Here is a 136,051-nt window from a genome sequence, read left to right as displayed (position 1 = left end):
TCAATAAAGCTCTTATAAAAAATGCCAAGGCCAGTATTTCAAAGATGCTTGAGCAGGGCAGAGGGGAAAAACTGAGTATCCATAGATGGCTGAGGAACCCTCGGGACAGAGAGGCTACACCCCCTTAACCCACCTCACCACCCCCCAGGCTTGACTGCTCACCAGACCCCCTGACTGAGGCCAGGCTCCTTCAGGGCTCAAGGCTCCCCCTTCCCCACACAGCACTTCCCTAACGTGAATCCAAGCCTGGTTCCAGGTCAGCTCTGTGGATTTGGATGCAACCAATGGACCTCTCATCTCACCCTAGCCAGGCCTCTGGGAGGTCACAGTTACTTAAACTTGGGGCTGACCACTGATATTATTTCATGTCTCTAAACCACATAGGAGAGAAACCAGAGTGAAGGGAGATGGGAAAATCCCAGGGTCCAGGCCTAACACTCCAGCACAAGAGGAATAAGGACTTGGGACACATGCAATGAGCCCTTGGAGCTGGTGTCCCCTCAGACCCCAGAATGAATGGAGCGGGCAAAACCCTACCAGAGCTGAGAGCCCGGATTCTGAAGTCATACCTAGGCTTGAGTGCTGACCCTTGGCTTATCCTTCTGCAAAATGATTACTTAGGTATGAAATGTGTAAAGGACCTGGTGCACAGTAAGTACGCACTAATGGAAATGCATTTTCTACAGAGATACTTGGTTTTATTCAGCTCCCCACCAGATTCAAAGAAAAGATGGACAGACTCCGCTTGCTGCCACTTTCTCCACAGAATCTCCTCCCTCCTCAGGCTAACCCATCTGGAACAGGAGGTGCTAAGCCAGGGCTGGGGAAAAGGAGGAAGGGGTCTGAGCCTGTGGGCTTTGGGGGCTGAAGACTGCAAGAAACCCTCCCAACTCTCCTACGTCCTTTGGAGGAGAAGAAGGGAGCTTTGTGCCCCTGTAGAGAAAGAAGAACTTGCCAAGTGACACCAGCACAAAATTTATTCACAAATAAATAAACACGTACTAGGCAGAGCCTCCTGCCTGCCTCAAAGTGTCTACCCTCTGGGTCCCTCCATCACGGGAGGGGTTGGGGAAGTCCGTCCTGGGTGGGGACAGGCTCTCCCTTTCAGCAATGCCCATGCCAGTATCGCCAGTGCCCTCTTCCAGGAAAGGGAGTCTAGAGCGGCACCTCTTCGAAGGCGCAGAGGCCAAAAAGGCGTCGGTGCTCGCAGAACGGGGCGCCAGATGTCCGCCGTCACTTCAACTACTCAGGCCGGCGGCCACTCCAGGGGCGAGAGGGGCATCCAGGTCTCCACCAGGGCCAGTACGTCGCCGGGAAAGAGCTTGAGGAGAGAGGGAACAGCGAGGCCCTCAGCGTTGGACACCGAGCGTGGGTGTCCGCCTCGCGAGCTCCACTTTCAGGGCGCCTCTGGCGGGGAGCGGGACCCGCCCCCTGCGTGTACTCTCCCTCCCCTCGCCGCTCGAGCGCCCCGGGCACACCAACTCTGTTGCTCCGGAGGGCGAGCAGGCGAGGCCGGGCCGTCAGTGGGGAAGCCGCACGGGGGCTGGTCCCCGCAGTGCGCGCCGGGGGGCGCGAAACAGTAGGTAGCGCCATCCACTACTGCGCCGCGCCCGGAGGGAGCTCCGCGCGGGAAGGAAGTACTAACCGGAGATGAGGGGCCTGGCTCCATCGCCGGCCCTTCCGGGCACGCCGTCTCGTTGTAAAGCACCGGCGGATCGCGCGGCTCGGGCGCCGCTAGGGCTCCGGGGTAGGCGGGCGGGGACCCCCAGGACACCACGGCGCTGGCGACTGAGGCCAGGTCTGGGCCGCACGCCTGTGCCTGAGTCTGCATCTGCGTCTGCGTCTGCGTCTGCGCGGGGCCGCCGTCGGGGCACAGCGGGCAGCCTCGAGGGAGCACTGCGTCGCTGTGCCGCCGGCGCCGGCGCTGCAGGCTCTCCTCGCTGAGGCCCAGCACGGCCGACAGGTGGCCGATGTAGCGGATGGCCAGGCGCAGCGTCTCGATCTTGGTCAGGCTCTGGCCGGCAGGCGCCACGGACGGCGGCAGAAAGCGGCGCAGCTCGTGCAGGGCGCGGGCGAGCGTGCGCATGCGCAGCTTCTCGCGCTCGCTGGCGCTCTGCCGCTGCCCGCTGCCTAGGCGGCTGCTGCGGGCGCCGCGCCTCCCCGCAGTCGGGGCGCGGAGGGCGGCGCTGGTGACGGGCCTCCCGGGGCTAGACACGGGGCTGCTGGCCGGGGCGCTGCCCCAGGAATCCGGGGACGAGGCGGGCGAGCAGCCACAGTCCCTGTTGGAGGCCGGCGGCGGCCGAGCTGGGCCCCAGCCCGCGGAGAAGATCCAGGACTCAGAGAGCGGCGGGCACAGGGACTGGGCCATGGCAGCGCCGGCGCGTCTGGGGGCCGGCAGCCAGCGACCGCTTTATCCTGAGCCCGAGGTGTGAAGTGGCCCCTTCCAGGCCGCATCAGCACTTCAAAGCGGGCTCGGGGCCTGGTGGGGGCGGGGCTTGACCCTTTGAACCAACGGGGGGGGCGAAGGTGCCTGCCCGTTGGCTGCGCCAGGTTGGCCCCTCCTGGGTGCTCGCATGGGCACCTGACCCAGACACTCGGGCCTCCTGCCTGCGCCAGTGCCGGCGCTGTCCAGGGTGTTGGGCCAGCTCAGTAGGTTAAAGGAAGCGAGGTCCGGGAACTGGAGGTTCAGTACTTAGGTTTGGGTCTGCCTTCACCTGTTGGGGACCTTATGCAAATTCTTAAGTTTTCTTGAATCTTCGTTTCCAGTTTGAATGATGGGAGCCTCAGGGCATAGTGCAGCCAGGTCTGTGGACTCGTATAGTGACCAGGAGTGGGGCCCTTATTCCTGCCAGAGGCCAGAGTAATCCGTTCCTCCTCTGAGGCAGGTTGGTCCTGGATGCACCCTTCCCTGGTGGTGGTGGTGAGTGGGAGGGACAAGGCTACCCTAGGTAAATCCAACAAGCTGGCTGAATCTGGGCAGGTTGCTGGACCGTCTGAGTGGAGGGAGAGGAAGCCTGCTGCCCTCCAGGCCACCTTCAGCCTGGCAGGATTAAGGGCTCGGCCTGTTGCCACAGCTGCCACCACTTGCCTCTAGCTGGTATTCTGCCACTTTGGGGCAGGTATAACGGGCCTTGCCAATGAAATGTGAGTGCAAATGACACAGAAAAAAAGCATTTAACAAAATTCAGGGGAATTCCCTGGTGGTCCAGTGGTTAGGATTGGGCTCTCTCACTGCTGTGTTCAATCCCTGGTCAGGGAACTAAGATCCCACAAACCACAGAGAAGCCAAGAAAAAAAAAATCAGCACCCCTTCATGATAAAAATTCTCAGCAAACTCAGACTAAAGGAGAACTTTCTCAGTCTGATGAAAAGCATCTACAAAGAAGCTACAGCGAACAGCATACTAAATAGTGAAAGACTGAAAGATTTCCCACTAATACTGAAAACAAGGTGAGGATGTCTGCTCCTACCCCATGCCTCTTCAACGTTGCCGGGGGGCGGGGCGGTGCATCTAGCTTGTGCAGTAAGGAAAGAGAAAAGGCTTACAGATTGGAAAGGAAGAAATAAAACTCTATTTATGGACATGATTGTCCACATGGGAAATCTCAGATAATCTACTATATTGCCTGCCTGACCCCTCAGGTTTGAGTTTGCACATTGTCAAAATAGCCATTTCATGCATGGATGTCTGCTCTCCAGCTAGACTGTGAAGTACCTGGTGTCTGGTATCATGTCTTCAAAAGAAGTGGTAAAAAAAAAAAAAGAAGAAGAAGTGGTATCTAGGGTCTCTTTCAGTGCCGGCGGTCTACTGTTTTGCATCCCTCATGGCTTCCAGTTCTGTGAGATTGATGGCCGAGCTGGTTTGTAGCAAAGAAAGCCAAGTGGCTTGGTACCTTCTTCCTGGGCATCTCTGCTCACCACCTCCCCCCTCCCCTTGTCTCTTTTTTCTTCTACTGCCCTTGGCCTTTTCTAACACCCTCTATACCCTCTACCCTGCAGTCTGTCCCAGCAGCCCCAGATGCTTATGCCCATGGTCACATCCAGGACAGGCAATGCCAACCCACCATTGGGGAAAAGGGGAGGAGCCCACTCCATGGGCACATGCCATGGGACCCTGTGAGAGCCTGGCCTAGGCCTGCAGCTGTCAGCAGGGTCTGCCCCTTCTGGACCCTGGCCAATGGATGCCTTCCTGGGGTTCCATATCCAAGCCAAGAACCTGGCATTAGAGCCCAGTGATGGTCCCTTTGATCCACTGGACCAGAGCTAACAAATTGTGAGAATTGGTTGTGCACGCAAGCAGCGGGAGCTGCAGCCTAAAAGCTGGACAGGCAGGAGGGGTGGGATCTCAGAGGGCTCTGGGCATTCTGTTGCCAACCTCTGAATGTCAAAAAATTCCTCCAATTCCCACATGATTCTGATTTCCACTTTGTAGCTAATAATTGAGAAAACTCAGAATGACCAAAAACTCCTAATCAGCCGCGCTTTTGTTATATTGTTATACATTTGAAAATATAATACACGCACGTGGTTAAGAGTTGAACAAGTACAGAGGGTATAACAAATCTCTTTCCTATTCTCCGTCTGAGGCCTCCAATTCCCGGTCCAGAGGAAACCACCATTCCTGGTTTGTGGGCAGCAATGCTCTGAAGTGAAGTTTTACTTTATTAAGTACAAAATCAACTAGACATTCTTTAAACAAGAGGCCATATGTGTGGAAGGCAGACTGTTTATCCTGAAAACACAGCTCTGGCCCCTGAGGATGCTCAGATCTGGGACCGAACAGTTAACATTCACCGCTCACTTACATGGGAGCCACTGAGAGATCTGGAACAGGAGAGAAACGCCATGAGAGAGGGTTAAAAAGACCCAGGTGTGTCTGTGGAGGCAAAGAACTCATAAAAATGGCATGAGAGACAGGGCAGATGGGAGGGTTCCACCCCCAACCCCAGTCCTTTAGTCTCCAGCCCTAAGGCTGACAAATTGGATGTGCCACGTGGGAGTCCCTCCCTTTCCTGTTGCCTCTGAGTCTTGGGGCCCAGAGTGTGTAAGGGCTGTGGTCAGTGGGCCTGATGAAGCCAAGTGGGGGCAAAGGGGGGACCCCCAACCTAGATCCTAGGCTCTACCCCCTCCTGTCAGCCAGCCTCCCTCTTCCCTCGCCCCCATGCCTCTCTCACCTTTGATCTCCTTATCGCCAGCCTCTCCGGTGGCTTCATTAGGGAGCTGCCCCAGTTAATGAGTTCTCCGGGCAGCACGGCCCACACCGCCCTCCTGCTGGGGTGAGGACTTCACACCTCTGGGGCCTGTGTTTTGACAAGTGCCGGAGCCAGTGGCTCTTGCTCCCCTGGCCCGAGCCTGCCGTCGCCTGCCAACGTGTAAGGCTGGGAAATGAGGCCTTGGGGCAGCCCCACCAAGCGGAGGTGAGAGTTCAGTCAGGGTCCTTGGCCAGGGCGGGGGCAGGCAGGACAGGGCAGCACCCTCTCAGGCTGGGGCCCCCGTCTCAGCCTTCCCGCTAGGAACTAGCCGGCTTCCTCAGGCCAAGCCTGGGTCCTGGGCGCTCTCCCCCTCCCACCTCCCAGCCTCAGCGCCCTCATTTTCCCAGCCAGGCCCTCTGACATAGGAGTGCTAATCAAAGGTGCAATGTCAGTACTGCCCTTGCAGCCCCTAATCCCCATCCCCTCGGGAGCCAGAGGCCCCAGGAGAAGGAAGCAGCTCTCTGCTACCGCCAGCCTGTTTGGCATCAGCAGGCGCACCTCCTGGGAAGCTCCTAATTTGGGTGTTTCCTATTGCCAGGGATCTTCCCGCCACACCTCGGCACCAGCCTGAGAGGCAAGCCCTTTCAGGGGAGGGATTGTTATTCATGAAGTCCCCACCTTTAGACAGCCTAGGACACCCCTCTGGGGTGTGGCCAGTGTGGCTTAGAATAGAACCCCTGCCCTGCCATGTACCTCTTGTGTCACTTGGGTAACTCACTCTCCATCTCTGGGCCCCAGCCTCTGCTTCTGTGCCATGAGTAATACCTACTGTGCTGATGTGATGTGGGTGTCATTGCCTTGCTTTGTAGTTAAAGACACGGAGGAGCAGAGCAGCGGTCCTATGTCACATGGCTAGTAGGGGCAGAGCTGGGATCCATGTGGCTCTGTCTGGGACCAAAGCCAGTGTTCTGTCCTACCACCAGCTCCCCTGTCTCCTCTGGAGGACTTGATTGGCTCCTTTCCTCCTGGAGGGCCACCTGGAGAGTGAGGGTGCCGAGGTGGGGACGACGCCCCATAGTCCCCAAGCCTCCATGAAACCTCACTACAAGTCACTGGGACCTGTTGAGATGTAAAAAGAAAAACGTTTCCAGACCCACGCTGGAGATGCTTGAACCAGAATCCCTGGAGGAGATTCTGGGTATGAAAAGTAAAATCTTCCAAGAATTATGAAGCTTGGCCACTTTTGAGAAGCAATGCCCTATAGTGAGCACCCCCCAATCCAGAGAGTGGAAAAGGCACGGGGAGTGCCCAGCCCCCCACCATGGAGCCTAAGCCCCACTGGGTCGTGGATAGATGAGGCCGTGCTTGTGCTGGAGAGGGGGCAGCAGCCACCTGGAGCCCAGAGCAGTCAGAGGGCCCGGCAGGAAGGCTCCCAACTTCTCCTCCACCTCCCTCCTTCCCCGTCAGCCTCCCAGCTAAGGCCCCGGAAGCTCCCAGGAAGCCCCTTCCAACTGAGATCAGCCCCTCTCCTCACACCTTTAGCTCCCGGAGCCACTGAGTTGGCAAGCCATATGGAATAGATTATTCTGGACCCATGATAATCTGATTATCTTGGTCATGGATCAGCTGGATGCGCAGCCAGTGGAAGTCACAGGAGGCAGAGGGGTGACGAGGAGGGAGGGGGTGGGAGGAAAGGAGAGAGATTTGTCAGATTCCGGGAAAGGCTCCAGAGGAAGTGCCAGAATCTCCCCTGTTCTGGGAGCTGGGCTGAGAATGCAGGGTAGGTAGATTGTGCCTTTCTCCTTAGGGGTGTCACATTTATGCTCCTTCACTTCATCTGGGTAAGTGGAGGAGGGTCTAAGCCTTACAGTGAAACATGGGGAAACTGAGGCATAAAGGGGTTAAGTAGTTGAACCAGCCCAGAGCAAAGATGTAGACATGTGAATGTAGGGAAACTTGTCACACGGCTCCTCAGTTTCTATGGCTGTAAAATGGAGCAGGGACCCCCAACTGCCTGCTGAGCTGTCCTGGGAGACTGCATGCCTTGATTGCAAGGTTCGGTCTCAGGCCAGAGGGCTGCCCCTGGGTGTCCAGTGTCCTTGCAATCCCAGCTACAGACAGCAGAGGGCGCTACCCAACCACCTAGGATCTTGGGATCTGAGCTGGGCAGACCTCCTGCCAACCGGTCAGAGGCCCTTTTTTTCTGGGGCCAGGGCCAGTGCGGGTTGGGGGTGGTGGGCTCTGGGAGCTAAGCAGGTGTGGCAGAGATGCTGGGGCTGGCTTAAGAAATAGGTGAAGCCGGCTTAGTGCCAGTGTGATGGGCCGTGTGACCCCAGACAGGCCACTTGCCCTCTCTGGACCCCAATTTGCTCATCTGTCCACTGGGAAAAACATACACCTGTATGGAGAAAGGCAGAGCAAGATGGAGCCCAGAGGAATGAGGAGAGGGGGATGGGCTCAGGAGGGCAGGGGCCAAACAGGGCTCAGGTCTCCCTACCTTCCCTACACACCTCTGGAAGCAGAGGTTGAAAACAATCAGACCACAAATTGACCGAAACTCTAGGCTCACCAGCTCCCCAGTGGGGATTTGCGGGCCCAGCTCAGCTGCCAACTTGGGGCGCATCCAACACCAGCACCTCCCGAAAGCACAGGATGGAGCTCCCTCCAGGAAGGACACACAGGTTTCAGGCTCCTTCTAACCCCACCCCTGCCCTGGCTGACTACACAGCAGAACGGTGAGGTGCCAGGACAATGATGAGGCTCCTGCCAAGTCACTGGGTGGCTCAGGCTCTCAGCCAGCTCCAGGTCATCCTTCCCAAGGTCAGGGGAAGGAGCACACCTCTGCCTCCCCTCCCCCGAGGTATCTGTCTTCAGACCCAATAAGAAGCAGAGTGGGTCTAGGACTGAGCTGGAATGCCTAGGCAGGACCTGGGAGAGTGAACAGCCTCTGGGCATAGGATCCTTTGCCAGAGGCTGGGGGACAGTGACATCCCTGGAGAGAGCGGAGAACATGTTAGGGGCAAGGATAGAGCTTAAGTTGACCAGATAATAAATCAAACAGAAGAAGGGTCTTAGATGGTCAGTACTGATTATGTGCCAAAGACTAAGGATAGGATGAACTCAGTCCTTGGTTCTAGAGGTTTCCCCACCAAGAGAAATACAAGATCCAGCCCTTGGCTGAGCCGAGGAAGTTTCCTTCACCCTTGGAGATTACGCACCACCCCAGGCCCTGGGAGTGCAAAGTCAGCGCCCGGCACAGGTGGCCAGGCTGGCTGAGGTCCCTGGGAGTGCCGACATGTGCCGCTGGTTGCTCACAACAAGGTTGGCCTCAACAACCCACCCCCAAGGCTCCCCAAGGCTGGCCTGAGGCTTCAGAACAGCCTCAGCATGCCCTTTGCCCAGCGGGTTCCCTGATGGGGAATTCATCCTGATAAGAAAAAATTAAAGGTGCAAGTGAAGATGTACTGTTGAGTGACAGAACCAAACTGCAGAAAAATCCCTTCAGTATGACTTGACTGATATAAGGAAAAGCAAAAGAAAACAAAAATCTAAAAACCAACCTCTACACAGAAAGGCATCAAATGATACCATGCATTTTGTGAGGCTCTATGTATGTGCATAAATGCATACTCACCAAGTCTGTGATAATGTACCAGGACTTATTTGGTGTGGGAGTGGAAGAAGGGCTGGGTTCTGAGGTGTGATGAAGGGAGACTTTAATCATATCTGTAATGTCTAAAATTTTTACAAGGAGTTTGCATTCATATGTGACACGTGCAGTTTAAAAATAACTTTTAAGGGGCTTCCCTGGTGGCGCAGTGGTTGGGAATGCAGGGGACACGGGTTCGAGCCCTGGTCTGGGAGGATCCCACATGCCGCGGAGCAACTAAGCCCATGCGCCACAGCTACTGAGCCTGCGCTCTAGAGCTCACGAGCCACAGCTACTGAGCCCACGTGCCACAACTATTGAAGCCCGTGCACCTAGAGCCCGTGTTTCGCAGCAGGAGAGGCCATAGCAGTGAGAGGCCCGCACACCGTAACAGGAGTGGCCCCTGCTCACCCCAACCGGAGAAAAGCCCAGCGCAGCAGCGAAGACCCAATGCAGCCAAAAATAAGATAAATAAATGTAAAAAAAAATAATAACTTTAAAAATATAGGTATAACGATACACCTATGTGGAAAACTTTAAGGCATCTCAGTATATGCTAGAGAATTTGTTACCTAAACTGTAACTGCCACACCATGGAGTAATAGTCATGCCTTAAAAAATATCATTACAGAAATAAATACAGCTACTGATATGGAAAAGTTATTCATACATTAGTAAGAAAAGGTCACAAAACAACATGCTCTTTATATATCCAAAGAATTGAAAGCAGGGGCTAGAACAAATATTTGTCCGCCAACATTATTCATAATAGCTAAAAAGTGGAAACAACCCAGATGTCTATCAACTGATGAATGGATAAACAAAATGTGGTATAAATGTACAATGGAATATTATTCAACCATAAGAAGGAATGAAGTTTGGGCACATTCTACACTGTGAATGAACCTTGATGACATGAAATAAGCCAGACACCAAAGGATAAACACTGTATGAGTAGACTTATATGAGAGGTACCTAAAATAGGCAAATTCATAGAGACAGGATGCAAATGAGAAGCTACCAGGGGCTGGGGGCTGGGGTTAAAGGGGAGTTTTTGTTTAATGGGTACAGAGTTTCTACTTGAGATGATGAAAAAGTTTTGGAAATAGAAATGGTGATGGTTGCACAACATTGCAAATGTAATTAATGCCACTGAAGTGCACATTTAACAATGGTTTAGATGGCAAATTTTATGTTATATATATTTTACCACAATTTAAAGGAATTTTAAATGTAACATATAAAAAATATTGAACTGTACACTTCAAACAGGTGAATTATTAGGTATGTGAAGTATATCTCAATAAAGCTGTTATAAAAAAGAGAATATATATTACCAGAAGCTTCAGAAAATGGGAAAAAGAACTCAACATGCTCCCTCAATGCCTCTGTCTCCATACTCTGTACTTGTAGGGATGCTCGGAAAAGGTTAGGATGCAGAGATATGGACCAACGTGTTAACCTGGTTCTCTCCGGGTGGATGGAAGAGGGGGCTTTAAAATTCCCTTCTTTTTGATTGTATTTTCTCACTTCTTTGTAATGATTATGCATTGCTTTTATAAATTAAAAAAGAAAGAAAAGGAAGGAAGGGAGGGAGGAAGGAAAAGACTTTGCAGCCCCCTTCCCTCCCTTGTTTGCATTCCAGTAGTAGAGCTGGCGGACCCAAGCCCCCTTATAGCTTTTGGAGATCAGGATGGGGAGGCTGGGTCTTCCCTCGCAGAGGCTGCAGGAGTGAGCACCACTCATTCTCCTCCTTTGTCCCTCCCTAGAGCTGCAGGACCACAGATGGTCACTCCTCCCCAGCAGGGAAGTCCCACATGCTGAACACCTGATGCTGCATCTAATCCTCCTGGCAAGGACACCCATTTCATAGATGAGGAGACTGAGGCTCAGATGGGGACTGAGCCCAGGCACAGATGGTCCCAGGCCTGAGCCACCTCTACTGCGCCTTGTCACCCAAGGAGAAGGGCCAGGCAGCCCTGGGGCCTCTGCAGGCCCTTCCACACCAGCCTCCGTGGCTCAGCCTTCTTGTTGGAGGAAGAACGTCGAGTCCACCTCCATGCCCCCAGCCTGCTGGGCAGCTCTCCAGATGCCTGTGGCCCCAGCCACTAGTGGCCATGTCCTTCCCACTTTTTCCCACGTTCCCTCCTATCGGATCCTCTGCCCACTCCCAGCGCCCCTGCCCGTGCCCCAATCTAGTCAGCCCTTGCCATGATGTGACCGCAGTCTCCTGACTGGTTTCCTGCCTCCAGCTCTTTACCTCCCAACCCCTCTCCCTCCTCAGAATTTCTGTGGGTCTCATTGCCTCCCTAAGAGTCCAAACTCCTCATTCAGCAGGACTTTCCAACCCCACCCGGCTCCCACTTGCTTGTCCACACCCCTCCCACCCTCCCCACCTCCAACCCAGGGCTCCAGACCACTTGGCATCACCCAAATTAGCCCTGGGCTTCCCTGCTTCCAGACTTGGGCTCACACCTTTCCCCCCGGCCAGAAATGCCCCACCTCCACGTGGAGAAAATCCACAATTTCAAGTCCCTCCCTTCCTCCTGGGACCCGCACTGATCACCTGGCCAGGTGGCTCCGCTCTGTCGTCCATGGGCGCCCCGCACACCAGGGCCCGACAGACTCAGAGCCAATTTGTCTTTTTCCTCCTCCAACTCTCAGCTCCCAGAGGGCAGCAGAGACTCCTCCCTCCCTGGAACCTCAGGCCCCTGTTCGGAACATGGGGTGCATGGCCTTTGTGGGTTTGAATTCTGGTTCTGGGGGACCTAAAGCAAAGGAAGTGGCCTCTCTGGGCCCGGAAGAGCAGGCTGTCAGGCCTGGGGTTTGAGCACTGAACAGGCTGCTGCTGGCACAGCGCTGGGTGCCGTGTGGTGTGGAAATGCTCGGAGACCAGTAGACCGAGGCCCGGTCAGGGTGAATTCAGCTCCAGGGCCTGCTCTGTGACCTTGCCTGGTGGCTGTTAGCCTCTGGTGACACTGATGGTGCCTGCCTGGCAGGGCCTGGTCATCGGGCTTCCCTGGCTGTGCCCAGATTCACGCACCAGCCCCTGGGGCCAGGGTAGGGGAGTATCCGGGCAGGCTGACTCAGGGCTCCCGGAGCGAGGGGCCCATGCAGGCCCCCCTGCACCCCGCTCCCCGTTCCAGGGACACAGGGTCTGCCTTTTCCTTGGGCCTCCCAGGATGGGGACCTGCATCCTCCCACCCCCACCCCAGAAGGGCTTTCCAGGGATTCTGAGAGGACCTGCTGCTGCCTGTTTTGGAGGCCCCTGCACACCCTCGTTCCCAAGTCGACACCTTCTGCCCTGGGGGAGGCGGCCTTGTGTCAACAGGCAGACGGGAGGTGTGAAGGCAGCCACAGTGGCCAAGGGGGAGGCTGGGCTGGCCCTCGCTGCTGGCTGGTAATGAGAATACCACACGGCCCCTGCATGCAGCCCCCTTTCCTCCCATGTTCCCACAGCCTGACCACCCCCAGGGCCTGGCAGGGACCCAAGGGGAAGGAAGGGAAAGAACACCTACGGGGAAGAGGCCAGCCCTTAAGTTGGCTCCACGTCCTTGGGCCTGTTCCCGAGGGCCCTACACCACCTGCCCAGGAAGAAAGAGCGGGTGGAGAACTTCCTGGAGAAGGGCTGGGGGTAAACAAACACAGGTGAGGCCTGCGCTAAGCCACCCAGAGCAGGCTGAACAGAGGCCATGCCCTCCGCAACTCCTCGCAGGGCCAGGGCTCAGGGAGCACATTCTGACCCCAGCCTGGGCCTCTGCCCTTCCCATCTGACTGGTGGTCTGGGGCAAGGCCCTGGGAAGTCGATCAGGGGCTGATGGGATGGAGGCCCCTGTTTCTTCACTTGTATAATAGGAATACTGATGTGGGCACTGCCTGCCTCGTAGTGCCAAGCTGACTGGTGCCACACTGGTGAGCTGAGCCAAAGGTCACGTGGCCCTGTGGTTCCGGCCCTGAGAGCAGGCCCAGCTGAGCCCGAGCTGCCGGCACACAGAAGAACAGGGGTGGGAGTGTCATGAGCACTGAAGCACTTGTGAGGCCTTATTCTGCCCTCCCCCCGCCCAAGATGTCCTGAAGCCAAGGTCTCCTGCAGCTCCCTCGCCCTGAGACTCCCCAGGGGGCAGCTCCTGTCCTCTCTCTGATTCTTGGCCTCAGCTCTGAAAGTACCTCAGGGATCATCAGGTCCAAACGCCTGTCTTATGGTTCTTGTCAGTGTTGGCAGAGGCGACAGCAGCTATCCCCTCCAGCTCCTGCACGTACTCAGCTGGCTTCTTCTCGACCACATCCATGTACAGGCCACTCACCCACTCACAGGACAGCCCCTGTGATCTTAGAAAGGCCTTCAGACTCTCCCTGGAGTATCCCCTCCAGGCATCTGGAGACAACTCTCACATCCCCTATGTCTTTTCCTTTTTGGATGAAACATGCCCAAGTCCTTCAGCTATTTCTCTGGTGACCTGGCTTCAAGCCCCTCACTAACCTCCCTCTCCTGAGCTAGGGTTTATCCCCTGCCCTCATAAACTGTGGCCCCCAGATTTGACCACTTACCCCACATAGGCAATAAGAGACCACTGCCTCCTTGATTGAAGATCCCGTTTCTTGCAAACGTGAATGGGATCACATTTGATTTTCATGCCCTTGGTGCCTAGAAGGCAACGACTACCATGCCCTTTCCACAGCTGCTGCTGGTTACATGATGTCTCCTAACCCTCAACTTAGAGGGAAGGTACATAGGGCTCCGTTGATTCTACCTTATTAGTAATGAGATCTGATCAGTTGTTCCAGCCTGCCAGAATCTCTTTAGATCCTGGCTGTTACCCAGTTAACTTCTTGGGTTTGGATGTTACCCCCAATTAGATCAGTTCATATCTTCATTCAAGATCATAATGCTGGGGCTTTCCTGGTGGCGCAGTTGTTAAGAATCCGCCTGCCAATGCAGAGGACACGGGTTCGACCCCTGGTCCAGGAAGATCCCACATGCCGCAGAGCAGCTAAGCCTGTGCGTCACAACTACTGAGCCTGCACTTTAGAGCCCACGAGCCACAACTACTGAAGCCTGCGCACCTAGAGCCCGTGCTCCGCAACAAGAGAAGCCACCGCAATGAGAAGCCTGTGCACCTCAACGAAGGTAGCCCCCGCTGGCCGCAACTAGAGAAAAGCCTGCGCACAGCAATGAAGACCCAACACAGCCAAAAATAAATAAATAAAATAAATTAAAATTAATTAATTAAAAAGATCATAATGCTGCCCATGACGAGGCTGGGAATAGAGTTGGTGGCACATCACTAGAGACCTTCTTCTAGGTGAACATCCATCCATTCAACTGTGGGAACATTGAATCTGTTATGAATTCACTTAACTTAAGCTCACATGGCCCCATTTGTTGACAAGGGTAATCTAGGAACTTTTTTTTAATAACTTTAAAAAAAATAAATTTATTTATTTAATTAATGGGTTCTAGCCGCATGGGCTTCAGTAGTTGTGGCACGCAGGCTAAGTAGTTATGGCTCACGGGCTCTAGAGTGCAGGCTCAGTAGTTGTGGTGCACGGGCTTAGTTACTTAGCAGCAGTTGGGATCTTCCTGGACCAGGGCTCAAACCCATGTCCCCTGCATTGGCAGACGGATTCTTAACCACTGTGCCACCAGGGAAGCCCTGAACTTCTTTGCTATGTGAACAGGAATTATGTTTGGCTGCTCAAAGCACACACCCAAACTGACAATGACTTAAACAAGATGGTAATTTATTATCTCTCACATTAAAGAAATTTAGAGTTAGACTTTTCTGGGCCAGTATGGCACTTCTATGTTGTTATCAGTGCCTCAGGCTTCCTTCTGCTCCACCAGCCTTAGGTGTGACTTCTGTCCTTGAGATTGCCTGAGGGTCACAAAATGGTTGCTGAAGCACCAGCCATCACATTTTCCAGGATGACAATATAAGGGGGTAGAGCCACAGGAGTGTACCTCTCTGCTTTAAAGAGCTTTCCTAGAAGCCCCAAACAATATTCTAATAAATCTCATTGGCCATTCCATCTGCAAGAGAGGCTGGGAAATATAGTTTTTCAGCTGGGCATATCACCACCCATTATAATACAGAGCCCTGTTATTAAGGGAGAAAGAAGAATAGAGGCTGTAACAGATGCTGTGTGGGCAACCAGAAGTGTCTGCCACACTGGTGAATATTCTACTGACCATGTTTCCCTGATCTAGCTTCCACCTCCTCCTATCACGGGAAGGAGGGGGGTAAACCTGGTGTCACTATCAGGCTGAGGCTCAGAAGTTAATCACCTTATCTAACAGCACACAGCCATAAATATCCCTCCTTCTACCAGGCGAGTCAGATGAAAGAGAAGTGGAGACTGCTCAAGTGGAAGCCCCTGCGGCCTGGGCCCAGACCTAGCTTGTTCGTGCAGCACCTGGGGCTGGTTTGAGCAAACAGGGAGGAATGCCTGAGGGTCCCAGGGCCAGAGACAAGCTGGAAAAGCACCTGAGCCAGGACCCAGCCCACCAGGAGAAGCTGGTTCAGATCCTCCACTTCCTAGCCTTGGTTGGGCCAGTCGGCTGCGGCTCCAAGCTCCAGCTCCAGGCACCTGGAGCTCTTCCATTGCCTCTGCACTGCAGCTCTGGTGACCCCTGCCACAGGCCAGGAGCTGGAGTGCCCTGCTGAAGAGGACTCCCTATGCTGGGTCCCGGAGAAGAAGGGCTGAAGATGGAGGAGAGGGTAGGGCAGGATGCCTGAGGCCCGGTGCTACAGTGAGGAAGGAAGGAATCATCTTGTAGGGCCAAGGCTAAAGATGTCGGCCCTCTTCCCCACAATCCAATCTAGTCCTTTACCCACTCCATTCTGCTGCCCCTGAACTTACTATAAGCAAGACTTATAGGCTCTATTCTAAGCTCCATTCTGCTGCCCCTGAACTTACTATAAGCAAGACTTATAGGCTCTATTCTAAGCTCTACAACATGCATTATCTTACTTTGTCCCAACAATTGCCCTGGAAATCAGGATCCCCACTTCATAGATGAGAAAACTGAGGTTAAATTGCCCAAGTTCTGAGAGCTTGGAAGGGATGAAGCTGGGACTCTAAACCCAGATCTGTCTGATTCCATAGCCCAGCCTCCTAACCATTAAGCCATACTGTTTCCCTGTGCTAAGTGAGTGGGGCTGGTGACAGTGTGCCCCTGTGCTCCCGGAGCCTGGCTGAGGGGCCCAGTGAAGAGCCAGGGGCCACAGCAAACCAGCTCCAGGGCCTCACCTCCCAGAACTTATGCTCTGCCATCCCACAGTCAGCCTGAGGCCTGGGCGCCAGGGCTAGCCCAAACTAAGACAGAAGGAGGCCAGGCTATCCTGGAGAAGAAAGGATAGTATGCAGAGCTCTGCTGACAGTGAATTCTCATAATTCACCAAATCCTTTCACAGGAAATCCCTCCAGGCTTGCTCTAATGAGTAGGGGGTGGGGGGAGAGGAGGAATGATTCTGGATATTCAGAACCTTCCTGGGAATCACAAGGCCATTTCACCACTCCATATCTAGCTGCCTGTGCACAAGGCAGCACTCTTTGGCAAAAACTAAAACCATGCTAAAGGTACATCAATAAGGGACTATGGTGGAGCACTCCGTGGAATATTATACTGCAGTGAAAAGGGGTGAGTTGGAACAGTCAGTATCAACAGCACAGCAATCTGACACTTCAGAATCCAGATGAAGAAGTGTACATGAGGGACTTCCCTGGTGCTCTAGTGGTTAAAACTCCGTGCTCCCAATGCAGGGGGCCCAGCTTTCAACCCTGGTCAGATCCCACATGCTGCAACTAAGACCCAGCACAGCCAAATAAATAAATAAATTTTTTTTAAAAAGAAATATACATGAAAACTGATGAATCTTGTTTACAACTGTCAATTACATAAATTTCCTGATAGTACAATATGTCAAGATCTTTATAGTACTGTGCAGCCTTGGACAAATAACGATTTGCCATTATTTTAATCGTAAAAAGTGTGGGATTGACTGTTTTCTAAGTCTCCCTCCCCTTAGGAGAAAGGATTATTATTTTTTTAACTTTGGTTTAAACCCTTTCAGATCATGAAATATTGCATAACTAATTGCTTCTTTCTTGTTTGAAATCAAGGCCATTATTGATTGGTTCCACCTTCTTTTTGTGTGATGGACAGATTAAATATGTCCCCTCCTCATTCACAGCAGCTAGAATAAACTAAAAACAGTTGCCCTGACCAACCTTATTCAATGTCAATTATTACTTCATCGTAACGTTAGAGTACTAACTTGGGCATATTTTCTCCAATATTTAAAAAAGTAAGTTCTGAGGAGAAAGTGATGTAATTTCATTATTGAAGGTTTATTTGTACCTCCTGCCATTTAATTTTTTTTCCAGTTAAAATTATCCACTATGATTTAAATGGATGAACATTTAAATCAACTAAGACCAACTATGAGTCAGCTAAACACATCCTGACATGGAATGATTTCAGATACGCTGTTGAATGAAAAAAAAGCAAGTTACGGGCAAATTGCCATAATGTTACCTCATTTATACTATGTGTTTTCTAAGGATACATATGTTTATGTGAGTGCACAGGGACCAAGTCTGGAAGGACACATGACCTTTGGGGAGGGGTTACAGGGACTCCAGCTTTATCTGTCAGGTTTCCATTTCTTATAAAGAGAACATATTAGTTATGTAATTTGTGTAATAAAGTTAATTTTTTAAAATAAATTTATTTATCTATTTATTACTTTTGGCTGTGTTGGGTCTTTGTTGTTGCGCGCAGGCTTTCTCTAGTTGCAGCGAGCAGGGGCTACTCTTCGTTGCGGTGCGTGGGCTTCTCATTGCAGTGGCTTCTCTTGTTGCGGAGCACGGACTCTAGGTGCACAGGCTTCAGTAATTGTGGCTTGCGGGCTCAGTAGCTGTGGTGCACAGGCTTAGTTGCTCCGTGGCATGTGGGATCTTCCCAGACCAGGGCTCGAACCTATGTCCCCTGCATTGGTAGGCGGATTCTTTTTTTTTGCTGTACGCGGGCCTCTCACTGTTGTGGCCTCTCCCGTTGCGGAACACAGGCTCCGGACGCACAGGCTCAGCGGCCACAGCTCACGGGCCCAGCCGCTCCACGGCACACGGGATCCTCCCAGACCAGGGCACGAACCCGCGTCCCCTGCATCGGCAGGCGGACTCTCAACCACTGCACCACCAGGAAAGCCCCTGATTTTTTTTTTTTTAATGTCACACTTCTGCTGAAAAGTCCATTTGGCTTCCCATTGCCTTGGCAGTAAAATACAACTTCTCAGCCTGGCCCCAGCCAAGGTGAGCTCCTGCTCTCCACATCACCCCGTACTTGCACACCATTCCTGAAGCACACTGGGAAGACCCACTGCCAGGCCTTTGCTTATGCAGTTCCCACATTCAGAATGCTCTCCACCTGCCTCTCTCCCTACCCAAGTCCTACCCATTGTTCAAGGCCCAGCTGTGACCTCTCCGCCTCTGTGGCCAGAGCATGACAGTCCCTCTGAGTTCAGCCTTTTCTCTGAAGATTACGAAGAACACTGATACCTCCTTTAAATTGTAATTATTGCTGAGGGGTGGGAGCTTTTACTTTTAAACTTCACTGTATCAAAGGTTATATTATAAGACTATAACAGCAGTCCTGTGAGCAGATACTATAATTACTACTCCTGTTTTAAGAGCTGTAGTTCAGGCTCAGAGCTGTCCAAGGGCAACACAGCTAGCTAGTGGTGGAGCTACTAATTATATAACATTTACTCCTCTCTCCCACAAGACTGAAATCCCATGAGAGCACAGACCACAACTATCTTGTTCACTCTGGTATGCCTGACATTTACCAGCTGCTAAATAAACATGTATTAAATAATGCCTACAAGCATCTTGAAATGTAAGTACTTTCTTAATAAAATGGCAGCAGCAAACATTTAGCCCACCTGCCAGGCTCATTCTAAGTGGTCCCATGGATGGTTTCACTTAGTACCAGCAACCATCCTAGGTGGTGGGTATTTTATTTACTGCCACAGGGATGAGGCAACTTGAGCCTCAGAGGAGTTAAGTGAACTGCCCAAGGTCACACAGCAAATAAAGAGGGTCTGACTCAGGCCTGCCTGGGGGCCCACATTCCCCCATTTTCATCACTCACTACACTCCATGCCTCTTCTTCAGGCTGCTCTGTACTATTTCTCAGGGAAAGAAACTGACTGTGGACAGTGAGATGACTTTCTCGGTGTCACTCAGCAAAACAGCAAGTGCGGGCTCTGGGAACCCAGTAACGGTCCACCCGTATGTCCCCTCCTTCCCCAACCCCTCTCCCGCCATCACTGTGAGCAAGTCCCTCGGGGTCTGTCTTGACGCCTTATCCAGCACACTTGTAGGCACTGGGTGGGAGTTACTGGGTACAGTCTCCCGGAGGGTGGTGATGAGGGAGGCGGCCACTCTTTGCGGGGGTCCTTGAGTCACCTGAGGGACAGCCTGGCCGCCCCCAGACGATGGCACTGCCCACCACTGTCAGGGTCCCGGGCACTCACCAGAGCAGTGGATGAGGCGGAGTGGGTGGGAACACAGTGAGAAGCTTAGCAGCTCCATCCAGATGCGAATTGTCCCTCCCACACTTCCCGGGCTGCAGGGGCCTCCATTAGAGCCCCCGAGGAGTCAGAATCCACACCTCCGCAAATGGGCCCGCTTTCCCAGGGCGCCCCCTGCCCAGACCTTCCCTGGGCTCTGTGGGTTTTGACACCTCTCTGTAACGTGGCAGGGGTCCACCTCGCACCTTTGGTCCAGATAAAAGCTCAGTCCTGGAGGTGGCCGGCCCAGCCTCCCAGAGCCCGCAGCCCCGGCCATGGCCCAGTCCCCTCCTCTGCAGGGCCTCCTCGGCCACGACCACTGGATCTTCCCTCAGGGTTGGGGCTGGACCGGCCACTCGGACTCCACGTCCCCGGCCTCCTCCTCGGATTCGTCGGGCTCCTGCCCCTGCGACCGTGCCCGCGGCCCCTCGCAGCCGGCGCCCCCTGCCCGCAGCGCCTCAGAGGCCGCCTCGATGGCACCTGGACGTGCGCGGAGCCGGCCAGGAAGCGGGCAGCGGCAGAGCGCCAGCGAGCGCGAGAAGCTGCGCATGCGCACGCTCGCCCGCGCCCTGCACGAGCTGCGCCGCTTTCTGCCGCCGTCCGTGGCGCCTGTCGGCCAGAGCCTGACCAAGATCGAGACGCTGCGTCTGGCCATCCGCTACATCGGCCACCTGTCGGCCGTGCTGGGCCTCAGCGAGGAGAGCCTGCAGCGCCGGCGCCGGCGGCACAGCGACGCAGTGGTCCCTCGAGGCTGCCCGCTGTGCCCCGACGGCGGCCCCGCGCAGGCGCAGACGCAAGGGTGCGGCCCTGGCTCAGCCGCTAGCGCCACGGTGTCCTGGGGGTCCCCGCCCGTCTGTCCCGGAGCCCTAGCGGCGCCCGAGCGCCTGGGGAGCAGGGTGTCTGATATGGGTCCCTGGGTGACACTCCCTTACTGCCCCGGGATGCAGTCGCCCCCGCAGCTGTCCCAAGGGAGAGCCCCTGACGCAGCTCGTTGGACGCCGCCCCAAGCCTGTTCCGGAACGCAGACACCCCCAGAGCCCCGGGACCAGGCCACGCCCTGGACCTCGCCCCCCGCAATGGAGCTGGCTGCAGTGTACCAGGTACGCGCCCAGCCTCTCTCTGCTTCCCTCGGTGTGCTCCCCAGGCTTCGATTGGAAACGGAGGGGGTGAGTAAGCTGTAGTCTGCAGAGAATCTTATGCTTTTTAGATCCCGGGTTTACCTAATCCAACCCTGGTTAGGGATGGAAAGCTGAAGGGAGGATGAAGAAGACCCTAACCCCCTTAGGGAAAGAGGTGGAGGCCCTGGGAAGTTAAGGCCACCACCACCTCTACCTAGAAGCCTTCACAGTCATGTGGAAGAGGGGGTAATCTTCAGACTTGCTTTCAGAGTCCAGGGTGGAAGGTAGCAGGGGCCTTCAGGTAATTCAGGAAATTCCTTGCAAGTGCTCCATCAAGGTTTGAGGGGGAGGGAGGCCTGGCTGCCCCAGGGGTAGGGGCTTTCTAAGTAGATGGGCTTGGATCTGGTGACCTTCATGCTTTCCTCAAGCTTCCATAAAAGAGCATATTAATAACCAAAATTTATTGAATGCTTACTGTGTGCCCAACATGATTCTTGGTATTTTACATGAATTAACTAACTCATCAGCCCTCCAGCAACCCTGTGAAGTAGGTTTTATTATCATCATCACCGTTTTATAGATGAAAAAACTGAGACTAAAAGAGGTTATCTGAGTTCTCATAGCTAGGGAGTGGCAGAGCTGGGTTTTGAACCCTGGCAGTATATCTCCAGAGCTTGTACTCTAAACCACTTTGCTTCACTGGATCCATGGCACCAGGGCAGTTCAGCAGCTACCAGCCACACTATGGGGAACATCCAGGTTCAGGATCTCAGGGCATAAGGCAGTGGCCCACTAACCCGCTACTCTTCTCTCTCTCAGGGAATCTCTATGTCTCCAGAGCCTTGTCTGTTGCCAGAAACCCCTCCTGTCCTGCCCCGCCCAGCATGCCAGAGACTCCAGCCTGAGACCCAGTGGGGATGCTGGAGCCACAGTGCAGAGGTGCTGCCCAGCTCGGAGGACCAGGGACCAGGCCCCGCCTTCCAGCTCAGTGATGAAAGCCCTCCCCAGAGCTCAGGCCTACAGCTCAGTGGCTGCCCTGAATTTTGGCAAGAAGATTTGGAGGGGACTCACCTGGGCATCTTCTACTAATGGCCTTGGCTGCCCACTTTCCAGCCAGGAATCAGGCCTGTAGCGTGGGGTGTCCTCCTCACCTGCTACTTCACTAGTATTCAGGCTTTGTTTTAGCCAAGGATCCCTTTTCCAAGGGATGTCTTTCATGGAAGCAGTGTTTGAAACAGCTAAGGGTGGCCTCCCTGGCTGAAGTCGGGGCTGGGGCAGTCCCTCCACTCCTAGATGCCCCCCAGAACGACCAGTGTTCTGCAGAGCACAACCTGAGCTGCAGTAACATGCGTTGTTTGACCACAGTGGTTGGACAGGCTGGGACTGGTGGGGGAGTGGGCTTGGGGGTGGGTGGGGATGGGAGTGGGAAGAAAAGTATATGCTTAGATTTTGTACTTCTTAAAAAAAAAAAACACCCAAATTTGGTTTGGTCTGTTTTTCTTCTATCCACTTGGGTTTTTATTGCTTCTGGAAAAGGAAAAACGTTCCCGTCCTGCAGGGAACAAATCATGCTGCTTTCCCCTCCTGGAATTCAGGCCCTCACTTGCCAGTTTGACAGTAATTATTGCGCAGGGGCTCCACCTGGCCTGCTGTGCAGGCGACACAGGTGAGTTAACGTTTGGGCCTGTTCACTTGTCTGAAGCCCGTCACCATTGCCCTTTTGCATTCTCCTGGGTGCATTCCTGCTGACCCATAGGGCTCTTTCACAGTTATCTGAAGTTGTTTCCAAAGGGTGCTTGTGAGTGGCTCCCATGTGCTAGGCCCAGTATATTAGTTTACTAGGGCTGCCATAAGACAATACCACAAATTGGGTGGCTTAAACAACGGAAATTGATTTTCTCACAGTTCTGGAGACTGGAAGTCCAAGACCAAGGGGTCAGCAGGTTTGGTTTCTTCTGAGGCCTCTCTCCTTGGCTTGCAGATGGCCGCCTTCTTGCTGTGTCCTTGCATGGTTATCCCATGGTCCAGTCTCTGCATCTGTGTCTTAATCTCTTCTTACAAGGACACCAGTATATTGGATTTGGGCCCACCCACGTGAAGTCATTTTACCTTAAGTTCCTCTTTAAAGGCTCTATCTCCAAATACATTCATGTTCTGAGATACTGGGGGTTAGAACTTCACCAAGAGTTGTGGGGGAACACAGTTCAGCTCACAACACCCAGTACTAGGTGCTGGAGAAAACGTGCCCTGACTAATGGGGTAAATTACAGGGAAGGAAATGATCAGAGCCCAGGTCAAGATGGGGGTTTATACAAGGTACTTTGGGACCAGAGAGGATATGCCAGCCTGGTGGGAGATGGGGTTGACAGTGCTGTTGCGTTCTTGAGTTACCTGATCCATTAGTCCTGCCGCATTGATTTATGTGGCTTTGAGCAAGACTAAGAGGCACCTCCAGGATCTTGGGGAAAGGGCGCCATGATCCATTAGCAAAGGCTGCCATAGGCTTGGGAGCCAGCAGTGGTGGTGACTTCATTCTGTTTCTGACTCGGAGAGGGGAGAGTTGCAGGATGTTGGAACTGAGTATTGAAGGATGTGTGGAGTTCACCAAGAGGAGTAGGCAGAAGAAACAGCGTGAGCCAAGTTGAAAGAGGTGGTTGAAGTCCAGGACTGAAGGGGAAAAGTGACAAATTGAGTTGGGAAAGGAGCTGGGAGTTGTGGGGAGCCCCACGTGGCGGCAGGGGGAGGCATCTGGCCTCTGTGTCCTGGGTGGAGGGGGCAGTGAAGGTGGAGGGTAGGGGGTGGGCTGGTCAGAGCCACTCTTGGTCTTTTGGACTGCCTTATAGAAATGGAGCCTGGCAGGGGGCCGCTGTTAACGGTGCAGGGCGAGAGCAGAGGCAGGAGGAAGACCAGAGAGTGAGCTGCCACATGCAGGGCCTCCCATCTGACCCACTGCCTGCTGACATGCCCTTTGACGCCAGGCAAGTCACTCCATCTCTGTGCCTCAGTTTCCCCATCTCTTAAAGAGGAGCTGGATTAGGTGACCACTGCAGTGCCTTCTTCCCCCAACCTTTTAGAAGTGCGTTCTGGTTCCTACCCCAGGACCCTCTGTAGGGGCTGCCTGCCACAGCGGAGGATGGGAAAAGCTCACACAAGGTTACATGCAGCAGGGAGACAGATACCGGGCACAGCTGCCCTGGTTGCACATTCATTCAGCTCTTACTCTCTGTGTAACTGTGGGCAAGCTTCAAAACCTCCCTGGGGACTTCCCTGGCAGTCTAGTGGTTAAGACTCCAAGCTTCCAATGCAGGGAGTGCAGGTTCAATCACTGGTTGGGGAACTAAGATCCCATATACTGCACAGCACGGCCAAAAAATTAAAAAGACAAAAAACGAACAAAACCTCCCTGACTCTCAGTCTCCTCAGCTGTGAAGTGGCAACAATAATAGACCCTACCTCTCAGGGTTCTTAGGCTTGGCACGTAGTAATTGCTCAATACATAATAGCTGAATAGAATCACACGACCTTAGAGATGATCCAGTCTGGTGGTTCCCTCACCTGACTGCATGTTGAGCCCTCTGGTTCCAGGGTCCCACCCTGAGAGTGTGATTCAGTGCATCGGGCCGGGACCTGGGAACCTGGAGCCGAAGCCCAACCAGGTTTGGGAGCAATGGCTATTTTTTGCTCCTTCGTTTTACAGCTGAGGAAACTGGCCCAGGGAGGGGAGCAACTTTCTCTAGCCCTCCAGCTAGGTTGGAACATCAAGCCCCTGACTCCCTGTCCAGTGCTCTCTCCTTCTCAAGAAGATGCAAGGACTTGGCTCCACAGTCTCATGGCACCTGCACCTAAGGCGGAACTGAACAGCTGCCCATCTCCTTCCTTTGGCTCCCGCCTATCTGGGCTCAGTCCTTGGTCCAGTCACTGATGGCCAAGGCAAGGGCCAGCCAGAGCTGAGCATCTTCTGGAATTTGGCAGCCTTCTTCTCCCAGCTCCTCTGGGAGATGCAAAGGCAGAGGCAAAAGGCTGCTATCACCCCAGCTGGAGTTGCCGGGGGCTTGGGCTAATCCCCCACCCCTGTCCTCACCCTCTGGGAGGGCAGGCTCAGCCCTGCCTCTCAGGAGCAGCAGCCCCTCACTCTCATGTGTGGCTCCATCCCAGACAGGCTGCTCTTGGCTGCACCTCTGTGCTAAGTGCCTGGCAGGGGAGGGAGAGGGGCTGATGCTGGTGCCCTGCCTGGGATGACTGGTCCACCTACACCTTCCTGGGGACCCAGTCACCATCCATAAGAGACCGGACATTCACCGAGTACCTCACCTGGGGCTTCTCAATGACCCTGCAGTGCAGAGGACGTGCCTCCTGAGGAGTCTCCTGGAGGGTGGGGAGGTGGGAGAGGCCCCCCCCCCACTGCTGCTTCTGGCTGATCCTCAGGGCCCCCCACTGGCCGTGAGAAGTCAACCTACCTGTAGACGGAGCGCTGGATAGGGAATGAGCAGTCAGAGTTCTAGGCAGCTCCTGTTCTGCATCCGACCTTGAGCTAGGTTCTGCAAGCAGGTCTCTGGCTTTGCATGTCCTCGCTGCATCCTGGGTACCGATCTCCTCCAGCCCCACAAGCAGTCATGAATGCCTGCACTGTGAGCTGTGAGGTGACGAGTGCCTAACTACCGTAGCCCCCAATGCAGGGCCAGCTTCCACTCATGCACGGGCATTAGAGGTGGGGTCTTAACCTCCCCGCGCCTCGGTTTCCTTATCTGCAAAACTGAGATAAAGACAGTCCTTATCTCCTGGGACTGTTGAAAACCAAATGAGATAATGCGCATAAACACTTAGCCCAGTGCCAGGCACCGAGACTAGGGTCCCTGCTGACTCTCCTACCTGGCTCCCCCAGGGACCCTAGATGGCGGTGCTGGTCCTTCCCCCAGCGGGGACCACCTGAGGGGGCCGCCTGCCCTCTGGTCCCCCGAAGGTCAAGTGCCAGCCGCCGGCAGCTGGGCCCTGGCGACAGGAAGGGCTGGTCCGGAGAGGCTGGGCTGGGGGGAGCCTCCTGGTTGGTGGAGGGACCCATAACCAAGGCTGGTGCCACCCCTTGGCCCGCCCCATCCTTTGATATGCGGAAGGCAGTGGAGCGTGGAGGAGCCTTCCTGGCCCCAGGCCCGCTGGCGCGCTTCTCACAAGGAGGAAGAGGCTGGGAGGAAAAGGGATGAATGGGGCCTTGAGCAGGAGACAGGGCTAAGGATGATAGTAACACCCTGCTCTCAAGTGTCAGGCTGTGTGCTGAGTACGTGAATCTCCTTAGATCCACACACCAACCCTACGACAGATCGTCTTTATCGTGCAGATGAGGAAACCAAAGCCCAGGGGTCAAGAAACAGGCTGGACTTGAAGACTTCAGCTGGAGCAGCTCACAGGTGGGGTCAACTGGAGGTGACCCCTGAGGAGCCTGGGCTATCTGTTACCTCCCTCTTTCCCTCCCACCAGCCTTGGGTGCTCAGCTGGACCTCCTTTGCCAAGAAATTTCCACCGAGGCTGATGTGGGCCGTGGAGCCCTGCGGGTCCCAGACCTTCTCCTCAGAGTTGGCCCTGATCACTGGCTGCCCCAGGTGATCTGGAGAGCACCTGCCTTTTTCTGTATGCTACTCTTGAAAACAACCACTTTACAAACTGATATGCCACCCAGGGATCCTGGAGAGGCGGCAGGACATGCCCTTGGCCAGTGAGTGGTCACACCAGGCCTGGACCCAGGGCTTGCTGCCCTTACCGTGAGCCCTTTTCTCTCACTCTCCCAGGTGTGCTGGCTGCAGTGCAGGAAGAGGGGCCCAGCCAGCACCCTGCTCCCTGAACTTGCCTTACGCTAGTTCAGGTGCAAATCCTAGCTTCTGAAACCATGGAAACTTCTGCTTTCTGGAAAAGCACTCCCTCCACTGTCAGGACCTGCTCTGTGTCTGGCACCAAGCCCTACTCCACCTTGGGGACTGCTGTGTCCCCATTCCTTCCACCTCCAGTGGTTCCCCAGCACCCAGAGTCTCAATCCTGCCAATGAAATGAACACTGCAGGCAGACACTGCCATACAGGTGTTCTAGGAGGGACCGGCAGGCTGGGTACTTCTTCCCTCCTATGTTTCCTGGGGGTCCAAGGCCCCCACGCACCCCAGGTTCTCTAGCTGTTGTGCAGATCCACTCCTGCTCTAGTTTAGTAATGAGTCTGGAAGCTCATCTAGAAATCCTTTATTTATATTTTATCTTAGAGAAAAATATACAGATCTGGTGCTCTGTTGACTCCTCAGGTTCAGGGTCTTTATGGGAGGGTGAGAGAGGGCACAGGGCAGCCCTCCAAGGCAGTCCATCATCCATCAAGGGCCTCTGCTCATCTGGCCCTTGAGCTGGACTTCCCTGAGATCAGCCCCAGGGCCCTGGGTGACAGGAGCCATGCCAGGCCTGGGGTGGGGTTGGCATGAGGGGCAGGGGCTGGGAGGCACTTGGACAGTCTGGCCATCAGAAACTGGATTGGCCCCCTGGGCAGAGTGGAGAGAACATGGGCCAGAGACTCTGTTCCTAAGGGGATGACACGGGTGCCTCAGGCTTCAGGAATGGGGGCCCTACCGTGAGCCACTTGGATAGACACACGTGGGCATCTTACATGGGGGCCAGGTGACTGTAAGCACCAGGGACTATTTAGCTGTGTTCTGTGAACCACTTTAACACCACCTCCTTGTTCTCCTTCACCCACTTGATGTTGGCTTTGGTCTTCTCCAGGGCTTGCTCCAGAGCCCGGGTGCCTGAGCCGAAGCCTACATCCATGTTGTTCTTCTTGAACTGCTCCAGCTGCGAGGAAAAGGATAATTCTGAGCCCCTGGTTAGGTCTCTAACACAGCCCTGAGGAGAGAGCTGCCAGATCCTCTGTCCTCCCCCTCCATGTTAGGGCCCCTAACATGGGAATGGGGACCACAGCCTGTTCTCCAGGACAGGCAGGGCCAGTCCTTCCCTCTCCCTGGCAGGGGTCAAAAATGACAGCCCTGGACTTCCGTAATGGTGCAGTGGTTAAGAATCCGCCTCCCAATGCAAGGGACACGGGTTCAAGCCCTTGTCCAGGAAGATCCCACATGCCTCGGAGTAACTAAGCCCATGCGCCACAACTACTGAGCCTCCACTCTAGAGCCCGCGAGCCACAATTACTGAAGCAGGCCCGCACGCCGAGAGCCCGCGCTCTGCAACAAGAGAAGCCACTGCAGTGAGAAGCCTGCGCACCACAACTAAGAGTAGCCCCTGCTTGCTGCAACTAGAGAAAGGCTGCATGCAGCGACAAAGACCCAACACAGCCAAAAATAAATAAATAAATAAATTTATTAAAAAAAAAAAAAAAAGACTGCCCCAAGGTTCAGCCTGGCTCCTACAGGTATTTAATCTTCATTGTGAGGTTCTTATTGAGTTGATCCTCAGTTTTTAAATGAATTACAATCTCAATCCAATCAAGGGAGGAGAGAGGAACAAATTAAACAGACACCACAAGGAAGCAACCAGCCAAATTCAAAATGTGGCCATTTCTATAGTACAAATGGCCCAGTTGCTTGAGCAAATAAATGTTTTTTTGTTGGTTATTTTTTTAAAGAGATGCTACAGATTAAAAGATGTATTAGTACTGGAGGTTGTAGCGAGGGCAATTAGGCAAGAAAATGAAATTAAAAGCATCCAGAAAGGAAGAAGTAAACTATCTCTATTTGCAGATGACACGATTTTGTATACAGAAAATCCCAAGGAATCGAAAAATAAAAAAGCACAACTGTTAAAACTTATGAGTTCAACAAGGTTGCAGGATATAAGAGCAATATACAAAGATCAATTGTATTTCTATACACTAGTTGTGAAAAATCTGAAAAAGAAATTAAGAAAACAGTTCCGTTTACAATAGCATCAAAAACAATAAAATACTTAGGAATAAATTTGACAAAAGAAGTGCAAGACCAGTATGCTGAAAACTATAAAATATTGTTGAGAAAAATTAAGAAGACCTAAATAAAAGGAAAAATAATGACAAATAAATCTGTGTTAATGGATTGGTAGTTTTAATATTACTAACATGGAAATACTTCCCAAATTGATCTACAGATTCAATACAATCTCTATCAAAATTCCAACTGTATTTTTTTGCAGAAATTGGCAAGCTGATCCTAAAATTCATAAAGAAATGCAAAGATTCAGAATAGCCAAATGATCTTGAAAAAGAACAAAGTTGGAGGGCCCACAATCCCGATTTCAAAACTCACTACAAATCTATGATAACTAAGACAATGTGTACTAGCATAAAGACAAACAGATCAATGAAATAGAATTGAGAGTCCAGAAATAGACCCTAAAATTTATAGTCAAATGATTTTCAACAAAGGTGCCAAGATCATTCAATGGGTGAAAGAATAGTCCTTTTATCAACAGAGGAATGGATAAAGAAGATGTGGTACATATCTACAATAGAATATTACTCAGCCATAAAAAAGAATGAAATAATGCCATTTGCAGCAACTTGGATGGACCTAGAGATTATACTAAATGAAGTAAGTCAGACAGAGAAAGAAAAATATCATAGATAACATTTATATGTGGAATCTATTTTTTTTAAATGATACAAATGAACTTATTTACAAAACAGAAACAGACTTACAGATATCAAAAACAAACTTATGCTTACCAAAGGGGAAACATGGGGGCCAGGAGAGATAAATCAGGACCTTGGGATTAATATACACACACCACTATATATAAGATAGATAACCAGCAAGGACCTACTGTATAGCACAGGGAGCATTACTCAATATTCTGTGATAAGCTATATGAGAAAAGAATCTGAAAAAGAATGAATATATGTATATGTATAACTGAATCACTTTGCTGTACACCTGAAACTGACACAACATTGTAAATCAACTATACTCCAATAAAATTTTTTAATAAATTAATGATATTACAAAAAAAAAGGAATAGTCCTTTTAATAAATGGTACTGGGACAACTGGATAGCCACATGCAAAGGGATGAAATTGGACCTCTGCCTTACACCATGTACAAAAATTAAGTCAAAATTGATCACTCCTAAATGTAAGAGCTAAAATGATAAGAATCTTAGTAAAAAGCATAGGTGTAAATCTTTGTGACCTAGGATTAGGTAATTGTTTCTTATATATGACACATAAAGCACAAGCAACAAAAGAAAAATAGAAAGTTAGACTTCATCAAAATAAAAAACTTTTGGACTTCCCTGGTGGCTCAGTGGTAAAGAATCCGCCTGCCAATGCAGGGGACATGGGTTCGATCCCTGGGTCGGGAAGATCCCACATGCCCCGGAGCAACTAAGCCCCTGCACCACGACTACTGAGCTTGTGCTCTAGAGCCTGCAAGCCACAACTACTGAGCCCACGTGCCACAACCACTGAAGCCCTCGTGCCTAGAGCCCGTGCTCCACAACAAGAGAAGCCACCGCAGCAAGAAGCCCGCGCACCACAACGAAGAGTAGCCCCAGCTTGCCGCAACTAGAGAAAGCCCACGTGCAGCAATGAAGACCCAATGCAGCCATAAATAAATAAATAAATAAATATTTTTTTAAAAATTGAAAACTTTGTGTATCAAAGACACTATCAAGAAACTGAAAAGACAATCCACAAAATGGGAGAAAATATTTGCAAATTATTTGTCTAATAAGGGCCTGGTATCCAGAATATATAAAGAACTCTTGTAACTCAACAATAAAAAGACAAATACACCAATTAAAAACTGAGTGAAGGGGGCTTCCCTGGTGGCACAGTGGTTAAGAATCCACCTGCCAAGGCAGGGGACACGGGTTCGAGCCCTGGTCCGCGAAGATCCCACATGCCGCAGAGCAACTAAGCCCGCGTGCCACAACTACTGAGCTTGTGCTCTAGAGCCCACGAGCCACAACTACTGAGCCCGCGTGCCTAGAGCCCATGCTCCACAACAAGAGAAGCCACCACAATGAGAAGCTGGTGCACCGCAACGAAGAGCAGCCCCCACTCGCCGCAACTAGAGAAAGCCCACGCACAGCAATGAAGACCCAATGCAGCCAAAAATAAATAAATAAATATTTAAAAAAAAAAAAATGAGTGAAGGATTTGAATAGACATTTCTCCAAAGAAGATATACAAACGGCCAAGAAGCACATGAAATGATGCTCAACATCATTAGTCATCTGAGAAATGCCACTCATAACCACAGTGAGATACCACTTTGCACCCAGTAGGATGGCTATAATTTTTTAAAAAAGGAAAATAACAATTCTCCCCCAAACATAAAGAAATTGGAACCTTCATACATTGCTGGTGGGAATGTAAGTTGGTGCAGTTGCTTTGGAAAACATTTTGGCAGTTTCTCAAAAAGTTAAACACAGTTACCAAATGACCTAGCAATTCCACTCCTAGGTGTACACCCACGAGAACTAAAAACAGAGGTTCACTCAAAAACATGAACATAGGGGACTTCCCTGGTGATCCAGTGGTTAAGACTCTGTGCTCCCAATGCAGGGGGCACAGGTTCAATTGCTGGTCAGGGAACTAAGATCCCACAAGCGGCTGTGGCACGGCCAAAAAAAAAAAAAAGACAGAATTTGAAAATGGCCTGGGTATAAGATGATAGTAAGGCATTGTTAATTTTCTTGTATTTGCTAATGATAGATTATGTTTTTAAATTCCTTTATTTTAGATATGACTAAAGTGTTTATAGGTGAAATTATATAATATCAGTGATTAGCTTGAAAACTGTCCACCCCAAACAAGTGTCAGCAAATGTTAACAATTGTTCAATCTGAGTAACGGGTACGTGGTGGTTCATTATATTATTCTCTTTACCTTTTGCCTATACAAAAATTCCAAGATGAATATCTGTGATTGAATTGTGACATTTAGAAAGTCTGGATACCCAGTTTCCCCTGTACATGAGGAAGGCCTGACCACATGGAGCCCCGCTGCCTTGTGAACACATGCGGTGGGAGCTGAGTGGCAGCTGTCCCTTGAGACTGGGGATGGGCCTCTGGGTGCTGCCCCAAGGTCCGGGGCTTCTTACCTCCTGCAGCTCGAACTCAGTGGAGAATCTTCGGGTCACAGCCTGGATGAGGTTGGAGAAGGAGAAGGAACCACCGCCGTAACTGCAGGGCAGGGAGAGAGAGGAACCGTGAGGGGGGCCAGGAACCAACGTTCAGTGACTGGCAGGCGACACAGGACCCTGTGACTGTCCCTATCTCGTAGATGTGATGAAATGACATGTCCAAGGAGACACCACTAGGGACTTGAACACAGGTTTGATTGCAGTGTCCTTGCTCCCATCTCTTCAGAGAACACTCCCACCAGCCAGACTTTCTTTCCCCCAAGTGGGAAAAGGGACGGCTGTGCCCCGCTGCCACATCTTTCAATTCCTGTCCCTTCCCGACCTCAAGCTGGGTTCTTTTTGGACCACTCCGATGCAGTGTCTACCGTCCACTCCCAACCCTACAGGGTCTGGTGCACACAGCCCACCCCCAGGGGACGCAGCCTTGGTGTGCGCTTCCCCTAACATGCTCTCAGCAGACTCACTCCTGAAAGATTTTCTTCCAGTTGCTCTGGACAAAGTCCCAGGCCAGAGATTGCCCGAGGACGTTGCTGGCAATGCTGTTAATGGTGGAGGTGGCATCCTGCTTCCGGATGAGGTCTGGGTTCAGGGTGTAACTCAGGTACCTGTGAGGACAACATGCTGCGTAATAAGTAAAAGGACCCTGCCCTCCACCCCACGCACGTCTCCTGCAACCTCTCAACATGCCTTCAGCATGCTGCGGGTTAAAGACTCCTCGGTCCCACCGCCCTCCTGTAGATGGGACACTGAGTCCCCTAAGCAGGGTCACTGGCTATGCTAGGTATCATACTGACATAGACCAAGTGCTTGATAAATATCTGACGATGAATGAACGAAGGAAGGGGTAAGCGCTGCACCAGGTAGGATGGCCACTCCTGTCTTTGACATTGAGGGTAGCTCTTCTTTACTGAAGTACAGAAGATGGCATATGAGGCACACAGTGGGAGCCAGGAGCCCTCATCCAAGGGTTTGGGGGGTGCCCAGCTGGATGTCCAGAAGGCCTCAGGTCCAGGTGCACCACAGCCCTTGACAGAGAGGTAAAGGCTAGGAGACTGCAGCAGTTAAAAGCACAGGACGTGGACCCAGATCCAGATTCAAATCTTGTTTTTCTCACTTAGTAAAGCTTCTAGACTTTGGGCAAGTTGTTTTGCTTCTTTGAGCCTCAGTGTCCTCATCTGTAAAACTGGGAAACACACTGCTCCACTGCACAGGTTTGCGAGGATCCCACGGAGGAGAGTGTGGACGCCTGGCTGGTTCTTTCTCCCCCACATTGGGAGCCTGGTCCCCGGCGGGGAGGGGAACTCACCCAGCCCCGTCCAGCTCTGGTCCTCACCTGTTCAGGAGCCAGACCTGGTTGGTGCAGGCCAGCGCTGAGCGGAGTTTGTCAGCTTCATTAACCAGGCGGGCTTCTCGTAACTGCCTCCAGGCGAAGTCCCACTCTTCCTGGCCGCCCTGGGCGATGGCGTTGCAGTAGATGGTGGACCGCAGGTTGGGATGGATCCTGGTGTGGGGTCAGGGTGTCAGGGGTAGAGTAGCAGCAGGGAGGGCAGGACGAGGGTCTGATGAGGGCAGGGCTGTGAGCTTGAGGGACAGATAAAGATCAGGAGACAAGCAGGGGACACACTCACGGGTTATTTTGGGGGTTCTCCATCCACTGGTTGTAAAGGTTCTTGGCCAGCTCCTCACACTTAGGCAGCCCATTGGAGCAGGCAGTGCTGATGGCATTAATCTCATTGTACCTGCCCCAGGGGTGACACTCTGTCAGCATGCCTGGCTCTGACTCTGGCAAAGACTCCCCTGCTGACACACAACTCCAGGAAGGGCAGCAGGGCTGGGGCTCTAAGGTTGCAGCCCTCCCGCCCTTTGGGTCCCCCTCTTTGCTTCTTGCCTTGGGCAGCCCAGGGAGGGTGGGCACAGACTCCAGCCCCACCTTCAACACCTAGAATCTGAATAACAATGCCGGTGAGGGGACCTTGAAATTTCAGTTTGGTCCTTTGTACGAAGAGGCCACATAGAGCCTCAGGGCAGGGCTCCCTATTCCTAGTGGGTGGGTGGGTCTCTCCCTGACTGGTGGCCCTGGTCCAGCCAGGAGTTGGGAACTTCAGAGGAGAATGCTGCTAGGACTTGCTCTGGACTTCCCAGGTCAGGGTGCCTGGGCCACCTGTGATCTCCAGGCCCAAGAGAGGTCATACTCACTGGTCCATCAGGCTTTCTGGGCGCATAGTCCAGTTTTGGGTGAGATTTTCAAAATATAGGAAGAGGGGTCCAACCTGATTCCTGAGGTAATTCTGGGAAAAAGAAAACATGAACAGCCTCAAAGAAGAGACTCATGCCTGACCCACCTGGAGCCCCACAGAGCCTCTGATGTGGGTGGGCAAGTGTAGCAAGGGCTAATGGCTACAGAAGCAAGAGGCCAGAGGCTAAGGGCCTCGCCCAAGGCCAGATAGTGGTCAAAGGAGCTGGCGCTAGTTCAGGTCTCAGATGACTGATCTGAGATTCTTTCTCCTCAACCAGTTCTGACACTGATGTCTAAGTATCACCATTTCCTAATATAGTTTTAGGGCCTACCATCCCCCACCACCTGATCATAAGTATTCTGCCTTTATTGTGGGGAATTTAGAAAACACTGTAAAGCATAGGCAGAAAATACTAACCACCCCAGAACTTACCAAATCCATGACTCCCAAATTGGTGAGTTTGCCCCTTCCTTTCTCTTTTCTACCCAGCATATCTACAATTCTGCATGCTGTTCTTTTAGCTGGCATTGTCGTGTAAGGCCCAACCTATGTTACTAAACTCCTTTGCAGACGCTGGTTCAGTAGAGTAGATTATCATGTGTGTCAACCAGAATCCGCATCCAAACGTTAAAGGAATAAACCCCCAAGAGCAAAGAGAATTGGAAAGGAAACAACAGTGGATGAGACGGCCACACAGTGTAGGAGCTGGGAGGTGGAGAGAGGGAGATGGAACAGGCTTGGCCAAGGCGGGGGTCTGCAGCAGAGCACCTGCCATGGGGGAGATGGAGACAGAAGCAAGGAGACTTGCTGTGGCGAGGCTCGGGATTAGAGGGATGGGTGTGCAGGGGACAGGAGTGAGGCCGGGCTGTGAACAGGGCAATGGAGTCCAAGTCTGTAGAGGGACTAATTAAACCCTCAAGCGCCCACTTCCTTCCCTGCCTCAAGCAACACCCCTCCCTCTCCCATGAGTAAGGCTGAATCAGAGGGGCTCAGCACTAGGGTCCCCAGACACAGTGGGAGGGTTGCTGAATTGCAGAGAGGTCCAGAGGTGAAAGTTTACAGCCTAAATGGAGGTACCCCCCCAGTTTCCTTCCCCACCCTGATCCCAGAAAGTGAGCCTAAACTGCACAAGACAGAGGATCACTCTGGAGACTGAATGGTCTCAAGGGAACACAGTCACAGATATTAATTTTTGAGGGTCCCCACGAGGAGTTACTTAGTCACCCCATAACAAGACTGCAGGTGACAAACTCCACCTCCTCGTGGAGCTTTCAACCACTGCCTCACTCTCAAATTCAAAGGGGCAGCTCAGCTTCCAACTTGAAAGAGGAGATCAAAACAGACAGAAGACTTGGAGGAAACAAGTCAGTGAAAGAAAAAGAAAACTTCATAAAAGCCTATGGTAAATATCTTCCAAGAGTTCAGGGAAGATATTGCATAGGACGCTGGAGCCAGGAATAGCACTTGGAAACTTAAATATATGATAGAAAAAATGAGGAGAGGCGGTGTGCTAAACTGAGGGCATATCCCAGAGGTCAGAACAAGAAGTCAACAAGCCGGAAAATAGGAGAGAAGAAAACTAGAGGACCAATGTAAGGGCAGTGAACTGGATTAACAAGTGTCCCAGAAAGAGAGAACTGGGGGAAAAAGGAGAGGAAGAAAGTTTAAAGGAGCAATGCAAAGTTGTCCAGGTTGAAAATGTAGAAGGATAAGAAAGGCCTGCATGAAGGACCACCAGCATGGAGAGAAGAGCCCACAGCTTCCAGAAGGGGAACCTGGCCACATTCAAAGAACTGGAAATAAGAAAGGCCATGGGCTTCTCAACAGAAACATGAGAGGTTTGATGTCAATGGAGCAAGACCTGAAATTTCCTGAGGAATAATTTCCAAAATAGAAACTACTTTTTTTTTTTTTTTTAATTTTTTTGGCCATGCTGTGAGGCATGTGGGATCTTAGTTCCCTGATCAGGGATTGAACCCATTCCCCCTACAGTGGAAGCACAGAGTCCTAACCACTGGACCGCCAGGGAAGTCCCTCAACCTAGAAACTTCTAAACCCAAGCAAACTCTCAATGCAGTGTGAAGGTGGAATAAAGACATTTCAGACAATCTACCTGAAAAAATCCACCTCTTATGAGCCCTTTCTCCAAAACTGGAAGATGTGCTCCCCTAATAGAGAGAAAACTCAAGGAAGAATCCATGGGTTCAGGAAACAAGAGATGCAACAATGGAGAGCCTCCCAGCATGCGAGCTGAGTAGCAGTTCTAGAAGGGAGCAGGCCGACAGAGGGCACCAGGAGGGATGCCTCCAGGAAAAAGCAAAATTAATGTATTATCTGATACATTTGTATAAGATGTATAAAAAAGGAGACACAAACATGGTACTTTATGTGGCTCAGTGGAGAATGATATTTAAATAATCACATAAAGTAAATGCTGAATACTGAGTTGACCAAATACTGTGATTTTACTACATTAGGAGGATGGGGTGAATCCAAGGTGTAGGTAGGTTAATGAGTTTAAAGTGAGTTAAAACCTCATTTACCATAACAGTTAGTTAATCATGTGAAAAACATTCTTAATGACTACATAATATCCCATCAAATGGATATTCTAGTTTACTTAACCAACTCCAACTGTTGGACATTGGAGTATTTTTGGTTTTCTTGTCTTTTATAAACTGCACTTCAATGAACATCCTTATGGGTTCAGCTATGGATCCAGAGCAAGCAGCTTCCCTCTGATCCTCCCTGCCCGTGCCCCCAAGCTTCAAAACTGTTAACATCGGCATCCCCCTCCAGGCCCTCAGGGCAGGCTAGGCAGGCACAGGCCCGCTCCTTTCACAGAGGGGTTCTCTGGGTCTGAAGAGGATTGCCTGAGTCCACACAGCTGGTAAAAGGCCTTCTCCCTCACTCCCACCCCCTTCCTGTTCTGTGGCTTTTTCTGTTGCCTTCTGAAAGAAGGATTTGCTAATTTCCAAATCAAGCAAACCTTGCTAGAAGTCTGTGTCCTTTCTTTGCTGTGCCCAACCTGCTCACCTTCTCAATCCCTGCTCCCTTCACCCTATATCCCTCCTACTCTCTCACCACTGCCAAGGACTTGGCGTGTTTCACCATTCCAGGCAATGTTTCTATTCACTTCCTTATGGTATAATTTCAGGCACTGGGGAATTGGTCCTTGAACCCTGCCATGCCCCTCTGTACCTTCATGGGGCCGTAGACCTCGGATCGGTCGAACATGAGCTTGAAGTACCTCAGGCTGCTCAGGGCGGCCTGCCAGGGCATGTACTCTCTCTCGTTTTTCAGGAAGAGGGTGTTGTTCAGCGCCAGGGTGACAGGGACTATACGGGCACTGGGAACAGACAGAGGGGCTCAAGTAAGCACCCCCACCCAGTCCAGCCTCACTGTGGGAACCCCAACCTCCTCCTAGAGCCTGAGGTCCCAGAGGCCCAACTGAGCCAACTCCAGCATTCACCAGGGGTGGGGCTGGGGGTAGGGGTGAGGGATGTGGATGCTGGGTGGTGCCACAAACGAGGCCAGCCCAGGCCTGGCCCTCACCCACTGCCAGTCACATTTCCTTGCTCATTATCCCCATTTTACAGGTGAGGAAACTGAGGCTCAGAGAGGTAAAGTGCCTTGCCTAAGGCCACACAGCCCACAGGAGACAGATCAGAAATTCAAAAAGACAAGAAACCTGTGCTATTTACTCTGCCCACCTCTTCTCTGATTGCTTGGCTCTCTGGTCTTTCCTCCCTCCACCTCCTCAGGCCATCTGTGCATATTTGGTTCATAAATGTCCATGTCTATGGGTGACATCACTTATGTCTAAGAACTTGGCACCTACTGGTGCTCATGAACACAGCAGCTGCTCAATAAATACCTGTTTATCCATGCTGCATCTCTTCTATCCTGTCCTTCCCGTATCTTTCTTAGCACTGAGCATGGTGGCCTGGGCCATAGGTAGCCCTCCGGAAAACCTTGGTGCCGTGGAGTGCACTGTGGTTTTGGAGTTGGACAGGACTGCGTCTGGCTGTCATGGGCTAATGTGTGACCTCAGGCAGGGTACTCAAGCTCTGAATCTCAGAGTCCTTCTCTGGGAAGTATGGGCTGTGACACTGACAATCTCCGGGGACATGGGGCCAAGGGAGGGGTGTGCACAAGCACAGGGAGCCCACGGTGCTGAGCCTGGCACACGGTGAGGACGGCGGCAGGCAGCACTGGCTCTCACTATGGAACCACACTCACCAAGTCTCCAGGCTTCCATGGCTGAGCACTCACCTGGCCAGGTTGAAGCTGTCGTAGATGACCTGTGCCCGATTGATGACAGGGATGGTCTAGAAGGGGCAACAGAGCGTGTGACCTCGGGCTGGCGGTGCGGGCAGGCCCTGCAGTCTGGGACCCCGTCGTGGGGCTGGGCCTCGGGCAGGGGATGGGTGGGGCGGCAGGTACCCACCGGTGGTCTTCTCTGCAGCTGACTCTGAATCTTCCTCCAGTTGTTCTCATCGTAGTTCACCTGGTAATAGCCCGTCACGTTGACGTTAAGCAGGACCCACTCTTCTGCTCCGGTTTTGAACAGATTGTGCTGGGCTGTGGGGAGAGACCAGAGCTGGGCAGGGCTGCTCAGAAGGCCACAGGCTGACCTGACCCAGGCCTCGGCAGAGCAGCCTCCACTGCAGCCTGGCAGCAGCCGGCCCTCACGCCGCTGGGCCAACGCCAAGGAGAGGGGCGGAGAAGAGGGGTAGGACTGGCTGCCGGGGCCCGACTCTGGCCGCGGACCTTGGACAGACCAGTTGCCATCTCTGAACCTCAGTGGCCGCCCTGCCTCCCACAGGCTCTGTGTGGCCAGGTCAGTGGCATCCACCGGGACAACTCCATCGGCACACCCCCGGCCACTCAGACTCAACTCCCCAGGCGGCCTCTCCCCCTCCACCCCCTCCTCCTCCCACCTCTCCACTTGTAACAGTGCCATCACACCCAGGCAGTGCCTCCCATCCAGTTAGCCCCCCAGCACTGCTCATCTCTTCCTGGGGGCTCTGTGCCCCCTCCTCACGGCTCTCCCTCCACCCTTTCTCCTGGCAGCCAGAGGGGATCCTTCCATAACTGCAGGTCAGACCCAATGGCTTTCCCACTTCCCACCTGTCCCAGCTCCTCCCGGCCCGAGGACATAGCCATTGTCTCCTGCAGCCTGCAGGGACCCGCTTCAGCTTCACCGAGGGCGCACCTCTGCCCGAGCCACACTCGGTCCCCGAGCTCTCTCCTACCTCAAGCCTCGCACTTGCTCTTGACTCTGCCTGGACTGCTTCCCTCTGCTGCCATTAGCCTGGCGAACTCCTGCTCTTACTCTGACTCAGCTCACCTCCTCCAGGAAGTGTTTCCTGACCTCTCCATGAAGTTGAAGCTCCCTATTCCCCGCTCCCTACCCACCTGCCCCAGTACCCCAGAGGCCACATATGCCTCTGTTAAAGCACTCAGCACAGCGCTGGAACGTTTGAACTGCTTGTCTTCCTTCCCTTCACCTGCAGCCTTGGCTTAGGTAGAGGATGACTTGCCTTGACCTTGGTTTCCTCAGTGCCTGGCAGAGTAGAACTGCTCATACTACGTGCCAGGCACTGTTTTAAACATTTCATGGGAATCCTCCTCTTTAACCTTCACACAACTCAATGGGGTAGATATTGTTCCTAGCCCCATTGTATAGATGGGGAAATGGAGACCAGAGAGAGATGGTAACTTGGCCAGGGTCACACAGCGTAGAAATTAGAACCAAAGAAGCTGGCTCCATTTGTTGAATGAAACGATGAAGGAAGCTCTGGCTGAGGCCTGCCATAACCCCAGAACATGGGCCAGGACCTGGGAGTATGGGATGGGGCTGCTGTCCACTAGGGCAGGGCTGGATTACCTCTTGCGTTGCCCGGAAGCCAGTAGTGGCCCTGCAGGCTGCCATCTCTGATAGATGAGATGGGAACAATCCACAGGTAGCTGCAACAAGAGATCCAGAGGCCAGGTGTGAGAAACGGCAGCTCTTGGGCACTGCCAGCAAAGAACAGCCTTGCCCGGACTTCCAGTTTCTGCCCAACTCTGGCACTAAAACGCCCCCATTCTCCTGGCCCAGGAAGGAGACTGTCTACAGCCACTATGGCAGGGCCACAGCGGGCCAGGCCCTGCTATGGTCAGAGGGTCCCAGAGCAACTGCCCCTCAGAACCCTCACTAGGACGCCTGTCTCAGTGACCTCATCTGCTCACTTGAACACTGAGGGGCGGGTGACGTTGGACTCGGGGTCAAGGAGGAAGTGCTTCTGGGAGATGCTCCCTGTCTTGGTGTCCACAGTGATGACAGGGAAGCCCATCTGCAGGGTCCAGCGGTCCATGATGGCACGCACGGTGTCTGGCAGCTTGACGGTCGACTGATTGTTTACAGCCTTGGGCAGAGGGATATGGTGCGGCCATCAGCGACTGCCATTCTCCCACCCACCCACCCTCCCCTTGCACCCTTGGCCTCCCCTTAGTGGTACCACTTTGCTGGGAGGCAGGAGCTGGGGTCCCAGCCCGGCTCTCTGTCTCCTCGGCTGCCCAGTGCTGGACAAGCCAAGAGCTTCCCAGCCTCTGGTTCATTCCACTTTGATTAAGCAAATCTATGTGGCCTCCCATTCTGTGATCCACCCTCAGGTGTGTGTGTGTCAGGGAGGGGCACCCAGGATGCCCATGGCTCAGCCTGAACAAACCCGGGAGGACAGGCAGGGAGAGGAGACAGAGAGGAAGGAAAACCAGTGTCCCCATGTCACAGGCAGCGCGAAGGAGAGGGTCGTGGCGATGTGAAGGAAACGCACCTGGATGAGGGTCTGGGGATGGGCTTAGGGTGGTTGTTATTGTCTTAAATCTCTTTTCATCTTTTTCCATGTGTGTGCATTGCTTTCATAATAATAACAGAAAACCAACCACATCTGATAATAACTGAGAAAATAAAAAACTAAGAACAGCGTAAATAGAGGGCAGAAGACCCTGTCGGAAGGTGCAAGCTGAGGAAGAGGGCATCTCTAGGGGGGCTGCAGAGAGAAGGGGCTCAGGGAAAGAGGGAGGGGCAGATGGAGCTGGAGGGGTGCTGGTGTGGAGGAGGGCTTGGCTTCGGAAGAAAGGAAGGCGCTGGAAACTGAGGCTGGGCAAGGAAGACAGTGGAAGCGGAGGGGAGGGACTGACGCTGTGGGAGGTGTGGGAGGTGGACCGGCCTCGTGGCAGATGGATGTCGGGCTGGAGACTGGCCAGGAGGGCCCTGGAGCCCAGCTGTGACTCTGTGACAAGGCCCTGGGCCTCCCCTCCCTGGTCAGGCTGGTCATGGAGCACAGGCATATGGGGGGATCAGTAGGGCTGACCAGGGCCACAGAGAAGGGGTGGGGGCCGCCGTGAAGGAGAAGACATGACGGGGGATGATGGGGAGAGTCTCAAGAGAGGTGGGGAGGAGGGGCAGGCGGGAGGGTGGGAGTGGTCAGAGGGTTTGCCCAAAGACAGGGGCCACTCAGGGTCTGAATGGACAGGAATGCAAGGTGAGGCTGGATAGGAGGGTCAGAGAGCGCGCCGAGGGTGCTGGTGTGTGCAAAGTCATGTCTGGGAGGGGCCAGCTGGGGCACAGGGCAGCCAGGAATGCTGAGTAGGTGAATGACTGGCTCCAAAGTTCCAGGGAGAGGAAGGCTTGGGCTTGGGAACCATAAGAGCCCGTTTCCTCGCTACTCAGATGATGGCACTCCTCAGCTGCCCTCACAGAGCTCACTGTAGCGTGAGGGGGGCTGCCTGCCAGGGCTTGTGACCCAGGCTCTCGTAACACCTCCTTCAAGGAGACATCATTGCGCCCATTTTACAGATGAGCAACCAAGCCTCCAGGTGGCCTGCCTGGGAGGGTAAGCAGTGGAGCTGGGCACATTCTCTTACACGTGTGCTGCCCCCAAGGACTTTCAGCATCTCAGGACCCCCACAGAATGGCTTCAGGGGAGCTGGTTGTTACTGACCATCTGCAGGTGTTCCCACAGGTCCAGGTAGGTGGTGTTCTGATAGGCAAAGGCATGCAAGTAGGACTGTGGAAAGACAGGGCACAGTGAGGGTAAAGCTGCTGCCCCAGGCTCTACCACTCAGCCTCTGTGGTAGGCTGGGGCTTGGAGGAAACACCTCCCACCCTATGGCTGGCCAAGGGTACTCACCGCCAGGCCCTTCCTGAACACGTCCTCAGTCAGGAACTCAGAAAGCATCCTGATGACCGAGGCTCCCTGGTGGAGGAGAGGGGGCTCAGAAGGCTGCGCCGAGCCAGCAGGAGACCCTGTGTCCCCATTGGGCTGGGACAGGTGCTCCCGGAGCCCCCAGCTTCAGTGGGCCCCTGTGGGCCGAGATCCCACCTCCCTTCCCATGACCCTACTATCTCAGGACCAGCGTGGGGGCTGGGCAGCACCTTGCTGTAGGAGATGGAGTCAAACATCTCGCTGATCTGGGCGGGTGTGTTGACCTCCTTGGCAGGGGTGGTCAGGGGGTGGGAGGAGGCCAGCGCGTCCACAGCCATCACATGGTACAACTCGTTCGGCACCATGAGGTCTTTCTGCAAATCCCCAGCAGCCATCAGGAGACTGGCCTGGGAGGGGGTGACCCAGGTCTTCCCCCATCCCAGATCCCAGAGGTCCCTGGGCAGCGGGCTCACCAGGTTCCAGGTGGGCTCTGCATAGTCAGCACCCAGGTACTCCACGTAGGAGGCAAAGCCCTCGTTCAGCCAAAGATCATTCCACCAGGCCAGGGTCACCAAGTTCCCAAACCACTGTGGGGGAGGGGAGGTCAGCCCGGCAAGCCACTCGCACCTTGCAGTCACTAACGGTACCCAGAGCTACCCTTCACCGAGTGTTCCCAGTGTGCCAGTCTTGAGCTCGGCTTCACCGACATCATCGTGACTCTCCTCCCTGACACCCTGCCAGGTGGAACTCTTCCCTTCTCAGCTGCCAAGGACGGAGCCACAACTTGTGCCGTCTCCTCCCAGAGCCCCCCTCGTTCTTTGTCTGCACTCCCCATGATTGGGGGGCTACCTGGTGGGCCAGCTCGTGAGCAATCACAGTGACAACCCGCTCTTTGTTGCTGCTGGAGGAGGCCTGTGGGTCAAACAGCAGCGAGTTCTCCCGGTAGGTCACCAGCCCCCAGTTCTCCATGGCACCGGCGTTGAAGTCGGGCAAGGCAACCTGGTCTGGGGAGTCCAGGCTGTTGGTGGGATGGCCTCGGGCTATGAGGGGAGACCCATCCACTTCCCCCCAATGCGAGGTACCTCACTCACCAGATTTTGGGAGTGGGTAGGGTGTATCAAAATGATTGGCAAAGAAGTTTAGGATGGGACCTGTCACGTTCAGGGCATAACTGCCATGGTTCTCTGCAGTTGCATTAGGCCGAGCCCAGATCCGGACCTGCAAAGAAGACAGAGGTAGGTCAGGGGCCCTTCTTGGGTCCTGGTGCAGGTGGGCCGAGTCCCAAGGCCTGGCAGGCTGGGGGACCAACTAGGTTAAACTGGGAGGCTTGGTCAGCGGAGGAGAGGGCAGGGGTGTCTCTTCAGAGCCTTGAGTCACAGGCAGGGGCCTTTGGGGAACAACAATAGCCATAGACACCATCTGTCTGGCACCCAGGAGTCGGGAACTCCCTTCATGAGGAGGGTCCCACTTTTCAGATGCAGAGACGGAGGGTCAGAGAACCTAAGGCATTTGCCCAAGATCACTCAGAACTGGGATTCAAACACTGCCTAGCAACTCAGGGGCTGGGACAAGGATGAGGATAAATAGGAATATCTCCCAGGCCAGGACCAATCCCGAGGAAGGATAGGTGGCCTCAGCTCCATACCTGGACGTTGTTGGGTTCCGTTGTCTCCACACTCGTGAACTCGCACACGATGTAGGCCAGAAGGTATGTGGACATTACAGGCGTGGTTTTGAACTCAGTGACGTTCCAGTTGGGGTCTTCTACAAACGGGACACTGGGACCTGGGCAGGAAGCACGCAGGCATGTGGAGTTGTGCCCTCTCCCTGCCCTGTGCCCCAGCCCTGGGGGTCTGCTTTCCGAGGATGTGTGGCCCCAGCCAGACCTGCTCACCTTTGGGCGGCATGTTGGACAAGGCCGTGAATCCGCTGGGGTGGATGAGGGTGATGTTAAATGTGGCCTTCATGGCCGGCTCGTCAAAGCACGGGAAGGATTTCCGGGCATCTGTAGACTGCATCTGTGTCGTGGCCAGCACCCTGCCCGAAGCGGGGGTTAGAGGGTGTGCCAGCTTAATGCCTGTGCCCGTGTGGGTGTGCGGGGCTGGGGCTGTAGGGTGTTGCTGGGTGTGCAGGGACGGGGTGCACAGATGCTGCCTGGCCTAATCCCTGCCCTCCCCACCTCCCCCAGGCCGCCTCTAGGCCAACAGGCCAGCTGACGTGGGAGAGCAGAGCTCCTTCTGGACTCAGGGTCAAAGTCCTGGCAGGCTCCATCCCTGTATTGGCTGGGAAACCTTGGCAAATTTCTTTCCTCAGAGCCTGTTTTCCTATCTATCCAAGGGGCACTTTCATCTCTCATCCCTACTCCCTAATAAAGTATAGAGGAGCCCTCCGGGAAAGGGTCGATTGTCTTGGTAGCTGCTCTACCGGAGCTGCAGATGGAGTGATGGGCCAGCCAAGGACTCCCGAAGGTTCAAAGGCCCCGAACCCAAGCCCTTCCTTGGCTCCCAGGGTCCAGCTCTGCCTCAGCACCTAGGATCTGCCCCCCAGCAGACCCAGCTCTGACTTACTTTTTGACATTGCCTTCCATGTACTCGCTGCGGTAGAAGCCTGCCAGGTCGTCGGCCAGCTCCCCCTGAAATGTACTCTCCATCTCGTACATTCTGCCTGCCTCCAGCGAGCCCTTGAGGTGTACCACCAGATACTCCGTGGGCTCTACCAGCTCGGTCCTGTCGATGTGGGGGGCCGAGAAGGCCCCCACGCCCCGCAGGGCCACCATGTGCCCCTGGGTTTTGGTGTAGTTGAGCTTCTTGCTATGGATGATGATGACGTCAGTGGGGGCCTTGCAGATGAAGCGGACGATGCTTGTGCCCTTGAAGATATACAGGCCATTCTTATTGGGAGTGAGGTAGGGCCTCAGTGTCACACTGTAGGAGTCAGGCAACAGTGTCGTGGGTAGGCGGTATCGGTTCCATGGCTTGCTCTGGTCCAAGGTGGTGGCCGCGGTGATGGTGGTTGTCAGCTTGGTCGCGGGGCTCGTAGGGGCCACGGTGGTGGCGTACCCGGCATTCTGGTTCTTCTCCTGGGCATACAGCACAGACAGAGCGATGATAGTGGCTATGGCCGCCACGCCCAGGAGGATGCCCAGGATGCCCAGAGCCTTGGATATGTAGAATCCTTTGGCCATGGTGAGGGTGCAGAGGGAGCTTGGGGAGGCTCAGGACCGGTGGGGAACAGGGCAGCCTCGGGCCAGGCTTATATCTCTGAAGGGGAGGAGCCCCACAGCCTGCAGACTGGGCAAAAATTAACCAGGGCTCAGGCGAAGGTCACCGGACTGGGTGGGAACACACTCTGCCCAGGTTTCGGAGAGGAGATCCAGGAACAGTGTGCGGAGTGCAGCTCAGGGGTACCTGCTGGGAGCAAACTGTCCGGTTACAGGCTGCAGACTTCCTGGGAGCCCACCGAGGGCTGAAGGGCAGGCGTCAGGCTTCGTGCCCAGTGGGGAGAGGGAGCGGCCAGGTGGCTTGGATCTGCCTGCAAGCTGAGACAGTGGGCACCAGAACAGGAGGATCGAGGTTAGGTCCAGGAGGTTAGAAGGACTTCCCAGGAGCAGGGAGGTGGGAGATGAAGAGAAAGGGAGAGTTGGTTTCTAGCTCGGGTCAAGAACACATTGGTTCACCCCTGTGGTTGGATGGATGCCCAGGGCTCCTCAGTGACATGGCCCCAGCCTCCCTTGCATTCTTTCAGAGCAGGGAGTTCTTCCAGGTTCCCCTCCCTTTCCCTTCTGCCAAAAACTTTTTCCTCAATTATAAGCTCACTGAGAAGAATGAAATAAGTTGTTTTGCCTTTTTTTTTTCTTTTTTTTAAGAGAGGAGGCTGGTGGAGGCTTAACCTCTTCCCAGCCATGACCTTGGGCAGGTAATTTTACTTTTCTGAGACCCCTTTCCTCGTACATAAATAATAGTATTTACTTCTCAGATTTGTTGAACAGATTTAATGAGAAAACATATTAAATACCATATAGTAGAACCTGAAAATCCTTCCCTTCCCTTCTTTCTTACTCAGAGGTCAACCATTCTATCCTTGGTAGAAAGGAAGATATTACTTATCATGCTCAATATAATATGTTCTTACAGGAATATGATGTTCATCGTCACCCTTCCCATCTGCCAGCCCAGTTCCTCAGACCTCAATATCACCTGACCCTCACCCCAACATCCAACTCACCCTGCCCCCCAATCTCACCATGTCCTTGGTCAAAGCCACTGTCATTGTTTATGTGGGCACTGCTGGACCCTCATGACTCCTCACTTCCACTTGGGCCCCCTCAAACTAGCTTGCTACACAAATTGGATCATTTTGCACCACTGCTTAAAACCTTCCCTTTGCTCTTGGAATTCAGACCAAATCTTCTAAAGACACCCACAAGTTCAAGTGTTATCAGCTGGCCCACTTCCCAACCTCATTCTCACCACAGTCCCCTCTGTTGCGGAACTCCAGCCACTCTGGCCTTCACCCAGACCCTCCACCACAGGACCTTTGCATGTGCAGTTCCCTCTGTTTGGATCATCTTCTCCCCCTTCTTGCCCTGGTTACTTCCTATTTATTCTTCAAGTCTTTCTCAGAGAAGTCACCCTGACCTCCGTGACTACGTCAGGCCCCTTAGAACCACAAACCTCTTCTTCAAAGCCCTATAACTCAGCACAATTTTCCATTTGATCTGTGTGGTGATGATTTGAGTGTTGCCTGTCTCCCCGACCAACGGCAGGCCCCATAAGAGCAGGTCCCTGGCTGCTTCTGCTCACTGGCACTAGGCACGGTGCCTGGCACATAGTAGTTGCTCAATACATATTTGCCGAGTGAATGCACACAGGCGTGAATGGGTGCATGGATGAATGAGTGAGTCAATTCAGGCGTCACTCCTTATTGGAGTCTTTGCAGCCCATCTCCACCCCTGTCTCCACTCCCACTTAGCCCTGGGAGAATTGTCTACCCCCTTCTCTGAGCCCTCCTCCAACCATGGCAGACAGGCAAGACTCTTGCTAGGGCCAAATGCATCTCAGGGCCCACGCTTGTCTCCTCCCTCATCTGGTCTGTCAGCTCCTCATTCATTAGCCACTCCCTGCCCCGTCTTGGGCCAGCAACCAGTGAGCCCACCTGGAGGCTTGGTAAACAAATGCATGCATGGACGGTAAGTGTTCATAGGTTAATTCATTCAGGCATCCCTGTACAGGGTCTTCAGGGGGATCCTGGGTGCCCATCTTTGGGCTCAAGGGTGCTCTGAGCCGTCAGCACTTCCCTCTTTCTCTCTAGAGACCTGCCCCCCAGGGCGTTGGTCTGGACAGTGTGGACTTCCCATTGCAGTGACCTACAGCCACCCCTATTAGGCCTGGGCTGATGGCCAAGGGGCAAGAGTGGGAAGCCAAGTACCGAGGGAGGGCTGCAACTTGGGCATGGCGACAGAGGGAGCAGCAGCCCCTGAGGGTGACTGAGAGTGAGAAGTATGCGCTTCCAGTCTCCCTTCATCAGGGCTAGAACTTGCCAAGGAAAGCCATCTCTGTTGTACCCCTGAAGGCTGGCACCCAGGGGTCATGCATCCCCTTGCAACAAGTTTCACTCTGTAGGACCTGCAGCCCTCTCCCACCTTTGCAGCAAAAAGACACATAAGCCTGATTGGCCTAATCTCTACTCCAAACAAAGAAAGAGGCGCTGCCTGGCCCATCATGGCCTTTTCCTGTTTGCTTTGGACACAGTCCGTGGGCCCAGCTGGCTGGGATCTTTACCCTTTTGGAAAGCCCATTGCCCTGTAATGAGAGGTCCCTGTTCTGGGTACTGTGCCAGCCCAGGCTGGGGGCACATAGAGGGGCATGCTCCACAGCCCCCACATTCTCGAATAATAAAAAGGGATCCCTCTTCCAGCCCCCTGCCAAGGCCCAGGCATGGCCATCTCTACACCCCACTGGGTAGCAGTAACCATGTTCTTCTCCCCTGTCACCCAACGTGCCCACACACCTTGGCAGAGGGATCGTCCTCTCCTGCTTGAACCTGGTCTCTGGCTCCTCACTGCTTGTGGAATGAAACCTCAGCTCTGGCTTGAGCCTGAAAACCTTCTGTGGACTTGACCCTCTGGCCTCTCCTCTTTCCAATGCCCGATGTGGCTCCAGTTGTGGGCATATCCCCAAACTCCCTGGACTTTTTCATATCTCTGTGCCTTTACCCATCCTGTTTCCACTGCCGGGAATGCCTTTCCTCTCCCTCCTGTCAAACTCCTACTCATCTTTCAAAATCCAGCTCAAACATCACTGCCTTCTCATGAACAGGCAGCCCCTTTCCCCCGGGTGCTTCCCTGGCCTCTGGTTCACACCTCTATCACAGCACTTAAGGCCATCTATGTGTTCAAAAGTTTCTCACTAGACCTAGGCACCTCAAGGGAAGCCTCTGTGACTTTGTACACCCCTCCATGCCTAGCTCAGGGCAGAAGCTCAACGCTGGCTAAATGAATGACAATGTCCACAATCCTTGCCTTGGCTTATAGGTCTAGTGTGATCTAGCCTCCAATGATTCTCTGGTCTCATCTCAAGCCTTCTCCCCCTGTTGCTCTGCCCCACTGGCCTCTTTTGGTTTCTCAAGCCCACCATCTCTTCCTTCCTCCACCCCCCCTCCACCCTCACCCTCACCCTCACCCTCGCCCTCACCTCACCCTCACCCCAAGCTTCTCTTTGGGCCTGGACAGCTTCTGTCTTTCCTTCACATACCACCCACTCATCCTGGAAGCTCACTTCAGCGATGCTATCCCGGGGCAGCTCTCCCAGCACCCCCAAGACTCAGCGCCATGAGGATGGTATCCTCCACACCAGGCAAACACCTAGTACACAGCAGGCAGGTAACACATGCTCGCAAAATGGAGCAGCCATAAGAAAGCGAGAGGCAGTGGTTAAAGACCGAACTCGGCGTTAATTCAGACCCTGGATCCTCGGCACAGATTTCCCCTCTATGCCTCACGTTCCTTCTTGGGCTCCTAGATTGTGCATACAAACCACTTTTGTGAGTTTTGCCATATCTGTGATCCTCCTGTACATTATTTAGTTAACATTTTTCTTTAAATAAATTCACTACTTACTCTCCTTCTGAGCAATAACGACCAAGAAGTCATGGTTGGATGTATTACGTTATATTTTTTCTGATTCACATTTCAATTTATGACTATTGATTTTAAAACTATTCATCTAGGTAGCCACTACAATCACCTTGTTTAGCTGCGCTCACTTGGGGAATCACTGCTCCACCTTGTATGATTCTGGGGTGGCATCACCTGCAGACTGTCTTTGGAGTGGAAGATTTCTGCAGGCGAGCAGAATGTGTGCATTCCTTTTACCATTCATTTCTTGATGGGGGAGAAGCTGAGTATCCAGCCCCGGTCTCAACCAAAGCAACCTTCCCATCTATGGGTTTATTTATTTCTGCCCTGCCTATGTTTTGGTCCGGGAACAAAAGTTCTAAATTAAAAAAAAAAAAAAAAATTAAGGTTGACAACAATCATGTTAGAGAATATTTGAGGCATAGCCACTCGTGTAGAAGACATTAATTGAATGGGAAAAGTCAGCTTTATCTCAGATATGGGGGTACAAGTTGCCTTGAATTCAAACATGACAACGCCAGGAGCCTGGGAGGGGCTGTAGTGGGGAAAGCCAGGACCAGCAGTCAGGCAAACAACTGTGCAGTCCCAGCTCCCTCACAGATCGCTGGGTCTTGGGGTAAGCTGCTGCTCATGCTCGCTCAACACCTCCCCGCCCTATCCTCCTCAGCTGCAGGGCTGTGCAGGCTGGGAGCTATGGAACAACCTGAAGCCCATCTGTCTGCTCTGAAGAAGCAGCGAGTTAGGAGCAGGAATGAGGCTGGGGCCCCAGTGCAGGGCACATTCTGGCCCCTCCAGCCCCTGGCCTTCTCCCAGACTTCTGAGGTCTCCACCCACAGCTGCGTGAGGCTGGGCCTGGGCCAGCCCCCAGGGTGCTTCCTCTGGGAGCCTTGGACATTGTCCATCCTGTGAGAACCGCAGAAGGCCCTAATGGGAAGTCAGCTCCTGTTTTGGCCTCTGGAGCCCAATGCAAGGGCACTCAGGAGCGAAGGAGCAGAAGGGGCCCTCTTGGAGTTGGGGAAGTACACCAGCCTTGGAAGGGCCATTCTGGGCTGTGGATCCTGTCTGGAAACTCCCATCTGTGTAACTGAACAGATAATCACCATCAGGATAATCACCACCATTTGGCTGTTGAGAAAACCAAGGCACAGGGAAGTTAAGTGACTTGCCCAAGGTCACACAGGCTAGTTAGTGGCAGGTTCTATTGCTTAACTATATGTGCCTCCCAAAGCATCCTCTCATACAGCTCCCCACATTTCCTACTAGGCAGTGCCCAGGAGGGTTAAAAGACCACAGGAGGAGACACACACCTTTTAGCATAACAACACATGACAACAAGTTAAGGAAGGCCAATCTGGGCAGGATGAAAGACCTGATCATCTTTTAGGGGAACTGTGTGTCCCTTCTTCTGAATTTTAGAGGCACACTAAGGGACATGGGGCAGGAGTGGCTGCTGCAAGGAATAGCTGAGAGACTGGCAACCTGGTGGAAGTCAGCTTGGGGGCTCTACAAAGGGGCCATGAACTCCCTGCCCCCAGACCAGGACTGGGAGCAGGGGCTGGTTCTAGGAAGTAGAACTTCTTATCAGAGGGGGAGCACTGTGCTACCAGACACAGGTCTCTGTGGAGGACCCTGGCTTGCCTTCAAGGGTGCACCCGAACCACTGTAGCGTCTCCAACGATGGACACCCAGGGTTGGGCCCAGGCTGGAGGTGACGGCTGTTGGCCTGTGTGAAGGAAGGCACCCAGGGGACTCAGTGTGAACAGCTGGCCTACTGTCCCTGCCATCCCTCCTAGACTCTCGAATAGCCCCCAGCATGGGGTCCTGGATTTTCCACCAGAGCCAGAGGCCCAGGAACTAGGCCCCATTCCAATACCCTGATTGATGCCTTCCCACGTGGGGACCCCCCACCTGTCTTCTCAGAATGCTTAGCAATAAAACTCTTGAAGCAAAGGGGCTGGAGGACTTGGCTTAAGGGTTGTGGAAATGGGAAGGAGCTTATGCCCCACTCCCTAGAAGGCTCTGGGGGAATCACAGGGCAGGTGGCCGGTCTGCCTCACACAGTTGATCCTGCTTCTCCATCTGTGAAGTGGGAGCAGCTCTCTGGGGTAAGCTTTCTTCCACTGATAGTCTAGCTTTACCCTAGGGCTTTTTAGGGAGGTGGGCTAGTGGAGGATGCCAGCCCACTGCCAGAGAGGGGCGAGGCACCCTGCCTTCCCCACCTCCCCTGCCCCCAATGTGTCCAAAAGGGATCTTTGGTGGATTGGAGGCCCATTTCCACTTCCGTGTGACCATGACCTCATTTCTCCCCTCCCCCACCTCACATATCTACAGCCAGCTCCTCAAACACAGACAACCAACGGAAGGGCCCACCTAGTCCAAGACTCTGCTTTTACAGGTGAATAAGGCAAGGCCCAGAGAGGTCCAGGTCAGTTAGAGACTCAGAGACTAAGCCACAATCATACCTTAGGCCTGACTGAGAACAGTGCTCTGACAATTCAACCACACTGCCTGGTTGGTGCAGTCCCTGGGCTGGGTTGGAGGGAGGAGGCGGATTCAAGTTACAAAACCCAAGGCATGACCCAACTGGGGCACCCGTGCCCACTGCACTGCTGGGGGTTTGGAGGTGCAGAGTTAGGGCCCCACTGGCTCATCTGGAGCACCCCTCCGCAGAACAAGTGCGGGCTGCAGTAGGAGCATTGCTCTTCTCGGCTGCCAGGGAGTGCTGGAGCGGGCGCTCCGTTCCTGCCTCAGGAGAACCCGCGAACTATGGGGTTGTAAGGAGCAAGGGAGACGACGCTTGTTCAGCGGGAATTCCCTTTAAGCGGTCGGGGGGAGGGCTTTGGACGGAGGCAAAACGTCCAAGGTTAGCTAAGGGGGACTCCTACTGCGGCCTTGACCCTGGACCCCCCCCCCCGCTCCTCCTCTGGGGGCTGTATAGACCCCAAAGGCTGGCCGGGATTCCGTTCATTTTTGGCTCCGCCCCACCCACTACGAGTCTGAGCTGCGGTGCCTCACAGTCACCACGCTCGCACCTCTGTCCCCACACCACCCTGCCTCAGACGCCAGCGGGGTAGAGTCCGCTGCACCAGCGGGGTCTCTCCATCTGCCCTCCCCCAGAGGCGCCGGCAGCTGCCCTCCCCGCCCTGGGGACCACCTCTCCAGGTGGACGGCCCCCTGCCCGGCTGATAGGCCCGCTGCGGAACCAACTCGGCCGCGAGATCATAGCGGGATCTCAGCCAAAAGAATTCTTCGCTCTCCTTGGACCTCAGTGTACCGGTCTGAGAAGGGGGCGTCGGCAGGGACGTCGGGGTCTCTGCGCGCGCTTGCGTCGATGTTCCTTCCTCACTGTGGCTGCCGCCCCGCAGCTGCCCCGCAGCCCCTCCGCGCCCCGCAGACCCTCTCCACCGCGCTCCACTTGCCTGTGGCCGCCAGGGCGCCCGACCCTGACCTGCTCGGAGCCTCCTCTCCCGAACGACGAGCCGGACCAGCCACGGACACTACCCACCAGGACCTGACTCCTCCTTTCCCCTTCTTTGTAAAGGGAAGTAACCTGACCCGACCACTACTCCCGGGTTAACCTCTGCCCCCCCGCAGCTCCGCCCGGATTCCTCCCCCGCCTGCCCGCAGCCTCCCAGGAGCACCCCAGATAGGGAGCCGGTCCAACAACGGCCGGCCCGCAGGCCCTGGAATTGCTCTTCGGTTCCAGGTCTCCCGCTTCCACACCCCACCCCACTACGCCCCCCAGCCCCGCTGTGGCCGGAGCCCCAGGGCCCCGCCCCCCCCATCTGGACAGCATCTGCCCTTGGGGGAGGGACACAAAGCCTCGCCCTTCGAGTTGGGGCGCGGGGGGTGGGGGGAGCCCCACTCATTCAAAAAAATAAACTGGGCATCCCCCAGAGATGGCTGTTCCCGATAATTGAATGTCGGCAGCATAGAATTTAACTTTTGTGATACCTGGGGCTCATCATTAAGAAGGCAGAGAAGCAGCAGGACCTAGCAAAAAAAAAAAAACACCAGAGCCAGGAGTATGTTGCTTCTAGAGGCTGTGCAGCCAGGGGCAGGGCACTCCTCTTCTCTGGGTATCTTTTTTACTGGGCAGTACCAGATGATATTTGTATTCCCTTCCTATGGCTGCTGTAACAAATTAACACAAACTTAAAACAACGCGCTTATTATCTTACAGTGTTGTTAAGTCAGGTCCAAGATGGATCTCACTAGGCTATATTCAAGGGTGTCCACAGGGCTTCCTTCTAGAGGCTCTACAGAACATCCATTTCTTTGCCTTTTCTGGCTGCCCACATTCCTTGGCTTGTGGTCCCCTACCATTTTCGAAGCCAGCAGTGGCCTATCCAGTCTTTCTGACATTGTATCACTCTGACATTAACTCTTCTTTGGCCTCCTGCATCTGCTTTTAAGGATCCTTGTGATTACATTGTGTCCACCCTGATAATCCAAGATAATCTCCCTATTTTAAGGTTAGCTGATAGCAATTTTAATTACTCTTTGCCACATAGCAAAGCATCTTCACAGAATCCAGGGATTAGGACAAGGGCATCTTCAGGGAGGGGGCATTACTCTGCCTACCATAAAGTTCAAGATACCTTCCAGAATCTCAGGTTTAGAAGCAAATTTTGAGATCACCCAGTCTAATTGACTCTCCCGCATCCATTACTGGGATCTGTGGGACAGTTTAGCACTGCATCACCATGGTCCAAAGTGGTTGCTTTTTGACTGACATGCACTTTCTCTTCCTTTAGAAACAGCACAAGTGGGCTAGGGTGCTCTTAGTAGCAGCCTTGCTTCCCCTTTCTCATTTGTTCCTGTGCTCTGAAAAGACAGGTCACAAGTTTACTGGAGTATAGAATTGTATGTAAAGTAAAAGTTGGCTCTGAGTGATACCCTAGCAGCTACTCTGGGCCTCCAGTCTCATGCTGCCTGGCCCCCTCCTCTAGCATATTTGACATAATCCTCTCTATGGCTGACAAGCCAAAGAAAGGCTCAATCAGGCCAGGAGAGAATCTTCCATTCTGGGTCCCTGCCTTTCTGCTTTAGGCTCTGAGGGCATTTTGAGAGTAATACACAAGCCACTGTGGCAGAAATGCAGCCCGACTTTCTGGAGAGCAGTTTGGGGATGGAAACGAAGTTCACTTTCAGGAATTTAGCCTGATGAACTAGAATATTCATGGACAAGGCTTTTACTGCCTTGTATTATTTATAATTCAGGAAAAATCAGAAATAGCCCAAATATGCAGCTATAGGTGATTGGTTGAGTAAATTATGGTCTTCCCATGTAATGAAATACTATCCCACCATGAAAAACAAATCATGTTTTATAACTACTGAATGAAACCATGGGAGAATTTTTTTTTTAATCCCAGAGTGGGGAAGTCCTTTATAAATATTATACAAAACCTGAAGCCTCAAAAGAAAAGACTGATAAATTTGACTCCAAAAATTTTTTTTTTTTCTGCAAAACAAACCACCACAAGCAACGTCAATAGGAAAACTTCATACTGGGGGAAAAATTAGCCTTATCTTGATCACTGTTGGAGCTCAGAGGTAGGTACACTGGGAGTTCCTTATATCGTTCTCATTACTTTTGAGTATGTTTTCAGATTCCTGTAATAAGGAGTTAAAAATCATTTAAGCATATACAAACTTCTGTATGGCAAAAGATGATTATTACATGGGATTATAATATTTGCAACACATACAACAAAGAATTAATATCGATAATGTTTAAAAAGTTCCTACAAGGTGATTTTTTAATTGAAAACTGGCAAAAACTCACAGAAGAGGAAATAGAAAAGGCCAGTCAGGGCTTCCCTGGTGGCGCAGTGGTTGAGAGTCCGCCTGCCGACAGGGGTCACGGGTTCGTGCCCCGGTCTGGGAAGATCCCACATGCCGCAGAGCGGCTGGGCCCGTAAGCCATGGCCGCTGAGCCTGCGCGGCCACGGCAGTGAGAGGCCCGTGTACCGGAAAAAAAAAAAAAAAAAAGGCCAACCATTGCATGAAGAGATGTTCCACCTTAGCTGTACTCAGGAAATGCAATTTCAAAACAATGAGATGTCATTTTTTGCCCATGATACGGGCAACGGTTTAGACTATTGATAACATCTAGAATTGGCCAGGGTATGGGGAACTCACGTTTTCATACACTCCTGGAGTCTTGTGAATTGCTCCGACTGTTTGAGAAAGTAAAATGGCAAGACCTATTAAAAATTCACATGCATATCCCCTTTGACTCAGTGACTCTGCTTTGGGGGCTTTATCCTAAACCCTGGAGAAGCCCAACCAGAACTCAAAGATGTGTAGGAGGAGGCTTATTGCAGCATTCCTTGTTACAGAAAAAACAAAAGAAAAAAAAGGCCAAAGTGTCCATAGAGTACCATTTAAACAAAGTATTAAACATCCACAGGGAACATTACACAGAAGTTGGAGAGATCAAGTTAATTCTGTTTATATGACCTTGGAATGATGTCCCTAGCATATTTTTAAGTTAAAAAAGCAAGAGCCAAAGTAATATATTTACTATTATTCATCTTCATAAGAACTTTCTTGGTGCATGTAGACTTATGTAGAGTCATGAGTGTTGGGTGGTGGAAATGCACCTGCCAAATGATTAATCTCATTGGCTTCAGTGAGGTCAACTTGATGCAGGGGGCTGGGGGGAGCAGGGCCGGGAGAGACTACCATTTTTTCCTTGTACACCTGTGCATTCTTTGAATTGTTAGAACAAACATACATCTGTACTATTTTTGGAGCACCCACCACAAAAACCATTAAAATACTACTTTAAAAAGAAAAGGAGATAGAAAAGCTTTGGGGAAGGGGGAGCTGGAAGGGGTTAAGGTTATTCACTCACTCATCCGGTTGGTCATACAGTCAACAAACATTTAAGGAGCACACACTGCCTGTGGGCACCAAGCTCGTCTCTGTGCAGGCAGGTGGCACCTGTCCTGGGGGACTCACGGTCTACCTGGGCAACAGCAGCAGGGATAGTAATGTCCACTGGGGCAGAGGCTGGGCCGGTACTGTTTTCTGCTGTGCCCCAGTGCCTAGCATGGGAATGGACACATATCAGATGAATGAATGAACCAGGTTCCACCCAGTTGTCATGACAGTGGGGAAGAAGGCCACTCTGTTGCCTGGGGAGGGCAGGAGAGGGCTATCAAAAGAGGGAACTAATTGGGTTGAGTCTTGAGGATTGAGTTGAATTATCCTGATGGACAGGTGGAAGAAGGGTGTCCCAAGCAGAGAGAGGGACCAGCATATGCAAAGGCAGGGGGTCAGGTGCCTGGTGGGGTATGAAGCTGGGGCAAGCAGGGACTGGACATTGAAGGCTTGAATGCCGTGGTAAGGAGTTAAGACTCTATGAACTCTGAGTAAAGGACACTGATGGAGTCAGATTTGTCTTTCAGAGTGAGCCTCTGGGGAGAGCATGCACGGAGGGGACCAGCATGGAGGGGAATCAGACTGGAGGCTGGAAGAGCAGTTGGGAGGCGTAGAGCCTCTCCAGAGGTGAAGGATCTCAGCAGCAGGCAGAGACAAAGGGGCTAGGGGATATTTAGGAGGCTTGGTACCAGGAATTGTGCATGGGTGGGTGGAGGTAGGGTTTTGGGGGAGAGAGGGAAGGGAACCAGTGCTGCAGCTTGGGCTGGAGAGGATGGTGCTGGAGTCAGCACTTCCTGGAGCTGAGAGTTTTTTCTTTTTTTATTTCTCATTGCTGTTGTTTTCAAGAATTCAGTTTGGGTTTTATTATAAAATTGATCAAAAACACATTTTTTGAAAAAAAAAAGAAAAAGGACAAAGAGCAGTTTTAGAGCTGACTCTCTTGGCAAGGCCGGAAGTGGGAAAGAGCCTGTTGTTGATGCGAAGTTGAGCCCAGCGGGGTCCCAGGCGTGGAAGGGACAGAATGGACTGGGAGCCTAGCGGGAGGGACAGCGGTCCCTGAGGCGGGGTGAGAGGGAGGGACAGGCCAGGCGGGGCAAGAAGGCAGGGCGAGCGCCGCTCCCCTGGGCTGGCTCGCATCCTAGTGCTGGCTCCACACCCCAGCCAACCACGCACTGGCCACAGGCTGCCCCGGGAGCCTCCCGAGCGCAGAGCAGGATGCTCAGGAGGCCAGCTTTGCAGGCAGACACGTGGCTTCCAGTCAGGGTCTGACACTTACAAGCTGGGCAACTACCTTACCCCTCGCCTTCGCCTTCCTCGCCTGTAAAATGGGAACAAGCCCTCGTCGAGCTGTTGTGAGAGTTACACGAGAAAAGCTGTGCATGGCGTTTACCAACGGACGGCCCACAGGAGCCCTCAGTAATGATTCCTTCGTGGATGATATCAGTGCAGTGCTCGTCTTTGACCCACTTGGCATAGCCCATGCCTCTCCCTGGGCATGTCAGCCTCTTTGTCTAGAAAGTCTCAGCTCTGGGGGTTTCCCCATCTGCCTTCTCGGTCACCCCTCCCGCGTCTCTTCCCAGGACCTGCCATCTCCTGAAAGTGCCCTTTTCCTGAGCCCCCTCCTGGACCCTGGCTCTCCCATCCCCCTGAGAGCTCCAAGCTTCTCCCCACCTCCCACCCATCGTCTTTTCCATCCGTCCCCCTCTGCAGGCCTTCCTTCTGCCCACCCAGCCTGAGCCCACCGCACTCCACCTGCCAGTCTGTGAGCCTCCTTTCCCGCCTGGCACCACCCCATGCAGTGGAGGAATCTCTGTAACATGCCTGTTTTCACCCCCACCGATGAGTTTCCTAGGGCTTCCACAAACTGGGTGGTCAAAAACAACAGAAACGTATTCTCACACTGGTATGGAGAGTCACCAGTCTGAAATCACAGTGTCAGTAGGGCCATACTCCCTCCAAAGGTGCTGGGGAGGATGGTTCAGTGGCTTTTCCAGCCTCTGGTGGCTCCAGGTGGTCCTTGGCTTGTGGCTGCATCACTCCAGTCTCTGCCTGGAGTCACGTGGCCTTCATCTCTGTGTATCTCCTATAAGGACACTTGTCATTGGATTTAGGGCTCACCTGAATAATCCAAGATGTTCTCATCTCCAGATACCTAACTTAATTACACCAAACACCGTTTTTCCAAATAAGGTCACATTCACAGGTTCCAGAGATTAGAACTTGGACATGTCTTTTTAGGGGACACCACTCAACCCACTACACTCAACAGGGCCCTGGGGCCCTCCTCAGCTTCCCCAGTCTCTTCCAGGCCAGCCTTGGTCCACTCCCCATGTGGCTCACCTGAAGCACACCCACCTGTCACCCCCAACCCTGCACTGCAGCCTCCCTCACCTCCAGCATCGGAAAGAAAATCACAGGCATCCTTCCCACCGGCCCTCGGGGCACCGCCTTCATGGCACCTGGGAGACCTGCTCCAACCTTCTGGCCTCCCAGGGCTTCCTCCTCTTGCTCTGGCAGCCTGAGACCTTTTCCAAGACTCTCTTCTCTGAAACTCGACTCTGGACAGTCAGCCCCGTCTCAGTCTCAGGGACATTTGCACTCCCAAGCCTTCACTTTCCTCACATATGAAGAGGAAGATCTGAGAGGAGGATCTGAGAGGCCCCTCAGGCTGCAGCATTCTGGAATTTCTCCTCTTCAGAGCCCTCAGGAAGCTTCAGGGCTTCCACCAGCCCAGCTTGTCCCCTAGTGCTCCAGGGCCCCTGAGAGGCGCAAACTGTTCTGGAAAGGGGTCAGCCTGCCCTTGGCCTCGGTCGTGGGAAATGGGTCAGTCCTCTCTCTGGTACTCAGTTCTGCACAAAACGTGGCCCCCAAGACAGGCTGCCCACAGGAGAACTGGGGCCATGGGCCCAGTGGTCACTGAAGCCTACTCCAGGCTCCTAGGGACCTGGAGCCTGTGCCTGGCTGGAGGTTTCAGGAAAAGGTGGGACCAGACCCTGAGTCCAACACTGCTACTTTCAGGGGGCGGGGGTGTGTGTGTGGACAGTAGCAGTTAAGGGTCAGGCTTTGTAATCCTGCCTGTGACACTTACTAGCAGAGCAACTCTGGGCAAGTATTATATCTTCTCTGCTTCCTCATTTGCAGGTAGTAATAGCATTTTACCTCTCAGGGTTGTGGTGAGGATTAAGGGAGGGAATTCACAAAAAACTTGTCAGGCAGCTAGGGTCGAATCAGGCTAGCCATTTTATCACCACCACTATAGGCGGCCCCGGGGCCTCCAGCCTGTGTCTGTACTTGCCTCTCCCTTCAGCCCCAGACCTGAGCCTCCTGTCCAAGACCCTAGGGCTCAGTGATGCGATGATTAAATGTTTAACAATCCGCAGGGGGTGGGCTTGAGGGGTTAGCACTGATTTAGCATTTTTCCCATGTCCATGGGGTAAATAATCCCACCAGTCCAAATTCAAGCTACCACAGGAGGCGGAGCTGGGAAGAGACCATCTCCCCCTAATAGACACAATGGTGTGCAGAACCATAAGAGCATAAACACCAGTCAGAGTGGGAACATAATTAGGAGGCCATGAGTTTTGAGTATTATAATCTTTGTTTTTCACATATTTTGTTTAATTGTAAGCATATATGATTTAATTTTTAATAATGGCTATGTTTAACAACTGATTCGTGAAATTCCTGAAATTTTAACAGCGGCTCTCCCATGTGGGTACCAGCTGGCTCCAGAACCCCACTGCTGCCATGCTGTGCCTACTCTTCCAGGAGACATGGGGCTGCTCTGAAAACCGTGGGGCCTGGCATCTGCCCACCTCCTCTCCCCCCACAAGGTGACTCTTGGGGAACACTGTGTTTAAGCTGGGGCTGTCTCTGGGGTTCCATATGTAGCCCATATTCATGCCTGGGGGCTCTCACCCCTGGACCCTTGGCCTGCCACTCAAACTCCTTTAGGGTTAAAAGGTACAGGTTTTGAATTCAGGCACACCTGGTTCAGATTCTGGATCCAGCCTTTAAGAGCTGAGTGACCCTCAGCAAGTAATTTAATCCCAAAGAGGTTCATTTTCCTCACCTGTAAAATAAGGATAAGAATTTTATTAGAATTCTAGTCCAACAGAGTTGAGTTTTCTATAAAAACAGTTTATTGAGGTATACTTGACATACAATAAACTGTACATATTTAAAGTCTGTAAGATCTGACATGTATATACAGTCATGTAACCATCTCCACACTTAAGATAATGAACATATCTGTCACCTCAAAAGTTTTCTCATGCCCTTTGTAATCCCTCCCTCTTGCCCCCCTCTTTCCCAGCCGGTTCCCAGGCGGTCACTGATCTGTTTTTTGTCACTATAGATAAGTTTATGTTTTCTAGAATTTTATACAAATGGAATCATTTGTGCCTGGTGCAGAGTATACACTCCAAATCCACAAGCTGCTGTAGCAGTCAGCTGAGGCTATGTTATACTGCAGCAACAAACAGCCCCCAGATTTTAGCATCTTACAACAAGGTTTATTTCTGACTCACATTACATGTCCGTCATGGGTTGGTTGCAGCTCTGCACTAAGTCAGCTCCACTCCAAGACCCAGGTTGAAGGAGCAGCCCTTATCTGGGACACTCACTGCAGGTCTCCTGGCAGAGATAAGAATGAACGTGGCAGCACCATGACTCCTGAAGTTTCTTTTTAGAAGTGGCACACCTCACTTATGCTCAGGTTATTGACCAAAGCAAGTCAGGTAGCCAAGCCTGATGTCAAAGGTATGGGAAGTGTCATGTTCCCCCAGGGAGAGGCAATAGATATTTTGAACAGTAATAATGTCTACCAGAGCCACTTTCACTATTATCATTGATATTGTTCTAGCTGGAGATCATGCAGAGGCTCCACACACGCGATCTAGCCTGATGTCCCCTGATGCACCACCACCCTGGGCTGGGTGCTCTCCTTCTCAAGGGTCAGGGTCCTCCCATTCACCAGTGCCCATCTCATTGATTTGGAAATTTAGAGACTAGCTAAGCCCACCAGGCCCCACATCTCTGTCATCCTTGGCCCCGGCTCACTCTGTGCACCCATCCCATCCCCCTGTCAGCCCTTCCCCCCCTTGTCACTGAGCCCCAGAAACCCTGGTTCCATGGCCCACACTCTCCTAATCTGGGCCTCTCCTCTGAGCTGGCTGCCTAAACTGGGCAGTGTCCCTGTAAGCCAGGGGTGCTCTATGCACACAGCTTCCCTTCCCTCCCACAAGCCCACCCTCCACAGGCATTGCCCACTGCGTCTCAGTCTCTTCTGACTCTGCTCCCCAAATCTAACTTACACTCACCCCAAATCCAGCTCCTCCATGGTGCCAGATAGAGCAAGACCTATCATCTGTGGCGCTACTCAAGCCCCTGGTCATCGCCTGCCTCGCCCATCCCCATGCTTCCCTCTACGCTGGATGACGATCCCCAAGTCCTATCAGTTCTCATCCTAGAATGCCCCATGAATCCTCCAATTCTCTCCACCTCCATGGTCTCACCCTGACCTGGTCACCACCAAAGGCTTCCTAATTGGACTCCTGGAATGTTCTTTGCTCCCTTTTCATCCATTCTCCTCACTAAAGCCACAGCCAAACTGGACACATACACCTCCCCCATGCCCAACACAGGCACACACAGACTACTCCTACCCTGGCTTCCTACTGTCCTCAGGATGGGCTCCAACACATTCCCTGCCTCCGAGGCCCCAGCTCCCCCATCACCTCCCTGATCTGTCTCCACTCCTGTCCTCAGCTACTTGCAGGCCCTTTGTTTGCCCAGTTCTCACTCTCTCTGGCCTCCCAGCCTCTGCAGGAAGTGACTAATTCCTTGAGGAATGAATGGGTTGTGCTGAGCCAGGAGGTCTTCCCCGCCACTCACAAATGAGCTCAGAACCCCTGTGCTTGCAGCACCAGCTCTGCCTACTGAATGCATTTGAGGGTTGAGAACACAGGGGTCTCTTCCAGCCGGGGAGGACAGTGTGTGAGGATGGGGTGTGTGGGGTGGGAGAGAGACCAACCAGTGACAAGGACGATGGTTACAACAATGACCTAACATTTATTCATCTCATACCATAGGCACTATCCCCAGTGCTTCCCAGAGACAAATTCTTTCTTTCTTTTTTTCTTAAACCTGTATTATTATTTTTTTTTTTTTTGCGGTACGCGGGGCTCTCACTGTTGTGGCCTCTCCCGTTGCGGAGCACAGGCTCCGGACGCGCAGGCTCAGCGGCCATGGCTCACGGGCCCAGCCGCTCCGCGGCATGTGGGATCTTCACGGACCGGAGCACGAACCCGTGTCCCCTGCATCGGCAGGCGGACTCTCAACCACTGCGCCACCAGGGAAGCCCCGTATGTGATTTTTTAATTGAAGTATAACAAGCCTAGAGAAAAATACAAAATCATAAATGAAGAACTCAATGAAGGTTCACAAAGTGAACACACTGTGAAACCAGCACCCAGATCAAGAAAGTGAGCTTTCTCAGCACAAGGAGCCCCACTCCTGCCCCTTCTTCTCTGTCGTTCTAGGACACCCACTATCCCAGCTTCTAAAATCATGCATTCACTTTGCCTGTGTTTGAAGTGCAAATAAATGAAACCATACAACCTACATGGTTTTCTGCCTGGCTTCTTAAGCCTGGTGTTGTGTTTGTTAGATTTTTCCACGTTGTTACATATAGTTGTAGTTTGCTCTTTCTTGTGGCTGTGTAGTAGTCCAGGGTACTTATTTATTCATGTGTTCCATTCTTGATGGGCATCTGGCTGTTCCCAGTTTTTGGTGATTACACATAGTGCTGTTAACATTTTTGTCCCCATCTTCCAGACACGCACACTAGTTTGACATCACTGAGTCATAGCATAAGCGTGTTCTAAATCCAGCGGATTCCACCAGGTTTCCCACTAGCTGTGTTCGAGGTTCTGGATTAACTCTAATCCTCAGGACAACCCTCTGCATGTGATGTGCTGGACAGGCATCTCTTCCCTGCTTGGCAAGCTCCTCACTGTGTGATGCTGGGGCCAGCCTCCTCTACTTGCTGCCCTGGCCCCTGGACCTGAGCTTCACAAATCAGAGGCACTGCCTAGGAGTCGGTCTATTCAAGGAAGGCCAGCAGGGTCTGTGGCCCCGGGGTCCAGTGTTGGCAGTGCTGGTGGCATGCCTCAGAGAATATTTTTCCTTGTGTCCTGGACAGCTTTGTTTTGGGCTTTCCACCTTTCCGTTGAGCCTGTGAGAGCTTCCCTATAGCCCTTTAGTAAGCTTCTGGGTTGGTGCTATTGTTTGCAACCAAGAACCTTGACTGATTCAAGGAAGCTGTTTTACTCCCATTTCACAGATGAGGAAACAGAAGCACAGAGAGGTTAGGTATGTTGCCCAAGGCCACACAGCTAGCAGGTGGTGGAGCCGGGACTCAAACCAAGTTTATATCCCATTCAGGGCTTTATGTCTCTATGATAAGTGCGTTCTCATACACTATTCCTACAACTGGAAGTAGGCAGCTAAACGACTCACTCAGGCTCACGCAGTGAATTGAGAAGCCAGGCCCCATGACTCCCACCCCACAGAGCTTCCTGCCCTCAAGCCTGGAGTAGGTGTGGAGCTCCATGCATGTTGACAGGGGAACAGCAGAAGTGTTCATTCATTCATTCATGAACAATCATTTATTTAACTGACAGCTAAAGTGGGTCAGGCACCATGCTAGGCACAGCAAAATAGCAGCAAAAAATAGTGAAAAGAACAGAATTTGACATCACAAACACTATCACGTCAGGTGATAAGTGCCATGAGAAACAGGAAAGGGCAGGGAAGTCCTCTGACAGCGACATTTGTGCAGAGACTCTCCTGAAGTGAGCGAGTGCAAAAGACCTGAAGACAGGCAGAGGGGTTGGCCAGGGCCAGGGCCTGGCACAGCCTGGAGTCTGAGGCCTTTCTGGGGCCTCAGGAGCCAAGATCAGCTCATCAGGTCTGGGCTGGAGCTGGGAGTGGGTGACCTGATAGGAAAGGGTTGTAACCCTGAGCACTGCGGCTCAGGGAGAGGCCTGAAAGGACGGCCCACTGTGGGCCACCAACCTGTGCCAGGCACAGCACGACGCCAGGTAGCATCACTGTATCACTTGCCTGTTTGGCACAGACCTTGGATCCAGGGATTTCCTTCCAATCTTGTAACATCGTCGTGCACAATAAACAGCTGATGGGTTGGTTGGCACTTCATAGGGCCCAGGTAGGCCCCAGTTGGTGGAGAAGAGGCAGGTAGAGGCTGGGAAACTCAGCAAAAAATGAGAGGGAATATCAGCAGAAAACACCCCAGAGTGCACAGTCCAGCATCTGAATGGGAGCCACCTCCTCATGGACCAGCTGTACCTCCCAGACACACAAAAGAAGTTCCGGAAAAGCTGGCTTAGCAATTAGCAGTTCAAATCCTAGCTTGCCTCAGCTAGATAAGCACTTTCCTAGCGAGAAAGGATTACCTTCCAAGCTGTGCATATTGCCATCCTTGGCAGGCAGCGACCTCAGGCCTGCCAGCCAGAGTAAGATTCGTGTGGCCTGCGGCCAGCTGGGGAGCCACTGGGAGGCTTGGAGAGGGGTCAAGGGAACGGCGCCCAGTGCCAAGGACTCAGAACTGGGAGGCTGGAGGAAAGCTTCAGTGCCAGGCTGCCCAGGGCAAAGACGGTGATCTTCTGCGGTGGGCGTGCCCTTGTGTCTCTTGGCCTCCAGTTTCACTTGCAGCTTGGAAGGGTCTAGGGGTGGGGTACGAGGAGGCTCCTTGCCCCTCCCACCTCAGGGCCCCAGCGGGAAGGGGCACACTGACTCACCAAGCCACAGTTGCCATCAACAGGGCCCCACCCAGGCCAGCAGAGGAGCGAACTGCAGCAGCTGCAGGTGTGGCAACCTCCTGGGTTCTCCTCTCTGTTACCACAGGAGAGGTAGGGCCTGGTGGCAGAAGCATCATGGACCACTAGTAACATCCCCAAGCGCCCATCTGGTACCTCCACTTGTCGGTGCCTGAGACAGGCCTGTTGGTAAATATTTTGAATATCACCTGAGCCTGGGGAGTCAATGGATCCCAGTCTTTGAAAAATTCACCTGGCTCCCTCTCCTCAGCTGCCGCTAAGGTGCTCAGTCCCTCTGAGGAAGCTTGGGTCGCACTGGGGTGAGGACCTCACTTCATCCGGCGACTAGCACCACGCCCGCCTCGCATTCGCTTGTACCATGGCCTCCATCTCGGAGCTCACCTGCATCTACTCGGCCCTCATCCTGCACAACTATGAGGTGATGGTCACGGAGGATCAATGCCCTCATTAAACAGCTGCTGTAAACGCTGACCTTTTCTGGCCAGGATTGTTTGCAAAGGCTCTGGCCAATGTCGACATCGGGTGCCTCATCTGCAAGGAAGGGGCTGGTGGGCCTGCCTGTCAGCTGGGGCGGCACCAGCAGGAGGTCCTGCCACCTCCACCACTGCTGCCCCAGCTGAGAAGACAGTGGCAGCGAAGAAAGAAGAGTCTGAGGACTCTGACGATGACATGGGCTTTGGGCTTTTTGACTGAACCTCTTTTGTAACATGTTCAATGGCTGAACTCTTAAAATAATAAATGTTTACCTGTACCTCCTCCTTTCTGTCATTTCAGCTGTGCCTTTATCCCATGGGTTTGTAAAGGGCATTCATCATCACCAATACAGAAAATAACCCCCAACCTGCCCTCTTGAAAGTGTGGTCCAATCCTAGGTGGGAGGGGAGGGCACCCCTATACCCAAGCACTCTCAGGCCAGGCTGATATCAGAGTTGAAAAAAAATGTAAGGTTTGCTCTTGAGAAAGCCTAAAGATCCCATTTCTCACAGGAAGCGTGGAGTCCCTATAGGAACCCAACCCTCGGCCAGGCCTGCTTGGCCAGAGGCCCTCACCCCCATCCTGGCCAAATGCTGACTCCTCCCACTGTGTCTTTGGGACCTCTCCCTTTCCCCCTGACTCTGGGGGAAGGGAATTCCAGGCTGTGTCCCCCACCCTTCCGGTCCCACCAATCCCAAGCTCGCTCTTCTATGTCTTCAACCTCCACTGTAAGCTTCACTTTCCAGAGATTCCACCACTTCCCTACAGCTTTATCCACCGATGGCCTATAGATATGGGCCACTGGTGGGGCCAGGCCAGTATCCACTGTCCCCATCATCCCTCTGCAGCCCCACCTTTGAGGTCTTCTGCCAGGACTTGAGCACTGCAGACATCCATCTCTCCTTCCCAGCACCACCAAACCTCTCCCAGCTAATTACATCTACTTCAGCTCCCATGTCCTCTGCAAAAATCCCAATGATGACAGCAGCCAGTGTTTATGGAGTCCTTTGTGGTCTTCATCAATTCTCAGTTAACCCTCAAACAGCCCCCTAAGGCAGGAGTTATTGGTACCCCTTTATGGATGTGGTCACTGACCTTCCGAAGGCTCTGTACGTCACAGAGCTAGCTTGTGACGCACACTCTTATACAACCACCTTGTGGGTGAGACCCACCCCACCACTAGGCTAGAGCCACCCCTTCCAAGTTCCCTCATTTCGCTGCCTTACTTAGAGGGCTTGGGGTGGAGGGGCAATGGCAAGACCAAGAAAGGTCATCTCTTCTAAGTCCCACCCCTTGGCCTCTCAGCAGGGGCCCTTCCCACTGTAAGTCCTCCATCGACTTAAAGTTGCTCCTCTGTCTAGACTCTCATCTCCCTTTCTCTGCCCACAGGCTGAGTCCTCTTGGCCACATCGCTCGCCCACATGGCTTCAACCACCATCTCTCTGGGCTGGATGTTCATTTCCTCTCTGCCCACTCCCAGGTTCCCAGCTGGCTGGTGGACATCTGCCCCAGATACTCTCAGGCAACTCCAGTGTCACATGTCCACATCCAAACTCTGGTCTTTCTCCCTCGCTGGTCCTCTGGTCATGTGGGCTCCACTGTCATCAGCTTTGCCTTTCTCCTCTCCCTCATCCTCCACAGGCCATCACCTGGTCCCTCTCTATAGGCTGTTCCCAATGCCATTATCCAGGTTCTTTCCCCAAATGCTGACTGAGCACGGGGCCCTGGAGAGCATAAGCTACAAGTTGCTGTTAGAATGAGTTACCATTTGTCTCAAGTATTCACTCATTCAATAGTTATTTATTGAGCAGTACATACCAGACACTGGTCATAGCAGCTGGGACACAGCACTGAACAGGAGAGACAAATCCCTGCCTTTGAGGGGCGTACGTCCTAGTGGGGGAGATAAAAACTACAACTCAAACACACAGGACATCAGAGTGCCATGGAAAACGGAGAGGCAGAGCAAGGATGGGGTGGTCTGGAAGGCCTCTCCCTCTACAGAGGATGGCAGGATTGTAGTGGGCTGAGGTCAACCAAGGTCAAATGGAACAGAACTCTTTGAGGAAAGTACACTCTCAGTTTCAGTAATAAAAATCCAGGGGCTTTGTTTCTTAATCTTTTAAATTGGAAACACTTGTTGCTTCCAGGGATGGGGGTGGGTGCTCCGTGGTTTGGGGGAACAGGGTGAGAGTCTGGCTGAACAGCCTTTTGTCACCTTAAATTTTGAACCACGTGAATTTCCTTTTCAAAACATTAATTCATTGAAATAGGAAAGAACTTGGACAGTCTTCTGGAAAAGATTAATCATTTCCATGGAGCTACTGCCTTATAGGAGGCCTGTTTGTCTATCTGCCAACTGCTGCCAGACATCGCAGATGTAGCATCCTCCAGTGCTCCCTAGTGGGCAACATCTTAACCATGAGATCAGCCATTTGTCCACCTGCGGGCACTGGCCACGTGTACACACAGGTATGTGGACACCAGGCTCACGATGACCACAAGGAGATGGGTAGGGCAGGAGACTCGGGAAGCTGAAGACCAGGATATTTGCTAGGAGCCGACATTCCCACCCCACCCCAGGTGACTCCCCTAACCTCACTGGCTCTTATCATGGCTATCACACTCTCTCTTGACCTTTATCGGCAGGCACTGATCACAGCTGCATCCTATTTGGAAACTCATGGCCCACACTAAGGATTTAATCCCCTACTAAAGACTGGTCCACGAGACAGGACTTAGCCAGCAGCCTGGTTTCAGCCATACTTCCCTGGTTTCTTTCCTGGTGAAGCTGGGGCCCGAGAGGTCTTCCCTAGGTTGGCTCCATGGAGGTGGAGGTGGTGGGGAGGAAAGGCTGGCTCTGTAAGTGGCAGAGGCCTGAATAACAGGGACTTGAGAACACTCAAGATAGCTGACTTAATCCTTAATGTGACAAGCACAGGGCCATGATCTGTGCAGAAAGGTGGGTACACATGGACTGAATGTTTGTGTCCTCTCCCAAATTCATATGTTGACATCCAATCCCCAATGTGATGGTATTTGGAGATAGGGCCTTTGAGAGGTAATTAGGTTTGGATGAGGTCACAGGGGTGGAGACCCCATGGTGGGATTGGCACCCTTATAAGGGGATGAAAAGCCCAGAGCTTTCTCTTCATTATTTCCGGACAGAGCAAGAATATGGCCCTCTGTGAAACAGGAAGTAGGCCCACACTAGGCACCAAATCTGCTGGCACCTTGATCTTGACCAGCCTGCAGAACTGTGAGAAATGTTTGTTATTTAAGCCACCCAGTCTATGGTATTTTTGTTCTAGCAGCTTGAAGACAGGCTGTTTGGAGCACAGACAGCAGAGCATGATGGGGTCAGCTGGGGTTGGGAAATGGGTTACTGTCCTTTAAATATTCCATAAAACACAAAGTCACTGACTCTAGCCTCCACAAATTCAGGCTGCCAGTCAGATGCAACCTGAGCACTCAGAGATGCACAGCAGAGACAGCTGCAGGAGGCAGGGCCTCACTGCTCGCAACCTTCAGTGCCCAGAACTGAGCCTGGCATCCACCAGGCATTGAGAAATTGCAGAATGGAGGAATATTAGATTTTTGTCAGTGGCAGTGAACACTGAAAACCCAGTATTCTGTACCACTTCAGGAAATCCTCATTGTAAACCATCCAGGACCAAGGGCTCCCAAATTCAAACCTGGTCCCTATTTTCATAACCAACATCTCTCAGCAGCAGTATTTGTATCCCTCTCCAAAAAAAGGCCAATGAGGATTTCCTCTTATTTTTCAAAAACGTTTATGGCTTTGCTGATAACAAGCAAGAAAGGTACCTGGATTTGCAGGCAACCTCAAGTAGTTAATGAACAATTACTGTGGCTCATCCAAAGGGATCAAGTGTTCCAAACAAAAGACCAGGCTCAAGTGTTATGTCATTTTTAGAAGCAGTATGAGGGATGATGTTGCGATGCCCACTGCTGGAGTCTCTAGGACCGGTCAGTGGCTTTTGGGAATCACTGGTTTCTGGCAGGCAAAACATTCAAAGACTATTCCAGGAAATCCAGAACATGTGGCAGCAATGCAATAAGCCATGAAACAAACTCAAAAAAAAACGACTTGATATGTATACGTATAACTGATTCACTTTGCTGCACACCTGAAACTAACACAACATTGTAAATCAACTCTACTCCAATAAAAATTTTTAAAAAAGAAAAAAGAAAACTGACTTGGTTCTAGCTCTGTGACCCTGGACACAACACTAAACACTCCGGGCTTCTGCTTCCTAACCAGTTCAATGGAGGCATGCGGAGGACCCCCCAGCTCACACTCTTGGATGCTCTCACTGGCTACCAAGCCAGTTTTTAATCACAGTTTCTGAGAAAATACCTATACTTTTTGAGGTTTCCTTATCCATAAGAAAGAAAATAAAATTGGGAGAAGCCATCTTGAGCAGTGAAAAAAAATGAACTGTGGATTTAGGCAAACAGAGAGTCTCAATTCTTAGCCCTTGTGACCTAAAGCAGGTTACTTGACCTCTCTGAGTCTTACTTTCTTGACTTGCAAAATGGAGATGATAGTGTCTGTTGTAAGGATTGTGGAAGGATCTCGCTCATGCCGCCTTACAGGAGGTGCAAAATAAATATCATTTTCCTTCTTTGTTCCCTATATCACTTTCAGCAAATGTGAGAGGGATGTGAATATACTGAAATGTCTGTTAAAAATAAAAATTAAACTCTTTAAAAGAATATCAGAGGTTTTAACATCAGATAGATATATAAACCTACATTTCCCTCTTCCAACATAAAAGGGCCTACATTCTGATCAACACTGCCCATCTCTGAGGTTATCAGAGATGTTCCAAAAGACTGAGGTTAAGAGGCTACAGGGAGCAAAAGGCACCAAGCACAGGAAGCACTATTCAAAGTGGGAAAAGACGTGGTCCTGACCATGGTCCTGCCGGGCACCATCTCAGATGGGCTCTGCGACAGCATCAGGAGGCCTGAGGAAACAGTTTGGGCCACTGGCCGGCAGGCACGAGAAGTCCCCAGGCCGGGAGACTTTACCATGATGGTGCAGCGAGCTCCCTAATCTCAAGGCAGCTCAACATCATACCTGAGACCTGGCCCCAAGGCAGTGCAGGAGTAAGAGGCACTACTTCAAGGAGCAGCTTCAGCTCTTAAGTTAACCACAGGAAGAAAGGCTCTTGCCGAATGTAAACATTTACAGGTTTCCACAGCTAGCTCTAGGGGACTGTCATCTGAGGGGAACAGGGCGTGCCCAGAGTGAGCTCAGGCAGGGACCCCTCGCACACTGGGGAGAAGATGCTGCACTGCCACCGGTTTCAGCCAGCAGGATGCCCGTGTCCCCAGCCTTCCCCTGTGCCAGGTCCAGAACACATGACCCCAGCTCAGGCTCTCATGCTCCAGAAGCTGGTGTAGACAGCAGCGGGTTTCCTGTACAAAGAAGACTCATCATTCATAACACAGCAACTGACCCATCTGCTACTCGGAAGGAGAATGTATTTTAAACCTGGAAGAGTCATAATTCTTAGATGTTCCACATGTTGTCAGCTTTGCTTTCTACAGACACAGGGCCCCTCCCCTTTGAGGGGGACCCCTCTGGCTGTGGGGGGGTGCCCTCCCTATTGGCAGAAATGTGGGGGGCAGGCAAACAACAGGCTTATGATTTGGATCGTGTCCTGCACATAAACACCTGGGAGAGCAGGGCCAGGACTGTGGCAGCGGGGAGCGTATGCTGCAGGAGGTGGTGATGAGACAGCGTGGCTATACAAAAGGATTCTGGGTGTGCCAACTCTAGTAGAGTCAGTAGGCAACTCTGGATCTCATAACATCCTGCCCTTGTTTGCCACTCACCACATCCCCACATCTAGAGGGTCAGCCTTTTTCTAGCTATGGCACCTCACCAGGAAAGTCAATGCTACAGGACCTCAGGGAGCCTCGTGGTGCTAAAGTTGAAGACTCACGTCAGAGAACATCCTCATGGTGGGGTTCTTGGAGCAGGGGGGCCTCTCACTACAGTCTGCAATCCCTGGGAGTGGCTGCACGTGGCAGGTAAAGGGGGCGAGTGGCTTGGGCACCTGACCCCTACTGAGGAAGCCAGGGCCCCTCACATCTGCAGTGGCTGTGTGTACAAGAGACAGGCAAGGCCGCACATGTGAGAAGCAAGCACACAGGCTGCCAGTGGACACAGGACTCCTTCCCACTTCGGGACAGCAGGGGCCACGGCCCGAGGCAGGACTCCTCTAGGGCGCAGAGCGGGCTTTGCTGCAGAACTGGCTCAGCTTTGCTGGTTCCAAGGACTCAGTTCAGCCATCTTCCACTCTCAGACAAACTGGGACAGGTTGGGGACTTTGATGTTGAGATCGCCAATGTTGATATTCCGAGGCATCTCCGGCAGGTTGATGTTTTTCACAGCGGACACGGCCCGGGCGGGCGCTGCTGAAAGGCCACCCTGGGGAGACGTGAAGGTGGGTATGAGAGAAACCCTCAGTGTCATCTGCTTAAGGCTTAAATAAAAACAAGTGAAAGAGGGCTAGAAAATGTCCAAACCGAGTACATGCAATGCACATTTTGATTTTTCCCTCCTTATGCCTCAAAGGTGGCCAACACAACAATCTTTAGGTTAGTAGGTTCTATAGCACAGGGACTCAATCTGCACTCCTAAAGGTGGGTTGTGTCTTATGCAGTTTTATAGCCCCAGTGCCAACAGTGCCTGGCACACAGTAGATGTTCAGTAGATGCCTGTTGAAATAACCAAGGAAGTTTAACCAAGTCATATTCAGCAACAGGTTTATGAAACAAAATTAAACAAAACCCTTTCCTCAAGAGACTGAAGACTCTTACAGAGGAGTGCAGTCACAGGGAAATTCTTAAAGGGAAAAGGAATGTCACAGCTTAGGACAACCGCTTGCCAACTAATACCATGAAATGGACAAGAGCTGGCTTTGGAAATGTCATGTGGCCACAAGACGGGAAGAAGGACACGTAGGAGGTGGAGTGTACCCACAGACACAGAAGGTCTGGGAGCAACAGAGAGGAAAGGTGCCTGCGGTCAGCCCTCACTCTCCAGGCTCGGCCCCGGTGTGCGGAGAGGGGGAGAAGTCGACAAGGATGTTCTCAAAACCATTTCGTCCTTCTTGACTACTTTTCAGGATCCTGACTCCAATTCCACCCTCGCCCAGCAAGTCTCCATTGCTTCTAGTTTCCAAATCCCTTGCCTCTGACTAACTTACTATTCCCGGAAGCTTCCCAGCCTACATTTCTAAGAGAACTATAGTTGCCACAATAGCTGTGGTCTGGAAAAGCTTCTTCAGCAGGACTGCCAGTCCTCACAGGAAGCATTCCTGGTTTCGCAAGATCAAGTTCCGTTACACAAAGCAATGAAGCTCTTTAAGACACTCAGATAATTGAAGAGGTAATTTGTTCTGCTTGTTCTGCCACGTGTGAAGGTGTATGCCTGTAACCTCTACTCCCTGGTAAGGCTGACGAAGGTGACGGAGAGACCTCGGGGAAAAGGATGGAAATTTACTGTGAGCATTTGTATCAAACTCAGCACTATGTGGGGGTGGACCTGGGGTATGCTATTTTCAAACTCAGCCCAAACTCTACTGTAGCTTTTTATAAGGCTAACTGGAAATAAGGAAATTGGCAACTCTGAGGTCTGAAACCACGAGAAGTGCCTGCTGGGAGACCACTCATAGGCACACAAACTAAGAAACCACACTGGAATCAGAGAAGGGGATTCTGGGTCCCTCCAGGGAACACGTGGCTTTGAAGGAGGAATTAGAAACCACAAACATTGGCCATAACCTCCCAAGCCAGAAGCTGTTTGCCTTCCCGTGCCACCTGGCTTTTACATTCACACTTTTAGCCTTTTTCTTACCTTTTTAATCTTCATGGCTGGCCTTCAAACCAATGAGTTTCGACAGACTCAAGGAAGAAAGAGGATGAGTAGAAAACCCTGCTAAGGATCCACAGCAACCCAAACCCACACATTAGCCATTCCTCCTTCTGCCCACGTCTTCTCTAACCAGCCAGGGCAAAATTACAGCTGCATCTCACCTCGGATTTCTCCAGCCTGTTCTGAGCTTCAATCTGAGCCACAATTTCATTCATGTTTGTTTCCAACACCATCCCACCCATCACCACCTCCTGAAGAATGTAGTGCACCTGAAGGGGAAACAAAAAGAAGAAGGGTTAGAGCCCTTTGTGGGAGTGACAGCGTGGACCCAAAGGAAACCTTGTGGGCTTTCTTGTAGCAGCAGGGTGGTCATACTTGACACTGGCACCTGATTCACAACAAATGTCTCAGAGACCACAGGGGATTCCCCCCCACATCCCGGCATATCAAGACACAAATCTCTTTCAAAAGCAGTGCAGAAGGGCCTGGCTACACACAAGGTGGTGGCTGAGAGCACAGGCTTCATTTGAAGTCAGACTGTGTTTAAATTTCAGCTCTGCTCTTTGTTATTAGCTGGGTGACCTTGGGCAAATCATCCTTTCAGTGCTTCAGCTTCCTTCCAGGATTGTGGTGAGGGCTGAAGGAGACAACCTGTGTGAAGCACCTACCCGGTGCCTGGCACACACTGGGTTCTAAAAAAATAATGATGCCTTTCATTACTAGTGTTATCATCATAAACACCGACTGGCATTAAGTCAGTCCAGCTATGACAGAACAATTCCTGTCCACGCACATTTCCATGTGAAATATGTTATCTCCCAGGCTTCATAAGATCCTCCAGTCTGTGCTCCGCTGGAGGCAAAACAGGCCCGTTTCTTGGCACCCGTCCTCATCCCATATCTTCCAGCTTTAGATAAGAAACCATGTTCAGGGTGAATACTTTTTTGGTCATGAGGCTCACACGTGGGCCTTCCATCTAGCTAGTACTTCTCCCAACAAAGCTGAGTCTCAGACTGCTGTGACAGCCGACTATTGCGCTGACTAAACCACTCTATCCCACAGTGGCAGGAAAGCTGCCATGGGAAGCCCCAGGTGGGTCAAGGTGCCCACTGGGGTATGTAAGGGGTGGTACTTCATATTTCAAATCAAGTCCTATCGACATGGCTTTCAAAGCACTTTCAATTAAGTTGGAAAGACAGCAAGTACCACTTTGTATTGTTAACCAATCGCCAGATTAGTGGGATAGTCCTACAGGAGGTCAGGGAAGGAAGAGAGCAATGGCTAGAGAGACCAGAGCCAGTTTCACCGAGACAGTGAGAGAACTGAAGCTGGGTCTGCCATCAGAGAAGCAGGGAGGAGGATTTCAGGTGAAAGGCACTGGAGGAAGCAATTCAGCTGGTGTATGGTCTGAGGAGCACCTGGGTCTGGCTAGAAGGTCAGGTTTATGCAAAAGAGAGGCTGAGGATGATGCTGAGAAGGTAGTTTGGGTCTAAGGCAAGGTCTCTCAACTTGGGCACTATTGCCATCTGGGGCTGGAGGGTTTTCTATTGTGGGGAGCTGTCCCGTGCATCGCAGCATGTTTAGCAGTATCCCTGGCTCTGCGCACTAGATTCCAGTAGCACTCCTTCACCTGTGACAACAAAAACGTCTCCACACATGATCAAATATCTCCAGGGGAAAAAACTGTCTTCAGCTGAGACCCTATTGGCGTAAAGTCCAGACTAAACTATGGAGGATTTGAGGGCCAATATACTCCACAGGCTATGGACAGTCAAGAAAAAAGACATGCCTGCAAGTTTGTGCACGTGTATTTTTGACACATGAAGTTTTCTGACACATCAGTTCTCCATATTTTGCCCATAATAAGTGAGGGGAATACACTAACAGATGTAACTAGGGTATTTCTTCTGACCTCGAGGAGGGAGTGTAATAAAGCATACATTCAAATACAAATAAAATGTTTGCTTACATTAATTAAGGCTTATTAACCACTTTTATGTCTACATATACACTCACATGAGGTGTTTTAAAATTTTACACAATATGAACTATTTCATTATCTACATGCAATGGCAATTTAATAGTGAAACTCTCATATACAGATAATTTACAAAATGTTAAACAAGACTGGTCTTAAAATTATGCCCTGGGGGACTACACTGTTTATACTTCCCCATCAAGAAATAGGCTTCCAAAAATAGTATTGTGTTTCCTTAAAAAATTAAAAATAGAATTACCATATTACTTCTGGGTTTATACCCAAAAGAATTGAAAAGAAGGATTCAAAGAGATATTTGTATACCTATCTTCATAGCAGCATTATTCACAATAGCCAAAAGTAGGAAGCAACCCAAGTGTCCATCAATGGATGAACAGATAAACAAAATGCGGAATATACATGCAATGGAATATTATTCAGAAAATTCTGAAACATGCTACAACATGGATGAACCTTGAGGATATTATGCTAAGTGAAATAAGCCAGACATAAAAGGACAAATATAGTATAATTCCATTTATATAAGTACCTAGTAGTCAAAATCATAGAGGTAGAAAGTAGAATGGTGGTTGCCAGGGACTGAGGGGAGGAGGGAACGGGGAGTGTTGTTTAATGGGTATAGAGTTTCAGTTTTGCAAGATGAAGAGCTCTGGAGATGGGCTGCACAAAAATGTGAACACATTTAACACTACTGAACAGTATATTTAAAAATGAAGACAGTAAACCTTATGTTATGTAAATGTTACCACAATTTTAAAAAATAGGTCTCTATACCAGTACTCCTAGTATTTATTCCTTTTGTTTAATGAACCCCTTTTTCATAGGGGAAGTAGTACTTGTTGAGCATCTACTATGTGCTGAGCACTTTATACGTAACTTATTTTAATTTTATAACATCCATCTGAGGTAAAACGATACATGGAAAAGTCAATAAACTATCCCAATGTCACATATTTAGTAGCAGAACTGATCACTGAATCTAGGTCTGTCTGACTCCAGAGCTCATGTTCTACCCTTTCCACCATACTCCCTCCTCAAAATCCCAAACTAAGTCTTCCACCCTCTTCATCTGAACAGGGTGTGTCAAAGGTCTAGTAGAAAGTCTTCCATGCTTTATCCCCAAGGCCTAGAACAATGCCCAGTGTGGAGTAGGCATGTTGAATGAATAAAAGGCTTTTTTTTTTTTTTTGCTGTACGCGGGCCTCTCACTGTTGTGGCCTCTCCCGTTGCAGAGCACAGGCTCTGGACGCGCAGGCTCAGCGGCCATGGCTCACGGGCCTAGCCATTCCGCGGCATGTGGGATCCTCCCAGACTGGGGCACGAACCCGCGTCCCCTGCATCAGCAGGCGGACTCTCAACCACTGCGCCACCAGGGAAGCCCAATAAAAGGCTTTTCATAAGTCTGAAAAGCATCTTCATGGCATCTTCCGTGGGCTTCAGGTGCTTAAAAGATGGATGACAGTGTGGTGGTGGAGGCTTTATGGAGAAGGTGTAGTAAAAGGCCTAACAGAGGATATCATGGGGACCAGCGGTTGGTTAATAGATAATGTCAGTTAAGACTTTTGATTTGAACACTGCATCATGAAGTCATAATTTTTAAATGCTATTCAAAATGTGTTTCAAGTGCAAAAAAGGAGAAATAAATAAAAATGCAAACTCCATTTTCAACAAAATTAGAAGATAACCACAGGGCTTCCCTGGTGGCACAGTGGTTAAGAATCCGCCTGCCAATGCAGGGGACACGGGTTCGAGCTCTGGTCCGGGAAGATCCCACATGCCGCGGAGCAACTAAGCCCATGCGCCACAACTACTTAGCCTGCGCTCTAGAGCCCGCCAGCCACAACTACTGAGCCCGCATGCCACAACTGCTGAAGCCCATGCGCCTAGAGCCTGTGCTCTGCAACAAGAGAAGCCATGACAATGAGAAGTCCGCACACTACAACGAAGAGTAGCCCCCGCTCGCCGCAACTAGAGAAAGCTTGCGCACAGCAACAAAGACCCAACACAGCCAAAAATTAAAAAATAAATAAATACATTAAAAAAAAAAGGAGATAACCACAATCCCAGGCGCCAATAGGTGTAAAAGCTGTCAAAAGCAGGGAGCTCAAGCAAGGGCTCTTTTCCTTTTGAGAAGAAGAAAGGATGCTACCGAGAGAGGACACGGGAGCTGGAGAGCTCAGGAAGATCTGCAAAAATATACTTTTTGTAGGTAAAGAACACACCCTCTGGGACCAGATTCCTTGTTTTTGGAAGACAGGAACTTCTTTGGACCTGGAGTTGGGGCTAAATGAGAAACCACCCAAACAAGCTCTATTTGCCTCACAGAGCCAGTCTCTGTGGCAGCGGAGAAGATAGCCTTTGCATGGTGGAAAAATTGCAGACACCCACCTCTCTTGGCTAGGTAGAAACAAAGGGTAAAGGAACTCACCCGGAACATGAAATCATGAGAACAACTGCAGCCAGCCTGGAACATAGACTTGGGACCTCCCCTAAACAAGCATCCTGCAAACAGGTGGTCCCTGAAAAACTCACCTATTTAAAGATGAGTTATAAAAATGAAATCTGCACAGGATCTATATAAAGATGAAACAAGAAAAAAATTAGGAAAGAAACAGGAAACCCAAAGGGAAGACTAAGACTACACACCAGAAAAATGCTGTGATACAGCAGATAAAATGTAATAAAATACTTTACAAAACTGAAAAAAAAAACTATGAAGCAAGAGCTCAAAGCAGAAGTGCAAGAGTTTATGGGAGAGGCAGGGAGACAAGAAGAAGAGAAGACATAAGTGGAAGGGAAAAAACATACAGAAAAGAAGATGAAACTGGAAGGAAGAAAAGGCAGGAGAGACTGCTGAAAATATAGGGAGGAACAAAAAGGGGAGACATTTTTAAAAAGCAACTAAAATCAAATGAAAAAAAGAATTAAAAGGAATAGGGAGAAAATGAGTTACAGAAGACAGCAAAGGAGATATAACATATGCATAAAAGAAAACTGTAACATAGAAACAGAACAAATATGTAAAGACTCAGTTCATAAAGATGATGTAAAAATATAATTCAAGATGTTCTTGAAAGGGCACATTGTATTGCAGGGAAAAACTGACCCAGAACAATCAGTGCCAAGATACACTTTGAAGGTAAGATTTCTCAATTTCTGCAACCAGGCAAAAAGATCAAATCACTTAAAAGAGGGACAAAATCTTGAAAATTTCAACGGTAAAATTCAATGCTAGCAGAAAAAGGAGCAATACTTACAAAAATTCCCAAGGAGACAAAGGGTAAACCCAAGAATTTTACACCTAGGTGACTGTCAATCAAGAGTAACAGAATAGGAAATATTGTTCCCATGAGTCTTTTTTGAGGAATCTACAGAAGAAAACACTTCTGCTAACCAAGAGGTGACTGGAAAAATCGTGGCAGAAAGACTGGCGGTTAGCACTGAATCCCCTTAATGGTAGGACTAAGACAAATGGGATTAGAGTGACAACAGAATGCCCATGCTATATGTTTTGACAATGTAGAAAGCTACAGCTAGCCAAAAATTAGGAAGACAGGGGAAAAAAAGAGGGAGGCAGAATAATTACACTGTTTTCCTTACCCTCAATGGATAGCATTTAAAACCGACAACCCATGTAATAAAGATAAGTTATTCTGACTTTTACTGTGACGTTTTCCCCAATGTCCAAGCCCATAATCATCTGCTATAAACACTACCTTGAGAGCCATCAAATTTTTGATGTAGAGCCCAAAGGTTCTTTCCTGCTAGCTAGAGATCTATGCCTTTTTTCTTGTATAAAGTTCACTCATAATGTATCATCCACAATTTCCAGTTTCTCTAAAGGAGAGGCAGAACTCAGACTCCTGTGAAACAGGAAGCACAGAATTTTTCTAGATTTTAAGAGTCCTCCGCCTCTAGTCTCCTACAGTTATCCTGTCCAAACCTAATTCAACTTCATTTCCTTTTTTAAGTAACTTGCCTTTCCAAAGCAAGTTAAGTTTTCATAGAACAAGTCTCTTTCCTCACTCATGGTTTAGCTGTATATGATTAATTAAGTTACTTATTTACAATACCAATATAACTGGCATCAACAGGTCTCAAACAATCACAACTGACCTTTGGTAAGCACAGTGACTCGTGCAGTGTAAATGAGCAAAGGATGAGCAACTAGGGATTAGCTCACCAGCTGCCCATGTTAACGTGACAAGTCAGTGAAGACTTCCTTCCACTGACTATGAAGTGGACCATGAAAGATGGGTGACATTTCTTTGAGTGGAGATAGAGGGGCCTTGAGAAAGCTGGAGGTTGCCAAGCATGAGTGTGGGGAGAAGGCAGCCAAGAATCAATACCAAACTCATGTACTTAAAAAACTAGAAAAAAGGGCTTCCCTGGTGGCGCAGTGGTTGGTAGTCCGCCTGCTGATGCAGGGGACACGGGCTCGTGTCCCGGTCCAGGAGGATCCCACATGCCGCGGAGCGGCTGGGCCCGTGAGCCATGGCCGCTGAGCCTGCGTGTCCGGAGCCTGTGCTCCGCAACGGGAGAGGCCACAACAGTGAGAGGCCCGCGTACCGAAAAAAAAAAAAAAAAACCCTAGAAAAAAGAGATCACAAAGAATGGTTCTGTTAAATGACAGGAGCTGACTGATGGACTGATCATAAGGATGCTAGCAGAAACGTAGGTAAGTACCTCAGAGAACACTGAGGGTTAAAGGATCAAACCAACAAACCAACTGATGTGGGGGAAAAAGAAATCTGAAACCTGAGTCATGTAGGTGGCAATAAAAACCACAAGAATAGAAGATAGCAAAGAGGTAAAGGTCCTCAAGAGCCCTAAACCCAGCTTAACGCAGTGTGCACTGAACAAATATCAATTATCAAGTAATAGTAATTCATAGCTCTCTAGCAAAATTCATTCAGAAGTGTTTAAACAAAAGTGTTACTGATTTCTTAGTTCCTGGCAAATCCCCTGGTAATTTGACCCAAGAGTAATCACAACAGGGAAGAGTTTAATCTGAATAAAAAGATTACGATAACCCTAATAAACAAATAGGTTATCTTGATGTGAGGGGAAGGCAACAGAGGAAATACTTTGGGTGATGAATCTGAAATGTTAACAGGTAAAATGCTGGTTGGAAACTGTGTTTTACAAGATCAAGATACATAAATTTATGGCCACACTTTAATGAGTGAAAGTTGGTGTTTATAATTCTGTCTCTTAAAACCCCTTAAAGGGACTTCCCTGGTGGTCCAGTGGGTAAAACTCTGCACTCCCAATGCAGGGGGCCTGGATTCGATCCCTGATCAGGGAACTAGATCCCACATGCATGCCACAACTAAGAAGTCTGCATGCCACAAGAAAGATCCCACATGCCGCAACTAAGACCTGGTGCAGCCAAAATTTAAAAAGTAAATTAATTAAAGAGAAAAACAACAACCCTCAAAACAGTCAAAAAGTAGGAATGATTACCAGTCAAGATGTCTATTCCTCTGAAGGCAATTTAACCTGCTATCGAGACTCTATTCTCTCCTCCCCACACATCTGGACATCCGTCTCCTTCATTTTTCTTTTCCAGGAAGCTGTCACATCATCCTCCCTCTGTTGAAGGTACTTGCTTCTGTAACTGGATCCACTGGGCATCCAATGTGGCCCCTGTATTCTTTTCTGTCAGTATAAGCTAACTGTTTGAGACCTTCCCCATCTCATTCCCTAGAGGCAATATGAAATGTCCTGATCAGGATAGAGACCTATAAGTTTGTACCCTGGGCTCCCTCAGGAAGTGTTCCTGTGACCCAGTTTACTAACAGATGAAATAAGAATAAATCTGGTGCATGTTGAGCATTCAATAGAGCTTAGGTACAGCTTTGGGACTCCTGGAAGGTGTGACTCTCCTGTTCTGAAGGGCGTGAATCAGAGGTTCTGTGCCAACAAAGGCTTGGTAAGCAGTTCCACTGTGAAAATGCACAGAAAGGTGAAAATAACACTGGGAAGCATCGAAGGAGAGTTAAATGACTGTTTAACCTGCTGGGACTTCCTGATGGAAAGAAAGCACTTCTCTAATTGAACAAGGGCTTGTAATGCTGACAACTCTGCTGAGAATTGCTAATACTAACCCTCACTACCTTCTACCATTCTTCATGCTGATCCTGTTAAGCAGTTCTGTAAAAATCAGAGACTGCAAAACCATTCTTCCAAGATTTGAGGTGATGAATACTTAAGACTTGGGCCGAGTAAATTCAAGAAAGACTAAGGACCTCTCTAGGCTAAGATAATCACCCTCTTCTCAGTGATACTGCTGTGCCTAGTATGCATCTCTCCTGAGGCACTCAATTCAGTGCACTGTCATATTTTTCACTTGTCTGTTCTTCTCCTCCACCATGATTTTTCCTTGAAGGCAAAATCTATGTCATATTCTTCTCTGGGTCTCCAGTGCCAAGCACTGTGCTTCGTTAACAGCGGTACTTCATAAATCTGGTTGAATGGATGAAAGAGGCTCATCTGGTTCACAAGTCCTGATTTTGAGGAGACACAGGCCTTTTGAGTTGGCCTGGCTTCCCATTCTGGCACTGAGAAGCACACTCTAACTGCCTGGGACACAAGAGTTAACCTCCACAGATAAAAGTGGGTTAAAATGAGCTTGCTCGTTTCATGTCAGGACTGATACAGTCTAAAAGGGAAAATAAAAGTGTCACTTCAAGGACAGAGGTGCTCCTTAGGGACACAGCTCTGGAACTACAGGGGGTGGAGACAAGTCAGTTTCAACAAACCTATCCAAGAATAGAGGATTCCAGGATCTTCAAAAGTTCATCCTTGGTTATGTTTCTCACTGAAGATAAAAAAGTTCTGAATCCAATCCCAGGTCAACAGAAGCCATCACTGTCTACGGCTGTTAGCATAACTGATGCCATCTTGGGCACATACAGTTCCTCCTGTCCTTCTGCTGATCCTACCCGGGACTGTACTGTGCAGAAATCACTTCTGTTGTCAGGGGATTGGTATGTAATAGATATTGTTTAATAATCATTCTGACCAGGTGGCCTCTATGCTCTGTTAGTTCCCAAACAATGATGAAGACCTTTGCTGACATATACCTGGTTACCCATGAGACTAGTAACCCATTCATAAATCTTGACTTAGGAATGCATGTCCCATTTCCGAGCACATACCCCCCTACACTAGGTTAACTATGAAACTGTCCTAAGGGCCCCTCGGCAGTGTGGAGTGTAGCTGCAAATGCTTCCAGATCACTGCCCGATCCCACCCTGTGAGTGAATTACCCTATAATAAACTGATCCATCGATTATATAGAGCTGCCTGTCTTGTCTTTCAGTCTCAAGATACCTTCTCAGTTCACTGGGCACTTTTTGTTCCCTCTGTCCTCCAGCAATCACTAAAAGCAAACTGACCTGGAGCTTGAAGATAACAAACATCACTCTTTTTCCTCCAGTAAAAATACAGTCTCCAGACATTGCTGGCCATGTTCCAAAAGTTTATTTTTAAATATTAAAGTTACAATGTATTTTTCTATAGTTATAATAAATAAGGTTCTCATGCAAGCAGGACACAAAAGCTGACTCAAATCCATGTTACCTAGAATGTGATACCATAAAGCACCCCTGCATCTACAACTAAGTACCATGAATAATACTGTTTCTATCGTAAAATGCAGTTCTATATTGGGATGGCAGGAACCCATCTAGCGGAACTCCATGGGCAGAAAGGGTAGTGACATGTCAACACTCACCACACTCCAAGCTCAATCATATCCACAGAAATCTCTAAACTAGATCAATCCCTCTCCAGGTATTCTGCATTGGAGGATGAAAGCCTGCTGTATCACACAAGACAAGGGCTCACATCCCCACTTCGTATCCATACTCTCGTATCTTTTTTCATTTTTTTTATTTTTTATTTTTATTTGGCTGTGTTGGGTCTTCATTGCTGTGCACGGGCTTTTTTTTTTTTTTCTAGTTGTGGCGAGCGGGGGCTACTCTTGGTTGCAGTGTGCGGGCTTCTCATTGTGGTGGCTTCTCTTGTTGCAGAGCACAGACTCTAGGCATGCGGGCTTCAGCAGTTGTGGCACACGGGCTCAGTAGTTGCGGCTCGTGGGCTCTAGAGTGCAGGCTCAGTAGTTGTGGCACATGGGCTTCATTGCTCCGTGGCATGTGGGATCTTCCCGGACCAGGGCTCAAACCCGTGTCCCCTGCATTGGCAGGCAGATTCTTAACCACTGCGCCACCGGGGACGTCCCTCATATCTTTCTTAAAACAACTATTACGGGGCTTCCCTCATGGCGCAGTGGTTGAGAGTCCGCCTGCCGATGCAGGGGACACGGGTTCGTGCCCCGGTCCAGGAAGATCCCACATGCCGCGGAGCTGCTGGGCCCATGAGCCATGGCCGCTGAGCCTGCGCGTCCGGAGCCTGTGCTCCGCAGCGGGAGAGGCCACAGCAGTGAGAGGCCCACATACCGCAAAAAAAAAAAAAAAAAAAAAAAAACAACTATTACCACAGAGAAGACAATAAAATGCTCATCAAATACAAAAGAGCATGGTCACAGTGCTTGTACTGGAACAGGAGGATGCCAATATTGCAACATTCAAGTTTTAAAAAAGAACTGTTAATCACTAATAAAATATCTAGTCTACTATATAAAATCTAAGTGCTAATAACTTTTTCTACCCCAAGTCAAAAAGCTTGGTTGGTTTCATCAGTTCCTAGGAAAGGCCTCCAGAGAGTAAGGAGGGAAGAGATTCTTGGTGGGATGGGGTATGCATCATCTCTTTGTCTACGCTAGGGGGTGTGGTGGCTATTAATAGGCAAAAGGGTAGGAGGATGCTCCAAGTGGACTCAGTACTGATAGGGGAAGAGAAACATCTGAGAGTCATTTTTTCCAAAGTAAGTCTCTAGTTCCCATATTATCCATTTTAGAAAGAAATGAAAAGGGGAAGAGGGCATAAAAATGCCTTCCAGAAACCTGGTACGCTCTGCTAAAGTAAAGAGAGCAGGCAAAGAAAGCAATCTGCTTTGTAAAGTTCTGTTTTTCTCTTTTCCTTGCTATTAGTGTCTCCTGAACCACTTTCATGACCTTCCTTGGTTTTTAGACTAGACATATTCCACAGTTTTCTCCAGATGTCTTGTCATGAAATTCCATAAGACCCAATCCCTAGCCCTTGATTTTCTGTCTTTCTCTTTCACTCACATGATCACACAATGAAAAAATGAGAAAACAGTGGAATCTCATCTTATATAAGGTTTAAGTTCTAAAGTCACCAAGTAAGATGGAAACTATGCATAGCCAAAATCCCTTAAATCACCAATGCAGTCCAACCTGGCTAGTCTTTCCTCTTGATTACTTTTTTTTGTCCTCAGTTAAGTACTAGATAAAGTGGCTGGCTTGTTGTTTAGGGACCACACAGATTGAAAATCTGTATTGTATCTTTAAGGATTAAAATTACTCTAAACACAGTAAGATGCTCATGGGAGGCACATGACAGGCACATGAGAGGAGAGGCAAAGAAGAGCGGATTCAAATCTTCCCTCTCACACTCATTCCAGGCACAGACTAAGGGAGTAGAATTGTGGACAGAATCATTCTGTATTTAGAATTTAATTCTCTTTCTTCTTGCCAAATGGTTAGAGATGAATCTGTATATACTAAGTATGTATATGTGAGCCCACTGTACCCCCACAAACAAGATAATGTATTAGGTTCAAGTATTCACTCATTTTCACTAAAAGAATGTGATCTGTAACAATGTCTATTTTTATTTTTATTTTATTTTTAATTTTTTTAATATTTCCTTGGCCGCGCCGCATGGCATGTGGGATTTTAGCTCCCTGACCAGGGATAGAACCCGTGACCCCTGCACTGGAAGTGCTGAATCATAACCACTGGACTACCAGCAAAGTCCCATCAATATCTGTCTTTAAATATACTTAACATCACAGAATGTTAAAGCCAGAAGGAAGAAATGAAGATAAGATTTGGACCCTGGCCTCAAAGGGCTTAGTCAAGGAGGGAAGATAAAACATGCATGGAATTAACTATAATAAAAGGAAGACTGTGACCCAAGTACAAAATGCTGTGGAATTTTAGACAAGGCTGGGCCTTAAACTAACCAGTAAATGGAAGAGACGCTATCCAGGCAAGGGAAATGGCAAGTCACTCAGTAACTCATTAACTATTCTTCAGGGAATTCCCTGGTGGTGCAGTGGTTAAGAATCTGCCTGACAATGCAGGGGACATGGGTTTTATCCCTGGTCCAGGCAGATCCCACATGCCGTGGAGCAACCAAGGCCATGCGCCACAACTACTGAGCCTGAGCCCTAGAGCCCACACACCTCAACTACTGAGCCTGCACACCACAACTACTGAAGCCCGTGTGCCCTAGAGCTTGCACACTGCAACTACTGAGCCCACAAGCTGCAACTACTGAAGCCCACGTGCCTAGGGCCCACGCTCTGCAACAAGAGAAGCCTCTGCAATGAGAAGCCCACGCACCGCAATGAAGAGTAGCCCCCACTTGCTGCAACTAGAGAAAGCCCGTGCACAGCAACGAAGACCCAATGTAGCCAAAAAATAAATAAAATTAAAAAAGAAAAAAATCATGGTAAAGTCTCCAAACAAAACAAAACAAAAAACTATTCTTTATGCTCCCCTAATAATTCTTCTTCTTTAAAAAGGATTACTCACTTGCTGGTTTTATGTTTTGTGCTCTTTTAAAAAATAAATTTACTTATTTATTTATTTTTGGCTGCACTGGGTCTTTGTTGCTGCGTGCGGGCTTTCTCTAGTTGCGGCGAGCGGGGGCTTCTCTTCGTTGTGGTGTGCGGGCTTCTCATTGTGGTGGCTTCTCTTGTTGCGGAGCACGGGCTCTAGGCGCACGGGATTCAGTAGTTGTGGCACGCGGGCTCAGTAGTTGTGGCTCACGGGCTCTAGAGCACAGGCTCAGTAGTTGTGGTGCATGGACTTAGTTGCTCCGCAGCATGTGGGATCCTCCAAGACCAGGGCTCAAACCCGTGTCCCCTGCATTGGCAGGCAGATTCTTAACCACTGCACCACCAGGCAAGTCCTGTTTTGTGTTCTTGAGTATGTACTGTTGACTGTAGCCAAGTATACTCATTGCATTTTATTCCTTCCTTAAAAAAAAAAATTCCTATAATGAGTCAGAGTTCTCTGTGAAGTAATTTTTTAAAAATGTTCTAGCAGGACTTTCTTTTTTGTCTACTGTTTCATCCTCCCTCATTTCCTGCCTGTTTGCAATATTGGTCCCAAATGCTAAGCACAACACTTTGTAAAGAAAATGGTCCAGGCTTTGTTCTCTTGAATTTTATCCTCTCTCTGGCTGGTTATCTGTTAACAAAACATGAGCTTAATACATTCTTACCACATTGAGGATGCTAAAGCAGGAGAGGACACTAAGGGAGTATAGCTGTGTGGAGAGCGCAGGCTCTGAAATCAGAGTCCAGGGTCTGAATTCTGTCTCTGCCACTTACTAGTTCTGAGACTTTGGAGAAACTGAGGCATCCTAGCTCTAAAGCTCAGTTTCTCCATCTGTAAAATGGGGAGAACAAGAGTTCTTACCTGACATACTATTTAAAGATAAAATAAAATGATGCAGGAAATAGGGCTTCCCTGGTGGTGCAGTGGTTGAGAGTCCGCCTGCCGATGCAGGGGACACGGGTTTGTGCCCCGGTCCAGGAAGATCCCACATGCCACGGAGCGGCTGGGCCCGTGAGCCATGGCCGCTGAGCCTGCGCGTCTGGAACCTGTGCTCCGCAACGGGAAAGGCCACAACAGTGAGAGGTCCGCGTACCGCAAAAAAGAAAAAAAAAAAAAAAAAAAAGAAGAAGAAGAATCACTGCTATGGGGGGATACAGAGCCACTGAAAAATTCAAACAAGGGAGTTAGTCAAAAACACACTTTTAATATGTCATTAGGCAGGTGTGTAAAGGGTGAAGTTAAGGGGGTAATATAGAAGGCAGAGAGAACTGTAGGAAAAAAGTAAAAATAAAGACAAAAATCATCATTTATTGAGCTAAGCAGTTACCCACTAACTCCAATCCTCAAAATAACCGTGAATGGTAGATGCCAAGACTCTTTGATTATAAATCACACCATTATTTTATGTATCACTAAAAAGGAAAATGTTGAAATGCTAATTAAACTGTGAAATGCCATTGACTGTAAGACAAATTTGGATTTGACATGTAAAGTTATAAATATTACCAAAAAAGGGAGTCTAAGAATCAATTAAATATGGTATCATCCCTGTTTTACAACTGAAGAAACTGAGGCACAAGGAGGTCTTTAGGAGGTTTGCCTAAGTCACAAAGTTAGAATCTAGTAGAGCCAGAACCCATGAAGCCACTTCAGGCAGAATCCCACTCAAGGAACACAGGGCTCCTCCTGAGTCCACCCAGATGTTATCTCCCAAGGGAGCAAAGGCAAAGCTAAGTGATAGACTGATGTATGCCCTGAAACTAGTGGGTGTACACAGGTCATAACCTTGAAAGTTGAGGTCTAATTAGAATCTAGTTTTTAAAAATAGGCCTCTAGGGCTTCCCTGGTGGCGCAGTGGTTGAGAGTCCGCCTGCCGATGCAGGGGACACGGGTTCGTGCTCCGGTCCGGGAAGATCCCACATGGCGCGGAGCGGCTGGGCCCGTGAGCCATGGCCGCTGAGCCTGCGCTCCACAACGGGAGAGGCCACAACAGTGAGAGGCCCGCATACGGCAAAAAAAAAAAAAGGCCTCTAGCTGTGTTAATCAGACATTATATCTGAAAAGTGCTTTGAAAATTAAAAAAATTTAAAAACCACACAAAATTTGGACAATCAATCAACTGCAACAATTAACCTACTATATTTGAGTGCCCTGTACTGTTCAGATAACTAACAAACTATTACATACTGACACTATTCCAAGAGTTTAAATCCTATTGGAAACAATTAGGAATAAAAACTTTAAAGCAAGAGTAAGAAGACAAATAACTTGGAGACCTACAATACTGGAGTCCAGAGAAGACTTCATCAAATGTAAAACTTGAGCTGGGTGCTGAAATCTTGAAAGCTTGTTAGGGAGAAGATGAGGGTATTTCAGGGTGGGGACAAGGCATAGGCAAAGGCAAAGAGGTGGGAATTGACAAGGTATGTATGAAAAACAGAGGAAGACTGTCTGATTGGCCTGAGGGGTCTCCGTTCCAAAGCAGAGACAGCCTGAGGGACAAGAGGATCCACAATCCAGAGATCCTTTGAGGTCAGAAGGAAGAATGTAGACTGAAGGGAAAATGGGAGAAATGTTTTCTATGGAAGATTAGACTGAGTGAAAAAGGTTGGGAGAAAGACTGGATATAGCTGCAGTAGTTACCTAGAGCTGATATATTAGTTACCCAGGAAGGAAAAGGAAAGGAAAGGGGAAAGGAAAAGAGAAGGAAAGGCAGAGGTGGGACTGAAGCGGACCCTGAAAGAAGAACCAATACCATTTTGCGACCACTTGGAAATAGAAAGCAAAGTACACATCCGAGATTTCATGCCTTGAAGAAAGATGATATCGCTGACAGAATAAGGAAAGTTAAGAAGAGAAGACCACAGCTGAGTGGGTAAGTGGGTGAGGGGTAGGCAAGAGAGGAGGTGAGGAAAGTAGGAGAAAATGAGCGGTTTGGTGTACACTAAGTTGGAAGTGATGGCAGGTCATCCAGATGGAAAGGTGCTGTACACTCCAATAAACACAAGCCTTTAGCCTGGGTCAGAATGAGATGTAGATCTGTCGCCCATGTGTATCAAAGCAGACGAGTGCCCAAGGATGAATGTAAAAAGAGAAAGCCAGCAGGGTGCCAGGGACAGACCTGTGTGGAATGTGCCCATTTCTCTCATTCTGTAGGTAGGAAAAGAAGCAGCAGTCTTAAAGCCCAAGGGGGTCAGGCCCAGTCAGCAAGGAACCTTCCATTCCTTCCCTGAGGTTTCTAAACAACATTAACATGATTCTTCTAGGGTAAATTCAGATATATTGATTCCGAAAATCTAAAGGGATGCACTTTATAGTGACTGGGCAAAAAAACAGGAAGTGCTCAACTCCAGGCTTTGACAGGATGACTTCCCTTCAGTGCTATCAGGAGTTCAACTGCAGGCGGATGGGTCTGGGCATCCCTCTGCCCTAACCTGCTAAAAATGTCTCACGGTACAGACTGGCTAACTTCAGAAACAGATGGAGCAACTTGTTCTCTACAGAATATGGACCTTAATTCTTGAGGTCATAAGCAGATAAGGCCACAAAGATTTATCAATGACCAAGATGTCAATGTAGCAAATTGTTTTCCCCAATCTAGATGGACATGCTTTCAGACTCATAAATGTGTCCTGAGGTGTACTCTGGGCCATTACCACTACTGTGCACACACTCCCTTGGCCCTCCCACTTGTACTCCGGAGTTAATCACAGTTTCTAGGCTAAGGTGAAGGGATAATGTGTAGACAATCTACAACTTATCTAGCTTCAAACTCAGACTTTGCCTCAGAGCAGGAGACAGCAATTTAAACTGTTTACTGTATAAAGCTTACATTAAGAGAGGGCTGTACTCTTTCTTCAGTGCACTGGACCTAGAAGACCCAGGGTGATAAAGAGGCTATATATGTATATGCACATGGTACAACATTTTTGAAAAGTTAGTCCCCACACTTACCTAGCTCCCCTCTCCAGAGGCAGTGACGACTTTTCCGCTCCTCTTTCCCCACCCCTACCTCATCTCCTATTATTCCCCCCCCTTCTCACTTCCATTCGGCTATACCAGCCCCAAGGCCTTTGGACTTGTTCCATTTACCTGGAATGTTCTTCTCCAGGGAAGAACCTATCTCTCTCTTCTCTTACTTTCTTCTGGTTTTTGCTCAAATGCCATCTTATCAGGGATGCGTTTCCTAAGCACCCTATATAAAATATCAAGCCATACCTACCCACCCCTCAACCTGCTTTATTTTCTCTCCTGCACTTATTACCACCTAACATTTATTTTATTTTGTCTCCCTCTAGTAGATATAAGATTCATGAAGAAAGGAATTTTTGATTAACTATTTCGCTGGTAGTAGATGGACAAATTAATTCAACAATGAATAACCAGTATGTGCCAAGTATTGTGCTAATATCTGGAAATACAGTAGTGAGCGAGACAGTCTGATCCTTAACAGTATCTGGAGGTGGCGGGGGGTAAACAAACAAAAGAATGAAATAAATATTTACTATGTTCTAAGCACTTTCCATATATTTAATGCTCACATCCACCATATAAGCTAGGTGCTATCACGATTTCCTGTCCACACATAAGTTCCTAAGGCACAAGCCATATGGTTCTTAAGCGGCAGAGCCAGGAATCAAGCCGAGACATGCAGGCTCTGGAGTGTGTGCTCTTAAACAGGCAAATAAGCAAAAACAACACACTGTGTTAAATGTCACGGCAAAAGTAATTGAAGGTGCTCGGGTGGAAACAAGATAAGTATATCTATTTCAGTCTATGGGCAGTGAGGGGAATGCCAAGAAGTTTTCCTAAAACCTTTCCAGAACTGTCAGTCTGGAAATACAGGGGGATAGAGATGCAGTTTTGGACATAACTGAGTTTGAAGTGAAGTGAGTTCGGATGGTACTTCAGGAATCACTAGCAGAAAGATAACTGAAGTCATGGGACTGTGTGAGATTTCCTAAGAAAAGAGTGCCTAAAAGAAAAGAGAAGAGGGATCATTTAAGAGGTAAGAAGCTCAAAATGCCAGATGAAATGGCCAGAAAGGTAGATAAAACCTAAAAATAGAAACAAAGAATGCTTTAAGAATGAGGAAGTATCAAAACTGCTTGGTGAGAAGGGCACTGGGGAGTGTACATTGGACTTAGAAACAGAGGACAAGGTTCTGCACAGTCTGACCATTATCTACTTCTTCAAACTTCTCTCGGCCTAATCCCATACACACACCCTACTCTAACTCAGTGCTCTTCATCTAGGATAGCACTGCTCCCACCCCAGAGGGCATTTGGAAATGTATCAGGCAGAGGACCTACTAGCATTTAGTAGAGGGGGTCAGGGATATCCACAGTTCAATGAACAACTGCACTGCCCAAAATGCCACTAATGCCTCAGCTGGCAGACCCTTTGTCTAGCGGCAGTTTATGCAAAGTTCCCAATCTCCAGTGGCCTTCACCCCTAATGTTCCCATTCCTCCCCACCCCCTGCCATACCTTTAGCCTTTGTTCCTACTGTGTGGTCTCCTGGAATTCTGCTTTTGGAATCAGAAGTCAACAAATTCTGTAAATTTTTACATATCATATTTATTATAATATTCGTGCTTTTAAATTCTCAAATTCTGTAGTATAGTGGAAAGAACGTGCTTTGTGTTTTCTTTGGTTTGTTTGTTTGTTTAAGTTTTAGGCACTTTAAGCCTCAGCTTGCTGATCTGTTACACAGGGATGTTACTATCTACTGTATTAAAGATGACTGGGCCTAAAGTACCTAGCACAATGCCCCGCACTTGGCAGCTGCCCAATCAACATTAATTTCCCTTTCTATGATTACCCTCCCCTTGAATGATTACAGTCCACCCATGGTATCTGTTGGGGGCTGATTCCAGGACTCTGCCACCAAATACTGAAACCCGTGAATGCTTAAGCCCCTTATATAAAACGGCACAGTATCTGCATATAACCTACGTACATCTTCCCATATACTTTCAATCATCTCTAGATTACTTATAATACTTAATACAATGTAAATGTTACATAAATAGTTACAAATACAATGTGAACGCTATATAAATAGTTGGCAGCATGGCAAATTCAAGTTTTGCTTTTTAGAACTTTCTGGAATATTTTTATCCCCCAAGTATTTTCAGTCTGAGGTTTGCTGAATCTGCGGATGTGGAACCTTCAGATCCAGAGGGCTAACTGTATTCTACTCAGGAATTCATACAGACCTCACTGCTCTTCTCACTTGGCAGTGATCTTCTACCTCAAGCTGCTAATGGTTTTCTCCAGCTACCTGACTTGGGGCCGTCACACCTGCTGCCCAACATGCTCCATATCTAGGACCTCAGGCTCTCAGGCAAAAGCTATAGATGGGCCACCATCTATCCTGCCCCTCCTCCATTTCAGAGATTTGCCCCAGAAACAGCTATTTCTTTAAAGTTCCATTCTTCTTTCTCTACCTCTGATTAAATATCATTAAATAAAAGAGTTCACGATTAGGTACTATGTTATTCTGTATAAATAATGTATATACATTTTAGTTTTATGAAGTACAATATGCAGATATACTATACATATTTGACTAAATGCAGTGCTTGTGATCACTGCTATAAAAAGTAGTACAAAATGAGAGCTCCCTCATATAACAACATGCCTCCTAAAAAATTGCATTCAACTTAAGGCTCCTTCTCCAAAAATGTTGCTTTAGTCCAAGACCCAGGAATGTCTCTATGTGACCCATCTTTATAGTTGCACCATGAACCTCTTGAGGACAGAATATTTGTCTTTTCCATCTTTGTATCTCCATATCTAACACAGTGGCCTCCTCATTAATAAATGTTTGCTATTTGATAATCAGAGAAAAAAAGACAAAAACATTCTCAACAGACATCAGTACTTTACCAAGGTCAGAAAGCCACCAAGGTAAGGATAGGTAACTGGAAGCCTCTGTAAGGAGAGAGGAACCTGCCTCTCAGATATGGAAGCAATTTATTCTATTAGGGAATTTTAATTTTGTAAATCACCTTAAATTCATATGGGAAGCATATAAGACATAAATGCCAAGTATTTCATTAGAGAAACTGAAAAGCTGCTACATGAGATGCCTTTTCCTAAGATTCAATCATGTTCCCTTTTTACAAGTGTTCCTCGATTTTTCTGATACTGAAATTTCTAAGTTTCCACCTATAAATTGATACTGAAGCATATGTCGGATTTATTTTGCCTCTAAGAAAATAAATGAAAAACAAAACAAAACAAAACTGTGGTAGTCATTAGTAATATTCAAAACTATTTCAGGTTCTCCCCCATCTTGGGCACACGGTAGGACTGCACTTTCCTAGGCCTTTAAGTGAGAGCACGTGACTTGCTTTTGGCCAATGAAATTTGAGTGCAATGGATGCGTCACTTTAAGAGCCAACACACTTTAAACACCCAGGTGGAAAAGTACACGTTGATGAAGATTTCCATCAGCCTGGACCCCCGAGTGACTATAGTAAGCAGACACACACCACAGCCACACAGCCTGAGTGAGAAATTAACCTTTCTGCTACTGAAAGTTTGGAGTTATGTTATTACCTAGTCTACCTAGATTGATACAAACACCAAGTCTGGCAAAGGGTTTTCAATTGGGGATCAAGAAATTCTGTTTTTTATCTCAGAGCAGGCCAATCCTCTTTTGCATCATAAATAATAATAGCAAGAAGTGAATCTCAATTCCAGCCTTTTAGTGCACCTACACATCAGCAATCCAAGTGATACACAATTTGTTTTATCTGCAACACAACCAAGTAACATCATTGGTAATAAGCTTTGCTATCACTACAGTCTTGACAAACACTAGGTTTTATTAAAAAGGCTGGATAACAAACAGCTCTAAAGGTCAAATTTTGCTGTTCTGTGTACAGTATCATTCTAATACCCTAAACCAGTAATAAGGAACGATTAAACAAACCAAAAAGGTTCTCTGTAATTTCAAGTGGCAATCAATGAGACTGTACCTTGAAGCAGTGCAAAGTTCAAGAGCAAAGGAAAGTGAGAGTGTGTACTGTAGCAGATATTACGTATAGTTTGGAGCAGTCTGAGCTTTTCTTTCCTTTTTTTAAAACAAAGTATAGCAATGTTAGAAATTTAAGAAATCATTATTGCTAATCTCTGAGCTGTCCTGAGGGAACAAGATACTGGCCTCTGAAAAATATTCTGCCACAAAATTCTTCTCAAGTCTCAGCAGAGAACGGCTTGGAATGCGATGGGACAAAAGGCAGGCCTCGGCTCCCCTCCACTTTCTCGAGAGCATTCAGAGAGAGAAACACAGGTAGCCAGAGACGGTTAGACATGCCAACTATCACCTTTCACAAGAACTAAAACTCAAACAGAATGTCTTGTTCTTTTAGGCCCAAACAGCTCCTCCTTCCTCACTAAAAACACACAAAACGTGTGTCCTTTACTCTTCCTCCATTCTCTGAAACAGAAATCAGGGTATCTGCTTCAAACATCACTGGGGTGTGGAGGGCATTAATGAGCTTTCTTATCACAACCTCTGTTCCCAGAAGGGACATTTAACAAGCACCATCATTTATTTATGATCCTTTCATCTTAGGTCTCAACAGTTCATTTCAATTTTGAGCCCTCAGCATTTTCCCATTTCAGCAGCTTATACTTAGCAGAGATTTAAATTCCATACTACAGGGTTTCTTGGGCTCAGACCTGCCCCAAAGCATACGTTCCAAATCTCCTGAGACAGCCCATTGCAGATTGAAATCTATAAAAAGGCTGGATGAATTCCCTTGACACAGGCACTAAACCATGACTCTGATGACCAAATCTTGAAAGCCCAATTGAGTTCCAAATCCAGCTTTGCTGTTGAGGCACTGGTAGAACAGAATGTTAGGCTACTCACATGACTGTCTTTGAAAAAAACTCAATTCACCAAAATCAACACCAATACCCACCTCAGCCATGAAATTGAGCTGTGTTTGGGGGATTTCTGAAAGCAGAAGGGAACCAACTGCCCCAGGCAAGATAAGCTCCAAATGGCACAGTCTGGAGAGTTGAGGACTATGCCAGAGACTATGAAATCAAACTTTACTCCAACCTGCAGCATTTTAAATCATGAAGAAGCTTATGAGGCTAGAGACATGAGAACTCTTTAGTGACACTCACCTGTAGACAGCTCACTCAGTAAAAGGGGCCATGCTAGATCCAGGGAGGGAGACAAGGGCAAACACAAAGAAAAGAACAGTCTAGTCAAGTAGGGAAAACATACAAACTCACATAAACTAAGGTACATAAGGTCAGAAATAGCACTACATATTGTCCACAGAGATGATGACAGGCCAGGGTAACCAGGACAAGCTTTAGGGTGGTAGGATTTGAGCTGAGCTTGAATGACAGACTGGATTACAAAGAGATGTTGAAAGGCAATTCAGGCAGAGGCTCTGAAGCACGAATTACAAAGAGATGAAGACCGGTCCACTCTGGCTAGAGCAGAAGGTATCTGGCTAGAAGTAATGGTAAGTGAGGACAAGACAGAATAGGGACAAACTGTGAACAGCCTTGAATGCCTGGCCAGGGGGTCAAAGCTTGATAATGGGGGACCAAAACAGGTCTGTGATCAAGGGACCTAGTCTAAAGGGTGCTTTGGAAAATGAATCTAATTCCAGTGTGCAGGATCAACAAGAATGAAGAGAAAACAAGGTTAGAAAACCCAACAGACACAACTGAAATTAAGAGACACCATAAATGAAGACAGTGGCTCTCCTTGACTCATAATTGAAACTAGGATTATAAAATTTATATATATATATAAAGGACATTACTGGGTCAAATGGGGAAAATTAAATATGAACTATATATTGGATAACAGTATATATTAATGTTAAATTTCCTGAATGTTAATTATGTTGTGGTTAATAATTAATTATGCTGTAATTAAGTATATTAGAGAATTATGCACAACATATTATATAAGACAATGTCTTTGTTCTTAGGAGAGGTCTGCTGAAGTATTTAGGGTTGAAAAGTTATGATGTCTGCAACTAACTCTCAAATGGTTCAGGAAAAAAGTATGTATCTAGAGAGATAAAAAGCAAGTGTGACCAATGTCCATAACTAGTGAATCTAAACACAAGATATAAGAAGGACTCTATGGAAAGAAGCACAGGTTTTAGTGACTGACTGGCTGTTGGGGGCAAGGAAGAAGGAGGAAAGGTTTTGCGTGTACATGACACAGAATACTGGTAGCACCACCGGAAAAGGGAAGCTAAGGGAAGAAACAGTTTTCAGGAGACACGTGCTGAATCTGGCTACGGATAAGAAGTGGCAAGAAGAAACAAGATACTAGAATGAAATGAGAAAGAAATGTCTTCGAGCAGTTGGGAAAAATAAGACTCAGGCCACACATCAGGACTAGAAATACCAATTTACGAACTACCTAAGTGGATAATAGTTTAAGTATGAGAAACAGATGAGATCTAAGATAGAAGCAGGGCAGGGAAAAGAGTGAAGTGAGAGATGACTGACATCATAATTTACTGGTAGAAGGTGGGAAGAGAATAAGAGAACCAGGAGGGTTCTATGTGACAGAAACAAAGGTAAGAAAAGGATTAAGGCAGTGCTTCACGGAATGATCAACGGCATCAAATACTGCAGAAACACTAAAGAAGGTGAAGATTGGCAAATAGAATTAGGAAATAATCAGTGAATTTGGGGTAGAAGTGAAAACCAGGCTATAGGCTCCAGAAAAGGAACAGACGAAGTAGAAATGCAAGACTGTGTATAAATCACTCACACATGAGGAGGTTTACCTTAAATGAAATGGAAATGAAACGACAGTTAAAAGGAGCACTAGAAGCATGGGGAGAGCTGTATTCTGTAAGAGATTGGGACAATCTTGGCGAAATTTGTAGTTATAGGAGAAGGAGCAAATAAAGACACCTTGGAGACGAGTTGAAGAACCGAGATTATGCTGCATATTAGGGAGAGATAGGAAGAGGACTTAGTTCTAGAAATGGAATGGAATAAACCTTCCTTTAAGACAGGAAGAAAGGGTGAGTGAAGAGGTGAAGAGAGCAGCAGTAATAAAAAGAGGACATTGACAAAAATAATTTAGAAGCTGAGAAAGAAATCTCAAGATTAGAAAAAAATTGCCAGGGCAGCAGGAATTGAGTCATTTCTGGACCTTACACAGGCCTGCTACTCCAGCCACAACTGCTTAGGGGAATGGGGCAGCTATCCATGACAACCCAACGCAGAGTGTAACCGCCTGATGGGAATTCCTGACTTAAGGTGGAGACTAATTAAGAAGGACTGCGTTCAAGGTGACATTCCTCCTGTATTATGACAGGTCCTTTGCCTATATGAGTAAAAGACCATTTTCTACTATCAATAGAAGATATGCCTGAATTAGCAACTGCTCTACATGAGGGCAAAGGTAAGCTTGAAATTCCACTGAAAGAAAGTCCCGTGTTGGAAGACACCTTTAGACATTCTACAGGCGAGTACAGTGAGATTTGGTCCTTGCATCATCACTTTTCAAAAACCTTAGGAGATATGGACAGCAATTTCCTGATGTCATAGAGCAACTAAAAATAAAGTTTTATAAACTGTAAAAGAAATGTGCAGCAGCAGCAAAACACTTCATAGAACTCATTTGAAGATAAGACATATGAGAAAGAACAATATTTTTATGGCCTTTTATTTCCTTTAAAAGACACGTGCAATAAAATAGTTGGGACTGGAATTACTTTACTGCTTTAGCAGGTATCCTCACAAATATTTAAAGAACAATATTCGAATGATAAGGCAAAAAATCATGATTACCCCAGGAGATGGAGAAAAAGCTTTTGATACATTTTAACACCCTTTCATGACTAAAAACTCTTCGCAACTAGAAAAAGAAGAAACTTCCTTTAACTTGATAAAGAATATTTACCCAAAAACTTGCTATACTTCAAATACTATATATACAGCAAATACTGACAAGATGAAGACTTCGCTTTGAAATTATGAACAAAATGAGATGCCCACTATCACCACTTCTATTCAGCATTACACTGGAGTTCCTAGTCAGTAAAGCAAGAAACAGAAAGAAAGCTACAGGATTGAAAAGAAATGGGCAAAATGTTTACAGATAAAATATCAGAATTAGTAAGTGTTTAACACAATCTCTGAATTCAACATCAACTTGCAGAAATAAAGTGATGGATATATTATATAGCAACAATAAACAAAAAATGAATATTTAAAACATCATTACATAAAAAAACAGGTATCTAGGAATAAATTTAATAAAAGATATGTAAAACCTCTATGGGAAAAATTGTAAAAGTTCACTGAGAAACCTCAAAGAAGACCTGAAGAAATGGCTATACCACAACATGGATAAAACTTGATATTGTAAAAGTGTAAATTCTCCTGAAATGTTTTATAGATTCAATGCAATTCCAATCAAAATCCCAACAGGTGTGTGTGTGTGTGCATGTGCGCATGTGTAACTTACAAATTGACCCTAAATTGCACAGGACCAAGCTCAACTTCCCATAGGACCCGCAACTGCCTCCTCCAGGTGTATCATCCTATAGGCCCCCAAGTTTTCAGGTGTTAGGCATCTGGCATTCTGAGACAACTTCTAGAGACAGCTGGCACCCAAATAACAGACTACCTAGTATCCAGGCAGTTTGTCTATCTCCTCACTGGTAAGTCTGCTCCTGTAGTTGTCTGATAAATACAGAGGGCAGGGCTTCCCTGGTGGTGCAGTGGTTGGGAGTCTGCCTGCCGATGCAGGGGACACGGGTTCGAGCCCTGGTCCGGGAGGATCCCACGTGCCATGGAGCAACTAAGCCCATGCGCCACAACTACTGAAGCCCGTGTGCCTGGAGCCCGTGCTCCTCAACGGGAGAGGCCACCGTGATGAGAGGCCCACACACTGTAACGAAGAGTAGCCCCTGCTCGCCTCAACTGGAGAAAGACCACGTGCAGCAATGAACACCCGATGCAGCCAAAAATAAAAAAAAAAATTTTAAATAAAAAAGAATATAGAGTTTCTTAAAAAAAAAAAAAAAGAAAGGGCATTGGGAGAAGGGGGCGGGAAGCCACTCTACCAGAGACAGGCCCTGACACACCTTGCCATGGTGACAATGGGAGGATGGGAAACCTGTGCCTCCTCTTCTCTTGCTTGGGAATTCCCAAGCAAAGCCTATCCCTTAATCCATGAGCTGAGAATGGCTTGGTAAGCAACAGGTGGCATCCCCAAAGGAATCCACTTTGAAACCAGGTGTTAACCCCAAGGTTAACACCTTGTATTTCACAATTTAAAAAAAATTGTTTTAAAATAATAATAGGGCCTATAGAAAGCATTCCTCTGTTCCCTCCATATTCTCAAGTCTCTTTAAGTCTTAACTTTTTTTCCCCACTAGTATAGAAGGAAACTAGAGCTATGGCTCTCCTTGACAGAAATTACCAGATAGCAGCACCTTTAACAACTGACAAGCCTAAAACCACTCTAATTGCCTGCAAAGAGGAGGTTGAGAGGTCTCTGAAGTTTCTAAAGTCCTTTCATATGAAAAGGGAGAGTAACCACCTCAAAAGTGTCAGTCAGTCCCGGAAGTCTTGTGAGGCTATCAGGGAGCCCCAGGTCAAGTATCTATAAAAGGAATGGGGTTCTGTGATTCTCTTGCACCAAGCTGCTCAGTGAGCCACACAGCCAAGCCACATGTTGAGAGAGAAAACTGTACTCCATTCCAACACCCATTGCATTAGCCCAGAAAATGCTATCTGAGAACCCTGGGAGAGTTAACTGAGACTGAAGATCCTACTGGAAAATGAAAGTGCTCTAGATGGCAATGATGGATCTAAAAATAACCTATCTCGTCATGATGAAAACAGATTAATAAAGGATCACGGCACAGCAATGGGTAGTAGTCTCCTAAACATCATTATCTCCCTCTAAGGGCCATGGATCACTGTGACAATAATCAGTGGAAGAAAAACCAGGACCAAGCAAACCTAAGATGCACCAACCTTCACCAATGAACAGCACTGGGTACACCATGTGCCCAGCTGGATAAAATAAATGTGGCAGCTCCTATCCCCTTGCTGGCTATCTCCCATATTTAATTTGGCACATGAAGACATAAGGCATGTCACAGTTATGGTAGCAACACAAAACTGAAAACGTGTACTTTGGACCACTTCAGTTCTGCCTGGCAGGCTTCCCTACAGAGTATCACCTGACCTCAAACTATGTTACTGATGTCTTAGTCACTATATTACTCTTTAGGAAAAGGGTACATTTTACTAGCTAAGTTCAAAACCATGATGTGTTTATTTCAAAGCGTCACTGTCACTGGACTATGCCTGAGAAACTCATTTCAAAATCAATACAAAACTATTTATCTCACCATTGGCCTGGTAGCCATCATTGCCCTAAACCAAGAAGTCCGTCTGTGAAAACACGAACCATAATATAGGCCCAGTAATTATCCTGTGTGTGTTAAAACTGGTAACAAATCTCAGCAAAATACTCCCAAAACTATTAAACTTATGTTATTAAGTTTAATAACTTAGGTTCTAGGACTATCCCTAGAGTAAAAAAACCAAAAGAAAGAACATGAAGGTGTACAGATGGCTAGAGATGTCCAAAGTTCTTAGTTTCCTAGTAACCCTGGTTTGGGAGAGAAGGTTACCTTATCCATATGGAAGATCAAATCCAATTCACAAACATTTTCGAAACACTTATCCAGAGTCTCCACAAAAACCTAGGAAACAAGGAGAAATAGATACACAAGTCACATCTTCATAAATGTCACATCTGAAAGTAAAGGGGGCAGTCAAGATACTATTTACCTTATGATAAATCTCAAACCCCCGCCCCCCCCCAAAAAAAACCCCACCGCAAACCTCCCAGCACTAGCTGATCACCCTACTTATCCCAATTTGAAGGGGACAATTGAGGACAGGACAATCTTGTTTTCAGTATAGCAACACAACCAGCAGAAACATGAGGCTTTCTTTCCCCCTTTATAAGATGCCAGCTGATATAAAAGAATAACAAAGTAACAGCTACTTATAATACTATGTCCTTTCCCCAAGCCTCCACGTATACATGTAAAAACATTTTTCATTATCATGGTGCTAACATAGCTCTGTCCTGCTAATTTCAATGAACATTAACTTCAAAACACTTTTCCATGAATCAACTTAATTAACATGCTTACGATTTTAATTTACTTTAAATATAACATTTAAACAGAAAAGTGTTTAAAGGGTAAACACTTTATAATTTATATATTATAAATACTTTATAATTAAGCTATAAGGGTATAGCTTAATGAATTTTCAGAATGAGCATATCATGTAACCACCATCCAAATATTGAAATGGAGCACTACCAGTTCCCTAGAAGCCCCCTTCATGCCCCCTCAGACTGTATCCTCTCCAAAGGTAACCACCATCGTGACTCCTACCATCACAGTTTAGTTTTGCCTGTCCTTGAATTTACATAGAAGGCATCATACATCATGTACTCTTTTCGTTTGGCTTCTTTCACTCAACAATGTTTGTGAATTCTTCCATGTTGTTTCATGTCATAAAATCTTGTACATATTCACTGCTGTATAGTATTTCATTCTTGAATTTATTTATCCATTCTCCTATAGACATTTGAGTTTTTGTTTTTGACTGGGTACAAATTGATATAAATGGAAACTATACTTCCAACCACTCTGGAAAACTATTTGACATTATTTACTAATACTCTATGATCCAGCAATTCTACTCCTAGGTACATACTCAAAAGAAATGCATACAAATGTATGCCAAAAAACACATATAATAATTTCATAATAGCATTATTTATGACCCTATACATTTTTAACAATGACTGAAAATCCACTGTAAGGATAACATACATAAATATGGGTTTTCAGTCACTGTACTGGGCAGTGAGCCCTTAGAATCCAGCAACTCAAGTCCTTCAATTTGAGGAAATTTCATCAAATAATTTTGTTGAGAATTTCCTCCCTTCCATATTCCTCATCTTTCTTTTTTTGGAGCTGTTTATATTGGGGTATTCGACCTCCCATTTTCTTATCTTTTCTGTCTCATTTTCCTCTCATGTTTTTAATTTTTAAGAGATCATTCTGCTCTGTGTTTCCTGTTTATGAGCCCATTTTTGTTTGTCTTCCTTTATTTCTCTGTGGCTTAGAGATAGGGGGCTGTTTGCTTTATTGTTAAAATGAGTTGAATTTTACTGTTGGTTTTAGTCTCCATTTTCCATGTCAGAGCCTTTCCTCAGATGTCTGATTATCCTTGTTTTTTATTCATAAGAATTAAAGGCTGATTGGAAGCTCTGTAATAATGGCTATTTGCTGGGAATCCTACCCTCCACCACGGCCCTGGGCTTTTAAATTTCATTTTCCCTAGATTGGTCAGATTTCCCAGAGGAATTTTACATTCTCCTGCCTAAAGAGTAAAAGACTAGCTGTCAGAAATTTGGGAGCTGAGTGGCAGGAAAAGGGTTGGAAAGTTAATATACAACATTCACAAGGCATATGTTCACTTAATCCCCCTGACTTGTACCATCGACTATGTCTAGAATTGGAGAAAGGACTTAGGGATCTAACTGGTTCTCAGCTTTCCTTGACCACTCCACACCCACACCACAGTGAGACTCTGTACAGCTAGCTTTGTGCCTTTTGAGGGTTCCACAGTGTGCAGCAGGTTGGCTGTCAGCTTTCTCTACTGCTGGCCTGGGGTGTGACCTCCTTGGACCAGCCAAGTGAATACCAGGCATCCATACTCTTCCCTTCTTTCAAACAATTCCTTGCTACTGTCTTCTCTCCTGTTCTCTCTGTCCTTGTGGGTATGTATGTTCTTTTAAAATTCATGTTCTATAGTTTTAAAGGAAGAAAATGAACTTAGAAGTGTGGGAGCTCCCAAGAGGACTTTTTAAAACATGAAACTGACAAAGTCTAAAATTCTTAAGAAAATAAAATGTGAAAGAATACCAAGAACATTTGGACAAACAATGATAATAAGAAGTGACTGGTCTTACTAGGTATCAAAATTCATTGTAAAGCTTTGGTAGTTAAAGGAGTGTAATACTAAGATAGAAATGAAAGTATGGATCAGTGGGACAGAATATAAAATACTGAAACATATACATGTTTATAAGAAAACAATTTTTTTTTCTGGATGGGATAAATCACTTTCATTACTATCAAAGGCATAAACACGAGTTGGAAATTTGTTAAAAGGTTAAAGTTCATTAAAAAAAACCTACTGTAAATTAAGGTAATGTAGATTAAGATGATGTAGATTACAATGCATCATCTGTCTCTTAAATAAAGTAATATTTCCCATAAAAAGCAAAGGTGGGCTTTTGCCTTAATGCTGAATAACGCTGGTTCTAGAATCCTGTGCAAGTCTGAACAAAAATGCATTCTCTGAAAATTGTTTTCCACTTATTGTGAATGTCAATAGATCAAGTTCAAAGACAAGGCATGATTAAAATCTGCCATTGTCTTAAATTCTACAGGCTATGAATTTCAGATAAGTTTCACCAAAAAGTCACAGTTGACAAAAGCAGTGAAGCACAGGGACACAGCACAGACACTTTGGGTTTTGAAGTTTGAGAAAATTGAAGTAGAAAGTTGATTTTGTGCGGAATACTTTTACATGCTCTAGGAAGACCCAGAATCACGACAGCTGTAGCAGTCTGTGAAAAAGTCACTATAGCCTGCTGTCACCAAGTTGCCTCCGTATCTGTAGCTCCCATACCGGGTGCCAGCATTCATGTAGCCTCCAATGGTTGGCACCACCAAATCCTCTTCCTCTCCCTCTATTGCAGATGTCCCCTCCTCTGCCCTGCCCTGGTAGGTCTGGGGGTAGAGGCACTTCATTTTGCATGGAGCCTCCCATGCCAAGAAAATACAATTTTTGAGAAAGATGGGAAAATTGATGGGAAAAAGATGACCTAGACAATAAATAGTGTCAGGACAAATGGCTATCCTTTGGGGTAAGAAATATTGTACCTGGGCTTCCCTCGTGGTGTAGTGGTTGAAAGCCCACCTGCCGATGCAGGGGACACAGGTTCGTGTCCCGGTCCGGGAAGGTCCCACATGCCGCGGAGCGGCTGGGCCCATGAGCCATGGCCGCTGAGCCTGCGCGTCCGGAGCCTGTGCTCCACAACGGGAGAGGCCACAACAGTGAGAGACCCGCGTACCGCAAAAAATATATATATATTGTACCTATCTCAATACAGATATATAAATACCTTAAAGATACTGAGCTAAATGTAAAAAAAACAAAAACAAAAACAAAAAAAACTAACAAAGCAATGGCAGATCCATTTTATGCCATCTGGGTCTCTCTTGGAAATGATTTAGTCATTCTGTGGGATGCTTCTGGTTAGCTGACACTGTTCAAAGCAGCAAGTGGAGATGCTGCCTAGCGCCAGGACACGTGAGGAGAAGCAGCCCATATTTCTCAGCAGCGCTGTGCCAAGGGGCTGTTTTCATTAAAGAGGGTTAATGAAATTAAGATTGGTGTATTAGGGGCTTCCCTGGTGGCACAGTGGTTGAGAGTCCGCCTGCCGATTCAGGGGACACGGGTTTGTGCCCCGGTCCGGGAAGCTCCCACATGCCGCAGAGCGGCTGGGCCCATGAGCCATGGCCGCTGAGCCTGTGCGTCCGGAGCCTGTGCTCCGCAACAGGAGAGGCCACAGCAGTGAGAGGCCCGCATACCGCAAAAAAAAAAAAAAAAAAAAGATTGGTATATTAGTCTGCTTGGGCTGCCACAACAAAATACCACATGGTAGTAACTAAGTCTGTGTGGCTTAAACAACAGACATTTTCTCACAGTGTTGGAGGTTAGAAGTCCTAGATCAAGGTTTGGCAGGAGCAGTTTCTCCTCCTGGCTTGCAGACAGCTGCCTTCTCCCTGTGTCCTTGAATGGCCTCTCCTTGGTTTGTGCATGTGGAAAGAAAGAGATCTCTGGTGTCTCTTCCTCTTCATAATTATAAGAACACCAGCTGCATGAGATCAGAACCCCACCCTTAGGCCTAGTTTAACTTACTTCCTTAAAGTCCCCGTCTCCAAATACAGTCACATTGGGGGTTAAAGGCTTCAACATACAAATTTGGGGGGAACACAATTTAGTCCATAACAATTGGGTTCTCAGTAGGCTAGTGATCCAGAATAAGATGGAATAGCTCCAGAAAAGACATCCCCAGATAGAGATCAAAATGAAGAGTCAGATGTATCTGTTTCTCCTAAAGCTTTCTCAAAACATCATTATTCAAGATCATAATCAAGGTCAAGAGAAAGGAAACAGAAGTCACATAATGTAGGAAGAAACCGCAGGAGCCAGAACATAATAAGCAAACAGCATGCTAATGCATGAAGGGACTGAAACGAAGGTGCTACAGACTCAGATGGCAAAATAATATGACATGAATCTAAAACTAAATTAAGAAACAAATCTGGGGAATAAAATGACAAAGAACATTCTTCTCACAAAGGAAAAGAGCAACTAAATTCATCTGCAAATGGTGAGAACAGACACAAATATAAAGAATGAAAGTCACCAAGAGGCAAAAGTCATTCAACATCTAAGTCTCATAAAAGGCATCACCTTAGTAGAAGCAAGGAATGGAAAAGGTCTTGATCCTACAAGGTTGGAAAGGGCAGACAAATTACAAGAAAAGGAAATGGTGTAAAAACAAAAACAAGAAGAAACAGCTGCAGCTACTGGAGATTCTGTTCTCAATGTTGCTGCCCTGTTGCCATCAAGAACACAAGTAACTCCTCAGGTAGCTACAGAGGCTCAAAGGGCAGCCCCACAAGCTAAACCTTTGGCAGAGATCAGAATAGCCACATTTAGCTATTATAACACAGCAGCTGTGACTCCAATGAAATTCGCTGAACAGAAATAAAAAGGAAAACACTGGATATAGTTCAGCTGATGAAGAAAGTTACAAGACTCTGAAGCAACAGGAAGTACTATGTGGAAATCTAGATGCTCAGTATGAAAAGATCATAAACTCATACACAAAGAGGAGTAGGATTGGGTCTCACTCTTCAACGTGAGGAATGGATACAGGTTGAAAAAGATCACACATTTAAGGTATGGGAGGGACTTCCCTGGTGGTCCAGTGGTTAAGACTCCACGCTTCCACTGTAGTGGGCATGGGTTTGATCCCTGGTTGGGGAACTAAGATCCCACATGCTACAAGGCGCGGCCAAAAAAAAAAAAAAAAGTATGGGACTTACAGAGTTCTTGTTCTGAAGTCAGGTCCTTGTGCACCAAACAGCTAGCATTCTAATTTGCATGGATGTCATGCTGACTTTAGTATATTGAAAAATGATTTTTACCACAAAAAAGAAATGATAATTTTGTGACATGATAAAAGATGTTAGCTTGATACGGTGGTAATCATTTTGCAATATATAAGTATATCAGGTCAATACACTATACATCTTAACTTTACACAATGTTATGTGTTATACATCAATTATACCTTGATAAAGCTGGGGGAAAAAAGAAAAACATCATTTTTTATAACTATTAAATCAATGATAATGGTGTTAGTGTTAAAATCAGGTTAAATCTACTTCTACCAAACTTGATAGGAGGGGACTTCCCTGGTGGTGCAGTGGTTAAGAATCCACCTGCCAATGCCGGGGACATGGGTTTGATCCCTGGTCCGGGAAGATCCCACATGCCATGGAGCAACTAAGCCCTTGCACCACAGCTACTGAGCCTGCGCTCTAGCGTCTGCAAGCCACAACTACTGAGCCTGCGCACCACAACTACTGAAGCCCGCGTGCCCTAGAGCCCACATGTCACAACTACCAAGCCTGCGTGCTTCAACTACTGAATCCTGCACACCTAGAGCCCGTGCTCCGCAACGAGAAGCACGCGCACAGCAACAAAGAGTAGTCCCTGCTCACCACAACTAGAGAAAGCCCACGCACAGCAACGAAGACCCAGCGCAGCCAAAAATAAATAAAATTTAAAAAAACAAACTTGATAGGACAATATTTTTTAGCTCATGAATTCTACTTTTCAAATATATAAAAGCTGCACATGGGATAAAATCTCACACACAGATTTTTTTGCATCCACTGTCTTGTGTACTTTTGTTAACTTTTTACAGTTATTTTCATCTCTTGAAACATGAAAGAAATGTTATGTAGATCTCTTTAGACAATCTGGCCAATGTGCTACATAATCAAGCACAAATAAGCTGGGTGGTGATAATAATAAAAATGGTTTTCTCAAAAGAAAAAAAAAAAGCAATGGCAATACTGGAGAATATTTTTATATACCTTCAAGCTACAAGAAGAAAGACAAGCAAACCAAACTATATAAAGTTAAAAGACAAATGGACTAGGAGAAAATATCTGCAATAAATATAACAGAAAAGGATTAGTATCCATAAAGTTAGGAAAAAAACAAACGCTTACAAATGAATAAAACAAATGAGCCGGACGCAGTGGCGCAGTGGTTAAGAATCTGCCTGCCAATGCAGGGGATACTGGCTTGAGCCCTGGTCCGGGAAGATCCCACATGCCATGAAACAACTGAGCCCATACGCTACAACTGAAGATCCCACATGCCGCGGAGCAACTAAGCCCGTGCGCCACAACTACTGAGCCTGCGCGTCACAATTACTGAGCCCACGTGCCTAGAGCCCATGCTCCACTACAAGAGAAGCCACCGCAATGGGAAGCCCACACACCACAACGAAGAGTAGCCCCTGCTCGCCGCAACTAGAGAAAGGCCGCGCACAGCAACAAAGACCCAATGCAGCCAAAAAATTTAAAAATAAATAAATAAATAGATTTTAAAAAACAAAAACAAATGAGCCATTAGAAAAGTGGACAAATGCTATGGTCAGACATTTTCAAATACAAAATGACTGGTAAACAGTAAAAGATATGTGGCCTCACTAGTATTCAAGCATGCTAGGGAAAACAACAAATTTCTATTTTTTCACCCATAAGACGGCAAACATTTGAAAATATCCTTAATATTTAAAGCTGGTAAGGTTATGGGGAAATAGGACTTTGGGGAGAGGCAATTAGGCACTACCTAACAATTTAAAAAGCACACATCTTTGGGCTTCCCTGGTGGCGCAGTGGTTGAGAAGCTGCCTGCTAATGCAGGGGACAGGGGTTTGAGCCCTGGTCTGGGAAGATCCCACATGCCGCAGAGCAAGTGAGCCCGTGTGCCACAACTACTGAGCCTGCGCGTCTGGAGCCTGTGCTCTGCAACAAGAGAGGCCGCGATGAGGCCCGCGCACCGTGATGAAGAGTGGCCCCCACTTGCCACAACTAGAGAAAGCCCTCGCACAGAAACGAAGACCCAACACTGCAAAAATAAGTAAATTAATAAACTCCTACCCCCAACATCTAAAAAAAAATTATATAAAAAAAAAGCACACATCTTTAATTAAAGCAGCAATTCCAATTTTAGGAATCTATCCTAAAGAAACTAACACACGTGCATACAGATGCATGTGCAAGGATATCATTGCACAATAATTTGCAATAGGAAGAAACTGGGAGAAACCTGAATGCCCACAGGTAGGGTACTGAATAAAAGATTATAAATAAAAGACTATGATATATTAATATTGTGGAAAATCATGCATCACTAAAAAGCATATATGAAGTGGAAAAAGTGCCAAGACTTCTAAGTGATTAAAAAAGCAAGTTGCAGAACTATGTATGTAGTGAGATTACTTTTTACTTAAAAATTAAATAATGTATGTGACATGTGTGTGTGTGTCTGTGTGTGTACATGCATTAAAAGGCTTAATAGTGGCTACCTCTAGAAAGAGGAGTGGTATATGAGAGGGGAGTGAATGCTAAGGGGGAGGACTTCTCCATTATACTTAATATATTTACTTAATATATTTAATGACCTATATGGGAAAAGAATCTAAAGAGTAGATAATATGTATATGTATAACTGATTCACTTTGCTGTACAGAAGAAACTAACACAACATTGTAAATCAACTATACTCCAATAAAAATTAATAATTAAAAAAAAGGAATGGAATACTGATACATGCTACAACAATAGATGGATATTGAAACTATTATGCTAAAGAAGCCAGTCTTCTGTGGTCCTTCTGTGGTCCAGAAGGACCACATATTATACAAATCTATTTTTATGAAATGTCCATAATAGGCAAAACTATAGATACAGGAAGTAAATTAATGGTTGCCTAGGGCTGGAGTTAGGAGGCAGTTGGAGGGAAATGGGAAGTGACTATAATGAGTAAGAGGTTTCTTTTTGGGGTGATGAAAATGTTCTAAAATTGGTTGTGATGATGGCTATACAACTCTGTGAATATACTAAAATCCACTCAATTACACACTTCAAATGGATAAACTGTATGGTATGTGAATTATATCCCAATAAAACTTTTAAAAAAAAAACCTTACTTTTTTAAATAAAAAGAATATATCCAGGTACTACTTGTATAATTTAAAAAACCCAAAACAATGTACTTGAAATTCCAAAAAGGGGCCTACATTTATACAGAAATTTAAGTTAAACTAGAAGTAGCAAAACAATGGGAGACTGAATAATTTGAAGAACCTGGAACATGATACAGAGAAAAAGAAACTCAGTTCCATATCTCAGAATATACTGAAATAAATCTTGTGTGTGTTAAAAAGATTTAAATAATCTTTGTGCTAAAAACTTATTAAAACATTTTTTAATTGAAAACAAATGATTTGGAATTTTGTCCCAACTGGAAGATAAACTTATGACTAGTGAAGAAGTAGAGGAGATAAACATAAAGTGGATAGTTTCAACTATGGTGAAGTGCAAATAATGAAGAGCGTAAAGTAAGAATTAGAGGGACGGCTGTATAATGGTAAAGAAATATTTGTGAATATAATGATGAATAAAAGCTTAATATCCTGGGCCTCCCTGGTGGCGCAGTGGTTGGGAGTCCACCTGCTGATGCCGGAGACATGGGTTCGTGCCCCGGTCCGGGAGTATCCCGCATGCCGCGGAGCGGCTGGGCCCGTAGGCCATGGCCGCTGGGCCTGCACGTCTGGAGCCTGTGCTCCGTAACAGGAGAGGCCACAACAGTGAGAGGCCTGCGTACCGCAAAAAAAAAAAAAAAAAAAAAAGCTTAATATCCTAAAACTCCAGAATAAACCATGGGATATTAGGACCTTTTTTGAAAAACAAAACTGTAATGTAAGATTTGAAAGGAATGAATAAATGCAAGGAAATGCTACTTTAAATTCACTTCTAATTAAAATCCAACAGGGACTTTTGGGACCTTTACAAATTATTCAAAAATGTATAAGGATGAATAAATGGTTATAACTATTGGAGAATATTCTGAAAAAGAACCGCACCCAAGGGGAATAACCGGTCTTACTGGGATATGAACCTATATTAACATACAAGTAAAACAGTGCAAAATTAACACAGAAAGAGAAACATAACTCAGTGGAACAAAGTGAAGAGTAAACACTAAATAGCGAGTGATTACTGTGCACTAGGCATACACGGGTGTACTCTGGGGATACCTCAGTCAGCAAGTCACATTCTTGTCTGGTTATGTTCTGGGTGTGGGAAGAATGAGGCAGATAAACAAGATCTTTTCCATTGTCACACATGCTCTGAAGGAAGTAAATAGGATGATGTGATGGGGGTTACTTCAGAGTGTCAAGAAAGTCTCTCTGAGGATTAACATTTGAGCTGCGTCATGAATGAAGAAGCCAGTCTTTTGAAGAGCTGAAGAGGGAAACACCTGGGAAAAATCACGCCAGTGGATAGAACAGGTGCAAAGGCCCTGAAGCAAAAATGTACTTGGACCTGAGGAGCAGAAAGAAGGCTGGAATGGCTACAGTGAAGGTGACAGTGTATATGGTGAGATCGGACAGAGAGAGACAAAGGAGCCAGACCATGTCGGGCCTTGCAGGTTGTGATAGGGAGTTTGGATTTTACTCTAAACTTAACATATTATATATTAAGGTTTCTTCAACAAGAGGAGGTATAAATGGATTATTCACATTTAATAGAATCGTTTAGAAAAAAGTTAGTTTTAAAATAAACAAAAATATACAAAGAATTACTTTTTCATTGACTATAAGACAAACCATTATTTTTGTATTAACAAAGAAAAAAATGCTGTCAATTGTAACTGTAAGATGTCATCTACTGTAATATACATCCTCATGTTAGTTATTAAAGTGTGAAAAAATGTGTATCTTACAATAAATGAAATATAATATTATAAACCAGGAACTAGACTTAACTGGACAAATGTTTCAATTATATTACAAAAGGTTTACATGAAAAAGAACACTGTAAATTCACACATGGGGGCTTCCCTGGTGGCGCAGTGGTTGAGAGTCTGCCTGCCGATGCAGGGGACACGGGTTCGTGCCCCGGTCCAGGAAGATGCCACATGTCGCAGAGCGGCTAGGCCCGTGAGCCATGGCTGCTGAGCCTGCACGTCTGGAGCCTGTGCTCCGCAACAGAAGAGCCCACAACAGTGAGAGGCCCGTGTACCGCAAAAAAAAAAATAATAATAAATAAATTCACACATGGGAAAAGTTGGCATGATTAATAAAAATAAAAATTCAGACATTTGTGAGGTACCACTCACCTCCGAGTAGAAATTAAAAATGACGTATTTCAATGCTGGAGTTAGGAAGAAACATAAACTCATATACTTCAGGAAGCATTATAAATTAATATAACCTTCCCGAATATCTATCTAGCAACATGAATTATAATTAGAAATATTATCCCCTGACCCAGGAATTTCATTGGGGTGTGAAGAGACACAACAGTTTGCATAAAGACTTACAGTAGTTCTATTTGGGTTAATTAAAAAAAAGGAAAATGAAAACAATCAAACTAATAAAAAAAAAGGAAAATGGAAACAATCAAACCATCTAGTATCTGTTCTACTGCTCTGCCACCTGGATCAGCTGAGAATACTCATTTTACCCATCCCCCATTGAAATGTTCTGCTTTGATTTACTCTTGAAATACAGAAGTTATGAAAAGGTGAGAAGCAGAAAATACACAGTGGTCCATTCCTCCTGTCCATGTTCCTCCAAGACAGCCAAAGGCTAAGGCCCCAACTACGGTGAGCTCTAAGTTTCCCCAGAATCACTCACATGAGCTTGCCCTCAGACTTCCTCAGAAAGGCCTCTTGTAAACCCTCAGGGATACTGAAGTCAGATGGTGACACTGTTCAGCTTATCTTCTTGCGGGAGCTTTCATCTAGTAGTGGCAAATTATCCTTTCCTTACACAACTACTTACACTCAGTTTTTCCAAACTAACAAAGTATCATTTAGGGAATATACATCACATGATAAAACTATAAAGAGAAGCAAAGCAATGATCAACTTAAAAGTCTGAAGAAAGGGACTTCCCTGGTAGTCCAGTGGTAAAGAATCCACCTTGCAATGCAAGGGATGCAGGTTCGATCCCTGGTTGGGGAACTAAGATCCCACATGCTATGCGGCAACCAAACCCATGTGCCACAACTACTGAGCTCGAGTGCCTCAACGAGAGAACCCACGTGCTGCAAAAACTACAAAGCCCACTCACTCTGGAGCCCACACGCCACAACTGGAGAGAGAAAACCCACACACCACAACTAGAGAGAAGCCCGTAAGCCGCAATAAAGACCCAACACAGCCAAAAAAAAAAGAAAAAGAAAAGAAGGAAAATAAATAAATAAAGTCTTTAAAAAGTCTGAAGAAGGATGCAATGAACAAGGGGGACGGAACTGAGGAGGGACATACGGGGGCTTTGAGGTACTAGCAATGTACTATTTCTTAATCTGGGTGAGAGTTTCATTTTATCGGCATTCCTCAAACTGCATAGGCATGTTTTCCGTAGTTTTTGTATATACATTTCACAATAAAAATTATTTAAAAAACAGCAATAATCTTATTGGGATTCTGATTGGGTTTTCAGTAATTTATAAGCTGGAAGTACAGCTGACACTTGACCAACACAGGTTTGAACAGTGCGGGTCCACTTACACTCAGATTTTTTTCAATAGTAAACACTATAGTATTATACAATCCCCAGTTGGTTGAATCTGAAGACGCAGAACCACGGATATGGAGGAACCGTGTACACGGAGGAACTGGGTATACAGGAGGGCCTACTGTAAATTATATAGGGATTTTCGACAGCATGGTGGGTCAGCACCTCTAACCCCTGTGCTGTTCAAGGGTCAACTGTACTGACAGTTTTAAAAGTTTTTCCACAGGCAAAGCGTATGTTTTATTCATTTATTTTGCTCTTTTATCATATTTTCAGTAGAATTTTAAAGTTTTCTTCATATAGATCTTACACATTTTTTACATTTATTCTTGGGTATCTTAAGGAAGGTTTTCCTACTGTGAATGGGCCCCTTTTAAATATTATATTTTCTAACTTATTATTGCTAAGGGAAAGCTATTAGTTTTTATACATTAAACTTGTATCCAGTCCCTTACTGAACTATATTGCTCATTCTAATTGTTTTCCAGTTGATTGTTTTGGAATTTCTAGGTAGATAATAATTTCATCTGCAACCATTATATATTCTGAAGCCTAGTGAAGCCAGTCACTCATTACTGCCCTTCTTCCCTCAGAACATACTTCTGCATTTCTTGGCCATTCACTTTTCCTCATGAACTTTCTCTTTACCAAGTTCTATACGATCTCCTGGATTGGGACTTCCCTGGCAGTCCAGTGGTTGAGACTCCGTGCTTCCACTGGAGGGGACACGGGTTGGATCCCTGGTTGGGGAACTAAGATCCCGCATGCCATGTGGCATGGCCAAAAAAAAATTTTTTAAAAAAAAGATCTTCTGGATTTATACTTGGTTCCCCATTTAATCTATTGATTACTACTGTCATCTTTGCTCAACTCTTCCCAATATGGGGCTTATAGCTCCACTGATTTCAAGTATTCCTTTATGATTTTCCTTTAAAATTTTACAATTGTAGGGACTTCACTGGTGGTCCAGTGGCTAAGACTCCATGCTCCCAAATGCAGGGGGCCTGGGTTCGATGCCTGGTCAGGAAACTAGATCCCACATGCAGCAACTAAAGATCCCACGTGCTGCAACGAAGACCCAATGCAGCCAAATAAATAAATAAATAAACAAAGATTTTATAATTTTATTGGAATCAATATCAACTATTCCATACTAAGTTAATTTCTAAACACTAAATATCCTTTGTCACTACTGTAAGTGAAATTTCTTTAATTATGAATTTCCTAGCTGTTTTCACAAAAAATAGGAAATTCAATTTTGACGAACTGATCTCATATTCTGCCGTGTTGCTCATATCATTCATTACTTGCCACAATCTCCCCCCTTTTTTTAAGGTTTACTAGGTACATAATCAGGCTCTCTTACAGTAATAACTTACCTCTCTCCTCCTTTACTATGTTACTTCTTCATTTCTTTTTTAATCACTCATTACAAATGTTTGCTCAAATTAGAATAACAGTAAGAGGAGACACCTTGTTTTCATAAATGCCTGTATATTTCTCCCCTGAGATAACACTGGCTCTGGCTCTTGGTTTTAAAACTAAAATTGGCTGTTTCTGGGTGACTGGGGGAGAAGAGAAGAAAGATGTTTTCCACTGTATACTCTTGGTATTCCTTTTGAATTTTGAATCACATAAGTGTATTACTTCTTCAACAATAGTTTATACTGAATAAAGAAAACATGCACTAAATAATCAAGTAAAAATGCTTCCTATTCCAATCTAAGAGTATTTCAGAAACATAATTTGGGTAATCATTTCTCTCGGCACGTACTGATGAAATTATATTAGTTATATTTTTCTCACTGTTGTAACAGAGACTCTAAAAATATGTCATTGTTAAACTGACTTGTATCCTTGGAATAAAGATTATTTGGACATAATAAATAATTCTTCTAGCATGCAGTATTCCTGAGAAAGAATTTTAGAGCTAGAAAGAACACCTAGTATACTTATAAATAAAAATAAACACACACACACACACACACACACACACACACACACACAGAGCCAAAACATAAAACAAAAACCCTAACGCCAACAAAACTTAAATGATTTAAGACCATGCTGCTTGCTAACAGGAGAGTCCAAAACAAGAGCCAGGTCTCATGACTCCTTGGTTCAACTGATTATTCGCTAAGATTTTATTTAATAATTCTGTCCAATAAAAATATGCAATATCAGGGACTTCCCTGGTGGTGCAGTGGTTAAGAATCTGCCTGCCAATGCAGGGTACACAGGTTCAATCCCTGGTCCAGGAAGATCCCACATGCTGCAGAGTAACTAAGCCTGTGCACCACAACTACTGAGCCTGTGCTCCAGCCCGCAAGCCACAACTACTGAGCCCACGTGCCGCAACTACCGAAGCCCGCGCACCTAGAGCCTGTGCTCCGCAGCAAGAGAAGCCACTGCAATGAGAAGCCTGCGCACGGCAACAAGCAGTAGCCCCCGCTCTCCGCAACTAGAGAAAGCCTGCGCACAGCAACGAAGACCCAACGCAGCCAAAAATAAAATAATTTTTTTTTAAATGCAGTATCTGACTCACATTTTCTTTGTGAGAAGCTTTTGGATCATAACCAATTTACTCCATAAAATACACTTAAGCAGTATGATTTTTTAGTCTGAGTCTAAAAAATAACTTACATAATAGAGGTCTTACTGTACTAAAATCTACTGAGTCTATTAGGGAGTCAGTTTTTCATTTTACCTTTCTTATTTCATCCTGATATTGGATTCAGTGTCTTTGGATATTTATTTTTTGAGGTCAGCTATTTCAAATATATTGGCATTATAACTATGTATATCATCCACTAAAACATTTTAATGCTTTCTATTTCTGACTTTTATCCTCTTTATATTAGGAAAACTATTTACTGATTTTATTGTCTTTTCAATGATGAAAACTCTTAGTTCCTATTATTTTTACCTTTTCTTTATCTATCTTCCCAAATCCAGTGCATGCTAAGCATTTAATAAATGTCCACGACATTATAAAGTTACACTTCTCATTTTGTCTTGTTAATATGCATTTCTCTTTTGTCTTGAAGTGCATCTCCTCTAATAACTGCATCTCAATTTTAAAAATATATTACCACTATATATTTTACCTTTATTTTCTAATACACTTATTATATGCACATTCCTATAGCATTCTACAGTGTACAATAATATACAGTACATTGTCACAACTGAATTCTACAACCTAGTATTTCGGGTTTTTTTAGTTGAAATACAGTTAACATACAACATTATGTTAGTTTCAGATATACTACATAGTGATTTGACATTTGCATACATTATGATACAATCACCAAGGTAAGTCTAGCAACCATCTCTTTCAAAACAAAGTTATTAAAATATTATTGACTATATTCCTTAAGCCGTATATTATATCTTTGTGGCTCATTTATTTTATAACTGGAGGTTTGTACCTCTTAATCCCCTTCACCTATTTTGCCCTCCACCTCCATCCCCCTTCCCTCTGGCAACCACCCATTTGTTCTCTGTACCTGTAAGTCTGTTCCATTTTTACAACCTAGTAGTTCTATATCAGATGGTGGATCCATGATTCAAATCCAGGTTTTCTGATTCTAGATCTTGAGCTCTTCCTGTTATGCCACATTGACTCTCAATGTCCAATCGAACTCAGGTGTTAAGAAAGAATTTAAAGGGACTTCCCTGGTGGTGCAGTGGTTAAGAATCCGCCTGCCAATGCAGGGGACATGGGTTCGATCCCTGGTCTGGGAAGATCCCACATGCTGCGGAGCAACTAAGTCCGTCCGCCACAACTACTGAGCCTGAGCACTAGAGCCCACACGCCACAACTACTGAGCCCACGTGCCACAACTACTGAAGCCCATGCACTCTAGGGCCTGCGTGCCACAACTACTGAGCCTGCATGCTGCAAATACTAAAGCCCGCGCACTGCAACTACTGAAGCCTGCATGCCTAGAGCCCGTGCTCTGCAACAAAAGAAGCCACTGCAATGAGAAGCCCACTCAGAAGAGTAGCCCCCACTCACCGCAACTAGAGAAAGCCCACAGGCAGCAACAAAGACCCAATGCAGCCAAAAAAAAAAAAGCATTTAAAATTATCTTAGAGATGAATCTTTTTTGGATGTTTCTAGTATTTATTTATATTTTTATATATGATAAGTGAATATACTATATGAAAATTTAAAACTAACCATTTTAAGTCATTTTCTGAACGTGAATGGGTGTAAATAAATAAATAAAACGTAAGAGAGGGGAGACAAAAGAAGCAAGAACTACAATCCTGCAGCATGTGGGACGAAAACCACATGCAGAGAAAGATACACAAAATGAAAAAGCAGAGGACTATGTACCAGATGAAAGAATAAGATAAAACCCCAGAAAAACAATAAATGAAGTGGAGATAGGCAACCTTCCAGAAAAAGAATTCAGAATAATGACAGTGAAGATGATCCAGGACCTCAGAAAAAGAATGGAGGCAAAGATCGAGAAAAAGCAAGAAATATTTAACAAAGACCTAGAAGAATTAAAGAATAAACACCTAGAAGAATTAAAGAACAAACAGAGATGAACAATACAATAACTGAAATGAAAAATACACTAGAAGGAATCAATAGCAGAATAACTGTGACAGAAAAATGGATAAGTGACCTGGAAGACAGAATGGTGGAATTCACTGCTATGGAACAGAATAAAGAAAAAAAAAAAATGAAAGGAAATGAAGACAGCCTAAGAGACCTCTGGGACAACATTAAATGCACCAACATTCACATTATAGGCATCCCAGAAGGAGAAGAGAGACAGGACCCAAGAAAATATTTAAAGAGATTACATTTGAAAACTTCCCTAAAACTTCCCTAACATGGGAAAGGAAACAGCTACCCAACTCCAGGAAGCACAGAGAGTCCCAGGCAGGCTAAACCCAAGGAGAAACACGCCAAGACACATAGTAATCAAACTGACAAAAGTTAAAGACAAAGAAAAATTATTAAAAGCAACAAGGGAAAAACGACAAATAACATACAAGGGAACTCCCATAAGGTTAACAGCTGATTTCTCAGAAGAAACTCTACAAGCCAGAAGGGAGTGGCACAATATATTTAAAGTGATGAAAGGGAAGAACCTACAACCAAGATTACTCTACCCGGCAAGGATCTCATTCAGATTTGATGGAGAAATCAAAAGCTTTAAAGACAAGCAAAACCTAAGAGAATTCAGAACCACCAAACCAGCTCTACAACAAATGCTGAAGGGCCTTCTCATGGGAAACACAGGAGAAGAAAAGGACCTACAAAAACAAACCCAAAACAATTAAGAAAATGGTAATAGGAAAATACATATCAATAACTACCTTAAATGTGAATGGATTAAATACTGGAACCAAAAGACACAGGCTCACTGAGTGGATACAAAAACAAGACCCATATATATGTTGTCTACAAGAGACCCACTTCAGACCTAGGGACACATACAGACTGAAAGTGAGGGGATAGAAAAAGATTTCCCGTGCAAATGGAAATCAAAAGAAAGCTGGAGTAACAATGCTCATATCAGATAAAATAGACTTTAAAATAAAGAATGCTACAAGAGACAAGGAAGGACACTACATAATGATCATGGGATCAATCCAAGAAGAAGATATAACAATTATAAATATATATGCACCCAACAAAGGAGCACCACAATACATAAGGCAAATGCTAACAGCTATATAAAAGGAAATCAACAGTAACACAATAATAGTGGGGGATGTTAACACCTCACTTACACCAATGGACAGATCATCCAGACAGAAAATTAATAAGGAAACACAAGCTTTAAATGATACAATAGACCAGACAGATTTAATTGATATTTATAGGACATTCCATCCGAAAACAGCAGATTACACTTTCTTCTCAAGTGCACACAGAACATTCTCCAGGATAGATAACAGCTTGGGTCACAAATCAAGGCTCGGTAAATTTAAGAAAACTGAAATCATATCAAGCATATTTTCTGACCACAATGCTATGAGATTAGAAATAAATTACAGGGAAAAAAAATGTAAAACACACAAACACGTGAAGGCTAAACAATACGTTACTAAATAACCAAGAGATCACTGAAGAAATCAAAGAAAACAAACAAAAGTCCAGGACCAGATGGCCTAACAGGTGAATTCTATCAAACATTTAGAGAAGAGCTAACACCCATCCTTCTCAAACTCTTCCAAAAAATTGCAGAGGAAGGAACACTCCCAAACTCATTCTACGAGGCCACCATCACCCTGATACAAAAACCAGACAAAGATGTCACAAAGAAAGAAAATTACAGGCCAATATCACTGATGAATATAGATGCAAAAATCCTCGGCAAAATACTAGCAAACAGAATCCAACAACACATTAAAAGGATCATACACCATGATCAAGTGGGATTTATCCCAGGGATGCAAGGATTCTTCAAAATACACAAACCAATCAATGTGATACACCATATTAACAAATTGAAGAATAAAAACCATATGATCATCTCAACAGATGCAGAAAAAGCTTTGACAAAATTCAACACCCATTTATGATAAAAACTCTCCAGAAAGTGAGCACAGAGGGAACCTACCTCAACATAATAAAGGACATATACGACAAACCCACAGCAAACATCATTCTCAATGGTGAAAAACTGAAAGCATTTTCTCTAAGATCAGGAATAAGACAAGGATGTCCACTCTCGCCACTATTATTCAACATAGTCTTCAAAGTCCTAGCCATGGCAATCAGAGAAGAAAAAGAAATAAAAGGAATACAAATTGGAAAAGAAGAAGTAAAACTGTCACTGTTTGCAGAATACACGACACTATTACATACAGAATCCTAAAGATGCCACCAGAAAACTACTAGAGCTAATCAATGAACTTGGTAAAGTTGCAGGATACAAAATAAATGCACAGAAATCTCTTGCATTCCTATACACTAACAATGAAAGATCAGAAAGAAATTAAGGAAACAATCCCATTCACCATTGCAGCAAAAAGAATAAAATACCTAGGAATAAACCTACCTAAGGAGGTAAAAGAACTACTCAGAAAACTGTAAGACACCGATGAAAGAAATCAAAGATGACACAAACAGATGGAGAGATATACCACGTTATTGGATTGGAAGAATCAATACTCTGAAAATGAGTATACTACACAAGGCAATCTACAGATTCAATGCAATCCCTACCAAACTACCTATGGCATTTTTTACAGAACCAGAACAAAAAAATCTTAAAATCTGTATGGAGACACAAAAGACCCCGAATAGCCAAATCAATCTTGAGGGAAAAAAAGGAGCTGAAGGAATAAGACTCCCTGACTACAGACTACATTACAAAGCTACAGTAATAAAGACAATATGGTACTGGCACAGAAACAGAAATATAGATCAATGGACCAGGACAGAAAGCCCAGAGATAAACCCACGCACCTATGGTCAACTAATCTATGACAAAGGAGGCAAGGATATACAATGGAGAAAAGACAGTCTCTTCAATAAATGGTCCTGGGAAAATTGGGCAGCTACATGAAAAAGAATGAAATTAGAACACTCCCCAACACCATACACAAAAATAAACTCAAAGGGGCTTCCCTGGTGGTGCAGTGGTTGACAGTCCACCTGCCGATGCAGGGGACACGGGTTCGTGCCCTGGTCCGGGAAGATCGCACATGCCACGGAGCAGCTGGGCCCGTGAGCCATGGCTGCTGAGCCTGCGTGTCCGGAGCCTGTGCTCCGCAACGAGGGAGGCCACAACGGTGAGAGGCCCGCATACAGCAAAAAATAAATAAATAAATAAATAAATAAACTCAAAACGGATTAAAGAACTAAATGTGAGACTGAACACTATAAAACTCTTAGAGGAAAACATAGGGAGAACACTCTTTGACATAAATCACAGCAAGATCTTTTTTTGACCCACCTCCTAGAGTAATGGTATTAAAAACAAAAATAAATAAATGGGACCTAATGAAACTCAAAAGCTTTTGCACAGCAAAGGAAACTATAAACAAGACGAAAGGACAACCCTCAGAATGGGAGAAAACATTTGCAAATGAATCAATGGACAAAGGATTAATCTCCAAAATATATAATCAGCTCATGCAGCTCAACATTAAAAAAACAAACAACCCAACCAGAAAATGGGTCGAAGACCTAAATAGACGTTTCTCCAAAGAAGACATACAGAGAGCCAAGAGGCACATGAAAAGCTGCTCAGCATCACTAATGATTAGAGAAATGCAAATCAAAACTACAATGAGGTATCACCTCACACTGGTTAGAATGGACATCATCAGAAAATCTACAAACAATGAGACTGCCCTGGTGGTGCAGTGGTTAAGAGTCCTCCTGCCAATGCCGGGGACACGGGTTCAAGCCCTGGTCCGGGAAGATCCCACATGCCACAGAGCAACTAGGTCCATGAGCCACAACTGCTGAGCATGCGCTCTGGAGCCTGTGAGCCACAACTACGGAGCCTGCATGCCACAACTACTGAAGCCCTTGCACCTAGAGCACATGCTCCACAACAAGAGAAGCCACTGCTGTGAGAAGCCTGCGCACCGCAACCAAGCCCCCGCTCGCTGCAACTAGAGAAAGTCCATGCACAGCAACGAAGACCCAACACAGCCAAAAATTAATTAATTAATTTTAAAAAAAAGAAAGAAAGAAAATCTACAAAAAAGTGCTGGAGAGGGTGTGGAGAAAAGGGAACCCTCTTGCACTGCTGGTGGGAATGTAAACTGATATAGCCACTATGGAGAACAGAATGGAGGCTCCTTAAAAAACTAAAAACAGAATTACCATATGAGCCAGCAATCCCACTGCTGGGCATGTACCCAGAGAAAACCATAATTCAAAAAGACACATGCACCCCAATGTTCACTGCAGCACTATTTTCAATAGCCAGGTCATGGAAGCACCTAAATGCCCATCGACAGACGAATGGATAAAGAAGATGTGGTACATATATACAATGGAATGTTACTCAGCCATAAAAAGGAACAAAGTTCAGTGACTTGTAGAGATGTGGATGGACCTAGAGACTGTCATACAGAGTAAAGTAAGTCAGAAAGAGAAAAACAAATATCGTATATTAACGCATATATGTGGAATCTAGAAAAATGGTACAAATGAACTGGTTTGCAAGGCAGAAACAGAGACACAGATGTAGAGAACAAACGTATGGACACTAAGGATGGAAAAAGGGTGGGATGAATTGGGAGATTGGGATTGACATACATACACTAATGTGTACAAAATAGCTAACTAATAAGAACCTGCTGTAGGGCTTCCCTGGTGGCGCAGTGGTTGAGAGTCTGCCTGCCGATGCAGGGGACATGGGTTCGTGCCCCGGTCTGGGAAGATCCCACATGCCGCGAAGCGGCTGGGCCTGTGAGCCATGGCCGCTGAGCCTGTGCGTCCGGAGCCTGTGCTCCGCAACGGGAGAGGCCACCGCAGTGAGAGGCCCGCGTACCGCAAAAAAAAAATTAAAATAATAAAAAATTTAAAAAAAAGAACCTGCTGTATAAAAATAAATAAATAAAATTTAAAAGAAAATAATAAAATAAAATTTAAAAATTGCTATGTCCAAGTATATAACTTTTTGGAAGAGTGTAGTATATCTGAAATAAAAATACACATTTAAAATTTCCATTTATTTGTCCCAAGGTATATTAAATTTAGCTTCTTTAATTTTATCTTAACAAAATAAAATATAGTTATAAGCATGTAAATTTTATAATCTATAGCTAGAGTTTTCTATAATTGTTATTAGGTTTTAATGCATGCTCCTTCTGAGTGCTTTCAACTTAACTTGTTCAAGTCACTCTTAAAGCCTATCTAGAATATCATGTGCAAAATGACGGAATTGTACTAAATTAATAGTTCCCAGTACAGGGTCCCTACATATCTCAGTTTCCATGAAAGTAATGAAAAGAAATCTATAAGCCATTTCTAATTTTCAAAAAGCCTAAAAAAACATGTTTACCTATGTCAAGATTGGTCAGACTAGATAAAACATCAAGCTTCTTTGCTTTAGGCTGGAGTTACAACTGAAAATACAAAGTATGCATTTTTAAATGTCATTTAGTTTGATACTTGAAAAAAATCTTAAAACATGATGTGACACTGTAACTTATAATGAGAAATATTTGGTATTCATCCTTGTATCTGGCACAGGGCTCCTAAAAACCTTGGAACTTCCTAAGTGATAAAGGTACCTTTTGTTCTGTTAATAAGGTGACTTTTGGAAAGCACCCAGGAATGGGGACTGGTTGCCAGAGGAACCAACCATGTGATTGTGGGAACTTTCAGTCCTACTTCCAGACCTCTGGGGAGGGGAGAGGGGCTGCAAACTCAATCAGTCACCAATGGCCAATGATTTAATCAATCATGCCTATGCAAAGAGGCCTCCTTAAAACCCAAAAGGGACAGGGTTCAGAGAGTTTCCAAGCTAGTAAACATGTGGATATTCGAGGAGAGTTGCGTGCCTGAAGAGGGCATAGAAACTCCACGCCCTTTCCCCATCTTCCATCTGGCTGTTCCTAAGTTATACCCTTTTAAATTAAGCTGGTAAACTAGTAAGTAAAATGTTTCTCTAGAAAGTTCTGCGAGCCACTCTAGCAAATAAACTGAACCTGAGGAGGAAATCATGGAAATCTTCAAGCTATATGCTGTCAGTCAGACGCACAGGTGACAGACAACCTGGACTTGAGAGACTGGTATCTATCTCCAGGTAGACAGTGTCAGAATTGAGCAAATTTATGGGACACCTGGTTACTGTCCATGGAGAACTGAGTTAATTGCTTGGGGTGGGGGTGAGTACACACATTGGAACTGGTATAAGAACTGGTTAGGACTCTGCCTCGTATAAGAAAACTAAGGGAGTGAGAGGGCTGGAGAAGAATCTCTAAGAATTTTTAAAGGTTGCTAAGGAGCTTTCTCATAGCACCATCTGGTGGACATCTAGTAACTTTCACCAAGTATCAAAAAAGAGACTGACAAAAGGATCTACAGATGGTTACTCAAAAATCCCATGCAAACTCTCTGAAGTGGCTGCCATCATTACCTGCTACACATACCTGGATGAGGTCCAAGATCCCAAGTTCACTCTCTGATGAATCCACACAAAATACAAAATAGAGGGTAGCATAATGCCGATAAATCAGTTTGTAGTCAGAGCCACCAATCAAACTGTGGAAGATGGGGAACATTTAAATGCCTATATCTTAACTGAATATATCAAAGACAAGCTCTGTGCCAAGGGAGGAGAAGGGGCCCAACAGAAAGGGGGAGGACAGGCCAAACAATAGGCCATTTCTACCAGGTGAACGGCAACCAAATTTGGCAGAGGTGCCTAAAGCCATTTTACCTCCCCTTTTCTTCTGCCCACCCTCCCAGGCACCAAACTTGTAAATATCTGAAGCACAACCATTTAGCAGCTTCCAAAACAGAACTGGGTCTCTCCCTGCGCAGATTTAGCTCAGCTCAGCTCAAGTTGCATCAGGTACTCACCTGACACTTGAGTACTGCCTGAAGAAGCAATAATGATGAAGGCCACCCAAAAGTGGATGTATGGGGGGCTTCCCTGGTGGCGCAGCGGTTGAAAGTCCACCTGCCGATGCAGGGGACACGGGTTCTTGCCCCGGTCTGGGAAGATCCCACATGCGGTGGAGCGGCTGGGCCCGTGAACCATGGTCACTGAGCCTGCGCGTCCGGAGCCCGTGCTCCGCAACGGGAGAGGCCACAACAGTGAGAGGCCCGCGAAACACAAAAGAAAAAAAAAAAAAAAGTGGATGTATAGGGAGAAAACTGATCATTTACCTTCCACCCTCCAAGAAGTTACAGATGTTGTCATCCCGCTTGAGAACTAGATGGAAGGTCTCTCGAATAATCTGCTGTTGAATTTCTTCTGGCTATGGAATAAAAGAAATAAAGTGAATCAGTGGGAAAGTCTGAAAAACTACATCCCATCAGTGAGGATGGACAGGAAGGCAAGGGCTTCCAAACTAGGAATGATTTGAACATTTGGTACCAGTTTACAGAAAAGATAGAAATGATGAGTAGAGAAAAAGTAAAAGGGGAATCTATGGAAAAACTGACGACAAGGCTCTGTTACAGGAATTAAAATAGGGTATATTTACCTAGATATCTAGTCCCTAACCATTACCATCCTGATAGGTAAGCTGATATTTCTTTACTGTGAATAACCAAGGAAAGGAGAACTGACAAACTCTCATACAAGGTCAAAGAATAACTAGAAGGCCTGGCTCTGAAATATTTTGTCTTACTCTAGAAAACATCTATGCCAGGGCAAATAACAAACGTTAATAGGTCTAACACTTTAAGGAAGTCAAGATGTAATCGTGTACGTGCTTTAAAAACCTGCATTTGCCATCTTCTGTACTGGTAATACAGACATTACATATAAGATGCTGTGTTACCAACAAAGTACTACAGAGAAAGACAGAAAATGTTCTATTTACAGATTAGAATCTTGAACAATTGCAGAGGTATAAACACCTTTTTTCACTTACTACACTCCAGAAAGCTCAACTGTGACGGAATCTCTTGATAACTCACATTTGATTTCTATTTATACATATGAAGTTCACAGTAAGTATGGTTTTTAAAAAAGGATAGTGGGAGGGAGAAATCAATCATTAAGGCAGAAGTAGGGATTCCCTGGAGGTCCAGTGGTTAAGACTTGGCGCTTTCAATGCAGGGGATTCAGATTCCATCCCTAATCGGGGAACTAAGATCCTACATGCTGCGTGGCCAAAAAAAAAAAAAAAAAAAAAAGACAAAAGTAATTAAAAGCTCTAGACCAGTGACCAATGTATAATGGGATTTCCCTGGCAGTCCAGTGGTTAGGACTCTGCACTTTCACTGCCAAAGGCACAGTTTCAATCCCTGGTTGGGGAACTAAGATTCTGCAAGCCATGTGGCAGGGCCAAAAAAAATCTCAATGTATAATGAATCACCCGGGAAAGTTGTTAAAATGCAGATTTTAATTTAGTAGGTCTGGGCTAAGTCCTGAGACTGCATTTCTAACAAGTTTCCAGGTGATAACAATGCTGCTGGTCTGAGGACAACATTTTGAGTAGCAAAGCTTAAGAAAACCTTCAGATTGGACTTCCCTTAAAGAGTCAGAACATAGATTCAAGTAACATTAACCCCTTTCTTTCTACAGCATTGAATTTAGACTTGAAATGGTTAGTTATTTAAACGAAACAGGAAAAAACAGGGAAAATGTCATTGTGGAGAAATTACTTTTCATAACCTTGACTTACACTGGTATACAGTGGCTCTCTCATTTACCAAATGGATAAATGAAAACTTGCTAATAACTGGTCACTGTAAGTTTGAGTAAATCAATCACTATTTTCTGGTTTCCATTTAAAGAATTCAGAAAGCTCACAGACGCCAGGATGCTGTAAAGGATTAACTCTGTGTACCCAGAAATACAAAACATGCTAAGCATCAGCACTTTTTTAAACTGACCAAAACATCTTGCAAAGCCTTTTATCTGATTCTACAGGGAAGTGGTGATAGTCAGTGGGTAAGCACTATGAAATGGTGAGGTTACCTAATTTCTAATTCAACAAAATAGCAAACTACCAATTGCTTACATCTCTCAATCATTTTAATAATCCCTCATATCTTTTAGTACTCTGCAGTTTTCAAGGTAACTTTCACTTAGGAGTTAATTTAGGTCTTATAAAAATCCTATGCTCTCCAAAGAAGATAAACAAATGGTCGATAAAGACATGAAAAGATGCTCAACATTATTAGTCATTAGAAAAATTTTTGAAACCGCAAGAATCCACTTTACACCTACTAAAATGTCTTAATCAAAGAGATAATAGAAAATGTTGATAGGGAGGTAGAATGCTTATATATTGTTGATAGGAATGTAAAATGGTGCAGCCACTTTGGAAAGCAGTTTGGCAGTTCCTCCGAATGATCACCATAAAGTTACTACGTGACTCAGCAATTCTAGTCCTGGATATATACCCAAGAGAAATGAAAATACATGCTCACACAAAAGCCTGTACATCAGTGTTCACAGCAGCGTTATTCACAAGAGCCACAGGTGGAAATATCAACTGATGAATGGACAATCAAAATGTGGCACATCCACACAATGGAATATAGTTTGGCAATAAAAAGGAATAAAGAACAGATACACACTCCAACATAGATGAACCTTGAAAACGTTATACTAAGTAATAGAAGCCAGTCATAAAAGACCACATATTGTATGATTCCATTTTATATGAAATGTCCAGAATAGGCAAATTTAGAGAGATAGAAAGTAGATTAGTGGTTGCCTAGGGCTGGGGGAGTTGAGGGGGAAACACAGAATGATTGCTATATGGGTAAGGGGTTCCTTTTTGGGATAATGAAAATGTTCTAAAATTGTGGTGATGGTTGCATAACTCTGTAAAGTACTAAAAACCATTCTACTGTATATTTTTAAAAGGTGAACTGTATGGTATGTAACGTATCTCAATAACACTTTAAAAAACCTGAGAGAAAAATTCACACACACACAAATGCAAATACAAGTTGAATAGTGTTATTGAATGTTAATATAAAATCGATATAATAAAATGTAACCTAGCTAAAAAATTCTACGAAAAAGGTAAAAAAAATTTTTTTTTCATTTCTACTTGACAAAAGAGGAAATGAAGTCTGAAAGAGATTTTTGTTAACTTGACACAAAGGTAAAATAAGGTGTTGCTCAGGCCTGAACATAAGTTTTCTGACACTTTCCACTCTACGGTTTCACAATTACGTACTTAACATTTTGAAACCTAGCCACGAAGAAATAAAACGTCGGGTGGCAGGAGGCAAATAATGATGTTTATTTTTTCCAGAGTAACGCCTTTGGAAAATTCAAATTCACATTATCACGTATAATTTCTCAACATTTCCCACTTTCAAACTGACTTTTTCTTCAACTCTAGGTAGTGAAAGGTATCTAGTTCCTGGGCGGTCCCAGCCTACACTGAAGCAAAATAATTCCAAGAAAGCACTTTTCCAAATCCGTTAGCTAAAGCAAAATAATTAAAAAGCTGCATATTTCTTCCTCCTCGTGAAACTGCGTTTAACAGTTTAATTAATTTGAGATTCATTTGATTTCAATCATTCAAGTTGTCCATGAGGCACACCCCCTCCACACACACACACACCATTTATAGAGCCCTGAGACTGCGAGAAGCGTCACAAAAATGCCGGGGTCCAGGAAGGGGTGGGAAAGAGCGGGGGTAGCGGGGCGTGGGACACAAGGCCTGACACTGGCCCCGGTCTGGGGAAGATCACGTATACGGTGCAGGAGGCCTAGGAGGTCAGCGGGCGATGCCCGCGTGCGCCGTACGGGACAAAGAGAGAGAAGGGGGCGCAGGTGCCCCGAGAGGATGTGACGAAGCTCGGCCGCACTCACGAAACGCTGGTAGAAGCGGACTAGCCGCGGCTTCCCGTGGTTATTGAAAACCAGAATCGCCTGAATCATCTTTGCCCGCCACGCTCCTTTCACCACCGGCTGCTTCCAGAGAGCACCTCCTTCCGCCACAACACGGACGCTTCCGGTTGGTGCGCTGCTGAGAGTAGCTCCCGGAAACATGTCCCGGCGCCCAAGGGCCCGACCACCAAGAGTCCGGTTTCCCGGCACGCCTTGGAGAAGGCTCCAGGACGGGCGGCGGGTTGCGGGGGTAAGGCTGGTGCGGACACCGAGGCTAGGGCCGCAGAATCCCGGGCCTGGCGCAAAGCCGAGCACACCGGAAAAGCGGATCAAGAAGCAGAAACCCCAACAGCAGCCGCGCTCCCAGGTGAAGCGCAGCGGGAGTCTCCCTTTATCGTCGTCTGCCTTAACACATGCAGTATTACCTTCCCCTTAACACTGCAGAACGTTGCGCGGTGTGGAGATGCAGGCTAATTTAGCCATTCCCCGGTTGGGGAAAGTTAGGTTCATTTTTATTTTTTAGTATTACATACAATGCTGTAGTGAATTATATATGTGCCTCCTCGTGCAAAAGGGCTCTCTCTCCACGGTAGATAGCGAATGGTGGAATTAAGGGATCTTTAATGCAATTCCTTTTAAAAGGTACCGGCGACCCCAAATTAGTAAAGTTTTTGTATTTTCTTTTAATGACTTAGTGCGGGTGAGGTGGAGCACGTCCTTATATCACAGATAGAGCTGCAAATTGGAATCACCTACCCAAAGGACAGTTGACAATATTTATCAAGCCTTTAAAATATATTGAACATTAGATCCAGCATTTACAGTTTTAGAATTTATAATAAAACGATGTGGGTGTGTGAAAAGATTTAGCCTCAAGAACATACATCTCAGCAATCTTATTACAGGGGAAAGTGGGAAGCAAACTAATTATTCCAAAATGAGAAACTGGTTAAATGCATTGATCCACATGCATATGTATGTAGAGGGACACTCCACTTTGTAAAAGATTGGAAGTATATACACCAAAATATGAATAATAATTGTGTCTGATGGAATGGCAGCATCATAGTGTTCACCACAGGCCGGTGGAACCACACTGCTCTGATCAAAACCCTGGCTCTCTCCACCACCTGTGCACCTTGGGCAAGTGTCATCATTTGTAAAATAGGCATAACATCAGTCTCCTTTACTGTAAGACTAGTTTATTTCTACTTGAAAAAAAATTCTACTTACCTAAGACAGTTGGTATAGCACAAAAAGAGTTAATATTTGTAAGTACTCAGAGCAGTGCATGGTATATAACTGAGTACTACATAAGTGATTTTAAAAATGGTGGTGGAATTATATTTTTTTCTATTTTAAATTTTCTAAAATAAAATGTATTACTCTTGTAGCCATAGTTTTTTTTTCATTTAAAAGAATCCAAAGGCAATAAATATGCACTGAAACTTGACAAAATATTTCAAATGTTGAGGAGGAATACCAAAAAAAATTCTGAAACAGAAGAATAATAAGTGAGACCTAGCTCTACCAACTATTAAAACCTACTCTGATAGGTCACATTGTCATTAAAGGGAGACTTATTGAAATATAATGGATAATTTAAGTATAAGTGATTTTAATATGTGATGTGGAAGACATCATACCTTGACAGTGGGAAGGAATTCAGTGTGTTGGGATAACTGGTTAGCAATGTGAAAATAAGCAATTTAGTTATCTCCCTTCATACTCTCTCAAATTAAAGGCAGAGTGGAATACAGAGTTAAATATAAAACCAAGTAATAACTAGAGTGGAAGAAAATGATAGAGAATCTAACATCTGAAAAGAGTATATAAGCTTAGAAGCAATAAAAATCATAAAAAGTCAAGATATAGCTATACAAAAATTTTACGTTTGTAAGTCAATTTTTTTTAATGGAAAAGTTTTTTAAGTATGGCAAATGGTTATATTTAAAATATAAATACTGATAAACCAAAAAAACCTCCCCCCCTCAGTAATAAATGGGCAAAGGAACTGAGTAACAAATGAGGAAATACATCTAGAAAATGAACATGAAATAAAATCCTTAAGCTCACTATTAATGGGGGAAAAGCCTAATTAAAATTAAAGTATTAACTTAAAATTAAAGTGTTATTTTTACCTTATCAAATATCAATTTTTATAATATTATCATACCCAAGTCTAGCAAGGGTAGCGTGAAAGTAGTCCTCTCCTACCTTGCTGGTGAGATTATAATTTAGAACAACCCTTTTGGAAAGCAATTTGGCAATATAACAAGACCTTTACAGCTTCCAATGCAGGGGGCATGGGTTCAACCCCTGGTCAGGGAAGATCCCACATGCTGCAATGGCATGGCCAAAAAAAACAAAACAAAACAAACAGAAAAAAAAAAACCCAAGACCTTTACAAAGAATTCCTAGATTCCCAGTAATCTGACTCCTAGGAATCCATCCCTAAACAAATAACCCTGGGAACTTCCCTGGCGGTCCAGCGGTTAAGCCTTCACCTTCCAGCGCAGGGGGTACAGGTTTGATCCCTGGTCCAGGAGCTAAGATCCCACATGCCTCACGCCAAAAAAAACAAAAGATAAAACAGAAGCAATATTGTAACAGATTCAATAAAGACTTTAAAAATGGTCCACATCAAAAAATCTTAAAAAAACAAAACAAAACAAAACAAAATATAGTGGCGGGGGGAGGCAGGTGAGATTGAGGGAACTATGTAATTTACAATGGTTTTTGACACAGATAGCTCCAAAGAGGGATCAATTAATTACCCAAATTCTGGGAAATAATAGAGCTATTAAGGTAGTCAATCTTAAAAACAATGACATGAAGACTAGTGATATATTGATAGGAAGTAGTTATATAACATCAATTGAAAAAGGATTATCAAATTTTATGTGTTGGTATAAAATTGCAATGACCATGTACAGAAATTGCATATTCCAAGATCGGGCCACTCCCCCACCTCCATGGCCTTGCAGGTCCTCTTCTCTTGCTGGAAAGTCCCTTTCCAACTGTCTACCTGAATTTCTTTCCATCTCCTCTGCCACTGCTATAGACTAAATCACTCTAGGCTCTCACCCCCACCACTGCAGCAGTCTCCTAGTTGGGCTCATTGCCTTCAGTTTCTCTGCAGTCAAGTGATCTTTGAAATATACAAATCAGATCTTATTACTCTCCTGGGGATCACTGGCTTCCAAGGTATTAAGGATAAAGTCCCAAAATACTTAACATGCTGAAGATGCCATGCCCAACCTCCCACCATTCTCTAAGCTGCAGCCACCATGGCCTTTTCCTTCCAGGAGCCCATCCCCACCCCACCGAGACACCAAGCCTAGTTGTTGCCCAGGGGCTCCCCCATTGACACGCTGTGCCTCCTCATTTAGAATGGTGGCCTGCCCACATGAGCTTGCCATACCCTTTGGCCACAGTGCTTTGGGCAACAGGATGCCCTCACTGGGTGCCTCTCCCCATGTCAGTGTCCCCAGTCCTCCTCCTGTTTAACCCCTCCCCTGGCCACCACATGGTTGAGGTCCCAGCATGCTCAACAGTGAGCCAGCCCCATTCAGACACAGGACACTAGCGAGGCGGCTTCTATAGTAGCCGAGGTAAGAGAACGAGTATGTGAACTAAGAAAAGGGCAACAAGAACAGAAGAGACCCGAGGGCAGTCCAGTGACCTGTGACTTCAGGTGGCCTAAATGAAGTGTTAACCCCAAGCCTCACAGCCATATTGTTGAGCCCAGGCTCAAATATGCAGGAAGGCAAATGAAAGTTTGAACCCTGATAATAAACGCTGGGACCTCAACCATGAAAACCATATGGAAAAAAATGGAGATAATAATCACATGTGCCTCTTGGGATTGTTGTGACAATTAAGTAAGATACTGGAAGTGCTTGGCACAAGTAATAGAACCAAGAGGCACTCAACAGTCCGGGACTATAATTATCATCACGGAAAGCATCTAGTGCTGTGTTTGACACATTAGGGGACTCCATAATTGTTAGTTTACCACCACCCCTCTTTTCCCTGAGAGAAGCAGGATCCACATTCCACCAAGTCCCTACCCATTCTTAGGACGTGTAGATTTCAACTCCAGATCTCTTCATAGATGTGGGTGTGGGCATACTACCCAGCAAGGCAATGTTCATGACCAAAAAGATACGGCTTTCTTCTTATAGGGAGGTTGCTCAGTTTATACCTAATAATTACACAGTCAGTGTAGAGGAATCCTTCCTGAAGATTTACTCATTCGTAAAAAGTTCTCAAGGTACAAAACAAGAAAAAAGGTGTTGTCCAAAATGTGGCCTGGCAGAATGAGTCAGAGAGTTTGAGACCAGCTGGCCACCCCTGTGAACGCTCTCAGCCTCCCTGAAAAGAGCATTCCCAGGAAAGCCGCCAAAGGAGGTCAGGAGACAGGAACCCCCAGGGTGGCAGAGAACCAGAGGAGGAATAAAGAACTGGCAGCTCTGGGGACTGAAAAGGGCACAGGGGACAAGGAGGCTTGAGCAGGAGGGCAGAGGCTACAGCACAGAGTGCTGGGGAGGAGGGCAATTGCAGAAGGAAAGCAGGAAATACAACAAGGACAGAAGAAGGAGGCCCCGCTCACTTCTCCTCTGAGCCACTCTGCATGCAGGTGAGGGATTCCCCACCAGTTCTGCACCAAAACCAAGTCCAGTTCTTCTGACTGCCCTGGGGGACTTGCCCCCTTCCTGCCTCCAGAAACAAGGCTGCCACTCAGGGTGAGGGCCACCATGAAAATGTCTAGGAAGGCTAGACTCACATCCAGGGAGGGACCCTCCATGAGCCACAGGCTGGGGCCCCACGTCTAACGTCAGGCTCTTGCGTTTGATTTTAGCAGAGCTTGTTCAAAGGGTATTCCACAGTGGCTGTAGGGAAGAACCAGGCAAGGCTTGGTGGACCTGCTCTCTCGAGCTCCAGAGTGAAAGTTGATGGAAGAAATGCTCAACAGTGGGCCCCGGAGGCACCCCATCTCTCACTGTCCTCAGTCGTCCTAGAGGTAAAATAAAGAGATATGACCAGAGCACATTTCGTAAAAGTCTTCTACCGTCATCAGACAAACAAGGGTTCGAATGAGTGGTACCAGGGGGGCCCGCGGCTACCTGCCTTGGCCTCATCTCATTAGTGTTGGCCCAGGGAGCCAGCCTGGCAACTCCAATTGTTTTTCAGTCCAAGACTCACTCTATTAAGGCAATAGGGAACCCACCCCCTCTATCTGCCCCGCTTTCTCTGGCAAATATCATCATCTTCATCACCTAGGTAAAGAGCCCATTTTCCTGAGACTTTGTTTTAAACGTTCAGTCTGGGGCCTTTTGACACCAAATCAAATCTTCAGGTGAAATATACCTCAAAATACCAAATCAACCGTGAGTAGGCTGAGGATCAACTAGGAGGCTGAACTTTGGGCCAAAATAACTATTAAGGACCAGGTCAGCCATTTTCCAGCCACTCTGGGCAGGGAGCCCAGAACAAAGGGGGGAAAAATGCTCATTCAGCTGCTCAACATGGCTAATGTATTCACTTGAAGTAGAAATGTTTGGAGCCTTAATGGAATTAAGTCTCCTTGGTTCCCCTCTGCACTCCCTTCCTTCCATCCCTTGCTTTCATAAATCTTTGGGGCTCTCTTGTTGATTGGCACAGTTCAGACCCACCAAAAAGAAAGGTCCCTTCATACCTTGAGGGAATTTTCCTGATGCTAACATGCTCTCAGCAATTCCACCAAAGCTGGGGAGTAAAGTTTATGCTGCTGTCCTACACCCAACCACAACCAGTGCATACAAAACTCCTGCCAGGAGATGAACCACACCAACTCCAGGTCCACGGTTATCTCCCCAGACCTACCCACTCCTCGTCCTCGGCGCCGTCCCCCTGCTCTCGGGTCTCCACTGCAGCCCCCTCTGAAGACTTTTGGGCCATGATGTTGTCTGTCCAGGATGCCCCCATCTTCCCATCACCAGCGAAATTACACTTGGTCACTGTTCCAGCCTCGAGTTTGGCTAATGAATCTGAAAGGAGAAGTTGAAGGCCTCTCTCCCTGTGGCAGAAACATAGTGGGGGCTGGCCCATTCTGCTGGGGTCCCCTAGGCCTGAGTGTGCTCAGGGAGGCCCTGGATGGGACCCCCAAGGCAATGGATAGGAGAGGTCACCCACAGGAGCCATGGGGTTGGGCAGCACCCCAGGATCCAAAGTGTTCAGGCTATTGGCCCCAAAGCACTTGCCCAGGGACTTAGGAATAAATCTCAAGGGGTCTTGTCCACGGGGAGGCCAGATGTGGCCTGCTCCATGAACTCGAATTAGGAGGGGTGGGTAAGCCTCAGACAGGAGGCCAGGAGCCCCCACAGGCCATATAGAAGCATCAGGCCACAGTGAGGGCTGCACTGCTCACCCAGGAAGGGGCCGTCGCCTCGAGTTTTCAGCCGTACCCCAGCCCCCAGCTCGAGCTCCACGGCCTCCATCTCCGACTCAGGCATCCAGAATGCCACTGTCTGGTCGGGGGTGAGGCTTTCCGTCAGCGCAAGCAGCTCTGGCTTGTTCACCAGCCCCTTCAGCACCTCAGGCGTGAGTCTGTCGGTGTTCCCCTTGGCTTCCACCTCTGCAGGCACACAGCACGAGACAGTCATTACCACTGTAATAGCAAGCACTCTAGGAGGGCTTTTTAGGAGCCAGGTGAGGCCTCCGTTTTGTACACGCTCACAACCACCTGAAGGTAGGGGCTCTGAGTTCCCATTCTGCCAGTACTCAAGGAACGCATCACAGAGGAGTTATGGCTACGGGCTCTGGAGCCAGGCTAGCTGGTGCAAATCTGCTTACATGCTATGTGACCACAGGCAAGTTACTTAACCTCTCTCTGTGCCTGACAAATAAGGATAAAAGAAGTACCTACCCGATGGGACTGATGTGACATGTGAAAGAAATATCGAATGCAGGTAAAGCACTTAGCATGGGGACTGGCACTCAGCAAGTGTCAATGTTTTTACTATCCCTATTCACAGATGAGAAATTTAAGGCTTAGACAGGTTAAGTAATTTGCCCAAGGTTACAGAGCTAGTCAGTGGAGGAGGCAGGATTCAAGCCCTTCACACAATTCTGCCTTCCCACTGAGACCCCAGTGACCAGGCAGGGCTCTCTCTGGGCTCTCAGGGACTCCCTGGCTGGGGTGGGGTCTCCTGGAACCAGCAGCAAACTTTGGTGGTCCTCATACTCTCTACTGGCCTGCTCATCCTGGCTCGGGCAGAGCGCAGAGGCTCAGGGAAGGTTCCAACAGCCTGTCACCCGCCTACCCTGAAAGTCCCAAATCTGCTAATCCCAGGGCGGGGGCAGCATGGAGTGGGGAGTCCCGGTCCCAGACTAAGAAGTGAGAATTTGCAGCGTTGAGAGTATGGCAACCCCAGTGCCATCTACTGGCTGCCTTCCCCACACTGATACCCAGGCG

The 136,051-nt window shown here is 47.3% G+C and overlaps 5 protein-coding genes and 1 pseudogene across 5 annotated transcripts in view; 2 read left to right on the top strand and 4 right to left on the bottom strand.

Annotated features, from left to right (window-relative positions):
• Positions 1 to 968: 968 nt before the first annotated feature.
• On the bottom strand, positions 969 to 2,368 carry MESP1 (mesoderm posterior bHLH transcription factor 1). Its single transcript, XM_029239451.1, has 2 exons — positions 1,646 to 2,368; positions 969 to 1,321 (listed from the first exon to the last, which is right to left on the bottom strand). Exons 1-2 carry the CDS (start codon positions 2,366 to 2,368, stop codon positions 1,247 to 1,249), a joined length of 798 nt encoding a protein of 265 aa, XP_029095284.1. The 3' UTR covers positions 969 to 1,246.
• Positions 2,369 to 19,693: 17,325 nt separating this feature from the next.
• Positions 19,694 to 21,625, top strand: MESP2 (mesoderm posterior bHLH transcription factor 2). The gene is made up of 2 exons (XM_029236300.1): positions 19,694 to 20,518; positions 21,356 to 21,625. The coding sequence occupies exons 1-2, from the start codon at positions 19,694 to 19,696 to the stop codon at positions 21,623 to 21,625; spliced, it is 1,095 nt and encodes a 364-aa protein (XP_029092133.1).
• Positions 21,626 to 26,740: 5,115 nt separating this feature from the next.
• Positions 26,741 to 46,224, bottom strand: ANPEP (alanyl aminopeptidase, membrane). The gene is made up of 20 exons (XM_029239412.1): positions 44,632 to 46,224; positions 43,959 to 44,101; positions 43,710 to 43,849; positions 43,156 to 43,282; positions 42,914 to 43,068; positions 42,538 to 42,651; positions 42,295 to 42,438; positions 42,050 to 42,115; positions 41,861 to 41,926; positions 40,107 to 40,282; positions 39,763 to 39,842; positions 38,320 to 38,453; positions 38,145 to 38,200; positions 37,071 to 37,218; positions 33,829 to 33,920; positions 33,261 to 33,371; positions 32,966 to 33,133; positions 32,097 to 32,237; positions 31,591 to 31,672; positions 26,741 to 27,352 (listed from the first exon to the last, which is right to left on the bottom strand). Exons 1-20 carry the CDS (start codon positions 45,246 to 45,248, stop codon positions 27,203 to 27,205), a joined length of 2,910 nt encoding a protein of 969 aa, XP_029095245.1. The 5' UTR covers positions 45,249 to 46,224; the 3' UTR covers positions 26,741 to 27,202.
• A 19,088-nt stretch (positions 46,225 to 65,312) lies between these two features.
• Positions 65,313 to 65,647, top strand: LOC114904783 (annotated as a pseudogene).
• Positions 65,648 to 67,208: 1,561 nt separating this feature from the next.
• Positions 67,209 to 128,714, bottom strand: LOC114904245 (AP-3 complex subunit sigma-2). Its single transcript, XM_029237937.1, has 6 exons — positions 128,575 to 128,714; positions 124,950 to 125,041; positions 124,208 to 124,319; positions 100,740 to 100,811; positions 73,508 to 73,615; positions 67,209 to 71,897 (listed from the first exon to the last, which is right to left on the bottom strand). Exons 1-6 carry the CDS (start codon positions 128,641 to 128,643, stop codon positions 71,769 to 71,771), a joined length of 582 nt encoding a protein of 193 aa, XP_029093770.1. The 5' UTR covers positions 128,644 to 128,714; the 3' UTR covers positions 67,209 to 71,768.
• A 4,117-nt stretch (positions 128,715 to 132,831) lies between these two features.
• LOC114904244 (arpin) overlaps positions 132,832 to 136,051 on the bottom strand; it is an 11,409-nt gene continuing 8,189 nt past the window's right edge. The window contains exons 4-6 of the mRNA XM_029237936.1: positions 135,005 to 135,211; positions 134,461 to 134,624; positions 132,832 to 133,612 (exon numbers count right to left, since the gene is read on the bottom strand). Of these exons, the coding sequence (XP_029093769.1) occupies positions 133,604 to 133,612; positions 134,461 to 134,624; positions 135,005 to 135,211 (380 nt within the window). The 3' untranslated portion in view covers positions 132,832 to 133,603. The remainder of the gene's footprint in view (positions 133,613 to 134,460; positions 134,625 to 135,004; positions 135,212 to 136,051) is intronic.

The sequence above is a fragment of the Monodon monoceros genome, unplaced genomic scaffold (genome assembly GCF_005190385.1).
Source record: "Monodon monoceros isolate NGI ecotype Baffin Bay Population unplaced genomic scaffold, NGI_Narwhal_1 Super_Scaffold_21, whole genome shotgun sequence".
Taxonomy (NCBI): Eukaryota; Metazoa; Chordata; class Mammalia; order Artiodactyla; family Monodontidae; genus Monodon; species Monodon monoceros.
This window is presented reverse-complemented; position numbering and strand designations above follow the sequence as displayed.

Coding starts and splice junctions, on each gene's coding strand:
- MESP1 (XM_029239451.1), bottom strand. CDS start 2,368: ATGGCCCAGTCCCTGTGCCCGCCGCTCTCTGAGTCCTGGATCTTCTCC. Junction 1,322..1,645: donor AGCCAGGCCCCTCATCTCCG/GTTAGTACTTCC, acceptor TCTCTCCTCAAG/CTCTTTCCCGGCGACGTACT.
- MESP2 (XM_029236300.1), top strand. CDS start 19,694: ATGGCCCAGTCCCCTCCTCTGCAGGGCCTCCTCGGCCACGACCACTGG. Junction 20,519..21,355: donor AGCTGGCTGCAGTGTACCAG/GTACGCGCCCAG, acceptor TCTCTCTCTCAG/GGAATCTCTATGTCTCCAGA.
- ANPEP (XM_029239412.1), bottom strand. CDS start 45,248: ATGGCCAAAGGATTCTACATATCCAAGGCTCTGGGCATCCTGGGCATC. Junction 38,454..39,762: donor GCTTCCGGGCAACGCAAGAG/GTAATCCAGCCC, acceptor CTCTCCCCACAG/CCCAGCACAATCTGTTCAAA. Junction 33,134..33,260: donor GAGAACCCCCAAAATAACCC/GTGAGTGTGTCC, acceptor ACCCCACACCAG/GATCCATCCCAACCTGCGGT.
- LOC114904245 (XM_029237937.1), bottom strand. CDS start 128,643: ATGATTCAGGCGATTCTGGTTTTCAATAACCACGGGAAGCCGCGGCTA. Junction 125,042..128,574: donor TCCGCTTCTACCAGCGTTTC/GTGAGTGCGGCC, acceptor TTTATTCCATAG/CCAGAAGAAATTCAACAGCA. Junction 71,898..73,507: donor ACAGGCTGGAGAAATCCGAG/GTGAGATGCAGC, acceptor ACGTCTCCCCAG/GGTGGCCTTTCAGCAGCGCC.